Source organism: Amblyomma americanum, chromosome 7, assembly GCF_052857255.1.
Source record: "Amblyomma americanum isolate KBUSLIRL-KWMA chromosome 7, ASM5285725v1, whole genome shotgun sequence".
Classification (NCBI taxonomy): Eukaryota; Metazoa; Arthropoda; class Arachnida; order Ixodida; family Ixodidae; genus Amblyomma; species Amblyomma americanum.
The window spans coordinates 68047966-68189928 of NC_135503.1; the positions used below are offsets into that span (position 1 = coordinate 68047966).

The 141963-nt window shown below is 46.1% G+C and overlaps 10 protein-coding genes, 1 long non-coding RNA gene and 2 pseudogenes across 13 annotated transcripts; 7 read left to right on the plus strand and 6 right to left on the minus strand.

The window, feature by feature from the left end:
* Positions 1–1415: 1415 nt before the first annotated feature.
* Positions 1416–4034, plus strand: LOC144097188 (arylamine N-acetyltransferase / N-hydroxyarylamine O-acetyltransferase-like). Its single transcript, XM_077629939.1, has 2 exons — positions 1416–1833; positions 1906–4034. The coding sequence occupies exon 2, from the start codon at positions 1944–1946 to the stop codon at positions 2835–2837; it is 894 nt and encodes a 297-aa protein (XP_077486065.1). The 5' UTR covers positions 1416–1833; positions 1906–1943; the 3' UTR covers positions 2838–4034.
* A 5441-nt stretch (positions 4035–9475) lies between these two features.
* LOC144099276 (sulfotransferase ssu-1-like) lies at positions 9476–14792 on the plus strand. The gene is made up of 2 exons (XM_077632461.1): positions 9476–9683; positions 12645–14792. Exon 2 carries the CDS (start codon positions 12654–12656, stop codon positions 13590–13592), a length of 939 nt encoding a protein of 312 aa, XP_077488587.1. The 5' UTR covers positions 9476–9683; positions 12645–12653; the 3' UTR covers positions 13593–14792.
* A 7795-nt stretch (positions 14793–22587) lies between these two features.
* Positions 22588–27524, plus strand: LOC144099277 (sulfotransferase ssu-1-like). Of its 2 annotated transcripts, none has more exons than XM_077632463.1 (3): positions 22588–22889; positions 24618–25035; positions 26264–27524. In XM_077632463.1, the coding sequence occupies exons 2-3, from the start codon at positions 24641–24643 to the stop codon at positions 26706–26708; spliced, it is 840 nt and encodes a 279-aa protein (XP_077488589.1). In that variant the 5' UTR covers positions 22588–22889; positions 24618–24640; the 3' UTR covers positions 26709–27524. The 2 variants fall into 2 exon arrangements, with proteins under 2 accessions (XP_077488589.1, XP_077488588.1); XM_077632462.1 differs by having other exon boundaries at positions 22590–22889; positions 24596–25035.
* On the minus strand, positions 26915–29505 carry LOC144099278 (uncharacterized). Its single transcript, XR_013307366.1, has 2 exons — positions 28023–29505; positions 26915–27772 (listed from the first exon to the last, which is right to left on the minus strand). It is a non-coding gene; the product is annotated as an uncharacterized LOC144099278 (long non-coding RNA).
* A 6669-nt stretch (positions 29506–36174) lies between these two features.
* LOC144099279 (sulfotransferase ssu-1-like) lies at positions 36175–45416 on the plus strand. The gene is made up of 4 exons (XM_077632464.1): positions 36175–36524; positions 41548–41921; positions 43040–43345; positions 44536–45416. Exons 2-4 carry the CDS (start codon positions 41578–41580, stop codon positions 44837–44839), a joined length of 954 nt encoding a protein of 317 aa, XP_077488590.1. The 5' UTR covers positions 36175–36524; positions 41548–41577; the 3' UTR covers positions 44840–45416.
* Positions 36478–41541, plus strand: LOC144099280 (amine sulfotransferase-like). Its single transcript, XM_077632465.1, has 2 exons — positions 36478–36619; positions 38677–41541. The coding sequence occupies exon 2, from the start codon at positions 38704–38706 to the stop codon at positions 39547–39549; it is 846 nt and encodes a 281-aa protein (XP_077488591.1). The 5' UTR covers positions 36478–36619; positions 38677–38703; the 3' UTR covers positions 39550–41541.
* A 1503-nt stretch (positions 45417–46919) lies between the features above and the next one.
* On the minus strand, positions 46920–65872 carry LOC144099281 (sulfotransferase ssu-1-like). 2 transcript variants are annotated; one of them, XR_013307367.1, is made up of 4 exons: positions 65707–65872; positions 53360–54033; positions 47581–51737; positions 46920–47261 (listed from the first exon to the last, which is right to left on the minus strand). XR_013307367.1 is itself a non-coding variant. In XM_077632466.1 (3 exons), the coding sequence occupies exons 2-3, from the start codon at positions 54031–54033 to the stop codon at positions 51455–51457; spliced, it is 957 nt and encodes a 318-aa protein (XP_077488592.1). In that variant the 5' UTR covers positions 65707–65872; the 3' UTR covers positions 46920–51454. The 2 variants fall into 2 exon arrangements, 1 of the variants encoding a protein (XP_077488592.1); XM_077632466.1 differs by having other exon boundaries at positions 46920–51737.
* Positions 65873–71459: 5587 nt separating this feature from the next.
* On the minus strand, positions 71460–74607 carry LOC144097189 (sulfotransferase 4A1-like). Its single transcript, XM_077629940.1, has 2 exons — positions 74000–74607; positions 71460–73194 (listed from the first exon to the last, which is right to left on the minus strand). Exon 2 carries the CDS (start codon positions 73072–73074, stop codon positions 72124–72126), a length of 951 nt encoding a protein of 316 aa, XP_077486066.1. The 5' UTR covers positions 73075–73194; positions 74000–74607; the 3' UTR covers positions 71460–72123.
* Positions 74608–80236: 5629 nt separating this feature from the next.
* On the minus strand, positions 80237–91034 carry LOC144099283 (sulfotransferase 1C4-like). Its single transcript, XM_077632467.1, has 2 exons — positions 90811–91034; positions 80237–81703 (listed from the first exon to the last, which is right to left on the minus strand). The coding sequence occupies exon 2, from the start codon at positions 81634–81636 to the stop codon at positions 80683–80685; it is 954 nt and encodes a 317-aa protein (XP_077488593.1). The 5' UTR covers positions 81637–81703; positions 90811–91034; the 3' UTR covers positions 80237–80682.
* A 22184-nt stretch (positions 91035–113218) lies between these two features.
* LOC144097491 (amine sulfotransferase-like) lies at positions 113219–114200 on the minus strand (annotated as a pseudogene).
* Positions 114201–123865: 9665 nt separating this feature from the next.
* Positions 123866–136577, minus strand: LOC144099284 (sulfotransferase ssu-1-like). Its single transcript, XM_077632468.1, has 2 exons — positions 136396–136577; positions 123866–125351 (listed from the first exon to the last, which is right to left on the minus strand). The coding sequence occupies exon 2, from the start codon at positions 125281–125283 to the stop codon at positions 124330–124332; it is 954 nt and encodes a 317-aa protein (XP_077488594.1). The 5' UTR covers positions 125284–125351; positions 136396–136577; the 3' UTR covers positions 123866–124329.
* On the plus strand, positions 127405–129301 carry LOC144097190 (uncharacterized). The gene has a single exon (XM_077629941.1). The coding sequence runs from the start codon at positions 127672–127674 to the stop codon at positions 128875–128877; it is 1206 nt and encodes a 401-aa protein (XP_077486067.1). The 5' UTR covers positions 127405–127671; the 3' UTR covers positions 128878–129301.
* A 1702-nt stretch (positions 136578–138279) lies between the features above and the next one.
* LOC144097771 (uncharacterized) lies at positions 138280–140145 on the plus strand (annotated as a pseudogene).
* The last annotated feature ends 1818 nt before the right edge of the window (positions 140146–141963 follow it).

The following is a 141963-nucleotide window of genomic DNA, read 5'->3' on the forward strand; positions in this document are numbered from 1 at the left end:
GGGAAAGGAAATGGCGCAGTATCTGTCTCGTATATCTCTGGACACCTGAACCGCGCCGTAAGGGAAGGAATAAAAGAGCGAGTGAAAGAAGAAAGGAAGAAAGAGGTGCCGTAGTGGAAGGCTCCGGAATAATTTCGACCACCTGGGGATCTTTAACGTGCAGACATCGCACAGCACACGGGCGCCTTAGCGTTTTGCCTGCATAAAAACGCAGCCGCCGCGGTTGGGTTGGAACCCGGGAACTCCGGATCAGTAGTTGAGCGCCCTAACTGAGCCAGAGCGGCGGGTAGTGCGAGGAGTAAAGGGCCGAATTTTCGTCACTAGTGACGTCATAAGGAGGGAGAGAACAGGCGCAGTGCACCATCCTAATTGGAACTCCCCTCGTCTGTTACCCTCATTGCAGCTATCACGCCAGATGGCTGCCATATATGGATGGATTGGATACCGTGCGTAATGCACACCTATACACTGTACAATCCATCCCTTACCCCCTACTGTACTCTCCGACTGGGATAAGCATTTCGCACTAATCTAGCTGAGACTTAAATTTCCAATAATTTATGTTGTATAGGATGCTGAGGATAGAGTGGGGAGGAGGATCGAGGGTGTCGGTAGGTAGGTGAGCATACCCCTATTTATGGTCGTCTGCGAGGAGCTGGTTTATGGGTAGCACGTCTCTCTGTTAGCTCCGGCACCGCATATCGTGCGCCTCGAACAGCCTTTTTTGGCCGCACACAGGCGCCTGCACAGGTTATTCCTTAGCTGAGTGCTACAAGATATTAAGACACGCCTCACATTCAACGGACGTAGCTCTGACTTAGAAAGAAAAATTAACCAGACTTCCAAGATTTTCCGGGGGGTAGAAAAGGGAGTGATAATTACAACTGCACCTCGACGGAGACCTTTTTTCAACCCCGCCAATGATGAACGTTGATGAACGATGGCACGATGATGAACGATGGCAAGCACCCCGAGGCCTTCCTCTCCCTTGTTCACTTTGTCATTTTCAAGAAGCGTCTGCCCAACCTCTCTCTACCATGGTCACCACATCGAGTGCGATATACGACGGCGAAGCCGTTTACCACAATTCAGCTGTGGCTACTCAAACTACAACTCGAGAAATATAAGACAGCTTTGAGCTAACGAGTGCGTCACCCTCCGATTTCTCTAAAGATAGCCAACAGTGCAGTAATTATAAGTTCATATTTACAACGTAAGTTGCAGTTGAGTTAATGCAGAAAAATGTAGTTTTTCTTTGAAAACTACACTTTTCGATTGTAAAGGAGATCTTCCCTGAAAAAAAAAAAACACGGCATGCTAGCGACAGCTAGGGAACCATCAGGCTCATTAGAACCGTCCATTCCAAGCCGTACCCCGAAACATTATTTTTGCGCGCGCCGCTTTTTATATTCTTATCATTGAAGCAATGCGTGCATACTCAGAACACCTGTAGAAAGGGAGATAGGTGAAGTAAAAATAAGCGAAAAATATATCCTCCCGAGATTTTACACTGTTATTAACGTCAGAGACAACTACGCAGCTGCGCCTATAGCGATGACCTCGCTCCAACGACATATTTCTAGCCATGACTCGCACACATGCTGCGACACTAGTGAGACAACATAGAGCTTCGACCTTTTTCCAGACTGTGTGCACGGGCTTACAGGTCGGAACTGTTAGCGAGTGCCTCTGTAGCGGAGCCTTAGGACGAAAGAGATCGATCCCAAAATTAACTAGGTGACTCCGACACTCACTCGTTGATTGTGTTTCTTTGCGAGACCATGTGTTTGTAGCAGCCAACGACACCGGCGGTCCACAGGCGCCTGTAGTCAAGTAAGTAGAATTCTCAGCGGCGCGGAAAGAAGTGTGTTCTGGAAATAGCTCAGTGTGCGACTTGTGTTGCAGGTAAAAACCTTGTGTCGGCATCACCCACAGGAGCCTAGATGGAGCCCCTCCCGGAACAGGCAGTGCAAGATTACCTGGAGTATCTGGGAGTGATCCGTCCCGTCGAGCCGAATCTGGACCACCTGAACACTCTGATCAGAGCCCATTTAGAACGGGTTCCTTTTGAAAATGTGGACAGCTTGCTGGGACGAGACGTCTTCCTTGACACCAAAGCCGTGCTGACCAAGGTGCTCAAAGGTCGCGGAGGCTACTGCTACGAGCTCAACTGCCTGTTCGGTCGACTGCTGGAGGCACTCGGCTATCGTGTGCTGCCATGCCCGGCCCGTTTCCGTATCGCGACGTCGGATGATTCGCCCGCGAAGACCCGGCTCTCCCATGTCGCGCTTCTGGTGCAGCTGCCCGACGGAGGTGACCGCCTCGTGGACATCGGCGTGGCCTTCATAGGCATGGAGCGAGCACTTCCTTTGAAAGGGGGCAACACGAAGCCATTTCTTATTCGCGAGGTTGGCAACTCTGGGGCCCTAGACGTCTGTGTCCCCACCAAGAGCGGCGGCTGGAAGGTGTCCTTCACCGTTGAGCCGTACGACTTCGACTGGGAGGATTTCGTTCCTCTCAACTGGCTTTCGTCCACTCTCCCGGAGAGCCATGTGAGGCATGAACTCTTTGTTGGAAGACGCTGTGTGGACGACGGGTGTTGGCTGCAGCTTGTAAATGATCAATTTATCCGCTGGTCCCCGAACCATGGTATCGTGGAAAAGCGAGTCTTGAAGAATGAAGATGAGATTGTGAAGCTTCTACGAACGGTTTTCAGACTAGGCCTTAGCCCAGAAGACGACATTGGGCCCTTGCATGTACGGCTGCGCGAGGTTATGGGCTCCTGGAGACAGGATGGAAAGGCCCGGGGAAAGAAAAGACTTTGGCCGGACTGTTGAACGCGCAGTTGATGTTGAAAAGCAACAATGAAAACCCTTGATGGGCCCGTGGAGAACTAGTTTCGTTTACAAACGCTTAAATAGGCGTTAAAGCATTCTTTGGACTTTCTAGATATGTTGCTTGAGTAGATTCTGCACTTATCTTTCTCGGCTGAAGCTCTCCAGTGTATGCTTGCAAGTTTGATGATTATGGGTTCCCTGGCAGTAAATTTTTTTCTGTTACTATGATGTCTTACATAGTGCCCTTATCGTTATTGTTGTTGTTCATTGTTTCTCTGTCATTTATTGTATATTTGGGTTCTGTTTACTGTGATTACTGTAAGATGGATTGTTACCAACTAGCCTAACTCTCTACTGAACGGTGATTAGGACATATTTTGGTTTACAGCATATTTTTAACGTGATGTGATTTGGTCACTTCATTGCTGATAGCATATTTTATCTTTCATGATAATATTACTGGCGTCTGGATTGTATTATCTGTATTCTGAATTGTTTGCGTTGAATGCAGCTGTGCTTTGTTGAAATCAATTTCACCAGTTCCAGTGTATTTTCTTGCCTTATGCGAAAAGGAGTAGCCAGGGCAGCTATCAGGCCCCAACATCTCCTTTTATGACCATGTCAATAAAAAGAACAATTTAATAAATTTGTTAAACACAAGGGGAGGAGTATACTCACCGCTTACAGAGAGCATTTCGCACCGTGCACAACAGGTGGAGCCACTAGGACGGCCGTCATTTCTTGCTTTTAGAGCTGGCGTTTACAACATTGGTGCTCATTGCGAGAATGCGAGCCGCTGCTTCATATATTGCGGGCCATTGTTAAGAAGTTTTGAAGCGAAAAGCTTCACTACTCCAGTCAACACCGCGCTTCGCGCGAGCCGGCGTATGTCAGAACACTAGTGACGTCACGCACGGCGCAGGTGGCCGCCGCCGACTCCGTCGCCTTTTCTCTCTCGCACCCACCGCGGTGGCTCAGTGGTTAGAGCACTCGGCTACTGATCCGGAGTTCCCGGGTTCGAACCCGACCGCGGTGGCTGCGCTTTTATGGAGGAAAAACGCTAAGGCCCGTGTGCTGTGCGATGTCAGTGCACGTTAAAGAACCCCAGGTGGTCGAAATTATACCGGAGCCCTCCACTACAGCACCTCCTTCTTCGTTTCTTCTTTCACTCCCTCCCTTATCCGTTCCCTTACGGCGCGGTTCAGGTGTCCAACGATACATGAGACATAGTGCGCCATTTCCTTTCCCCAAAAACCAATTATTTATCTCGCTTCCCAGTCACACCGAGCCACAGGTGTTCCGCCACTGCGCAGCGTCGCGCCTTTCCTCAAAATGCAACTTTCAGTTTTCAGTTTTCTCTTTCTTCTTTCCCTCCTTCCTTTATCCCTTCGTTTACGGCACGGTTCGGGTGTCCACCGAGATATGTGAGACGGTTGCTGTGCCATTTCCTTTCCTAAAAAACCAAACAATACAATTGAGCCGACTACTGATCCTGAGTTCCCGGGTTTGAACCCGACCGCGGCGGCTGCGTTTTTATGGAGGAAAAACGCTAAGGCGCCCGTGTGCTGTGCGATGTCAGTGCACGTTAAAGATCCCCAGGTGGTCGAAATTATTCCGGAGCCCTCCACTACGGCACCTACTCTTCCTTTCTTCTTTCACTCCCTCCCTTATCCCTTCCCTTACGGCGTGGTTCAGGTGTCCAAAGATATATGAGACAGATTCCGCGCCATTTCCTTTCCCCCAAAACCAATTATTATTATTATTATTCCTGCCACCCTGGGAGGTCGCATGCAGTTAATGGTTGATCGCGAGAGATTGATCACCAAATGAACGCTGCGGCCTAGGTATTGCAGCAGTGCCGCATGTCCGCCACAACGCTGTCAGCGCTAATTCATTCATCCCACATCTCTCTCTCACCACGAATCAAAGCACGAATGAGGCGTCAACATATCCAGGGAGCCAGTTATGCGCCCTTCCTTTGCTCAAAGCCATCGTCGTCTAGAACATTGTCAACGCCAACGCCAACGCCAATGAACACAGTGAACGCCGACAGCTTTCGCTTTGTATATCCTGGATTAGCTGAGCTAATTCACATTAATTTTTTCAACACCCCTTCTTTGGTCAGAATTTCAAGCGTATTTTTGAAGCAATGTACAGCAAAGTTGAGTTGTGCCAATGTGCCTGCGGTCGAGTTGGACCAAAATTTATGGTGCTGTTTACATATGGGACATTGGCCTAGACCGATCCTTTTCTGAGAGCTGATTTGCAAATTCATGCTGGTTTGTGCGAAGACAGAACCGATATCAGGTACTGGATCAAGAAAAAATGGCAATGCAACAAACATCACGAGCGAGCCACGGAGCAGCGCAGAACGACGACAGGCAAGAAAGGAGAGGACACAAAACAAAGCGTTAGCATAGTGTACTGTAACAAAGTAACATACTGTGCCATCGATGTATTGCCGCAGTCTATTAAAAATAATCTTTTTGTGCCTGTTGTGTGACCACCTTCGTAATAAAACCATCGTGCAAAGGAGGCTGGTTAGTGTGTGCATGCTCGTAGCCTTACTCACTTTCAACAAAACATACTGGTCCTGATAATCGAGGTTTTTAGAACTCCGTATATACGTGAGAAAGAGGCGAAATTTCTCATGATAGGTTTCTCGTGATGGATGGATGGATGGATGGATGGATGGATGGATGGATGGATGGATGGATGGATGGATGGATGGATGGATGGATGGATGGATGGATGGATGGATGGATGGATGGATGGATGGATGGATGGATGGATGGACGGACGGACGGACGGACGGACGGACGGACGGACATTATGGATGGATGGATGTTAAGAGTGTCCCCTTTGAAACGGGGTGCTGGCAGGTTGCACCATGATTCGTATTTTTTCTTCATATTTTTAAACCAATCTGTGAAACTTAGATGTCTATACATTTGTTATTTTTCTTGAGCAGGGTGTGCTGCTGGGCAAGTTGGCTTGACATTCTGAACATTGTGTCTCGTCCTCTCTTCGTTCGTCGCCTGCAAGCGCTACAATGTTCTGAATTATTTTTCTTTACATATAAATTCTAGTGATTTTTACGTTTGACAAATTTTTCAGTCACCACCATGATTTTCAGGCACCGATCTTCGAACCGCATTTTGCTAACGTCTATCTTGCCCCGCCGCGGTGGCTCAGTGGTTAGGGCGCTCGACTACTGATCCGGAGTTCCCGGGTTCGAACCCGACCGCGGCGGCTGCGTTTTTAAGGAGGAAAAACGCTAAGGCGCCCGTGTGCTGTGCGATGTCAGTGCACGTTAAAGATCCCCAGGTGGTCGAAATTATTCCGGAGCCCTCCACTACGGCACCTATTCTTCCTTTCTTCTTTCACTCCCTCCTATATCCCTTCCCTTACGGCGCGGTTCAGGTGTCCAAAGATATATGAGACAGATACTGCGCCATTTCCTTCCCCCCCAGAAAAAAACAAACAAACCAATTAACGTCTATCGCAGATTCATTCGCATCAGCTTTGCTATCTATAAACCTTATGGGTTCAGGGAGAGTGGCTGTGCTATATCGACATCTAAATGGATACTGCCAAATTCGGTTCCCCACAGAGCCCTCTTTCGGGAGCCCGTGGGGGTCATCGCAAAAGCGGCCGACCGTCGGCGGCCAGTCGTCATGCTGCACTACACCAGCGTGCCGGCAGCCGTAGAAACCATTCAGGGGACATATGCGCGAATACTTGGTGGGCGCTGCGTGCAGTGCGCCGCAAGCGGTTCAATCGCACTTTATGTTACGTTTCTTTATATGCGCTATTCCACGAACTTCACATCTAGCAGCCTGCTAAAGTCCTCTACGTCATACTTTCCTAAACTTTAGTTAACGTTTCAGAGCACCATTTTCGGGTAGACTAGATAAGCTGTGCGAAAAAATGCCCCACAAATCATCGCTCGCTCGGCACGTTCGGATGATTGCAATTGTACAGCGTCTATGACTCCATGAGGTAACCACACTGTGTCAGTGTAGGTAACAGTACAATTTCGACAGAGGGTTGTAGACGTGAAAAATGTGTAATCACATCTACCATCCCTGAAAAAAAAAAAGCTAGCATTTCATTAGAAACCACTATAAACGGTACCACCGGAAAAGAGCAGTTTCTCCTTTTCCCTAATTGTGAAGAAAAAAGACACTAAAAGGAGCGGAAAAACAGCTTACTACGAAACACTGCTCGGGAAGGACGGATTGAAACAGACATCTTACTGACACCACTCGTTCATGTGCCACCGCACCTTTCTCGGCGCGTTGTATGTAATTACCCACAGCCTTAACATCATAGTAAACACTCTTTAAGAGAACTGCTGTGCTTTATTCAGTATTTATTTTATATTGAACTGAGGAGAACGTTTCGAGCTATGGAACGGAAATTGATGGGTTTGACGTTAAGAGACGGGAAAAGAGCGGAGTCTGTCAGGGAACAAACGTGATTTAATTGTATCCTAGTTTAAATCAACAAGAAATAGGAATGGGCAAGGCACGTAATGCGAAAGGGACATATCCGATGGTCCCTTCAGGTGACGGAGTGGATTCCAAGAGAAGGCAAGCGTAGCAGGCGGTTGCAGGTAGTCAGCTGGGCGGTGGGTGGTTTTAGAAAGTTTGCGTTGATAACCTGGCCTCTGCTGGCACAGGACAGGGTTAATTGATAAGATATAGGAGATGCTTTTATCCTTATGTGAATTTGTTTAGTCTGCTGCTGATGATGAAAATAGTGAACGCTGAGCTAGTTGGGATTTCGTGGTTAACTTGAAACCAGCCCAGCAGACGAATTCAAAAAGAAGAGATAAAGAACAGATGGTTGCTAGGACTATCCAGCCAGTGTTTGTTCTTTGTTACTACTTTGGGACGTTGTCCTTCACGTTGATATTTAGATAAGCAGCAAAAGCATAATTTAAGAACGCGGGTTAAAAGGCTTAAACATAATGAACAGTAAAGGAGTGACGCGTGAGGATCAAGTGTTCGTCAATTTCTTGAAAGATGACGCGGATGTATAAAGCTGGAAAAGCTTGCATACCTGCGCATTGTGTGTACGTGATGCGTCAAGTTAGTTCCGGTCATCAGTGCAGGTTTCTTTGATATTCTCTAGCTCATTCCCTGGAGTCAAAATGAGTGCATGCACGCAGAAGGGTGGGCGTGCTATTTGCCTAAACAAGATAAAGAGATGTGTCACTGCGAGTAAGGTGGGCAAAAAGTCTGCAAAATACCTGGGCCCGCATTCACAAGAGTATCCTTAAGAACAATGCGCGAGTGCTCGCGTGCTAGCCCGAGAAAATAAAAGACAGAATAGGCCTTCAGAAATAAACAATAAGAACAGGAAACAAAAGAGGACCGTAAGAAAGAAAAAAAGAGAGGAAATTAGGCAGAAAAAAGCCCAAACAAAACGCTACATAAAAACAGGCCTGCACGTACGCTTTAGAAAAAGCATGGCGGTGTGACCTTTCCGGCCGCAGAACCCCGTGTAAACTTCTGTCCAAATGAATGAATGAATGAATTAACTTCCATCATCATCTACCTCACGGTCGGGGCGCTGCAATTAGGAGGGGGTGCCTCCCAGCCGGGCTCTCAGCACCGGAGACCGCGGAGAGAGTCTTGTAGTAAGCTGTCTCCGCCTGACGGATGATGAGTCTTTGCTGATCCGGGTCGTGGCTCCGGATCAGCTCTTCCCAGGTGGCAAGGTATGGGATGCTTTGTGATTTAGCCCCAGGAGAATCCTGACACTCCCAATCTAAGAGATTTTGCGAACTCATTCTGTGGCAGCTACTGCAGAGCTCAGGCTCCCCAGTGTCTTCATCGTGTAGTATATAGTACGGAAAGAATCTGTTGACCTGAAGCCTCTCCCAGGCCCTGCACTCCTTTGGAGTGAGTGACCTGTCCGGAAGTGAGAGTGTTCTCCTATCCAGTCTAGGTGTTTCGGCTATATCTTTATACGTTATGAGAGGGTCTTTATTCCCACTCAGGGGCACTTCCAGAGCACCTCGGATGTGTAATTCTCGAGCGAGGCTGTGAGCAGCCTCATTCCGCGGAAAGCCCTCATGAGCAGGTGCCTATATGAAGGAGACCCCTCTGCTTGAGGGGCATCTTCTTGGTAACTTGGCGGCTTGACTGGAGACCACCCCTTACAAATATTGTGAACAGCTAACTTACTATCAGAAGGCTATGTTACTCGCAGAAGGCTATGTTACCCGGCGGGTCCCGGGCACGATTGTTCATTATTGTTCGAGCTCTATGTCTTCTACTTTCTTTATCATGCTCCGGGTGCATGATTTTAGGTATACTGGAAATTCTGAGATGCTTCCGTGTGTCTAAGTGGTTTAGCTCTGAAGTATGCGAGGGTTTCCTCTCGCTCTCCCCTAGGTCACTGAGGATCTGCCTGCCTGCTATTGAGTAGCTAAACCTCTAAATTTTCGCTGCTTTTACTGCCCTGATGATCTCCGCACAGTTATTGTGGAGAGCAGAGATGAAGCTGAAGGCTTCGTAAGTTTGAATCTGGCGCCAGGTTTTGCGCGCGGTTGGTACAGTAGTGCCTCTGCCGGCCAAAGGCTCAACTACATCTCTGGGCAAACGGCAGGCAAGAGTGAACAAGGCGGCGCATTCGAGGTGCACGCCGGATCGTCCCTCATCCGGCTCTGTCGTCAGTGTCGCCTCTCTTGGAACTTTGACCGTAGGCAATTGTGCAGCTGTGTCAACAACTCCGTCAAAGCCGCGCTCTAGATTACCTGTCGACGGAACGAATAAAGGAAGCTGTCGAGGTCGCTCACGAGCCTACTTGCACAGACGTCGCCAAGCGCAGCAGGTGAGTGCGTTTGGATTGCACGGAGGCGGAAGCTGGCGTCGGATAGCGATGCGGGAAGCCGCTCGCGCCTTTGCATTAGGTTTTGAGTTTCACTTTCTTCGGTACGTGCGCTTAATACTGAGAGCGTTAAATGCTCTCCTTAGGCATTTCTTTTTTATTTGCCCATTGATCATCAGCGGAGCATGCTTGGTCGCATAGCTAAGGGTTTCGTTAATTCGAAAAAAGTTTCGCTTGCTATCACTGCGTAATCTCTGAATTCACTGCAAGCGTAGCGCGGTCGGCTTGAAATCTCAAACGCGCTGCGTGATACTTCTGAGGCGTCCTTATGTCGTACAGTTCAGTGCCGAGACCAAGGCGAGTTAGCCGTCCGTGCGTATTGGCAGTGCTGTCTAACTTCGTCTACTCGTGCACGCTTCTGAAGATAACGATAGAACACTCGGAAGGTAAAAGTTCTCGGAGGTGGCCCATTTGCGCTATTTGTTGTTGGCTGTCGTGTGCAGTAAGTTGCGCGTGAACTGACCGTAATTTTAAACCTGCAAAATTAGGAAAGAATGCCAAAAATGTTAACCGTCATGGCAGGATGAGGTGCCATTTCTACTGTTCCGAAGTTTTTTTTTTTTTTTTTTGCTATGAGTACTTTAAGTATGTACGTTCAATACCAGTTAAATTCTTATTAAATTCTATTTACATTTCCTGTCATTAAATATTTTTCTCTCTTTTTTGTTATAAATTAATAATAAAAATCCTGAGACCGGCCAATAGCAGCTCTGCTGAAGCATGAAATAGGGATACTAAAAATGCTTACTGGAGACTACTTTGTTTGCAGCTTGTATTAGTGTGCAATTATTTTTGTATATTTGTGCGCGCTGCGTATGGAATGCTGCTGCATATGTTGTTTGAGCGGGGCTTATGTGCCATGTATGGGTGAAAAATAGAAAATATCTTGTCTTCCAGCGAAAACAAAACGTATTTACAGCCCAGAATGTGCACACTTAGCATGATCTTGACCAACGTTTGATCTTAGTGTTCTTGCTGAATGTGAACTTCTCGGCTTAACATTACCCATTGTAATGTAGTTCAAGTAGTAGTGTCCCTTAGCGAAAATTAATACGCTTGGAATATACGGCAGAATATTTATTTTGCATTTTAAACATATTTTGTATCGATGACTACGCTAAAAATATGCAGAGAATATGTTCCTGAAATTTCATGCTTGGTATTCGAAATATATTCCTAAAATTTTCCAAAAATACCTCACTTAAAGCATGCTTCGATCACGTTTCGTGTACATGAACAAATATGTATGCTCTTTTAGCATCTTGCCAGTGTATCAAAGGTGTACTTTCTTAAATACAAAATTAATTCGACCGAAGTATACTTGAATTCTAATGAACGGGCAGTCCTTTTAAACATATTTGCAGCACACCTTTAACTGCCGTAGAACAATCTAGTGCTCAAAATTGCGTTTGAGGAAATGGCATTTGCAAGTTGGCAATGTGTTTAAAGTCTGTTTTCGTAAATACGAAATTAATTTGCCTTCCATTCTAACAAATGGGCAGCGCTCGTAAACATATTTTCAGCTCTGTTAAAGCTGCTCTATTAAAGAACAATCTAGTGCTGGAAATTGCGTTTCGGGAAATCGCATTTGCATGTGTGCAATGCATTTAGAGTGACCTTTTACAAATACAAAATTAATTCATCCACAGTATACTTCAATTATAACACGTGGACAGTTCGCGTGAACATATTTGCAGCACACTTCAAGCTGGCGTGGAACAATCTAGTGCTCGAAATCACGTTTTAGGGAATAGTGAACACTTCCCCCTTTTTATCGTCCTCCTGTTTATGGCAACTTCTAGCAGGGAGCAATTACTACTCATTTACATAACGTGTGGAAAACATGATAGCATTACACCGGCAAGGGCGCCTTGGGCACCTCCGTGCCGGAATATTCCAGCGAAAAGGACCCCGACTGGCAAGGCCGATCGGCTCGCATAGAATTCCATGTATTTGTTGGTTGACAGTTCGACTCCATACCAATGCCTGACGCAAGTTACCGTTAGCAGTTCGGTTCTAGATCGTCCCCATATTCGAACGCGACCAGTCCGGAACTTGTCTAACAATCTGGGATCCCACAGTGTTTGCGTAAAAAACGCCTCACCGGGCAAAATAATGTGTCGTCTCTCGGGGGCTATATACAGGTATAAGGCAAGCCAAGTATCGCGCTCGTCGGAGCGCTTCCTGTTTGCTGACGTCACTTTCTGTCGACATTTGCTGTGTGGCGACACCTTTCCGTTAAAGTTCCGTCACGTGACCTTGCAATAGACCTCTTGATTGACAACTCCGTGTTTTCTCAGCGATAGGCTCTTAATGCTTATCGCTTATAGCCTGGTTCTGCTGCTGACAACATTAATCTGTCTCAGCAGGTAAAGCCGACTGGTAGACTTTTTTAAAGCCAAAGTGAATATACTTTTAATGTATTAAATGCATATCTTTAGTGCATTTCTAATGTAAGGTAATGTATATTTTTAGTATATTTTTAATGTACAATAAATATACGAAGCGGAAAATTTTGTATTTTTGACATATTTGAAAGAATGTTCAAGATGTTACTCCTGTCATACTTAGAAAGCATATTTATCGCAATTTAAGCATAGGGACAAAAATACAAAATGAATATCAAATTAATACATGTTCGAAATGCATTTTTAGCACAGCCTTTTTTTTGCTAAGGGTATAGCCTGCATGATATGAGTGTACAGTTTTATCGTTTCTTTTGCGTTTCGTAAAAACTAACTCATAATTCATTGCACCTCGACTAAAGAGGTTTTAACGAAAGTAGGAGGCAAAAGGATTAGCGGGACTGTGAATAGTGAGCACAAAGGTACTATAGGAGGAGGTGCATGGCATTTCGTGACCTTAATATAATGTGCAGATAACATATTTTTTGTTTACCTCCAGGCACTGACCATGGGTAGTCGGAGCCGTCCGCCCCTGTACCAAGACGTGAATGGCATCCGGCTTCCACATGGCTTCGACCCTGCCAAGTTGCTATCCTGCTTAGAATACAAGGCGTCTGCTGGCGACATCTTCATTGACACTTTCCCAAAATGTGGTACCAATTGGACGAAGCGTATTGTTCAGCTGCTTGTTGGCGAGAACTCTGCTCAGGAGAGTGACTATGGCCTATCCACTTCCTTCTTTGAAATGGTTGGCAAAGACGTCATAGCTGCTTTGCCGGAGCCCAGGATCATTACCACCCATCTCCCTTATGAGCTGCTGCCAAAGCATCCCCAAGCAAAGTACATATATGTTGTGAGAAACCCCAAGGATTGCTGCGTTTCCTACTATCATCACACAAAAAAGACCAAACTTTATAACTTTGAGGATGGCACATTTGATGAGTATCTACGGCTCTTCATTGATGGGGCGACAAGTTTTGGAGACTACTTTGGTCATCTTGTCTCCTGGTACCCGCATGTCCAGGAACCAAATGTCCTCTTCCTGACCTATGAAGGGATGAAAAAAGATCCTGGCGCAGCTGTGCTCAAGATAGCCAAGTTTGTTGGAGTAAAGGACCCCGAGCTGCTCTCTGTTGAATCACCAAAGTTCCAGGAAGTTGTCCAAAACAGTAGTGTTGATTGCATGAAGGAGTACCTGAACACTAATTACAAGAAAGCACTTGGAGATCAGGATCCAGAAAACTGGACAGCTAAAAAAGATTATCCACTGAGTAGACCACCACCACCACCTGAAGTTATGGTGCGCAAAGGCATCATTGGAGACTGGAAGAATCACTTCAATGAGGAGCAGTCGCGAGCCATTGAAGGAGCTTTTGTGCAGAAGTGTGGTCATGTTGTTGAACATTCAAAGCTGTGGGATCCTGAGGATTGGATTCAAGTGGCCTGATGATCTAGCAAAATTGGAGATGCTTGTTTGCAGCGGGGGTGCCCTATTCACCCAGCAATGGCAGGACCAAGGCAGTACGTGTAATGCTGCACTGAAAATGCTTATAGAAAGAGAACAATGTAACAGGGTGGTTTCAAGCTGCATTTGTTGTGGAACGTGCGAACCGCTGACACTATATTACAATAAGATGAAGTCAAAGTGTGGTTATGGCTGCTGCTTGAGCTATACAATTAGCAGAGAGATGGGGGTATATTGTAGTGTTGTTACTTCTTTTTTACTGATGCATGTACTTACTCTTTTGTCACTATATTTGTGACTATATTTGTCAGGCAGCGGTAGATAGCTGCATGGAAAGCTGCCCATCATTATTTTGTTCGTATGACATCAGCTGGTGGGCAGTGGGGCTTTTGATATGGGCCACTACGGTCACAGTGCCTACTTTTAACAGACTGCTTTCTATAGTGCATTGAACTATGTCACAGATTTCAATTCACTGCAAGGTTTTTCACAATTACATATAATATACTTATGATGTGCGTGTATAATATGTTAGCCCACATTTTACAGCGATATAATACTCATAAGCTTTTAGATATACTGTTGAAAATATTAAGTTTACAATAATTTTGTGCAATCACTCATGCATTTGTTTGATAGTTTTGTTATAGTTTTTGAATTACTGGTTTTGTTTTCTCACTCATGCATTTGTAAATGAATGACCCTTAGTCATGCTTGTGGCCTCCACATTCTGTGTGTTATGTCCTGAGGAATAACTATTTTGTCCAGGTCAGAAGCTGTGTTCCTAAAGCATGACAAACCCTATGGTTTCACTGCCAAAAGTTGGAATCCCGTTAATCACAACATATGCAACTTATGCAACGGGCACCAATGTATCGTGTGATCGACTGTGTTGTGTTGTACGAATTTCTTATACACGTTTGCAATATTGCAAGAAATTTTTTATAATTCAACAATTAAGCCATCATGCAGCCAGGAAAGTTGAAAATCAGAAGCGTTTTCTGACAGTGTTTTTTCCTACGAATGGTGACAGGCCTGTAACCCTCGTGATATGACACTGTTTTCACAACGTTTAGGCAAAAAGAGGCAACATTTTTTCTACACTGGTTAGGCCTCCTAGATCCTTGGTATTGTATTAACTGTTTACAATTTTTTCTTTAATAAACGCTTTTTCTTTCGAAAGCTGTGTCAAAGTGTCAATGATTACTAGTGCTTACTTGTTTGCATTAAATAAAGATTTCATTCAGCATGAATAATATGTTATTGGGGGAGAGATGAGTGTGCCGTTGGCACTGGTCTTAACCAGATGCCATTAACTGATGCCATTAGAGGGATTTATCATAGCGTGATCCGCTACTGTGATCCGCTTCCGTGGGGACCCAGCTGCACCTGCTCAGTGGCAGGAATGTGCACCTCATGGCAATCTGCGCATGCGCAGCTGGTGCCTAGAGGAACCGGTTCGTTGTAGTAGATCACCCTGCGCTAAAAATATACTGTCCGCCACGACTCGTTGTGTCGCCCGTTTCCTCATTGTTTTCTGCATTTTCCTGCTTTATCTAGCTGTCGCATTCAGTTAATTGTACTGGTATTGTCTGACTTAACTGCACCTTGTACTGCGCTTCTTTATTCGCGTCCCCGCTGTTCACAAGGTGCGTAGTGTGTGTCTGGGCGCTTGCTGCTGCAGGAATAGAGCATGATTCACGGAGTTTTAAGTGTAGATTACTATTGTGCCAAATTTAATGCAGTTTGATGCAATCAAATCTCAACACATGCCGCGCATGGTCACTTGTATTCGGGGAAGCAGCGCCAATAATAATTGAGGAGGTTAATTTTCAGAAGAAATGGGTGATTACACTGGATATTGGAATGGCCGTGACAATCCAACGTGTAAAATAGAACGTGACGTTTCCTCAGCAAAAGAAAAAAATGCAGTGAAGTTTTAAGCAAATCTCTTTTGGGAGCTTCAAGTGTTCTCCTTCACATCGTGTGGCATGGCGGAGATGTTTTAACGGGGTGCGCCTACTACGCATGCGCACCTGGCATCCGACTGGTCCGGTCCACATTTAAGCTAATAGGTCCCCGCTATGCTAGAACAGTTATACCATTATTGAATATTTCAAGATACCTTCCGACGTACGCCCGCCGTTGGACGTTTATGAAAGGTGACTATATCGAAGAAATATAAATTGTTTGCATCCAAGGCACATTGCTTGAGATTCAATGATGCACTGCATAATGAGCACAGTCACAATAAGGCTGCATGCGTACATCTATTCCAGGATGCAGGAAAGGACGGTAATCAAATAAAGAGTTTTTGACTGCGGCTGAACATATGTAGACTGCAAATAAAATTCTCGAGCAGGTGCGAATCTATCGGTAACTCCGGGAGGTATCTGGTCGTCGGAGGAGGGGGTGCCGATCTAGCTGCGCATTGCATAACTGAACTTTTACAGCGACATCTGTTAAGGCCCGTTTCTTGGGTTTAGCGTCGGCGTTGTCGTAGTAGCAGCCGTCGTAACCAAAGCATGGTAACAAGGGTAACCACCGTGTAAGGAGGAGGGTTACGCTAGTGTCGCTCATTACTACGCATAGTGGTCCGAACCCAGTGACGTCACGAGCAACCGCGCAGTTTCTCTCTCTCGTAACTCCTCCCACTGCTACGAGGAGCTCGCGAAACATGTGCACAGACTTCGTCTTTGAAAATCGGCACTGGCCCAACACCTCAAACACGGCGCCTGCCAGTTCTCTGATCACAAGGCTTCGTAACTATCAAGGACTGGGAGAAGTGCTACGCTGAAGAGCGATTGTGTGAAAAATAAAAATAGTGGTCTATAAATACATGTATGCATGTCGCTCTCTAATTCTTTGATCAGTATGTCGCTAAACGAAAATGCATCGTTAATATGGACACTCCTGTTCCCGAGCAAAACGGTCAATAAAGCAAATCAACTGCAATAGCGAATCGAGAAGAAAAACAAAACTAAGAAAAAAAAAAGCTGCGATGAAGGTCTGCTTCTGCGCATAGTGTTGGCCGGTGAAGTTGAAGCTAGACGTAATTACGGGAGTTACGAGCCCATGGCTACCTGAGAAGGAATCTGAAATCTGCATCCCCTAACATAAAACAACTCGCGTATGAAACATTTGTGCGGCCAAAATTAGAGTATGCATCATCCATCTGGCACCCATGGCAATCGTATCTCACCATCGAATTGGAATCAATTCAAAATCGTGCAGCTCGGTTCATCACTTCATGTTACTCAAGAGAAGCCAGTGTCACCGCCCTCAAGCAGTCCCTCCGTCTCTCAACACTGGAATCACGCCGCGTCGTTTCCCGCCTATGCTTACTTCATACATTTTATCATAACACAAGATCACGGCACGCTCTATTAACCGCCCCACTACGAACGTCCTCCCGGCTTAGTCACGGTAACCCGATAGCACGCATCAGTGGCCACACGTCAGCTTACAACAACTCATTTTTCCCCAACGCAATAGCACTATGGAATTCACTGCCTAACGACATCGCTGCATGCACTGATCACAAAACATTCCGCGAGAAAATAAAAATTCACCTCACATAAATCTTGATCACTTCTGCGCTCTTTTGTAGCGAGTATTGCTTGACATATCTTTGTTAAATGATGTATCACTTGCTGGAAAACCCTGATATGACTACAACCCCTTTTATGTTTGTTTGTATGTTTGTTCTTTTTATTGTTATGCATGTTCCCATCATCGCCGTTGGAAACCAATATGCCCCCCCCTTATGTAATGCCTTCGGGCCTTTAAGGGATCAATAAATGAAATGAAATGAAATGAAATTATCCTGGTCGCTATCACGCTTGAAATAATGCGATGCAGCTGGATGCGTCTAGTGGCTTCCGATACGCTTGATGGCGTCTCATGGTTAAATGGGCGAACAACTACTACGACTGTTCACGTCCACGAACCGCTAGTGCATATCAGCAGTCAGTCGGCTGAAAGCTGCAATATGCGACTTTCTACGTCGACAGATGCAATACGGAAAATCGTGAGGTACAGTCATGGACAAAAGTTTGCGGGATGCGGACTCACGGTAAGAAATTTATTTCTGGTGCAGTTAGACATAGCAGGTGAATGAAATATATAGAAGCATCACGAGACAGGTGTGCTCCATCTGCTAGAAAAATACCATCTGAATGGCTAGCCAGGCAACGCAGAAATAATTTTTTTTCCTTGAATCCGCATCCCGCAAACTTTTGTCCATTACTGTACGTCGACTGGGCAACTTTGCACATTAAAGCGCGAAACCGCAAAATAAAAGAGCCATAACTTAGTCATCTGCACTTCTTCACTACATTCCTCTTATGTCCTGTACTCAAGATTTAGAAAATTGAACATCGCGTTGGGGTAGCAGTGATATTGTTCTCATCGCCGTACATACTAACGGGACAAAAATACACGGCCTCCAATGGGCCCGGTGCATTTTCCGCTTGTCCATTGACCAGACAGCGGATGTCTATTTTAAAGAGGTTTAAATACGTGAAAAAGTCCCCCCCCCCCCCCCCCCACATTGTTCATAATTTGAGTCATCCATATTAACGGGTCTTGTATTAACGAGCCACGACTGTACATCGACAGCTCTCGCGGAATTTCGGTTACTGTGACTTAGCTGTCACGGAATGATGGTAACTGTCCTGTAAGCTTTTTTTTTTCGGCGAAAACAGTTGATCAAATGTGCTCTGCAATAGAGAATGCTTTTAACTGTAGACAGTGATTTCGAGGCTGCTACCGCCTTACGCATGATGTCATGATTACACGCTGTGACATTCAACTGATTTGAGAATGGACGTCCGCTTGACTTACACTCAGATCCGGAAAGACTGGGTTGGAAACGGAACGCTGCTTTGTGAAACTCGAAACGTCACCTTCTGGTTGTTGAAAACCTCACGTAATTTTTTTTTTGTAGACGTTCATTTGAAATAGGCAGCGGATGTCACCGGCCGGGGATTATTCGGATTAGCACTGCCGTCTTCCCGTGAAAATGCGATAGATTAGAAAAATTACAGCCACTGAATAAAGCTTGAACGTTGTCGCTTGTTTCCTGTCCATCGTTTTGAGGGAGAGTAAAACCGGAGTGAGAATTGTTTGATATGCGACCAATCTGGTCACGCAGTTTTTCCAGTGATGACCAAGTGCTTTCGGAAGCAAGAAGCGCTTTTACAAAAAAAAAAAAAATTTGCGGCCTATCCGTGCTAGGCCTAGACTACGCTACTGGAGGAATGCATGCATGCTGCGACCGCTGGATACCTCGGTAAAGCTGCTCCGTAAGGCCTGCGCATCGCAAAAGACAAATTGTCCGCCAGTGGATGCCGACATCTGGACGTTGAGTAAGTATGCGGTATAAACAGTCAAGGGTGACTGTCCAGCCGCTTAGGAAAAACAGGATCGAAGTTATGAAGGAGCGCGGCGTGACAATTTCGAAAGAAATTTAAAATGTTCGGGAAGGATCACGCGTTGTGAAAGCTCATGGTGGGTCTTATTGGAACGGACCGATCCATGACAGTCATGTGTAGCTGGGAGGGAATGTGGTTAGGTAAGGAAAAGAAATTCGCTACGCTCGTGTAACTGTTCACCTTGCTGAGTGATATCACCGATTCATAATTTTGCAACAGCGCAACACGAGGACAAGAGCCAGAAGTTACACAAAGACTGCTCGCTCTTGTCCTCGCTGTGTTGTGCTGTTGCAAAATCAAAATTATGAAGCAGTACCAACATGCCCAAACTTCCGTTCTTCTGATAACACCGAAACCACGGTTTGGGGAAGTTGGGATCAAAAGAGAAACGACAAGGGAAGAGGAGGCAGTGTTGTTGCGAGGGCAACAACAGCACATGGAGAGCATCTCAGCGCGTAACTTTGGCGTCCCTTTCAATGGCAGAGGGAAGGGAACGGCTTGAAGAGGACTTTGCTTACGAAGGGTGGAAAGTCCTCAAGGCAGCACGTGACGTCACTCCCCCCCCCCCCCCCCCCCCCCAATTTTTCTTCCTCCAAGTCCAGTCCCTCTAACGAACGTACCTAAGTGCTGGTGGCCGAGTCTCAAGAGCGCTCGCTCCTAGCCGCACATGATGTTTATGGCGTGAGCACATCTGGACAATATTGTAGTGCAGCAGGTGAGCAGTGGATGTTTTGGTTACGACGCAAAATACAGCGAAGTTTTCGTCAGAGAGTGTCTGCTATATACAGCTGAGTTGTAATATTTGCCTTTTGCCAAACTTCCTCAGTTTGGATCGTTTCCTGTTTAGATTGTTTGTACCTCTTGCGCGCTTACGTGCATTTGAAGTTAATTTGTGCGCCTGCAACCCCTAGCAGAGACTACCTCGAATGCAGGCAGTGAGATAATGCAAGCGGGGCGTCAGATCTATAGGAACAGTCGGGAGCAAAAGTGGTGTATACCACGCGCTACTGCGGGGCTCGCTGCCCTTGCGACATCTTTCGGTGTTTTAACCAAACAAGAATTGGCCGCGTACAGATCAAAACGACCAGACTGACGTGCTTCTAGCTGAAAACCGCCTCCCATGTGGACGGTGGACACTGTCGAAATATGACGTGGCAATTAATTCTACCCGAAGCTCGAGTGGTACACGTCCCTTTTGCATCAGACAGTACGTTACTTCGGTTTTGGTGGCCACGGACTTAGTGCAGGCGCGAATCCTCGTGATCACAAAACTTATTTGAAGCATCCGATACCACGCATATAGCTGGGAAATTTGGCGTACGTGAGCATGGAATATGAATGGTAAGTTGGTGTATTCTGCAATATTTCGTACTTGTCACACGGCACGACAAAAGCCTCCCGTGCGGAAAGCGCAATGAACACGCTTGTCACTAAGGGCCAACACACCCTCACATGCTCGACTAGCCAAAATGAAGGCGGGCACAGGACAAATCCTTTCCGATGGCCTTCGAAAAACAAGAATAGGAAAAGATTTGGCAAAATAAGAAAGGGTCTCTTGACTGACACCTTTCTGTTTGAAGGAGGAGTCAAATGATCCTTCTTGGCGTAAGTTGAGTATGTCGTTGCGTATGACGGGGCTGTTTGAGTACATAACGAAGTTGCATGTTAAGGGCTCCGGTAGTTCGTGCCCTTGCGCTGCGATTGACGCCTCTGAATGCGAGATTAGCAGGACTTGTGAAGACCACGGTGGCGATGAAAATTTTGCAACACGAGCTTTCTGCGGTAATTCTATGAAATCGTTTCTTTCAGTCTGCCCTCTAATTTGTAGTATAAACTCGTAGCCTAGGAGTGAAAACTAAATTAGCCGCTTGTAAGTGCTGTGTAATTCTGCACTTGACGATCGAAACTTCTCGCTCACATAATGTATTATCGACTTGACAATCCAACCCACATTAAATTCAAGCTTCATCGTACTTGCTTCTTAAAATAAAAATTTCCAAAAATTTAAGCACTTGTGCAACAGGCATGCCACAGAAACAGCATTGCGGCATCTAGATTAGACCCGCCGCGGTGGCTCAGTGGTTAGAGCGCTCGGCTACTGATCCGGAGTTCCCGGGTTCGAACCCGACCGTGGCGGCTGCATTTTAATGGAGGCAAAACGCTAAGGCGCCCGTGTGCTGTGCGATGTCAGTGCACGTTAAAGATCCCCAGGTGGTCGAAATTATTCCGGAGCCCTCCACTACGGCACCTCTTTCTTCATTTCTTCTTTCACTCCCTCCTTTATCCCTTCCCTTACGGCGCGGTTCAGGTGTCCGCCGATACATGAGACAGATACTGCGCCATTTCCTTTCCCACAAACCAATTATTATTATTATTATTATTATTCATCTAGGTTAGCGTGCGGGGAGAGCTTATTGACGTTATCGTTGTCTGAGCAGCGGTAGCAGTACACAAATGGATTTCTGGGTACCTGTGGAAGGTGGGAAATGGCTCTCCCGTCCACGCGTTCTTTCATTTCTCACGAAAATGGATGTCCTTGAAGTTTTTCCACGAAAAGTTATGTTTGTCACAATGTAAACCTTGCCGAAAATTTCTTAGCAAGAAAGGGAGGCCAAAGCCGCGCGCATTTCGCCCACTGAACATTTAATTAAACAGGCTGGCGATTTTGCCTCAACCTTGACGTGCAGCGCACACAAGAATGAGAGCGGAAACGGTGCCAAGCCACACCCTACAATCAGCATATGTGAAGCGGCCTTTATAGCAACATGATCACACTTTTGTATGAAGACATAAGTTATCGAAATTTTTCGAACAGAAAAGAAAGAAAAAACAACTAAGATCTGCCGCGTAAGGAGAATGCTTGACAGGCGTATGTCTTCCAAACTCGGGCGCGACAGAATGAGGCAGTTATTCGAGGCCAGCCACTTTAATCTGGCTCTTTAAAAAGGCTTTCATTTTTTTTTTTTTTGGCGGGGAGGCACTAGAATACCTCGAAAGCGGCACGATAAGGGCTTAGTCGACGCGAGGGTCGACGGGCGTGGATACGCCACCCTACACTGTTCCATACTTAGAACCGTGCAGCGCTGTAGAACCTACACCTGACTTCTACAGGCTACCCAAGTATGAAGAAGGTACTGGGATCGAATACCTGCACAGCTGGGCGCTCGACCGTATTCTTAATGGGTCCAAGCGTCTCCCTTCCCGGTAAATTATCTGCCTTCTAGAAAAGCTCAGACAACATGCCAGCGAAGACCAAGCAGTTGCTGCTGATAGCACTGCGCTGAGGGAGTAGGGAGAACGAGAACGCATTTAGTGCGCGAGTTTGAACTGAGTTCATTTCCTGTCCGGGGCTACCGTCGTGGTTCATTACAACTTGTTCGACCTCTTTAGAATGCTAACAGGTGCGATAATTTCCGCAACCAATTCGCTCACGCCAGCTGCATGGCTTGCGCAACGCTGCACAGTTCTCGCGACACTCGACATATATCCGTATCCGGAATGAGCTCTCGAGCGAGCTGACGCAGCAGCGACAGATAGCACGCGCCGCGCCGCGATCGTACAAAGCTGGCCTGGTCGCTTAGCGCGCTCATTTGTATCGGGAGCGGGCGCGCCGGGGCCCTTGAAGAGCAGCGGCGGCGCATGTCGAATGTGGGACGCCCCGGCAACGGTCGGCCACGCTGTGCAAAGACGCCGGCAACCGCAGCGGAGCGGCGCGCGCGTCTACTTCCTCTAGTTTCTTCACTCCGGCCAAAGGAAGGAGGCAGGCCTGGAAGTCGACGCGACTCAAATTGAAAGCGAAGGGAGCAACGCCCGTGTTGGGCTACAACAGGCAGGCACCGAAGTGGTAAGTGGCTCCAGGAGGGCTTGTTTGCAACGCTACCGTGTAGAATACTATGATTCGAATGGAACGTTCAGGCTCCTACAGTTCCCTGCGGGTAGGGGAGTCAAGCACGTGCTATATTTCCGGGAAAACCAACGCGTACAACTTACCACGGATTTCGTAATGCGGCGCGCGGCTAGTCAGCTGGTGCGTACACTTGGTTCGTCAGGGAAATGACCAATTTGTCAGCGAAGAGGAACTTTCGATTACGGAGCCTCGATGAGCGAGAAAGTGGAGAATTTGAAGCGAGGTTATTGAGACTGTTGCCCTCAACGGAAACCATAGTTCGGCACGACTTTCGAAAATGTTTGGATGTGCTGGCAGCACCTTATATCAGAGTATTATATACCCACCCGTCGCCCTGGAAGAATGCCGAGCGCGATACGGGCGACCGCTCGAGCCACTGTGCTGGCGTCTACTGCCGAATAGCACCATGGCAACGGGCAGAAGAGGGCGCTCGCGTCCACGCGCGCATTTTCAAATCGTCGACTGTCGCCACTCGCCGAATCTCCGGCGTTGTCTACGTAGGACGAGACGAAAAGTATTCCGTAACGTAAATTGCATAGAAATGATAACAGAAAATACTTTTTTTTGTGTTTTCTTCAAATTATGTTGCCTCAAAGTTAATGCGTCAACGTTTATTTTGGAATTTTAATTATCCATGAATCGGCTGAAATCCTTGACAATGCTTTAGATGCCAACAAACAGTATTTGATTAAAGGCTTACATTTTTACTTACATTATGTTCGCTGACTGAGTCTTGCTCCAGCGCGCTAGGCCTCCTGGTGACATCCCATATGATGTTTAAGACATGTTGTCATTAGGTTGTTCATATATCTACTCACAAACATGTTGTTGTTTTACGTTTCTTATTTGTTGCATAGCGACAGATCCATAACGATGAAACAATATAATTTTATTTACATGGATGGAAGAGGCGAAATCGAGAGAAAAACGCGAACAGAAGTTTTATTAAGAAGCTTATTGCGCTCGTGCTGATGGCTTGTATGGCACGTTCTTAAATTATAGCGTGCAAAGACGCCTTCAAGACATTCCCGAAATATCCAGTATTCTGCCTATTCACCGAAAAAGGTAAGTAAGAATGCCCCACGTACATCTATAGTAAGTGCAGTGTGAACTCACGTTAGTGGATAGCCCTTGGGCCCCGCTATAGCAATCTTGTTTTGGCGGAGGTGGTGAAATTCGGTAGGATTTATGTTGCTTTTTGGTGCAGATTTTATGCCGCATTCGCACCACGCCTTGCAAAAGTGCTGTATGGGTAAACCAGTGTGAGAGATAAATTCGAGAAGAGGTTTTAGCGGCGCAATTTCAGCGCATAAACAGTGAAGACACTTGCAATACACCTCGCGACAGTACCATCACTGGCCATGTGTAACTGTGCATATTCTCTGAGCGCCCTGTTCTTTCTCTTCGCTGAGGGGGACAAGTGAGGGATGGGGATGCCTGGCCGGAGTACTCTTAAAACAAACTAGCTAGAGGTTTCCAATATCTTTTCGACATTGTGTTGGTATCTTTAAATTTTCCCCCTTTCATCCTTTCATTAAATGTCCTGTTGATTCTAAGGTGCTTTGTAAACTAAATTTTAGTTTGAGGTAGTTGGTAGTTACATGACATAGTTGGTGCAATTTTTCTTTGCTTCTCTTTTACAGACAATACCTTCTCTTCCTGTAGAGCTCCGAAGGACAAGCGCAGTCATGATCGAGCGGGACAGACCCTACTGCCAGATCGTGGATGGCCACAGACTTCCGGGCTCCTTCTCCGAAGAAGTGTACCGCAGCGGTCTTCGGTACAGACCTGAGCCGGGAGACGTGGTTCTCGACACTTTCCCAAAGTGCGGAACCCACTGGGTCTTGGGCATCCTGAAGGCCGCCTACAAGGTCTGCCGGGGCATCACTCCGGGATCCGCCTTCCTGGAGAAGCTGGGACTGGAGGCCATCGAAAAGTGCGCCAAGCCCAGGATCGTGTTCACGCACCTACCTTTCCAGCTGGTGCCTTTTTCGGATGCTGCCAAGTACATCTATGTGATAAGAAATCCCAAGGACTGCTGCGTGTCCTTCTACCACCACACCAAGAATATACCTGTGTACAAGTGAGTCATATCAGTTAATGTCATTGTCTTAGCGTAGTCGCCGGAAAGATGGAGGTGAAAAAAAGAACTAGTTTTTGCCCCTTCGTATCATTGCGCAACTCGGTGGTGCACGAAGTCGACAAGCGAAGGTGTAAGCGTGAGACAGCACCACTGCTCGTCGGGGCTACGAGCGATTTTCGCAGCTTCCGGCTAAAACAAGGCAAACTAATAAACGTGGATTGCCCATACCGTCGGCCAAATCGACGCAGGGCTCTCCAGTGCTCTTCTGACTGCGTTGTGAGCTGCACTGTGGGCAACGTTGAAAACGAACCGTTGGCAACTCGCGCTCTCTGCAACAACACAGTAAAACGGGCAAGCATTTGCCAGTGATTGCACTCCTTTGATATGGGGATGTATCTTAATTGATAATTGTGAAAAGTTATTAGTTGCCAAAATGAAGAGAAATCGGTCCACATAGTACAGCTGTGAGGAAAAGTGCACAGAGCTTTCATGCCAAACAGAGCGAAGTCTGGAAATGTGCTCCGCATATTTCCCGGCAGTTCTACTGTTGAACGCGTGTTGCTTGTAAGAGAGTTTGACCCGTATGTAGAAGAAAATCTGCTTTACCGAATAGCTTGTATCATGTTGCGCTTCATCAATAAATAAAAGCAAATGCAATAATGGCGGATGGTTTCGAATGCAAGCGAGCATCGCACACTCAGTCAAATTCAAATTCAAATTCAAATTTATTTGCCACCATGGTACAGATGATGGCGGGGACCCGTAGTAAAAGCTGCCGTTTGACAGCTTGACAAGGCCACGGGCCCCCACTTTGACAGCAATACAGTAAAGAAATAAAGAAAATACAATACAATACAATAAAGAAAATAAAAAAAATACATATAGCAGAGCTGTTATCCGGTTACAGTAGTCAGCATAAAATCAACAGCATTGTCCTGGCTGGAAAGAAAACTTACAATGATGGTGAAAGAAAGAAGAATTAGGTAGACAAATCACAGAAAAAAGGTTAGGTGTAGTGTAAAAAAAAAATACTCGAACAGTTTGTGGCGTGTTGTGTTTTGGAGATCAATATCGTTTTGTGCGAGTTTGTTAAGAAGTCAGTGGCGCTCACCCGTAGCCGTAGCAGAAAGCACCCCGACGACTGTAGTCTAGACGTTAATATAGAAACAAATGTTCTGCCTTAACATTGCCGTTTCACTTTATAATTCGATCGTTAACCGCATCGCAGCTTCCAGGACGGTACGTTCGACGAGTACTTCGAGATCTTCCTGGATGGGCGTACCGACTTCGGCAGTTACTACGAGAGCCTGCGGTCCTGGTACGCCAGGCGGAACGAGCTCAACGTGCTGTTCCTCACCTACGAAGGCATCCACGCCGATGTCAGGGGATCAGTGCTCGAGATAACGCGCTTCGTGGATAGTACCATCGCCGACGATCTCGCCCAGGACGAGGACAAGATGAAGACCGTTTTGGAGAACTCGAGCGTCGGCAGCATGAAGAAGCAGTTCGAAGTGCAGTTCGTGAGGAAAGGCGTTGTGGGCGACTGGAGGAACTACTTCTCGCCAGAGCAGTCGCGTAGGTTGGAGGAGAGGTTTTTCCGAGAAATGGAAGGCACGGACATAGCTAAGCTGTGGAACGCAGCCGACTGGCTGCAGGATCGAGCTAAGAGCTGAATTACGGGATTGGTGTATGAGGTTTATTGGTTGCTTCCGGCATCCCCTGTGGCAATATTTTGGTGAACCAATCTATTAGACACATATTAGAAATCGCTTGGCCAGAGTTGTCCACAGAGTGCCATGCCCCGAAACTGGCATGTTTTCAACGAGCAACGTCGACTTGATACACTTTATGCATATAATGTGCTTTCACGCGTTTGCTCCTTTTTGTTTGAGAACCTTCTCTTGGAACAAAAAAAAAAACAAATTTAAAAATTTCGGTGGCCTGAAAATCCCAGCAGGACACCAGCCTGTCAAAATATACATTTCGCAGCCGATGTTTCTACTAAATAGAGTGTCCGTTCTTTCATGCTTTTCCAGGTGCTCAAATGTGGAGCAAAGTCGAGCAGAAGAACGACAAAGCTGAATGTTTTATATAGATTTTTAATTGAAAATCAGTGTTGTGGATTTTTCTGTTGCCTGCATATTTATCCTCTAGTGTCTGTTATAAATTTTGCAAATGATTTTCGTTTTTGTAGTTATAAGCTGTATTGTATTTTTATGGTTAGACAGTTCGGGCGTACCGGTGCCATGTTTTTTTTGTTTAGATTTTAATTATGTCTTCTGTTTCGTCTTTGTGATCAGGTCTGCTACCCTAAGGTATGCTGTTCTTTTCTTGGAAAGTGATTTTTTATTGTAAATATAATTTACGGTTTAGTCACCAGTGTTCTGATGTGTAAGCCGGGCCTTGTCAGGAGGCATGCTCTGTCTGCCTCCTTTTGCCTCTCCCCGGGGGCATGTTGCAAATATGGCCGAATAAACTTTTCAATTCAATTTAAAATCCGGCCTTTGTCCAGCCGTGCAGCTGCTTTTGCATGTGGGGTCGTAACACTTCAGAAGTATTTTCAAAAGGATGGAACTTTCACGGATTTTTCGGTCCTGTTTGTGGAGCATGGAGCTAATTAACGTTTTCGGCGGGACTTTAGCTCATCCCAGCATGGTTCCTGGCACCTTGCGGCCAGCGCCTTTACATCCCACTGGCATTTGCTGACAGTATATAAAACAAGCAGCTCCATCGATATCTTTCATTTGAAGCCGCCGCGGTGGCTGAGTGGTTACGGCGCTAGGCTGCTGGCCCGAAAGACGCGGGTTCGATCCCGGCCGCGGCGGTCGAATTTCGATGGAGGCGAAATTCTAGAGGCCCGTGTACTGTGCGATGTCAGTGCACGTTAAAGAACCCCAGGTGGTCGAAATTCCCGGAGCCCTTCACTACGGCGTCTCTCATAGCCTGAGTCGCTTTGGGACGTTAAACCCTCATAAACCAAACCAAACTTTTCATTTGAGAACCGTCTTTTGGAAAGCTCTACCAAGTGCCTTTTCCATTGTGCCTTATATCGTGACCCGTAGACCAGAATTTGAGCCTAATTGATGCGCGGTGCATGTCCAACATTTTTGGACAAAAATTTAGAATGTTAAAAAACTGTTAGTACTGTTATGAAAATATTAAGGTAATGGTCTATTATTTCGATCTGTTGCAACGACTTAAAAAAATTTTCCATCGCTCGCATCAAGCAGTTAACATTGCTTTAGAAGACCGGTAAGGTACACTTTTGACGATAGCAAAAACGTTATTAGGCAAAAACTGCAAGCCTGTCGACGGAAGTATTGTGGATATATTTATTGTTATAAGAAAATATTATCATATATGAAAAATTGCATTCATAAACTTTTTTCCCGTTCAGAAATGCTTTTGTCCAGAATTGATAGGTATGTTACTGTCGGAGTAGCGCGCCGTGGAGCAAGTTTCACCGGGGCCGTGCAGCGGCAGCGCTACCACGTGGCATCTCTCGCAAAATTGCCAAGAAATCCAGTCCGTCGGCCAAACCTTAACGTCCGGGAGCATGATTCAACCAGTTTAGTACTAGGGCAACTGTACTTGCGTCACCATGCGATTAACTCGATGTGTGCTCCAATAAATTCAGTTTTACACCAATTTGGACCTCCCCGCCGTGCATATCCTGCTTTTACACTCTTCTTCATTTTTGTCATCATTTAGGAAGAAAGTGGGGAAGACAGCAGTCTACAAGAATTTTTTAAAGCGAAATTTATTGCCGCAGGGCATAAATAATGGGTGAACGTGTGATGAAATATGAATCAGTGATTAAATGAATGGAAAAAGGCTAGCTGATTTGATAAAGTCCAGTAAAGAACGATGGTACGGTCCCTGCGTCCAGGCAATGTATGAAGCTGGGTTGCTTGGTGAAAGACCCCCTACCTTCAGGTGCCGGATCCTTATAGGCTTGAGAGCTGGGAAGTTCCACATAATTAAAGCAGTCACGAAAATTAAACCTACTTTTGTTTTTATGCATCAACTGCAGCCAAATATGGCGCAAGTATGCATAGCTTTAGACAGATTTCAGAATTGCATTTCAAATTAAGCTAGCTGTTATAGTTGCTCAGTAATTACAAATAACACCTTCGTAGAGTCATTCCGATAGCTTTAAATAAATGAGGAGAAAGAGGACAAGGTTTTCATGTCCGCATGTTCGCAAAGCCCTAATCTGTTCAAAAAACTTATTAGTTCTTTTTTTGAGATTTCCAATACAAAATAAAAGATAAACTCTAGCATGCGTATACACATGAAAGCATTTCTCACAAAAGGAACATTAAGCAACTATTGTACGCATACACAGAAAAACTGAGGCCATAATTGCACTCCTCATTGTCTCAGGATTCATGGGCCAAAAACGGAATCACCCTAGTGTCGTTCTTTACGAAGTGCCGAGGGAGCGGGTGAGTGAAAGCAATCGCAAAAAAAAAAGCGCAAGCTGAGAATATCAGTAAAGCTTTAGGGGGGAGGGCGGACAACACTACATGAGACAAGTGGACAACACTACATAAGAACACCATTGCGCTCGTGTCTCGTGGTGTTCTTGTGTGGTGTTGTCCACTTGTCTTGATTGTAGCGCTCCCCAGTATCAGTATGAGAATATCAACGTTACAGTTTACTCTCTGGATTGCCTTGTTTATTGCTTCGTTTGCTTTTGAAGATATTAAGACGGCAGTTCGGCATAGTCAGAAAGGCATGAAATCCGCGATGCACCGGGACCATCTTAAGCGCGATTCGCCCTCAACCTTCTACGACCACATACAAAAGAGAAGCTTTTATTTTTTACTTTTCTGCTGCGTAATTCACAGTAATTTTTTGCTACAAGATAGACGAAGATCTTGGGATGAACTGAATTAAAAAAAAACAATGAACTTAAAAATTACCGAAATGACCACGAACTTGAAAATGATGGCCAAATGGACAATTTTATGTGTCGCGTTCCCCGATAAGTGTGTGGCTATAGGTTAAGCACTCAAGTGCAGTTCCGAAATCAGTGCATTCACAGCCCTTCTTTCTCATCGAAGAGAACTCTCTAAATAGGTTTGTTGTTGCCGCCTACGCATCAGCACTCCAAAAGCATAAGAAAGTCACAGTTTGATCTTTATTCGTATCAATTCGTGATCAAACGGGAGAAGCAATACGCCAGGTTCGATTTAACCTAAGCTTTGGTAGCTTCGTCCTTCTATATTTCAGCGTATCAAACATCAGTGACACTATTGCTCTTCGAAAAACGTGTCACAGCAGGAATAAAATTCGTGTCAGTCGTCGTCGACATGTACGAGTACATTATGTTGCTCATCAGACACGTCGACATGTGCAGTGGTTCTTTAATATACCGAGACGAAATAGGCATTCCATGATTCGTAATACTGATGAAGGTTTCCCAAGCTTGACCAATGCATAGCTAATAACTGCGTAAATATAACACGAGACGCATTTTTCAGTACTACGGTATGTTCACAAGACGAAAACAGTAAACTAAAGAAACAGAAACTATCAACCGTGTTTTCGAGAAGAAACCACGGTAGATGTATGTAGATGTCTGGCCTACAAGCTTTAATTGGTTGTCACTTGCCACATGTTGTGTGGAGCCCAGCTGTGTGACATTCTGCTTTCTTTTCCCAGTACTGTTTGTGAAGGAGTGCTGACGCATACTCTCGCATGATCGCATGAAAAATTTCCAGGAATTTCTCCAGCTTACGTGCTTCTCGAGGCAATCAAACAACGTGCAGTGCTTGCCAACTCAGGGGGGCCTGAACATTCCTCAAACAAGCACGTTAAAAAAGAAAAGATTATTTAATAGAACTAAAGCGCGGCTTGCGTTTTATGTAACGCAAACTAGCACTAGCTTTCGTACGCACCGATGTAAACAAGAGTGTGAGTGCAGTGGTCCTCACAGGCGCACCCCTATAGGGAAATTTCATGCTCACGCGGTAAATGTTCAGTATGTACTATTATATACAACCACTCACTCAGACAGTACACGAGCCATTTGCTAAACAAACAGCAGAAGAAAGCAAGCAGCGGATATCGAAGTCAACAGCTATACAGAGCCGAAGCAGTCATTCGACGCGGCTGTGGGCGGGGCGAAGTGATGGCGACTGCTATTGGTCGGTGCGGGCTGTGTTCGCGTTTCGAAGGCATTCCAAAATCTTGAACATCTCCGCGGAGCTCCGTCGACTCGAATGTCATCTGAACCGAATGTCGTTGAAAGCGTTCCTGTAGCAGCACAAGTTCGTCAGTCGGGTCGGATGACATTCGGTTGGAAGGCATTCGAAGCGCCCGTGTAGCAGGGGTATAACACATGAGACTTTATGTCGGAGCCTCGTACCCGCACACGTATGTATGCTCTTCTAACGTATCCCTGCGGCAGCGTACGGATTGCTTAACGTAGTTACTTCGGCAAAACCGAGCAATTTAAGCAGCTTAATGCACCACTCACATCTCACATGCAGCGAATCTTGGCTTGTGCTTTACCTCGCACTTGCGTTTAGAAGCAGCCCTTTTTTGGTTTATATTTTTTTACAAATAGCGTTAAGTTTGGCGCCGGGAAGAACTCATTTCTGGAGTTTTCTAGCCTGTGCGAAAAGTTGTGTACGTAGGAATTGGCTACAAGCCGACATGATCTTTTTTTGTTTGAGATCCCTTCATTTTGATAGAATTAGTTACATTGGGTGGTTATGCTGGGGTAAACATAATAATTTAATCCAGGCATCCGCTTCGTCTGAACTTCTCAGTTTGAACGGCTAAAATATCATTAATCCTTGTGTTCACGGGGCTTCTTCATATCCTGTAGTATATAGAATAAATTTATGATGCTCCTTTCAACCCGTTTTTCTAAGTTCAGATCTGCTGGCTAGTAATCAAATCATTTTATTTTTTCGCAATAGGCACAGGAAACAGCGTGTAATACTTTTTCCGCACACTTTTTTCAAATACAACATAGCTATTCGCTTTTAGAGGTTATGCGTAAGTACAGTAGTTGCCGGCAAGTGCATGCCTTTCTGAATATTCCTAAAATTTATGCGTTGACACACTCCTTGAGTTGAAAGGGTTTAGGCAAATTGAGTAGTTATCGCCGTACCTGTAGCATTTAACTATGCTAGTGCCTGTTGTAGTCTACGCAAGGTGGGGTCAAACACCCACTTCCTAAGAATTTCACCATAGATAAGCCGAGCAACAGGCCAGGGGAAAGCTTGTACCCATTGTACCACCAATGGGTACCCGGTGGCACTGGGGATCGAACCCAGCACCTACCGCACGCGAGGCGGATGCTCAGCCTACTAATCCACCTCTACGACCTATGCCTCTTGTGGTGGTGCTTTCAATGCATCTATTTCCTGCAGCGAAGTACAAATCTGGAGAGGTTGACACACAGCAACAACCCATGCAGATTATTTATTTCGTCCGGAGCAAAAAATTGAAGGTACCTACAGTGATTGGAAGTATATATCATAAATATATTAAGAAAGTCACTGTGTTTAACAAAACTTTGTTGCTGAGATCTCATACAGCAATATGTGACAATGCTTTCTGTTATAGCAAGTTGCTGAATGCTGCACATTGTTGTATGCGGCCTTAGCGCCATGTGAAATGCACGTCAGACAGCTGCTATCTCTCAGATGTTCCAATATTTCTTCGTAATTTTCAATCACAAAACTGTCATTCACAGGAAGCTCGGCCATTTTCTGGGCAGAAAGAATGCTAGCTACTCTTTTCAGGTTCCTTAATCCTCGACTATTGCCCTGAGGGATGTGTTTTGCGTAAAAATTGTGAAAATTACTTCAAGTTAAGCTCCTGGTTTTGCTTGGTTAATTTTGCCTGTTGGCGCAGTTTGAAAGCTTTACTCAGCTTACTCAGGTCTTCTCCTTCACAGCTGTCTTTGCTGATTTCGTTCACCTGAAGATCGGTCTTCATAAAGTTGCTGTGTAAGAACAAAAAACTGGACAAATTGGTAAAAAAAATACCTGGGAAAACCAGGAGCTGAACGTAAAGCTCTCCTTGATACCTAAGACGTATAAACCTGACCAGATTTTCAGGGTTATCGTCGATGATCAAGAAACCAGGCGACGGCTGATAGTGCTGTTCCTGCATGGACACATGGCAGCCGCTTCCAAAAATTCGAAAGAGGTGGTGAAATTTCCAGGAAGAAGCAAGAGTTTGACATCGTTTTCGCTTGACTTTAAGGATGTGAACTCAAATTTTCGCTGTTTCCTGCAATAGAGGCGGTACTACAAATCACGACGCATGTGATGATGCAAGATTTTCAGCAGCAGATTGGTATTATTAGTTAAACTAAGTGACTTTCTCGGTTGGCGTATCTCAGCATTGCTTACGAAATTTTGTCGCTAGTAAAAATACTTCGATGCGCGGAAAGCAGTATGTAGGTAAAACCTGGATGTGCATTAGCGATAGGCTTAGAGAGCTTGTAAACAATGTCAGAAACGCGCTTGACGGGAATGGGCAAGATGGATTCTTTGGATGCACTAGTTATCCTGGTGTTGCACCTCGCATCTGAATAACATAGTTATCGTTCGGAGGAACACGGACCGCCTCTGTGCCTCATTATTAAACCTATCGAAATAAAGGAAGCAGTCTAGAATGCGTAGTTTCTATTCCTATCGTGTTACTTCCAAAAATGCAAAAAAAAGGTGGTTTGCTTATTCAAGCTTTGCGTCGCTCAAATCTTGTACGTTTCGTCGCCACCTGTGTATCAGTGAATCACCCTTACTAACTTCCCCGTCGATGCCTGCCTCATCTTCTCAGCGACCGTGCTGCGTAGTCGATGTAAGTACCTCATAGTACTGTTATAAGAGCGGCGAAGCACGGCTGCTGGATTCACTTTCTTACTTTTCGGCTTTTGCGTATGATTTTATTTGCAAAAAAAAAAACACGAAATGTTTGCAGAACACATCAGCCAAAAGCTCTCAAGAATGAAAAGATGGAATTAAGAAGTTTGACTGAATCCGTGCCCGGTTTGCTGCCTCAGATGTTGGAGTGTACAGCGATGCGATGCGATGCAGAATACAGATAAAGAAAAAATTTGGAGGACACATTTGACCTCCTCCTTAGGAGAGTGCCGCGAAAATCGTAATGGGTTAATTCTCTTATATGCACACGGTTATTCTCTACTTCACATTCATAGATACCTGGGAGACTTCATACCGCGCCTGACGCTGCTGAGCAACGGTTATGCAATGCACCACTGCCTTGAGATGACAGGTGCTCCCAGCTGTGGGCCTTGTGCATCCAAACTTGCTCTCCTGAGCGACCAATCACTAATTTAACTGCCACCTGCCACGGTAGGCAGTTTTTCTCACTATCCGGTGTGCAGGTTGTGATGACGCCGCAAGGTCACGTCACCTAGGTGGCCCATCTGCCTCCTACGTTGCTCTCTGGAGACCACATGCCAGTCCTGCTCGTGATTTTTTTGCTCACAACGCCGACGCTACAACGCCGACACCGGAATTTCTGAACAACGGTGCCGCTAACGCTGTCGCGTTAAAAGAGGCACGAGAGAAGGCGAAAAAAAGTGACCACAGCACAGTATCGATGCCAATCGTTCTGTGGACCTGACGAAGGAGAAGCGCTTTGTAATTTTTTTCTTCATGTTACGGTCACTGGGCGACTCGGGATTGTGATGTTCCCTGCATCTCTTGCTCCGAAAGAGGCTGTACTTGCCACTGTTTCCGTCTGAAACATGGTCGACGATTGGTTTTGAACGGAATAAGTGAGGGAGCAGGACTGAAGGTCAGTGAAGGAAGAACTGATTACAAAAATATCTCTCCAGACAGGTACTGTTTGATTTGGTTTTCAGTAAGAAAGAGTGAACTAGAGAGGGATATAAATTTTTAATGCGTGGAAGTGGGAGAGGTCGGCTAGAGCGGCACGCCTCTGAACTGGTACTACACACAAGCAGAATGGGATAGGAAAAAAAAAACAGAGTAAAAGTGGTGAGATGTGAAGATGGTAAAATGTATTGAGTTGTCATTGTGATGTCTAAGTACCAAATAGTGACAGCGTCGGAGACTGCAAAAATAATTAATGTTGTCCACTGTTCCGCACTGGCAAACACCAGTTAAGATGCGTCTCAAACTGCCACAGCAGCCTTCCCAACAGGAGTATACCCATCAGCAACAATCATGAGCAAATCGTCAATCATGAAAACAGCAGCGCGAAAATAGACTTCTCACCGTTTTCTGCTACCATCATGATGCACACGAACAAGCCCAATGTCTGACCCTTTTCGAGCCCCAGTCGAACAGCTTAAGCATAGTTTTGATTTGGTCGTTTTCAATTCTATTTCTGGCTGGCGCACAGACGGGCAAGCATCAGCAATAAGAGTGCGCGATGGTAGGGGAAGCCTGCCCTAAGGGTCCGGTTTGGTGCCGGCGATGCATGACACTAGTGACAGTGAACCGAATGGCTTCAAAACATCTAAGTGTTGAACTCGTTCCTCTATAGCCACAGCTTGTACGCAATCGACGTGGGTCAACTAGCTACGCCTTCACATCCCAGAGTTCAGCTCAATTCAAAAATGCTGTTCTGCGCCCTCTGCGGAGGCTTTTCGACGAAGCAGACAACTTTTTTTTTTTTTTGGCAGCCAGATATGTGAAAACACGATGATAGCACATATGCCTCGGGCCACATAATTAGAAGAGGGCGTCTCGTAAAATCTTTTTTCCATCACTAATTGGTGCACGTAGTCAGCACGTAGCCAATTAAAGCACAAGGATATATTTCGTCATTGTACTCCACCTAACATGACCATCTAACATGTCTCGTCTGAAGGGCTTCCCAGCACGTGTTAGAGAGTGTTTCCGGGTTCTTCTCACTGCCAAGAATGCATCGTAGGATCGTTTCTTTGAAAGCCTAGACAAGCGAACAGGTGGCTCGCAGTTGGGCGGCTGACTTCCAACTTGGCACTCAGCCTGCAGGGACCATCACCGCCTCAGCCGCTCTGCGCAATATACTCGGAACACTTTCTCCATTGCATAGCATTGAAGACAAAACCTGCCCCAGCGCGATAGGCTATCCACATGTGCGTACCGCTACACTCCAGTCTGCGGAAGCGCGCTAACGCCGGAGTCGCGCGTTGCCAAGCGCGCTAAGATTGCGCGTGCGAGCGCGATTGCGGCCATCAGCTGGGCCGAGCATCGAACGATTACCTAGCTGCAGTAAGTGAACAGACGCCGTTGACGCCCTCTCCTCCTTTCTTTGGGAGTGCTTTTTGCGGCCAGGGATGCAAACGAGAGACAAGAAAAAGAGAGAATTGCTTGGAAGGCCTTCGAAACCGGAAAAGGAGGAAGTCGTCGCGCGGTGTTTTGCCGAGGTAGCACACGCCTGGCACTGCGGCGCCTCTCGCTTTCTCTAGGTCGTCGCTGCCGTGCTGTCACTGCTGATACGACGTCCAGGGCAGGAGGACATTGTACTGTTTGCTTGCGGTGAGTCGATAGTTTTATCTTGGGACACTACACGGGCCGAGGTCAACCGAGGACACTTTTTGACGTGCGAGCTATTGGCGCAGAAGACCGTCAAGGTATGGGAACTTTTCTCAAATTACCGAATACTGTGGCCGCTGTAGGGAAATAAGAATGTCGTTGATTCAGCACCTCGCTAGTATGTAACCCCGTGTGGAATATGGGGGGGGGGGGGGGGGGATAAATTACTGTCACAAGTTGTCGCGTAAGAGAATGCGCACTCTTTTCATGAGGGCGAAGGGATACACTAAGCACATGTTATAAATGGGCGAATCAGTGGTAATATGATGTAAATAAAGTTAAAAAAAAAAGCGCCAGGCTCGAGAACATAAGCTTATGCAACGTTCCCGTATGTTCAGCAATGCGCAATGACCTGCTGTCAATCCCACGGCATCTACAAGGTGTATGCACGTAGAGGAGTGCTCAAGTAACGATGCGTTCTGGACGACTAATTAGTGCGGCATGTTATCTCTAAGTGCCTGCCCTATAAAGCTACTAAACGGGCACAATAACGGGAGCAGAACAGACAGGAATACACGGCACACAAGACGGGCATATTTCGTGCGTGTTGTGTAATCGTGTTCAGTTCCCATTGCGGTGCCTGTTTTAGTGGCTTTATAGAGGAGCAATGGCACAATACTCTCTTCAAATAACTTCGTGCACCACGACATTCCCTACAACATTTTGCGGCGGGAATGTTGTTATGAATTCTACTTCAAGCATTAATTTAACTGTGTTCAAAATGAAATTCTACGAATGACCCCAAAATATGTGTGTACTAGGCGGTGTTTTTCAAATGAAATATTAATGCAGTTTTCATTGCAGTTGCCATGAGCGCCTTTGTAGCATTGCATAATTCATACCCCTTATTTTCTTCCCGTTTCGATGGCGTGCCGTGCTACTCTCTCCATCTGTGCATAGCGCTTCTCGCTTGAGTGCGATATTCAAGATAAGTCAACGGCCGCCAAAATCGCCCTTCACAACGCCTGTCTTTATGATATGCACTTACTAGAAGGCCAGCCTACATGCATTTCAGCTTTTGATCCAGAGCAAACACATTTTATGTAGCATGTATTTTTCCACTTCTGCCCTCATGTCCAGCATTATAGGACAAAAATTTGGAATATTGAACATTGTAAGATACTGTTATTGAAATATCTAAGATAATGGTCCACTCTTCTCATATGTAACAAAATCTTTCTTTTAACGTGTTTCCATCGGCAGCATCAAACAGTTAAGACTGCCATATAAGACTAATGGGGAACACTTCTGACAATAGCAAAAACGCTAATAGCAAAAAAAAATCAGGACTGCTGACGAATGGTGGCCGCATATATTGATTGTTATATTGAAAACTTACATTATATGAAAAAATCGCGTTCATAAACTGTTTCCCGCTCAAAAATCTTTTTGTCCAGAATTGTTGTGTATGTGGATAACTGCTTTGCTGACCATTCTTTAATGGGTGCGATCGAATAATGTTCGAAATCGTCACACGCCATTCGAAGGGCAAGAAAAACCTTCACTAAACCCGGGGTATTATCGCAAGAAACCTTCTGTTCACCCGTTTTCTATGGTAGCACTAGTTTTATCGGCAGTACTGGTTCCGCCATCAACAACTGGTCATTGCGTGCATTCTTAGAAGCGGATTTATCACTTTAGCTTGTCGTAAGCGGCAGTGAACTTCATTTATTGGTGATATGGTTAGCCCGTGCGAATTGCGAAATTCGAAGCACAGCTATATCTTTTTTTTTTTGCGTATATCATACATCTTAAAGGATAATCAAGAACCATTCCTTGGGTGCTGCTGGAACCACTTAATACATCGACACAGCCTACTCAAGAACATCATCTGTGGGCCTTTCGGAGATGTGGTAAAAAAATTGACTGTGCCATGCGTCGAGCGCATTTTCCTATCCGATCATTTCAATCTCGGCGGGCCCCTAACAACTTCAATAGAACTCTCTTATACTAAAGATAAATACAAAGCTACCTGTTTGACAGAGTGAGTTACCACAGAAGGACCCGCACTAAGCAGCGCAGATTAAACAATCAAGCAATTTATTTGTGAATGAGTGAAGCTGGCGACTGACAATCATCTTGATTTATCTCGCAGAGCAAGAGCCTGTAAACCGCCGCAGCCATGAAAGACCGAGAAAGGCCGTTTTATAAAATAGCCAACGGCCACCGCATTCCTGGAGCCTTTTCAGAAGACGTGCTCCTAGACGTTCTCCATTACGAGCCGGCAGATGACGACATATTCGTGGTGACCTTCCCCAAATGCGGCACTCATTGGGCACACATGATCATCTCGACGACCCTGCAGGTGTGTCGCGGCCTTCCCGCGAGGCCGTTCATCCTTGCCGAGAGGCAAGGCGTGGACGCCATCTTGGCAGCTCCGCGGCCGCGAATCGTCTGCGTTCACTTGCCCTTCAGCCTCGCCCCGCAAAACGAGCAGACGAAATACATATACGTGGCAAGAAACCCCAAGGACTGCTGCGTCTCCTTCTTCGAGCACACCAAAGCTCACCCCAGCTACGGGTTCGCAGACGGAAGCTTCGAAGAGTACTTTGAGATCTTCCTCGAAGGCCTGACAGATTTTGGAAACTACTACGACAATCTCAGGTCGTGGTACGCTCGCAAGGATGACCCCAACGTTTTGTTGATGACGTACGAATCTATTAAGCTCGACACCGAAGGGTCGGTTATCAAGATGGCCAAGTTTGTTGACCCCCAGCTTGCATCAGCCCTTGAAGAAGACAGCGACAAGATGCGCGTCGTGCTGGAGGCGTCTAGTGTGGATCACATGAAAAAGCATGTTCAGGGCCCTTTCGTAAGGAAGGGAATTGTAGGCGATTGGAAGAACTATTTTTCGCGAGAGCAGTCGCGGAGGCTGGAAGAGAGGTTCCTGCAGGAGATGGAAGGAACGGACATACCGGACTTGTGGAAGGATGTTGACTGGATGCTAAGTGATGCCAATGGCACCTAGGATTTCTAAAATTTAGTTCGAAAAAGGGCTGAAGTGGAGAAGACATGAAAGAACACTGCCGTAAATAAAAAAAAAACAGATTTGCTCATAGTATGAGCGAAGAGGTCTGGATTCAAGCACCAGGGCGAGGACATACGCAATGCGCGTTGGAATAAGTGAGGTTTGGGAAAAAATGACTGCACAGGTTTCTATGTCGTACGGGCGTGCACAATTATTTCTTTTTCTTCTTGCTGGGCTGTGGAATCGTCTTGCATATTTTTCTCTTCGTTCAAGGTCATTTGCTTTTTGTATTCTATGAGGTAATAAATATTTTATTTCTGCACAGATGAGAGAACACGTGTCCAGGTTTCTGTTCTTAATTTATATCGGACGAATTGTCTGTCTACATTTGAATAGTGTAAGTTTTGGTGGTGCTGGAACTTATATTACGTTAAACTTGTATTTAAATTTGCGCTTAATGTATCGAAACTGGCGCCATGATAGAAGCCACGGCAAGCGGGAAAAAATAATGTATAACGTCTATCACCTAAATGTAAAAGCTGCGATAGATTCTCATCGTTGCAACAAACGGCTGCATAAGTTAATACCTACGACCACTGAACGCAAGCATGCGGACGTATCTACATTTTTCTTCGACAAACACTTTTTTCTTGATGTATATTCATGCATATTCAAGTAAGCGAAAGTATAGGCTGTCGCTTGACGAGAATTTCTGTATGCGACCTTGAATAATGGGCTGTATCGGTCTCATCTGCTAGTGAAAAACGCATTCTGTAATGCTTGCTTCACGAAAGCGCATTATTTCGAAAAGGGATTCAAGCTCATCTCGTTTTCTAATCTCGAAGCTTCTGGTGTCTGCATAATGAAGTGCCCTATTGCATAAGCGTGATCAGGCATGCATAAGTTTTCCTTCTGTTCAGCATGCCACTTCCGTATTTCGCGCGAGCTTGCCGACTGTAGCGAATTTGTTCGTTTACCTGCCATAAAAAAAGAAAGCGTTTATGACACTTGTCTCTACGGTGACTTCAGTAGAGACATAAATAGAAGATCCTGCATATAATATCCGGTCGAAGCTTGACCGATGAGGCCTCTGCGAAGCCTTAAGCTTGAATCAGAGATCCATTTTCAGATGGTTGGGATTGTTTCGGTTGAACAGATTCACGAGGCAATTCTAGGTGCACTTAGCGGTACCCCATAACCTTGATGCAGTTACTGTGAAGTTGGAATTAAATGCGAACATTGCCTCTGAAGACTACACAATCTTATAGCAGCTAGCGTTGGCCATGCCTTTACCTGAACGGTCCTGCGGAATGTATTGATTACCAAACGGTTAAAGTGCGCTGTAGTGCCGCACCCTTTGAGAATAAACGCGCAGCATCGTTCACGTTTAAATCGAACCCGGCATTACGTATAGTTATAGGCCAATGTTGTCGGCTGCCTATTTTATTTGTTTAGTAATCATACCCATTATGGTCAGAGGCGTTACAGATTCGGAGTGGCACCATTAAAGAAACGAAATGATCAAGAGAGAAGAGCTTCAGGGGCATACACATGACGTGGCTGAAGTATAGCGTCAGTTGTCACGGGAGTTATTTTATGCGGAGGACAATAGGGGTCACGGTCAAGCGACCTCCTTTTGTGACGACGTCATTTGATGGGGAAAACACCACCTCACCTTGTATGCGGGGTGTGTGGCTAAACATTTGTTTCTGAAAGAAATACCGGAGAGACAAAATATTAAAAAACAGCCTGAATATACAAAGTAAGCCAATGCTTCGCTAAACTGCTCTAATACCGACAAAGGTGGTTTCAGTCCCGTAAGGTTGTTTGTCTAAAATTTGTTGTTCTCGTTGCCGCCTACGCGGGACGCTTTCACTGATATTTCGAGCTTTAGTTTTGAATGAATGCCCGAAAATGCATATCCTTGCTGTACACTGCGAAGAGACATACCGATCTCTTCTCCTGGAATTTGGAAAACAATGGTGTTTCGTTGTGCAGGCGCTTCTGGAATCCGTACTCAGCAGCGCAATGACCACAGCTACCAACAAGCTCCCGCCCATTTTCCAACTGGTTGACGGCATCAAGATACCGCTCGGCTTCGATGGAGACAAGCTGCGCTCGGCGCTCAAGTACCAGGCCTCAGGTGGAGACATATTCATCGATACCTTTCCCAAGTGCGGAACCAACTGGACCAAGCGCATTGTGGAACTGCTATTGGGTGGCGATGAATCTGCTTCTAACAAGGACAGCTACGCCTTGGCGACGTCATTCTTCGAGATGGTGGGCAAGGACACCATTGCGGCGCTGCCTGAGCCCAGAATCATCACTACGCATCTTGCGTACGAGCTGGTGCCCAAGCATCCAGATGCGAAGTAAGCGATTGGAAATTGTATTGAAAACGTTAGCAGCCGTTCCCCCATTTAACTACTTTCACTCGGAATTGTTTTCTCATTGGAAACATATTTCATTTTACTTAGACTAGGTAAAAAAGTGATTCTGGCGTCTGTAACTACAACTGGGTCAATAACACGCATTGGTGAAATCGAGAATGTGCCCGTACTAGAACATTACAGGCGCAGGGTCGTCGCAAAACTATATACAAGGCGTTGAAGCAGCGATGAATGTGGATATTATGGCCTCCCAGTACGCATGCGCAGTGAACCTGGCTCGATCGTTATACTCTACTTTGACAAGGAGAAGTATATTATTACTTAAGTTCTCTCAGAAATAGCGCATGCATTATAGTTGGGAGAGAGTCCAGCTCCTGATTTCCGTAACGATCTCTGTGTATTAGTTCCGACCAACTCAGGCTTTTTGAAACTTCTATAACATCACAGTACCAGAGCGTTCTGCACGTTGCTTCTTTCTAAATGTGGTTTTGGCGGTCGAGTTCGTACTCACGTTTTCGTGCACACTAGCCAAAGGCCTTTGATCCTCTCCGGCGCGTGCGAAGTAAAATGTACGGTGGTGCTGCCAGCTAAGGGCACGTTACCGGCCTTTATGACGAAGTGCACTGGCAGCCTCGCACTTTGTACCTAAAACAATTTTCGCTGGCATTCGAAACACTTTGCGTCAACATCGGTTCACATATAGTTAACAGCAAACGGACGCAGTTGGAATTGGTGTAACCTACACTTTTCCAATTGTCTGTTGAAGAAAATATCGCTAAAAACTATCTGAAGTGGTTACTGGGGCTAACTACTAGTTTATTTCACACATATAAAGAGATTATAAAAGCTTACTAGATGCAAATATTCCATTCCACGTAGTTTGTTCACAGTCGACGCGCCTTTAAGGTATGTTCGTGTTTGAGAGGAACTCGTACCTGCTATGCTGTTCGCGTAACAAAGAAGCCAAACAAATCATGTCATATGGTTCAGGACAATGATAGTTTTCATCACATCTCTTTAACAATATAAAGAATCAGGGCTTAGGACAGTTTAACTCAGCCTGATTGTTTCTCAGTGCTACTGGAACTTGGCGCGTCCAGGTACATCTACGTCGCGAGGAACCCCAAGGACTGCTGCGTGTCCTTCTTCCACCACACCAAGAAAACTAAAGCGTACAACTTCGAACACGGCACGTTTGAAGATTATCTGCAGCTGTTCATAAAGGGCGAGACCAGCTTCGGGGACTACTTCGAGCACCTGGTCTCGTGGTACCCTCACGTTGGTGAGCCCAATGTCCTGTATCTCACTTACGAGGCCATGAAGAAGGACCCCGAGGGTGCAGTGCTGAGGATAGCGAAGTTCCTAGATGTTCGTGACGCTGAGCTTCTTGACATCGATTCAAACAGGTAAATAAAATACAGCAATCCACGAAGTGGCGTATTTTTTGGTCCTTTCATTTGCTGACTGTCGTGTTGCTTGAGCTTTCTAGCAATCGCGTGCTGTAACGAGGTTCAGACAGTTCTGCACCATTTGTTCCAAAAAGAAATACACTGCTTGCTAAAGTGGGGAACGTGCCCAGAATGACTGCTACTTTTTGTTAGCCCAATCCGCAATAGAACATTTACTGGGGTGCACCTTTAGAATAAAACAGAACAGCCGACACAGAGCATGATTTCAACTCATAAGCGCAATTTACGTTTTTTTTTACTGTGGGCAGCGAGCATAATATGATGCGGGAAAAAAATTCACGAAAATGAAAATCGCCTCGGACAACGTAAAAAGACTCCTGTCGAAAATGAGCTCAATTATTCGAAGCATTGTCGCTACATATAATAGCTCGAGAAAGATTAAGCTCTAGAGAAGGGAAGAGCTGCTTAAGCCCATTTAATTCTTTTAAATTCTTTTAGAGACTCTTCGACATGGCTTGACTACATTGTTTTTCTGCTGCAATCTCGTACATCTGTCATGTTCTCAACACATTTTCGGTGACCTGCTCCTTACTATTCCCTATACCGGTCGACATGGCCAACGCAACTCATTACGGAAAAAATCTTTAAGAACAACTGCCTTAATCACTGCTGACACCTGGAGCAAGCCATGAAAGAAAGGATGAACGATGAAAGAGAGTACATAGAGAGATCGAGTGTAGAGATAATCACCACTCATGGTCTATGGCGTGGTTTAGCGCGACTAACCCTCATGGGTTAAGGACTTGGTGCCCCAGCACTGCAGGCGTCTGCACTCCACAGACGCTCATAGAGGCTGCATTTTAATTCGATAAGGAGACACATTACACTTTGTAAGCATTGAAAACTCTATTTTCTTTCTCGTGCTTTGTTTTCGCACTCATTTCTCGTGTTGTTTCACATGTTTAATTTTGTAGCTGCTGCTTATTTATTTAATAACTTACGGCTAAGCAGACAAACTAAAACAACAGGTGTTTGGAACTTGTAAATAGCTCCTCTGAATATGAACTCTTTTGAATGTGGCATGCTTTGTGTCTCTGTCGCTCCAAGGGAGTATCGCGACGGACCGAAACCTCGCTAAAACCTGCACAGTGCTATACAAATTACGGACGCGCGCCTTTCGCCTGCAGGTTTAAGGAAATTGTGAGAGACAGCAGCATCGACGCCATGAAGGAGCGGTTCAACGCGAGCTACCAGAGGGCGCTGGGAGGGAACGGCGTCGACCAGTGGACCGAGAAGGAGGACTATCCGCTGAGCCGAGCCCCTCCACCGCCGGAGGTGATGGTGCGCAAGGGCATCATCGGGGACTGGCGCAACCACTTCACGCCGGAGCAGTCGCTGAGGATAGAAAGCGCCTTCGTCCAGAAGTGCGGCCGCGTTGTCGACCACAAGAAGATCTGGGACCCCGAGGACTGGATGGAGAAAGTGGCCTAATCCAGCTCACCCTTGTCCTGTAGGGATACTGGAATGGCTGTAACGGTGTCCTGGGGTGAATTCATGAAGGTTGGAAGTGAATTTAAGAGAACACCTAACAATACGCAGGACAACCGTAAAAGAACGCGCTGCTTTGGCAACGATTTTTTCTCAGAGAGCGGAATGAAGATGTGCAAACTATGCAAGAATTGTACGTCAGGCTAAAAAATAACAAATATTGGATAAAATTTTCTAGGCACCGTTTTTAAACGGAAGAGGGAAGGTAGGACGCAGCAATATGCAATATGAATCTCTGGATATACCTCTTCATTTCGCTAGGTACATTCACAATCTGCATATCATCCAAGAATAAGAATGGGGACACATCTCAGCGCCACGCTCGCACTCAGAGCGAAAACCTATCAATACCCATTTGCACGTTGTCACAAGTTGAAGGTTGCTATGAGTTGACAACGTGAGTGGAAAACGGGTGATATTGTTTTTGAGTAGTAATGTTATATATTCTCTTTGTGCCGCCTTTCTCAGGACTACTGATCCTTTCCAATGTTTGCAGGCTGAGAAATCTCTAACCTCATTTGTATTTCCGAGAATGAATTGCGTTTACAAAGTAAGGATTTCATATTCTGTGTGGTTTGCACACAGATATCCTTCAGCTATTACAAAAGCGTAGATTGCAGCTAGGAAGATGTTTTTTTTTGTGACTTGCAATGAGCGCTATCCTGTTGTTACCACATGTTTGCGTTTTCCTCGATGTGCTGGTACATTTCTGCGTTCCAATCGTATAGCCAAGTATACTCCTTTTTTGGCGCCGCATTCATCGTCGTAGTAACTAAAAACACGTGTAGCGTTTGCTAACTTTACATTCAACAATAAGCATGCTAATGCAAAGCTCTGTGCGCATGAAATTAAAAACTCATGCTTCTCCTACTCACACGAGTGGCATAATAAAGCAAAAAAATATTGCTTTATTTTTATCCTCATGAAAAACTCCAGCCATGATTGAGCTGAGCTAAAAAAAAAACGAAAACGTCTCCAATAGCGCTTCTAGAGCTACCGCTTTTAGCCGCAGGTACTTTTCACAACAGCAGAGAAATGACCACATGTGTACCCAGATCCCGGGAAATGATTGACGTCTAAATGATTGAAGTCTAGTTGGTTCTTGGTCGGTGAAGACCGTGGGATGGCAGCCAAAGCTTAAAGCTGGTCTCAAAATGTGCCGGAGACAATCCCACGTGACATGCCACATAACTGCCACGTTCTGGTGGCCAACACAACTGCCACGCAGAGACCATTGTCATTCTCTCAATGTAAGTGAAACTGTCGACGCTGACTGAAACTTTGGCTGCAAAGCTATTCCGCGCTTTGCATAGTCAAGTAAAGTCTGAAGAAAAGCGCTTTTATAGGTGGAGCCTTTAAAACCTTAGTCATGATAGCCGTATTTGTTTTTAAGTATGGTAAATGGGAACAAAGGTCACTTGCGGAATGCGGAGAAGTAGATTAACTGTGAAGCTTACATTGAAAGCTGTTTTCGATGTTGTGTGGATTTCCCAGAGCTCTGCAGGTTCGTGTACGTAGTTGTATGCAGTTAATTATTCTCATATTTGTGTATTATTTTGTGATAATGTTTCACCATGCTTGTTCCTTTTGCCAGTCTGCTCTGCCGCGTGTCTACCGTTCCTTGGCTTCCAAGCTAATTTACAGCTTTCTTGTCTAGGAGGAAAATAAAATATGGATTTACACATTGCGAATAAATTTCACTCAGAAATTCACTACTTGTAGTTATTTTGTCTCTGGGGCTAGCAGCTGTACAGCTTTCAGTTTACAGATTTCTTGTTTAGGAGGCGAATAAAATATATATTTACACATTGCGAATAAACTGCACTCCGAAATTCACTCAGTATAGTTCTATTTTGTTTCTGGGGCTCGCAGCTGCTTTGTTTTTATACTGTCATTATGTCGTGATGTCTACAGAAATCAAGGTGGTTTTCATACTCATGAGGAAGCTTCAGAGACATTGACAACTATCGGAAATTGTGGACACCATTTAAAGTTGAAAGCTGAATGTAATGATGAACAGTGCTTTTCATTGTCCACAGAACGTTCTTTTATTTGTACAACATCTATTGCACGAAATCAAATGCGCTTTCGCGCACTCCCGCCACAAAGGAACTGACGAAGGCAACGTTTTTGTCGTCTTCATTAAGAGCACAATATTGTTAGCCCTTTTCGAGACAACGCCATGCCAGCACAGGGGAAACACAGATTTCAGAGTTTTTGCAGTGCGCTCAGTACATTAACACGATCTGGGTACAGACTACGGAGCAATTAAAGTGCTATTTTAACACCAGCACGAAATAATTTGAACGAAAACATCATCGACAGATGTCCGTCTGGTTGGGTTCTTGAGATAGTTGAGAGAAAACTGACGCCAACCAATATTTTTAACTTTACCCAATGTTTCAGGACCAACTCGGTCCCTTCTTCAGGGGTGACTAAAGTGTGCCAGCAGCAGCAGCGGGTGGCTGCCTCGCTCTCTCTTTGTTAGGACTCCAGGACCGCTCCCCTCCGCGTACGTTAGTGGACTGCGCCACGTGCTAACAAAGGGAGAGCGAAGGCAGCAACACGCTGCTGCGGCTGGCACAGAGTTTTTTTTATATATTCACCCCTGAAGAAGGGACCGAGTAGGTCCAGAAACGTTGGGCAAAAATAAAAATATTGGTTGGCGTCAGTTTTCTCTCAACTAGCATGAAATAACACTCACGAAACCACTTTTTTTCTATTTGACATGAAGAACACTCAGAGTCAGCAGATTGGTCTTAAAGTAAAGACACCAAATTGCACAGAGACATTGCGACAACCAGCACCATTGAGCACATCCAAAGTTATGGTGGACGGTAAGGCCACGAAAGCAGAAAACACATAACAATATACAAGGTTGTCATCGTGAGTCACTTGGCACATAATAAGAGAGGTAAACGACATTATTGTCCAAAGCAGCCGAATCACCTTTCTAGCAACTGTACGACAGAATTACGCCGGAACGGTCACTGAAGCTGCAGAGATAGTAGCGACATCTACGTAAGGCCCCCTCAACCAAAACGTGTTACATTTTATGTTTCAATCGTGACTGCTTTTATCGAATAGGAAAGTGGAACTCTGAAATTACAATATCGGTGAGAACACAGCGACAAAACAGCGACCCGCCGCAGTGGCATTTCTTGCTGCAAAGCTTTTTAATTCATCGCAACAGCGCGTCTCAGGTTGCACTGCAAGCGCGGAAACACCGACTATATCAAGGCACAAGCATATCAGAAAAACTGTGACACGTAGTACATGCTAAACGTTTGTGCTGAAAACTCCCAAAACAAAAAAAGGCACTGGCAGCAGTTTCCAGAAACAGGGGGAAATACTACACCACTCGTGCATTTTCTGGCTTAAGGCGAATAACCGGATATCTGACGGGGCAGACAATCGGGTGTCACGTAGGGTGTAGACTTGTTTGGAGAAAGTTAGATTGATAAAAATACACCGAGCAGCATCAGCACAGGTGTCCTACAGAAATAGATAGCTTCGGGTTACAATACAAGTCAGGATTTTGTTCTAGCATCGACCAGCTCGCCACTATTGGTCCATGATCGCTGACAACGTGTTTACAAATTTCTGAGTGTACAATGGCAACTGCTTTGCTCTTATTATTTTCAAGTACAGTCACAAGCAAGCGGATTACGATCAGGATGTTAACAGTATAGAAGAGGCGTTGTTGGAATTGTGTGTACTGACATTCGCAGTTTGAGGCTTTTGCATTTGCCAACCAAGCAAGCCTTTGGACCTTTAGCTACAGTAACCGGCTCTTGAGGGCTTCAGGGACTAATAGGCTGTTGCAGCTGTTTGTTTGAACGCAGAGGGATCGAATTATCCGACTCCCCTCAATTTTCATCAGTCTTGCAGACACGAACGAACTAGAGACAAGTAAATAAGCAAAAAAACAAACTACATATTCCCATTGAATCCGAGATAGAGCGGCGATAAGTGGAGTAAATGCCTTTTGAGCTCAAAGCAAAGACAAGCAAGATATCTGGGGCTGTGTGCACAAGTAATATGCACTTCCGGTTTTAGTTCGGTGTTTATTCTTTTTGTTTCCTTTGCTCCTCCCCAGCATTCATTTTATTTTCGTCAATAAAAAAATGATCTGAAAAAGTCTCTGTGCATCCCAATTCTTGGCCGATTCGCATAAGTGGGAATGTGCCATTGTATGAGGATAACAACAACAACAGCTGAGAATCACGTTCCACGTAGCGGAAAGCACGCAGAATGCGACTGCCGTTCGAAAATATACGTCTTTTTTACCACGTAAAGAACGAAAGTTAATGCATGAGTAAAATAACGGTAAATAGTGTGTCCCTGAATTACTGCGGCTTATGAATTAACGTGATAAAAAAAAACCGTTTAACTTGCGGTTTAAAATGAAAAAAAAAACGACCTCATTATTTCTTGGTGCCCCCAAATTTCCTTCGTAAACATTGAAATAGGATCTTTAGTTTTCAAGTCTCGCATTCTTCAATACCGAGGAGTTTAAAATATTACCACTGTACCTTTATTAGATATGTGTGCGTAGCGCTGCGCAGTTCGTTTTTAGTTTTATTTTTCACAAAACGAAAAAAATTATAACGAGCCCTCCTCTTGTGCGGAGCATACTTTCACTGCTGCAACCAGGTCAGAATTAAATATGGGGGGCATTACAGAATGGTCTACCGATATAGATTGCCTTTTCTTCGTCTATTATATACCCAATTTTATTTTGTGTAACATATTGCCGCCACCATTCAGACTATTTTCCGTCCAAGCTAGACCTACCAGGCCTTCGGCGCTTGCCGGAATGTGTAACGCAATCCCTACGTGCTTAATTTGAAACGTGCAACAATCTTGTTCAACACTGTCTAGTGAGAGGTAGCAAGCGACGCATAAATGCTAATGGAACCTTAGGTCTGTATTTCTATTGCTCGCCTTGTTCCTAAGGGCACTCTTCAAGCTAATTTATAAGTGGTCATTTTTTGATCAACAACAGTTCATAAAGGCACGTGGTCATCTACCAATTTGCTGAGGGGATATTCCCAAACGGGCCGAGGGCAGCTGCCGATTCTCATACCCCTAGCTTAGCTTCGAAGGCTCCGTTCATTGATGAGTAATTTTCAGGAAAGCGGAATTTCAGGGAGGAATCCTGTTTCACTGGATTCATCATAAAACTTGCTTCCAATCCAAGACTGGGCACAATGCTGGTTTTTGCTGAAATAGGAATATTTGTGGGTAACTCGTCCAGCTTGCGACCTAGATCTTTGCTAGACTCATGCAAGCTAGAATCATGAGACTGAGTAACTTGAAAACATCACGAAAAAAGTGCAGTCTCCATTATACTTTGTGCCATCTTAGTATGTGGCACTGTTTGAGGTATCCAAAGTCAAAGTTGAAGCTAACCACTAAGAAACCTATTCGAAAAGGTTTCGTGTCTCTCTGTTTATCTGTTTAAGAACGACTCTCGCATTGAAGCTGAAGGCGCCATCACGTCTCAACATTATGATTTTGTACTTATAGATAATTGTCTAATTGTCGTAGGCGTTGATTTCATCCAGGACTGACTCATGGCTGGAACGTATTTCTAATACGTCCGAAGGCAAATGTTTTCAGAAAAAATGGACAAACACTAACCCATTCACAGGACGACTTGCAACACCGGCGATTTTTTTAAAAGTCTCGTTCGTTGAAGTTCGAGAATGTTAAAAAAATAGTAGGGATTTCTGCATATTTTCAGCAATACAAAATGATGATAAACAGTCCTCATTGTAAGCTCGGCTACGCCCACGGCTCCAATTTGCCACGTCACTAGGCAGTCTGCCCTTCTTAATCTAACCTCTCTAATTTTTTGTACTGTCCTCCAGAACCTTATAATAAACTCTGCTCTGACACACATTCGTTTCACAATAGCTACATTACAAGCAGGTTACCCGTTAACAGTCGGAATGCATGAAGTTCGTCGCACACAGCTGCTTCTGAAATTTCTAACGGCTGTCATTCGCCCTTGCAGGAAGGCTTAATTTTCAGCCAGTCATTGCAGATGGTAACGGGCCAGCAGTAGTGACAGGGTTGAACAAATTAGAATATGCCCGCAGACCAGGCATATACAGTGTGATGTCTTTAAGGTCACAAACAGCAGTTTAAAAAGGCTGCATATGTCGACTGAAGTAAAGCAGCAACTTAACATATATGCAAATATACGGAACTTCAATGAATTTACGGCCTTAGTTACAAAGTAAGAAATTGAGTAGACCACGTACATCATATAATTGAATGCTCACATCTCTTCCCACTACGTCTGAAGGCAGCATAAATAGCTTAATGTTTCACTTAATCCGAGTTACCTTTTCAGTCATGTCACAGCTGTGAAAGCATCCTTTGCCGACACCCATCGCGACTGTTGTAATACCACGGTAGCTTTGAACGCGCGTTAAAAAAATACTTGGCAACACGCACACAATATTTCACTTAGAACTGCATTACTACATGGCATTTGCGTTGAAAAACACCGCGAGAAGCGTTTGCGGACGCACAACAAGCGAGAGTTCACATGACGCCATGCCGCTTCCAGACGTCCACAAACTCGGTGCCCGCAAGCCTCTCGTGGATCTTTCTTTCTAGCCTATCGTTCATTTCCGGCGTGAGGTGGGTCTTCCAGTCGCCCACGATTCCCTTGCGCACCAGCTTAGCCTCGGAGGGGTTGTCGTGGGTGGCCTTGTGGAAGAGCTGCAGACCCTCGGGCACCTCCTCGCCGGCCTGCAGAGGCTTCGAGAAGAACTGGACCAAGGAGTCGTTGGTGTACTGCTTCATGGCGGACACGTCGCTGTACCTACACCGGCCAGATAGCATCGCAGTGGTTCTATAAGAGCGCCCTGAACAACTCAGCAAAGTTCTCAAGATTCTCCTTTCTTTTCGACACTATTGGCGCACTGAAATCTGCAAGACCACACCTGGTTTTGCATGTTAAAAACTCCTGATGCCAGGCCATTCCTATGACATCATAATGGGTCCTTCTTTTCTTCCTCTTTCTGCCACACGGTGTGCTTTTGAACTCTACTTCTTTTCCTGTTATACAATGGTACCGCTCTACAGCTGTGTTTAGTTTTTTGCGAAGTTATGCGCAGCGGGAACATAACGCAGCGAAAGAGTCCCACAACTGAAGAAGAGGAAAAGGCGACAGCAGTTCTTTAGAGCTTCCATAACGGCTAGTGACTTGTGTCTGGAACTTTTGAAGCGTAAACGCACACGTAGTAAAACGATGCTTGATGATGTTTCAATCGCTCGTTTTAATTGAAGCCCATAGATAACGCATATATCTTACATATGTATGCATATATATTTTGAGCCCTTTTGACAAAGAATACAAATGCGTATGAATATCTGCCCTCTTTTCCCCCGCACTACATCTCAACCATGCCTGTGAAAATCGAGCCTCAGCTACGCAGCGGAGAGGGAATGAAACATTGGGTGCTGGTTTACAGAAAAATGAATGATAAATAAGCAGGGGTTGGAAGAATGAGCTTCGTTGCCATGCTGCACAGGGTAATATGCATCAAACCTGACAAAGTAAAATGAACGAGTCGAAGAGCTAGCTCAGAACTACGGCTGTCAGCAAATGTCCTGCACATCAATGTGCTACATCATCTGCATTCTTCCATTGTTTAGGCCGGCATAAAAAAAAATTAACTACATCTCATCACTCACTTCGTGCTCTACTATGACGAGAACAATGCGATGATAATAAGAGTAAAAAAATAGCATCATCATTGCGTTGACAACAAAGCTAATGTTGGTTAGCTTTCATTTTTTTTTAGCTGCGCTGACGATAGTCAGATGTCCCCTTCGAGAAGGCAAGCGTAGCAGAATGTCAGGTGACCGGCTGATGTTAAGAAGCGTGCAGGGATAAAATGACACAGCCGATTATGATGATGATGCCCCCAACGCTGATTTACGGTACTGTACATTAATTTTTTTAACGTACTACAGGAGTGTTGAAAGGGGAGAGAAAATACAAGGGCAAGCAGGGGTATGACCCACAGCGTAAGGAGGAATGATACTAACAGCTAAGCTCTGCACTCATCAATACCTCGTTTCTGTTTTCCAACATGATAAGAAAATCGAATTTCTTTAGTAATTCAGTTTTCGACATGAGAATGATTAACGTTAGACAAATTCTTGCGATCGTACCACAGTTAAGACAGGCCTCTGAGCTATTCAGCGAGTTGGAGTTCTACCGAAATATGCCTTAGATATTTGACATGAAACGAAATAGCCCTTTTATTTTTCCGGCGATTGCTTTCAGCACAAAGAATACCACTACGAAATGCGTTGCTTTTATTTCACACATGCAGTATTTTAATCAGGCTCGCAATATATTTCCTAGTGACACCATTTCAGCAGCTTCTGCGCATTGAAGAGTTCTGGAACTATGGCTAAGGGAGCCGTACATACCTGAGCACATTTTCCAAATAGGAGGCGTCCTGCAGCAGCCTGTCATGGTAGGACTGGCCTAGGAACTTGGCGATCTTAAGCACGCTTTCTCGGGGCTCTGCTTTCATGTCTTCGTAATGAAGGAAGAGAATGTTGGGCTCGTCTCGGTGCTCGTACCATCCTAGCACGTGGTCGAAGTAGTCGCCGAAGTCCGTCTGCCCCTCGCAGAAGATGTCAAAGAAGGTTGAGAAGGTACCCCGTGTGAACTCGTAACCAGGAAATCCCTTCGTGTGGTAGAAGAAAGACGTCGCACAGTCCTTGGGGTTGCGGCAAACGTAGATGTATTTCGCCTCAGGAGACATGGGCATCATGGAGTAGGGAAAGTGAGACTTGATGATTCCTGGGCGTTTCATGGACTCCAGGCAACCCACTCCGGTCATCTCGAGGAACGGGCTGTTCTTGAGAAAGTCCAGACCGTCCTTTGGTTTCTTACCGTCGTTGTAGATGAGGTAAGCGATGTGCTGGACCCAGGTGGTGCCGCATTTGGGATATGTGACGACGAAGACATCGTCCGCTCGGGGCTTATACTCAAGAGCCGACCTGAGAAGATCGGTGTCGAAAGCGCAAGAGAGGCGATAGCCGTCGAAGTCTACGTAGTAGGGCCGCTGGTTAGGGTCCGGTTCGGTGGTCGCCATCTGCGAGTAAGAATGCTAAAGATATGGGAAGACTCACGCGTTATGCCCGCATGAAGGCTAAAAAAGGAGATTGGTGTTTCTGATGGGGGAAGGGCATGGGGGAGGGCACGGGGGGGGGTATTCTTTGCTTAGTGGATTTATCTAACTTCCTTCGACGAAACAAAATGGGGCACTATGGATGCGGTTTTTTCTCGTCAAGGTTCTCGCTTTTGGGACGGTCGCTCCCCCACCCTCCAACCACTCCTCCTTGAATCCGCCGGTACGTCTTACTATGAGGGTCATAGCAGCCATTGATGCTTACGTTGAGGGAAATGATTCCACTTTAATAGCAGGCCAAATACGACAGGGCGCTGGCGCTGCTATATCAGGACAGTAGAAGCGATGAACGGAAAGCCGCGGGTCCTTAAGTCCTTCCCAAATGCTCAAAGTGACACAGTTACGCCCTTCGTTGATGGCGCCATTTCAATGAGCCTAAGGCATAGCTTTCCTCTCTGCATGACTGGTATGCTGGACAATATATGGGGCATTCCCGGCAAAGCGCGGGCATCACAGAAATTCAAAACAACCTCGACTATCTGCGCTTTTACTGCTTGAGTGCAGCTCACTTTCTTAAAAGATCGTTGTGCGTGCAGAACAAGTTAATTCGATGTTTCAGACAATATCTCGTGAAGCCTTAGAGAGTCTGGCGCACCTGTCGCCAATTACGAAATGACAAAAATTTTGATGAAGTTTTTTGCGCCACTTTTTGAGACAGGAATGAGTTGTCGACCTACCGGTGGCTTCAAGACCGGATAGCTGCTGCCTGGGCCGTGAGCCCGTCTATACAGTATTGTGCGTTTTTATCGCTGACACATTGAAAAATTTCCCCGCCTCAACCGCTGGCTCGTTTGCGGTGAAACTGCACACAGAGCTTGCGTATTATGGTAACTTTTGTATCGTAGCAAGTTTGACAATGGTACACACTTAGTTCAGGCGCACATGATGCGAAAACGTAAGCGTCTACGAGAGATCGGCGAGCCAAAACCCGCAGACGACGCTTTTTCGCTGAGAACCGGCAGTGGCGCCATATGTTTTCGGCAGCAGAAAGCGTCACGACTAGGCCGCCGAGGCGAGCGTTGCAAGGAGCGCGGGCCCTTTGAGTATGCCGTTCGGCATTTGCTTCATCTTAAGTATTTTCAAATTATAGCACTGAAAAACAAACCAATTCCAGGCGTATCTCATCATTTGCCCGCGCTCCTTGCAACGCTCGCCTCGGCGGCCTAGTCTGGACGATTTCCGCTGCCGAAAACAGATGGCGCCAATGCCGGTTCTCAGCGAAAAAGCGTCGTCTGCGGGTTTTGGCTCGCCGATCTCTCGTAGACGCTTACGTTTTCGCATCATGTGCGCCTGAACTAAGTAAGTACCATTGCCAAACTTGCTACGATACAAAAGTTACCATAATACGCAAGCTCTGTGTGCAGTTTCACCGCAAACGAGCCAGCGGTTGAGGCGGGGAAATTTTTGAAAGTGTCAGCGATAAAAACGCACAATACTGTATATTTAAGTATATGTACGGAACAGTTAGTGAGCCGGGCGTTGTCCGCTGCTCATGTCAATGAAGAAAGAGAAGTGTGTGGCCGTTAACAGGGGTAACCAAATATAGGGATGATGGCCACGCAATAGATGGGCGCTATCTACAGCGACTGCCGCCGGCAGGCAAGTGCAACTCACTTCGAGGCTGAAATTGACGGCAGTTAATACGCAAGTGACCCTTTATTGCTAGGTTCAACTCCCATATTTTTATTCCATGCTGGCGATCATGCCCTTGCCTTATTTCACGCAAGAACATTATTTTTCATCAAGCGTATGACTGCGTAATTTCGGTCTTTCAGGGGCAAATTACGGCAACTTCCGTTTGCGTATCAGAGTTTCCTGACTGGCTGTTTTCATTCCGAGATATTCAGAAATATCTCAGTATGTGACCTAAAAGCTAACACACACATAAATGACCTTCGAACCCAATCCAGCGATCAGCTGGCGATAATACGTCAAGCTGCAGACATCCCCAGCGCTTAATTGTGCGCAAAATAAATGTTACTTTCTCTTTGGTGTTGTGAATAATTTTCCCATGGTTGCTCTGCGCTTACAAAACACCCAATAAAGCCCCCTATAGATGCAATATAATGTCGCCAAAGTAGAAGTAATGTCGCCATGGTGCGCTGCACTGCACCCTGTCACAATGAAGAGAAGAGATCAAAACAGCGTTGCGTCTCCATTCCTGTCGCCTTGTATATATGAAACCCTGCATTTTGCCTCATGATGTAGCACCAAGCAGACCATCCATTCCTTCTGGGCAGCACCTTCAAAAGCCATCACTTTCGCTCAGTCGACATCCCGCGGGCGTAGTGTTCCGCGGGACAGCAAGACGAAGTTAGGTGCTGATTCGCGTATTTTCCTTGAGTACTGAATGCAGTATTAATCCTTGACTGGCAAAACAGATAACAGAGCCTTGTAATGCTTCCGGGTTGAAAGCTACTCGGGGCTAATCTTGTCCTCGGCTTTTCTGCGTGCGCTGCAACAAGCTGCACAACTGGGTCCTTATCATCATTGCTCGGAATTACTATCAGTCTTGTGTTTCCTGCAAGACTGAGAGCTTTTGCTACTGTCTTTGTTTTGCTTGTCCACCACGTGCCATCGCACTGCCGAGCCTCGCCACGTCAGCAAATCGGGAGCAATAAAGATAAAGATTATAGACAATAAGAATACAATGCTCTTGCAAGGACTTAAGGTTATGTGCCACCAAGTAAAGGCTAGGTGGAGCACGATTACCACGGGTAATCTGCCATTGTAATAGAAAGTCCGGCTAGCGGTACAGCCTTTCTAAAGGCGACTGTGCCAAGACAAACAACGAATGGGTAGACAAGACAGGCGCTGCTAGTAACGCTAGTACTGCAGTAATGCTACTGTTGGCGAAAGAGGGAACATTCTCTAGTCGCATGAAAGAGCATCAACATTAGATCACTAAGTGAAATCAAGCGTCAAACGCTAAAGCCGAGCATAATCATCGTCAGTCACCACATCGCATGGGACGACGTCACTGTAGTGGATGTGACAATGAGTAATGTGACAATGAGTATTGTGAGTAGAGACTAGTTCTTCACTAGTCATTACTCATAAAGACGAGGTTCAAAACTGTCAATATTACAGAAAACATATCAGCCATCTGCGTGCGTGCGCTACGCCATATCTTCCGCTTTAAAATACGGGGCCACCGCCTGCATGTGTTCCAATTGTTCACAACAAAGAACCCCTATGGGCTTCGAAACGTCAATTCCATCTTCGTCCCCTTATTCAGTGGCTGCATTTCGTCGTTTCCGTTGCGATAACTGACCACACGAATGTTCGCACAACTCCTGACTACTTAAGGAAATAGCTTGCGCACTGACTCTAGCGAACAAACTCCACCGATCACGATCAGGAGACAGGACAATCGAACCGATCGTCACGCTATACCCGGTTCTAAATATGGCCGCCGGGATCAGATCACGCTACCACAGTGCGTCGAACAACCGCTTGGAATGCGGCCTCTGCATAAACGAACGAGGCTTGTGCGAAAACATGTCTTCTTGATGGATTGCTCTCAGCGTTCCCGCCTGAGGCATCCCACGAGACGCTAGGCGATTTCCACGAGAGAGCTCACATGAAACTGCGGGAACGAAAAAGCCGTTGAAAAAGCTTTGTGGAGTGTAATGATATCGTTACCTTTACGGCATGTTTGGCGCGCTCTGGATCAGCAAAAGCCGGCAGGAAATCCCCTCGTAATTCTGTTTGGATTTTGCAAGCTTGTGTAAGCATCGTAATACGTCATTCAACAGCTGCTCCCTGCCGATCGTCGCTCCGCAGTACGACCGAACACCGCGTTTCTTAGGAAAAAGGGGATTCCAAATGTTCTCGCAGCAAAAATAAATAAATAAATAAATAAATAAATAAATAAATAAATAAATAAATAAATAAATAAATAAATAAATAAATAAAATACCACGGGAATCGTTTCTCGCTCTTTGGGTAGGATGCATTTGATGCGTGGAATTTTAAAACGGCCAATGAAAGTCCAAGGGCGCTCTATACGGTTAACGCTAAGGCCTCGGAATGTGACGCCTCTCCCCGCAACATATGCGGGCACTGTGTAGCTGATGCTGCCGATGCATAATAGTTCTCCACTGTTACAACCGTCCATTGTAAGGGCGGCTGTACAAGCACAGAAAGCCAAGCTATCCTATTGAAAAGTCCGGTATTTATTTATTGGTGCATACTGTCAATCCCATATGGGATTATAACAGGAAGGGCATAAGTTGAACAGTCTAATAAATAAGCACAATAAGGCAAGCAAGCATAACACAAAGGTAAACACTCAGCGTTGTGAGGGTAAGTTGTTTAACGAGAACTCAAGAAAAGAAGTAAAAGTGTATAAACTTTCAAATGGACGGAACAGACAACAGTAATCAAGGAACAGAGAACAGACACTGGAAGCCAATGAATCAATATTTTAAAAATGAAAGGCAAAAATGTAAGGTAATGCAAAGGAAGAACATGTAAAAATGCGCACACAATGAACACGACCTGTGCCTGACTGGAAGGCGGGTACATATGCAAAGGTGCGTAAAGCATTTATTCCGTACCCAGTTGGTGTTCGACGAGGGCTACAAAGTTATTTAATGATGAGCAGCTTGTGATGGTTGGGTCAAGGGTATTCCATTCGCGTATGGTTAGCGGGAAGAATGAGTGTTTAAAGCAGTCGGTCCGGAAAGTGTACTCGTTTAAAGTATGAGAGTGCTTATGGCGTGTGGGCCTGGTATCTGTAAAGGATAAATATGTAGAAGTGTCAATATGCAGCTGATTATTGAGCAACTGGTGCATGAATCTAAGACGTGCTAGTTTGGCTCTCTTCTGCAAGGTAAGCATACCAGCCTTCTGGAGTAGGTCAGTTGGTGAGTCAGTTTGGCTATATTTATTAAAAATGAATCTGATTGCCTTCCTTTGTACTTGTTCTAGTTTACTTACATGTTGTTTAGTAGAGGGAAACCAGACAATATTAGATTATTCAAGAATTGGCCTTACAAAGGTATTATAGGCTAATAGTTTTGTCTCTGATGGGGCTAGTTTGAGGCGCCTTCTCAAGAAGAAGAGTCTTTTTAGAGCCTTGGATGTAATGTGAGTTATATGGGAGTTCCATGTAAGGTCATGGGATATGATTACACCGAGGTATTTGTGTTCTACGACTTGGGGGAGTGGGATATTATTAATGACATACTGAGATGCTGATTTTTGTATTTTCCTGGTTATTGATAACGCGGCGGATTTTTTTACGTTTAGGTTCATTTGCCAATCATTACACCATTTATTTACTGTTTCAAGGTCGTCGTTCAGAGCTACATTGTCTGCGGCTGAACTGATCTCGCGGTATATTATGCAATCGTCCGCAAAGAGCCTGATGTTAGAACAAATATTTGATGGTAAGTAATTAATATAGATGAGGAACAAGACAGGGGCTAATACGCAACATTGTGGTACTCCGGATGTTACAGGCACTAAGTTCGAGTTTTCCAGGCTAAGCGAGACGTATTGTGATCTGTTTGTTAAATAGCCTTTGATCCAAGTAACCATGGGGCTATTTCCTAATGCAGATTCCAGCTTCATTATTAGTTTACGATGGGATACGCGGTCAAATGCTTTCGAAAAATCTAATAGTAATAGGTCTATTTGTCTTTGATTATCGATACCGGAGGATAAATCATGCACTAATTCAATTAGCTGCGTAGTTGTGGACAACCCCCTTCGAAATACGTGCTGTAATGGTGATAAGATGTGTTCCCGTTCCAGGTATGTCGTTATATGTTTTAGGATGATGTGTTCCAGGAGTTTACAAGTCGTGGAAGTGAGTGAGATGGGCCTGTAGTTTGCGACATCATCCTCTTTTCCCGATTTGTGTATCGGTATGATTTTTGCAATTTTCCACTCATTTGGAAGAGCACAGGATGACAATGATTTGTTAAAGATTATGCATAGATATTTGGCTGTCCATTCGGCATATCTCTTAAGAAATGAGTTCGGCAGGTTGTCTGGGCCTAGTCATTTCTTTGTGTCTAAAGCAAGTAATAAATTTAGTATTCCTGACTCGGTCACAGTGAGTGGTTCTAGCTGCTTTTCGTTGCTGTAGTTTAAGTGTGGATCAAAACCGTTATCTTTAGTAAAAATCGATTGAAAGTAGTTGTTTAGGGATGTGGCAGTAATATGGTGTACTTCTCTTGAGCCTTCAAGTTCACTCTTTTTAGGGTTTATATAATCCCAAAATTTCCGGGGCGCGCGTTCCAAAACCTTAGGAAGCGTTTCTGCGAAGTAGTTAGTTCTGGCTGCTTTGATTTTTAATTTCATTGTTTGGATGGCTATTGTAAGTTGATTTTTGGCTTGTGGATTTGACTTCAATTGCTTTCGCAGTTTTTTCACCTTCCTCTTGGCGTGAATGATGTCCCGCGTAATCCAGGAATTTTGTTTCTTTGTTTTAGTTGGAACAAAACATTGAATGCAGTGCAATACAATGGTTTTGAACCTAAGCCATAACATTTCAATGTCTGTTGAAGCGTTGGAAGAAAAAACCTCGAAATGTGAGAATTCAAAATTCAGGTGATCTAGAATACTGGTGTCGTCTGCGTTACAAAAATCAGGGTACAAAATTTGTGTTTGAGACGAGATTACGGCATCATGGTCGGGAACATTGCATAAAACCAATTTGTGATCAGATATTCCATCTAGGGTTTCAGTTTGAGCTTTGTCAGTAGGAAAATGATCGCTGAGAAATATTAAGTCAAGGATGTTCGATGCGAGTCCCTGTGATCGTGTAGGTTGATTTACTACTTGTGATAGGTTGAAGTTGAGCATGAAATCAATGATAATTTCTGATGAAGGAGAATTAAACTCTAACGTCTGCCAGTTGATGTCAGGAAGATTGAAATCGCCGAGTAGTATTAATCTAGACCCAAAAGCATAGCGGCGCATGTAATTATATAGAGACCACATACAGTCACGATCGGCTGTAGGGCTGCGGTAAACACATCCAACGGTAATGCTACGTGAGCCAAAGATTAGTTTGCAAAATAACGCCTCGACGTTTTCGACGTCCCGCAAGACTGTGTATGGTATTTTATTTTTGATGAAGATAGCCACTCCACCGCCACGTGTTGTTCTATCTTTTCGTATGACAGAATATGTAGGTGGCGTAATCTCAGTGTTCCGGACATCGCATGATAGCCACGTTTCGGTTACGGCCACAAAATCAGGTTCCAGGCACAGAAGCAAGGATTCCAGTGAGTCTGTCTTGTTTATAATACTGCGGGCATTTATGTTTAGGAAGCTTATTTGGGACGCTTCGCTTTGTGACGGGTGCGCGACGCCGGTGCATCTGCCTGTTCGTTTTTTTCGCTGGGGGGTGAATCAGGCTCATGTGGAACGTGTGAATGTGTTTCAATGAGTACCTTATCGTTTGTTGTGTCATCCCAACGGTAAAGGTTTCCGTTTATGCGTATTTTATCGTATACCAAATGTACTTTGTCTCCACTATCCATATTTGGTTTTGCACACTGCCATAGTTTCCTCCTTATATCGCGTACCCGTGCCGAGTGGTCTTCGCCAATTGAGAAGTCACTCTCTTTTAGTTTGTGGCAATTTTTCAGCACTCGGGCTTTATCCCGGAAGTTCAGGAGTTTCATTATTATTGGTCTGCTCTTTTTCTTTCCCGGCTTTCCTAGCCTATGTATCCTTTCGATTGTTACAGGTTTAATTTTGAGGAGCTTGTTAAAGATGCTTTGGTTCATTAATTTGTCAAGAGAGTCGTCGCTCTCTTCAGAATCATCCGGGACACCGTAAACTATCAAATTGTTCCTTCTAGAGCGATTTTCTAAATCGTAAAGTTTCAGTTCAAGGTCTGAAACCACCCCCTGCAGGCTGGCCACCTCGTTCAAACAGCGCGAGATCTTGTTATCGAGGATAGCAAGATTTTCTAACTTTTCGTCTATGGAAGTTAAACGTTTCTCCTTGATTTCTTTGAGGTCCGTCGCTATTTCTTGAAGTTGTTTCATCACTTGGGCTATGTCGGGGCCAGGGTTTGACTCGATGCCTCCAGCCAACAGAAGTTGTTTTCGTACATAAGATGCCAAATCATACAGCAAAGGACACAGCAGCCTTGGGCACGGCAGCACTACCAAGAATGGATCATCTGAACGAATACATTTGCAAAATTTTTTGCTCACCTGCAAAAAGTAGACGAGCGGATTATCGTACCGCATGCTTGCAGTGCCGCCGCGCCCAATGGTGCCGTGATGCCTGTGGCGTACTTTTATACGCGTCCGGTTTGCCGCCAGGGGTGCGCCGAATTCTGAGTCTGCGCTCTGTGTTCCAGGAAATGGGTAGTCATGGTTGATGCCGCGGCAGTCCAGCTTTGGTAAAGCCGTCAGCACGTGGTGTTCACATTCATCGGACATTGATAACGGATTGGGTATACCGGGTCATTGCTTATGACGAACCTGTATGAAGGAGAATGATCCTATATAGATATAAAGGATGGCCCTGTATTGTTGGGAGAGAAAAGGGGGGCTGAAAGAAAGTTCGGCCGTAAAAAGTAACTAGGATACATTTTAAGACAATAAAGCAACGCTGAAGAGAAAAAGAACAAAGCTGTTCCGCTCTTGGGCACGAACTGCTTACCTACGCAGCATCAGCTGGGCGTGCTAGACACCAAGCCACACTGGACGCTGGACATTACTGCATTATTTTTCCTTGACCAGAGTAATCGCACTTAGAAGTTTGTGTATTTGTCTCAAGAGTAGATATTGCACTCGTAGCAAGACGACTGCCCCGTCAGTGTGCTGAAGCTTCTTGCACGTCATCAGGAGGTGCAGCCGATATCCTGAATATTGACTGAGCATAGGTTTTAATAGAAACATATCAGAACATCACAACTGTTCCAATGCTAGCTCTTTATACTCTCAGAACACAAAATTTTTGCTACCCACTGAGTTAGCTGGCTTATAAATACCTGGAATAATGCTTCATTTAGCAGCCCATGCGGCAAGCGGAGCAAAGATGCTGATAATTCGCTACTAAATAACCGCGGAGGCTGCGTTTTTATGGAGGAAAAACGCTAAGGGGCCCGTGTGCTGTGCGATGTCAGTGCACGTTAAAGATCCCCAGGTGGTTCAAATTATTCCGGAGCCCTCCACTACGGCACCACTTCCTCTCCTTCACTCCCTCCTTTATCCCTTCCCTTACGGCGCGGTTCAGGTGTCTAACGATATACGAGACAAATACTGCGCCATTTCCTTTCCCCCAAAATCCCCCAAAATTTTTTATTATTACTAAATAAGTCTCTTATACTTGTAAATGCACCAGGAAGCGTTGAACGAGCGACAGCTTGGTTAGTTCGTATTAATAACCAGAACAGTGAAGGAAACATGAAATAAATTGTGCAAAAAACAAAACCTGTGTTCGCCTTCTTTTGTGTATGTTCTTCCTTTGCTACTCATTTCTTTTCCATGCTTCACTATTTTTATACTGCTGCTTTGACTAGGACGATCCACAAAAATAATGCATTCGCCATAGCTACTTCGCGCACTACGTCGCCTGCTGTAGAACTACCGCGAATATTTCGGTGGTTACCGCTGTGTTTCAGTTATCTTCGCGCGAATTTTTCATATCACTCACGAGAACCTACGTTCTTACTGCCACTTGCGCGTTGCAAGTTGTTCGGCAGTTACTGATATGAAGGTGCGCCGCTACATCGATCAGGATGGCTAAAGACGTTATCGGCTCACTTTTAAGCTTGAAGTAATAAGGAAATGATCGCACTATCTGCATTAAGTGCAAATCAGATAGCTCCGGTACGAGGGCTAGGCGGGACCCGTTTAAACCTGTTTGGGCGCCGAAGAGTACCGATCTCTCAGACGCTCAGGTATCAGCGCTGAACTAGACTCATTGAAACCCCCACAGGCCCGGTAACAACCTGACTGCCGCAAACCAGACCACTGAGAAACCTGTTTGTTCCTGTAGAATCCAGTTTCATATAGCGTACAGTATTTTTCAGTATAGGGTAACAGCTGATAACGTTAAGAGGCATGCGCTAGGGTGAGTTACAGTCTCCGTTATTCAATTCGATTGCGAAAACTACACGTCTGCCGGAGTGGAACATTCCTTCGAGTAAGCGAAGTTGCCGTCACATTCGTTTTGCTGTCTTCTTATACTCTTTATATATTTACTTATAAGTACAACTCATATTACCAGCCTCTTGAGAATGACTACTCCAATTGCCAAGGTCACTGTCACTGCCGCGTATATTGCCCAAGATATAGACATAGATTCCAGCTTCTACCGGCATAATAAAGTAAATCGATTCAGCCGGCCTGCCAAACAACCGATTACCGATTGTCAAGGTTTCCAGTGAACTTCCGATTTTTTTTTTCTTTTTCTACTCAAGCCAACAGGGTATAAGCAAAGTCGCTGCGGACGCGGCGTTGTCTAATGAAGAATTTATACTCTGTCTGCCCTAACTACACGAAGCAGACTACTAAGTTTGGGAGGTGTCCTTCCAAGACAACATGGCGGCTCGAACGCCGACAGAAGTACCATTGGCCGCCGCCCAGTAACATTTGCGTTTTCGCGTTACCATTCAGCTCTAATAAGCATGCCATGAATAGCTCGAACGCCGGAGGCACAGATTGACATTGGCCGCGGCATGTATCAGGAAAGCGCCCACTCTAAATTTAGAAGAACCTGTTTGTGTGGCTTATGTCGTGGTGGAGGATAACCAAGACATTGGTTCTGACCACCGGAAGTGAAATAGACTGAAATCGCGGAAGCAGTACCGAGAAGAAAATCTAATTGCTCTTGGCTCCAAGAAACGTATAATGAGAAGCATTTAACTTTGCGGAAACGGATACACTCGGCGAGCTAGGTGCACATGAAACATCCGGTCTTTTCCCAGCTCTGCCGCCAAAGCGTTTATCTGGACAACTCTCGCGCCGACTTGCTCCGCCAATACGACGCCGCTTGCAGTCACCAAGGCCGTCTGTGCTCGAAGAATTCTCTGCCTAACCGCTGGGAACGCGCCGACGCCAAGAAAGGTGGGCGTGTCGCTGACGCTCGAGCTCGGCTCCCAGCCTCTACGTAAAACCCCTCTTCGTACCATTCGAAGCTCGCGGCGGCACGTAGCGCTAAGTCGCCGAGTCGATGGAAACCAGAGAGCAGTCCGGCGATCGATGCGCGGAGCGCTGTAAACAGCAACACCCTCAAAACCGCGAAGCTCGCCGTTAGACGCACGTGCCTTTGGAAACACATAACGTGGTGGGTGTGAGTGGTCTAGCGGGACCGAAATAAGGAAGACTTGTGCGTCTGAGAGTGTTGAATCTCAACCGAGCGTGAGGACCATCGTCTGCACCCAGCGAACTCCTTATATCTGGCGCAAAGTGGCGATTAAAACTACTATTCTGATATAACAGATGATCGCTGCGACGTTCTTGACCGCTGCCAAGGAATGACCTGGCGAAAATGATAATTAGTAGTCTACTTGTAGGAAATGGACTCATACATGAAAGGAATGTGCAGGGAAAGGAGAGGAGGGGCAGGTGACAGCGATTAGATCGTACTCACCACAGGAATCGTAGCCTCGTTCTCTGGGTAAACAAACAGCTATAGACAGAGGGAACGACCTTCCGGGATGCTTTGCGCAGAGCGAAAGCCGGCAGCTCGCCTGGCGCGCGTCCAAGATGACGATGGGGACAGCGCTGGCGGAGGCCGAGAGGGAGCGTTGTCTGGCGCCGCAGCCAAGCAGCTCGAAGGCCTTCCGGGCTGTGCTTTTCTTTATGATGTTCACTCTGCCCCTGATCAAGTTATCGAGTGCTCTGCTAGTTTCACAGCGCCGCCGCTAGATGGCGACGACTGCACAGCGACGCTTGAATCCCTTTCGCAAAACGAGGTGAAGCTTTTGGCGCCACTGTTGCCACTGTCGCGTCTAATTCAAATGTCTTTCTGTGGTCAGGTGCGTCATTAGGCTCTCCTTCTCATTGCCGATAACGTATGCTTTGGTGAAATGGCAATAAACACAGCCCAAGAACAAGTTTTTTTTTGTTTCTGTGTGTGTTACTTCAGAAAGCAAATTAGCGATTTCTGCAATTTCAAAGCAATTTCTGCGCAGAACTCCAGAAGTGCTTTACAGTACTGGTGAATATCAGATAAGGTTGATTTAGCGTATGGAATGAGAAGGCCACGCAGCGACTGTCCTCTCTTTCTTTTTTGACATAACCGCTATTAAAAACAGGAAGCCAGCTGTGGAGCCGGTGTGAACAAGCCTGGGCTGTTGCCGATGTATTGGTTTTTTTCTTAGGTACTGTTGGAGATTTCTCTTCAAACCCACCGCTGCCACAAGTGTTGGAGACGGAAGAGCTATTGAGTTGACTGACTCGTTCAGCACCACAGCTCCCGGCTCCGAAGGACGGCGTCGGACTCCGTTAAGAAGGAAACTGTACCGTAGGTTTATTTTACGTATTTACATTCGAGATAGGAGTGTGTCGGCAACAAACCAGCACCCCGTTAAATACATTTTATATTCCCCAGATCCCCGACTGGGGAATAAGGTTCGCAGAATGATGTCCAAAGAAAGGAGCAGATGAAGACACTGGACGTACCGCCCACGGCAGTTGGCGGTGCTGATGCTCTCTCGCAGCTCGGTCGAAGGAAAGGGGAAAAGACAGTCCTCGAACCCTGTTGCGTCGATGACGCCACGGCGACCAGGTCGATACCCGTGTGGGAAAGGAAGGCACGCCGATTCCCAGCAGCTGGAAAGGGACAAGGATGCATCAAACATTGGCGCGTCGATGTTACCACAGCTGTCAGGTTGGCTGTCAAGGAATGTCCAGATGACTCCCAGCTCCCATTGTCCCATTGTCGCCGCTGCCTTCACCGCTGCTTCCGTGAACGCCAGTCCTCGCAGCTGCGTGACTTCGATGACTCATCCGCCTTCACGTTGATCTTCTAGGAATTCCTCACAGGTCCGAGTTCTCCGAACAATAATATATATATATATATATATATATATATATATATATATATATATATATATATATATATATATATATATATATATATATATATATATATATATATATATATATATATATATATATATATATATAGTCATAATTTATAAAATCCTCCCACTTTATGGAAAGTTGTTCCTAGAGCGGGATTCGAGCCTGGCCCCGCCGGCTCACTTGGGAAGTCGCTGTTCCAGCTGAACTAAACAGGCCGACTATCCTTTGGTATAGAGCGAGGTCAAATTAATAAGAAACGTGGCCAAGGACCGAAGCAAGTCCGATGTGCTTGTATTGAAAGAAGCACGGGAGTAGGTGGCACAAGGCTGTTATTCACTTACGAAGGCACCTGGAAAGGTTTAATCAGGCTTGACAGTCTGTTCTTGCAGTCACAAGGCAGTGCTAAAGAAAGGTGGATGCTGAATGTAATTGCCTTTTCTATAGACCTTAACTATTTTCTTGGGAGGATTCTTTATTCAGTGTTTGCGAGTTACCGCGTAAAAAGGCGCCAGGATGAATCCCAGTGTATTAGAAGTATCGGAAAACGCTGCGTGATTTTCAATTGCTTCCCGAAACTTTTGAGTGTCACTGAAAGATGCATTCGCATTTACGAGGCGGCTTATCATAATTATTAATTTCTTTTTATTAGTTTATTTTTTCTCTATAGTTTATGCTTAAAGTCAGAGCCTCGGATGAGTGTGAACTGAACACGATGACCTCGCCTGCAGCAGAGTTATGCCGGCGCCACTTCTTCCGTCCGCTTTATTTGCACTCGGTGGCGCCACGGCCACAGGCTAGCTCCGACATATACGCGCCATTTTGGCGAGTGAAAAGCCTCGCATCGCTTGTTGCCCTCGCATGCCTCCGCCGGGGCGCCATCCGGTGGTATGAGCGCATAGAAGCCCATAACTTTTAGGCTGTTTTTATACACCAAGACGACATAAAAGGTTTGAAACTGCCATGCTATTTTTTGCTTAAAACTCTCGTAATGCTCTCCGATATCTCCGTCCAACCTTCTTTATTAAAAAAAAGAAAACAGCAAGGCTTTCAGCTTTATGCGCCGAAGGCATTGCATTCCACGGCCTGCTCAAGGCGGGTTGAGCGAAGCCTTCTTGTTCTCTTACTATTGCCGGAGACCAATGACCAACATCAGAAGCATTTGTTTACTTATTCACTTATTTATTTATTTAATTATTTATTTACTTATTTATTTACATGTACCTCAAGTGCTCGCAAGGGGGCACTACACGAGTGGTGAGCATTAAATATGGTCCTCACATGGCACACAGAGCTTTAGCTTTGGGCCATTGGAAATAACCGGGACTCTACCTTGATGTACTATTAGAGATGCAAAAGTTCATAAAATTGTGAGGCGCTTGAAAGAAACTTGTTTTTTCATGTTTTATTTCAGAAAGATATAAAAAAAAACGAAAAAGAAACGATTACTCAAAGAGTTGTATAATAAAACACATATTTATTTCTCGGACATCGAAACCAATATAATTCTTATATTTTTGCACGCAGTCCCAACCGAGCTTACTGGTTGAGGATCTACGCGCAATTTGACATCAGGGCATTCTGACCGACCGTTACAGATACATCAATCTGATTCCGTGTCCAACCATTTTCACCAGACAGGTCCATGCTTCGCTGTGCAGCGGACAAATCCTTCCTGGCTTTTAGATTAGTATACGCACTTATACAAGTTTTTGCACTCGCTACCCTGTGAGCCTGTTGCGCAATTAAGTGTGCACATTCCAAAATTCAGACCAGTTCCGTTCACACGCCGCAGAAGATGGGGGAATCTGGAGTACGTGACAGGTGAGGGGGTTCAAGGGCTGGTTGGAGCAGAGCAATTGCCACCATGTGGATGGATCCAAGTGTTTCGCAGAATCCCAAACTCCTTCTCTTGACCACATTCCCTTACAGGCTCTGTACTCTGCGACGTTAGAGAGCAGTTTCCCGGCGCACGCGTCCAGCGATACGAGCGGCGCCTGGCCGGAAATGCAGTCGGACGTAATTGCAACCTGTGCGTCATCCAGGCTTTTGCAACGATACCATGGGTCTAAGAGGTTGGCAGCGATGTGAATGGGTCATACACAGAACTCCTCACGCTCGCTGATCACATGCATTACTTGAGCCTGTTCGTCTTGCGTCAATGCGCTAGTTTCCAGCCACGCCGCGACTTGCGTTTTATTAGACTGGAAGACTTCGCAGACGTCCGACAACAAGGCCTTGTCAGATTCAAGCGTAGTAATCCCCGAGGAGACTGGTGTCACCAGGTCTAAGCAGCTTCGCAATTGTTTCCAAAACACAGCCGCGTCCAAGACGGCCTGCCGTATCCATTTGTTCACCCCGAGTTCTCCCATGATTACAGTCTCCTGCAGTGCCTCCTCGTTGTTGAGAAGGCTTTGTATTGACAGGGTGAAGCCACCCCATCTTGTCTGGCTAGGCAGGTTGAGTGTTGTGAAATTGCCTTTATCGTACCTTTACTCCTGCTTTTGTCGGAGTGCAGCAGCAACTACGTAAGTGTTTTTCACATATTTGATTACTTTTCTGTACGTTTAGTGGGCCTCTTGCAATACTTTTAGGCGCATGAGGTCGTTGAGGAGCAGGTTCAGCCCATGTGCTAAGCAACCAATGGATGAAATGTGAGGGAATTTGTAAACAACATTCTTGTATGCTGCCTGCATATTGCTCGCATTATCTGTAACCAAGGCCATTACTTTGTGGGGTTGCAGAGACTCAATCACATTACAAATCTTTCTGGTAATGTAGGCCGCGGTGTGCCGATTTGTGCCTGTTTCAACCGATTTGTAAAACACAGGCTGTGGTGTTGCGATGACGCAGTTCACAATTGACTCGGCGCGAATGTTGGTCCACCCATCTGTGAGCGCGGTATAAGGCACGTCGAGTTGTTCAGAGCCTCTTCTACGTTAGTTTTTACTCGCTCATAGTCAGCGTCAAGCAGGGGGCCGCTCAAAAGGTGCCGGCTAGTGGTGTTTATGAAGGCTGAAGCATCTTGAAAGTAGTGAGCCAGTGCTTATTTTCTGATAGAGAGAACGGCGTGTTCTTTGCATATACAGCCCTGGACAAGGTTTCATCAATTTTTTCTTGCATTTGAGGCGTTATTCTGCCGACAAAAGAGGAGACGCTAGCGGAATTTTTCATCGAAGAAGGTTTCAGTCAGACATTGGAGCTCTGGCGCCCACTTGACGAGACCGCCGAGGAATTTCCAGATGGCTTGTTTTCGGCTGCGACGCCATACACCTCCTTCACCTCTTGAGGGCACTTTTTGCAGGACAAGAGATGTTTACTGCGGCGTGTAGCGTCAGGGAAGCCATGTGACACGTCGCAGTATTTGCAAAACGCTTGAAGGTTTTTGCCTGCCGTAAGCGAGTCACATACGTTAAAATGTTTCCACGCGCGGAAATTTTGTTTTTTTTTCATGTTCACTCTGATTGAAAAAAAAACGAAAAAAACTAGTTTTTTTGCTAAATTTTCAGTGTTTTTTCGACCCTTCACATCTCTATGCATTATACTACTGGCATTGGCAACTTGGCGTTGAAGGGATCCATGCCAGAAAGAAATTTTTTTAGTTCGCTCAAAATTCTCAGTAACAGAGATGGGGTGAAATTTTGTAATCAGAACACTGTCAAGTGCTGCAGTTATGCGCGAACAATGAGCTATTTTCTACGAAATGCCGCGAAGTGATTTCGAGGATTCAGTGTTATAACAAAATGTTCAGTCCTAAAAGCAACTGCTTTCTCCTGCACGAGGCTAATACAGTGAAATATCTAAGGGACCTGAAAATTTGTTCCAGTTGAGTGAAGTTCGAACTAACGCAAGCCCGAACGAAACTAGGGACTGAGGCAATCTTTCGCGCGGGTCATTCAGTAGTTGTGGCAAGAAATGAGAGTGTCGTGGTGTTCCACGCGCGTCGCGGGACTCTCGCTAAAAAGTGGTCTGCTCACGGCCGTCAAATTTCTTACTCTGCGAATATTATGAGATTTATCAGATAATATAATCAGACCGAATCATCAGATAATATTGTTGAAAGGACGTACTACGACTGTCCATACTAATTATCATGCACCGGGACGCGCTACTCGGCAAAGGCATAGTACAAAAATTACTCACCTTTCCTCGCAAAGCAACTATTTCAAGTATTCGTTCTCTTCGCGCACAATAGTCGACTGGAATCAGCCAACAACAACATCGCCTCTGCGCCAACATTACCTGCGTTCTTACCTCGTTTACGGTGACATTACTTTGTTGTTTTAAGCAAGTTGACAGTGTTTTGCTTCGTTGTTGTAACCCTGAGCGTGATATTTATTACTTTTAAGGAGCTTATTGCGTGTATTTTTGTTGCTTTAAGCCCAACCTGTATCCTGTGTATTCCTTCTATAAACCTATACTGTGTGTACTTTCTGTACAAGCCATTATTTTATTACTTACGCTTTTACCACCCAGCTAAAACACCTGATGGTGATTGCAGTATTATAATTTATAAATAAAACATTAACAGCGTACTCATATAGGTCGATCACTTCATCTTTTTGGGATGTGTTCGGTACGGCTGCTTTCACTGCTTGCCATTCGCAGTCAGGTATGTTATGTATATGTGTGGCCCCTAGCGACATCTACATTGTCTGGGTGTCGACCAACCCTTCTTGTTGTGTGGCCCCCACACCTCAACCCTAAACTGCAGCACGCTGGCGGTCGCGTGCAGCAAAGTACAGCACGGTGAGAGGTCCCGTAAGCTCTTCCCCTTTCGCGCTGAAAAGTGAACATCGGATTTTGGCCCGCAGCTGCGTGTTGTTTTCACCTCGTCTTTAATTGCGAGCAATTAGCTGACAGTGCTTAAGTTTCGATATTTTACTAGTGCGCCACTGGCTCCAGTTGTACAACAAACCTGCATTACGCCAGCGTTCGCAACTGTCTCGGTCCGTTCACTAACGTGCACACATTCTTGCTCTCATCGGTTATGTAACACAGCATTCGCCACGTCACGCCCCGCCAGTTCCGTTCGGTCGACGACTCTTTTGGCTTCATCCGCAGTCATAACGTCTTTCCAGACGCCGACCTTGCCACCACGTACACACCGGACGTTGGACATAGCATCCAGGAAGCCTGAGCACTGGACGGACGCGTGAAATGATTTGACTCCTTCCGAGAACCTCGTATCCCCCGCAAGCTTCTCGAAGGGGATGTACAGAAACTCTTCCATGTACTTATTGGTCTTGGATTTCATGTAGGGGACGCTGCTCTTCTCCTGACACTTCTTGAGCACGATTCTACCCTTGAAGAGGTTATGTTCGATACCAAGAAAACCCGAAAGACTCTTCACAGTGGCCTGAAAGTTCGAGTGCAGTTCCTCGTAGTTGAGCCAGAAGACGTTCGGGTCGTCCCGGTGGTCACACCACGATCGTAAGTGGGCGAAGTATCCACGGTAGTCAACGGCGTCGTTGCAGAAGAGGTCCAGGAAGTCGCTCAGCTGGCCCTCGCTGAATTCGTACGCCGGGTACGTCCGAAGACGTCGGAACATGCAGGCGCAGACGTCGCGAGGGTCACGCACAAGCACGATGTACTTGGCTCGCGGCGACTGGGCGATGAAGTCGTACGGCAGATGCGACGTGATGATTCGGGGGCTAGGAGCGTCCTCGACGGCTTCGGAGCCTTCAAGCTCGAGTAAAGGAAAGGCTCGAAACAGGCTAGCGGCGTCTTTAGGCGAAGAACCGTTGTGAAGCAGAACATAGAGGATCTGTTGCAGCCACAGCGTGCCGCATTGAGGATAAGTCACAAGGAAGACGTCGCCGTCCTTGGCCTTGTACTGAAGGCCAGAGGTGACGTTGTACGGTGGGTAAAAGTTGGCCAGCCGCAGTCCGGAGTAGGATTCATAGAATGGCAGAACGCGCTCCTCTTCCATTCGTCGTCTCGTTTCCTCTGGCCTCGCTAATCTGAATTCCGTATTTTTGCACCCCGCTCCGCTTGACGACTTGAGTCTTGCGGACGCACCACAGAAGCTGAGACGCTTGAGTACGAAATCCTGTTGGCGAAGCAGGAGGCACGTAAAAGGTATAATTGTCGTTGCGTTTGGAATAAACATAGGATGGTTTTGAGAACAATGGTGGCTACAGTAACAGCTCTAAAGTTTGCTTAAAATCTACGAGCGAGAGTAAAGGTTTGAGAGTAACAGATAGGTCCTCAAATGAATATTTTCGGAGAGAAGGTGTGAAATAAGTCATGACGAAATAAAAGTTGCGCAAAAGCAACTATTGGGCAAATGGCTGCCGCTTCCGTGAACGTGCTTGTTTACGTCATGAATGTTCAAGATCTGTATGCTACGAACGAATAGGTGCCAGCTCAGCGCGCAGACATATGGCTGACTTCACCGCAACGAAAACAAAATATAAAAAAATTACATTGGGATTTAAATATTGGTGTGATCGCTCCAGAGAACAGGCTTGGCACAAGTTCTTGCAAATTGTATTAAGAAAAGAGCATTCAGTGAAATGTCTAGTGACTGATCCGACTGGGACTCTGGGACCTCAAGCAAATAGAAAATATATATATATATACTGCACGATGTTGCCTACATTCCATCTACAAACCAAAATATATGATATGCTCACTAAAGAGGTACGTGGTAAAGCATATTCATTAAACTAGGCTACACCATCAGCTTAGAGAGGAGTGTGTGTATTTTGGTAGCATCTGAACTATCACACTCCCGATGAAAAAAAAAAACAAAAAAGACGGGAGCACTGGTTACAGTCTCCATGGTACATCAAACTACCCATCATAAGTACACATACTTCAAACCATGCCGACATAAAATGCAAGCCACTTACGTCTGGTAATCAAATCCGAGTTGCTAGGCTTCCAGGAGACCACTGGCACGGGATATCGGTGCGAATCGCGGTGCGAGTCACTTCGCAAACGCCTATGACCCAGCAACTGAGCGTCGCACAGCGTCCACAGCCTACGCTCGCTGCTGCATGCACCTCGTTCTGCGACTGGTCGCGGAGCAATGACCTACCAACTCAGGTTCCCGACAGAGGGGTATACCACGCGATGGAAACGCAAACAAGCAGAAAAGAGGGGCAGGCTGTACGTGGTGAGGAAAGGGTGCAATCAGGCCTTAAAGAAAGCGAGAACGCATAATCAGACTGTGACCGAACACGCGGGAAAAAGGGAGAGAGCAAAGCAGAGTGTGTCACGGAGCCAAGAAGTAGCCTAAGAAAAGAGAGAGAGAGAGAAGGCAAGGGAGGAGGGCCAGGCGTACAAAACGCGAACCCTTCCAGGAAAGTCGAGCAGAACCAGGCGACTGCCGCTCGGCGAAGCCATTTTCGGACCACGCGAGAAAGAATAAGAGAAGGAAAGGAAAAGAAATGAGAATGAAATAATGGAGGAAGAAAGAGCGGCGCAATGGTTTCTCCCTCTCCTCTACGTTCTCCTTTCTAGTTTCTCTCTTTTTTTTTTCTTGCTCTGACGGCGCCCGAGTTCCGCATAGCTGTGCAGGAGGCGCGTAAATATTGCGTAGGCAGCTCGATGACTTCCTTCCGCCGGAGAAAATAAGAGGCCAAAAAAGAGGCGTCGTTGACGCAGCCGTTCCGCCATTTTGGCCGCTATTTCCAGTCGCCACTCGGTGGGTTCGCGCTTCGAATGACTTTTGAATGGTGGCGATGGGCAGCTGAGGCCTGCCGAGGTTAGAACGAGATTCGGCTGAGTCGTCTGAGAAAAGAGGTTGGCATGGAGATGAGCAAACGTCTGTTTCTTACCACCGTTGATTTTCCCATAACGGGACTTCACGTTTAGGGCACCGCAAAAGAAAGCGCACCGAATGCAGATACATGCATTGCTGATATAAAATAAGTAAAAATAAAGGCTGCTTAATTGCCTTTAAAATAGGCGGCTGATACGATGTTGAGATTAAACATCGTGAAATATTTTTTTTTCTGGAGCAGTAATCATTGCCTCAAGGAATAAAAAGGGCACTATTATACAAAAAGAGGAGATGATAATATAGATGGAAAGAGGGCGAAATATTTCTACCTATTCGCTTTTAGGAGCAGATATCGCAATGATTTTTGTGCATGAGAAACGCTCACATCAAGCTTATTCATAACGGTGGACGTTTGACATGTTACTAAGCGGGATGAAATTTACGTTCTCGGCTTAAGCAGTGCTCTGAAATGCGAAACAAACACTTGTAATATATTTGAAAACATGTGAAATGGAAGGTCGTTAAATTTCATTGCTGCTATTATTCTAAGAATGCTTTGCAAGATAAAAAGGCACAAATGTGGCGCTATGCCGCAGACTTTCATGATTACGGGCTTCTATGCAGCAGATTCAGCCGCTCATCGGGATGCCCTATTTTAACTCTGGTTAACCATATGGCCGATTGTACGCGTGCGTGCAACTCCCTGTCATCAATAAAAAAAGATCTTCAGTGGGAATTCTACAATGCCTATTTGACATCGTTTTCAGTGTGGTTGAAGCAAAAAGGCTGCAGCTAAACGTGGGTAAGACGAAATGTATTGTTTTCCGCTTAATTAATAAACTAACAGGTTCCGGCATAAAACTTACCTACAGTGATGACCCGATAAATTTAGCAAGGAAACATGAATCCTTCAGGGTGTGATTCCATGAGCACCTGATTTGGAATCTGCATGTGGATTAAGTTACTGCGGAGCTGTCGAAGACTGTGGGAGGTTTGTGTAGAACAATGCATCTTCTACTAGTGCAGTGGTTAAAAAAGGAGCTATATTACGTACTTTTCTAAAGTAAGCTTACATATGGTGCCTTAGTATGGGACAAAACGACTAAGAATAATTAGAGGAAACTGGTCCCCTGACATAAGAAAATTATTCGCTTCTCAACTTTACATGGCCACTATGCGATCTTGCGAATATCACCTCTTTTCAGTCAGTACGTCATGGGAAAAGGGGCCCGAGTACATTATTTGAAAATGCTGAGTTGCTTACAAGAAAATAGGATGTTGGTAAAAGAAAAAACGCGGCATTCAAAGCCACTGCCTCAGGCCGAAAGTAATAGGCACGCTCAAGATTGGAACAAATTACGGAAAACAAACTTTTAATTTCCAAGGAATCTAAATAGCAGAAATAAAGTGGAGGAGTCGGTAGATTTTAGCTGCTGCTACCACAAATTCAAAAAGCAGATAAACCAGATGTTAATGTGGCAAAACTTGCATTTTCATACCGGATAGCTGCTCAGATTGTTTCATGTCTTACACCATCCACCCTACGTGCGTTTTCAGACAATTCAGAATGTGGCTTTCAGCTGTTTCTCTCAGTATGTAATCACGGAATGTCCCCCTGTTTTCGTTATTTTTTCTCTATTTTATGCAATCATTTCTTTAAGTTGTTTTAATTATTTAAAGGAATTGTGCATGTGTATTCATATTAGTTGCCTTCAAAAACTTCTGAATAGATAAATGTTTTTTGTTGAAAATTATGATTATTTCAGTTGAAATTTTCCTTTTGTAATTAGTATAGGGTTGAAGTGAATGTAACCTTACACCACTGTCGATATTATGCGTGTTTTTTTATTATAATAGTGTTTTTTAATTTCAAGCTGTTAGTGATGTATGTTTGTATTCTGACACGCTGCCGAATCTATGTATGGGGGCAGGGACCTCTGTCACGCTCTCACATAGCCTTTAGTCCTTTCGTCTTCTTGCTGTACGAGGAATCAATAAATCAGTTTCAATTTCAATATAGGCGCTATTCCCGAGCACCCGCGACCCTACTACCATACAAGTAGTAAGACTGTTACATGGGCGGTTTAGATCCTGACTGAGTCAGAACCCCAATAAAGCTTGGAGCGCGCTTAGCATGCAACACTGCTACACTTCCTCACTCGTTGCTCATCTGAAAGTCGGCTTGCTATACACCAGATAAGCCTGGCTGCACCCGTTGGTTAAAGTTGCAGCAAACAAATGTTTTTTTAAAAAATGAAAATGAATAGAAAAAGCGATTGTCACAAACAGAAAAAAATTCATGGCTGCGACGAAGCTGCAGCAGTTTCCATAGCGAATACAGGCAAAGCACATTTACAGGTGCTTGCACGACGGCGCTTGCACATTTACACTTGCATGTTTGTTTACTACTGCTATGGCTGCCTTGCAGTGCCGAAATGGCGGGAACACAAATGCATGCAAATCAAGCCACACCAAATAAAAGAGAACGTTACTTTAAACACTTGTGCCGTGTGAAACATTTCTTTTCGATGTTGCAATCATTAAAAATTTAAATGCCCCTTGAGCCCGTTTGCGGCAGCAGCTTTCGATGAAAAGTCCTTACTACTCTTGTGGAAATGGCATGCTAAAGACTGATCACGATTGAAACTGGCCATGGAGCAACAACGGATCTGCGTTGAGTTTAATCCTAATCGAGTCCATCATGATCGGAAGTTCTCGTGTGACAGAGGCACAAATGTTTCCTGGAGTTCAAGTGATCTTAAGCGTAGGTCCTGTTAAGAGGGTATCGTCCAGCATGGTTTCCCATAGCAACGCGGCTTCCACCACTGCCTGTCGCAGTAAGATCGGTTAGTGCGAATACAGTCCCTCCCCTGATCACGCCGAATTGCAGTATTGCGCGAGTGGGACGCGACAGAGGAGCGCAGGAAAGCAGCGAAAAATAGATATTTATAGCATGGCGCGCACCGCTACCCCTACTGCCTACCGCTTACCGCACACCGCCCTTGTGCATGCACAGTTCACCCTGAAGGCGTCAGATAGCGCCACGTTCCTGCCAACAGTAGTCAACAGCGCTCCCAGCTGCACCGCATAGCTCCGCGGCTCCGCGTTGACTGAGATGTGACTGTAGAATAAACCACCGTTGCATGCTACGACTCGACAACACCAAAGGGGTGTTCAGAGCCCCTTTCGATGAAATCGAACCTGAGTGTTCTCATTCTGCGTCGAAGCACTGAAGTGGCCACCGCCAGAGCCGGACGCTGCCATTTTCGGTCAGGAATTCTCCTGATGTGGACGGAATACGCTGTTGTCGCCTTCAAACGGAAAATTGCAGATGATCACTTAAGGGGATCAGCCAGTACACGGGAGGCGACATTCAAATGCTCAATAACACCTTGCAATAATTAATATGACAGCAGGAGACACACTTATTACAGTAAATAGTGCACAGACATTACCACGCATTCAGGACATCGCCCAGCCAGTGCCGCTATGCCTAGTGGCCTATCATGTTCTGTAGTTGCATTTCATGTAGTGGTTCTGCCACCACACTCATTCTCTCTCCTGTTTATGTCACGGGTGATGTCAACTCGTTATTTTTTTAATAGCGCGTTATATTTTTAAACTTTCGAATTTCTAAATGTTCGAAGCCATGCGCCACGTTGTAGCATCTGAGGGAACTACAAGCGCTTGTTCCAAATTCTTGTTGTGAGATAGATGAGTGATTGAATCAGAGAAAAGGGATTTACATGCACGGAATGAAGGAGTTTGAAAAGGAATAAATCTTCGGCATGAGCGGGAAACGATAGTAATAGAGGGAAACTATCACAGGAGCCGTCTCAATGTAAAAGAAGGTTTACATGCCAAAGAACAGATCTCTTTTGCCTTTTGCTGTGTCCAAACCCAGAAGCCTGGAAAGAATGGGTAACCGTAGCCCACAAAACCCAGGTGGCTTGTCGAAGCGCGATTTCTGGGAACCGCCTTCCACAGAGAGGAGAAGCGTGGCGACTACAGCGGGCAGTTATCAATAGCTTCGGGTCCTCAATAGAACAACGGGCTTAAAGGGCGGACTTCCTCAACAACGTAGCCCAGAGCCGTTGTTGTGGAACAACACGTAGCCCAGAGCAGGTTTCGGTCTCAAGGCTCTGACGTAGCCGTAAGACCGAAACCTCAAGCTAGCGAGATCGCCATTGTTTGCTGCTGCATAGGGAATAGAAGATGCCAGTAATCAGGTGAGGAAGCAAGTGCGGATTCAGCAAGTTCGTGCATTAGCATCCTCTTGCAGTACCTAGTCGCAGCAAAGTAATCGCAGGTCTTTAGGGGAGAGATGATAGAGTTCTAAGAGATTCCTTGATGCCCATTTGGGGCTTCGGGACGTTAAACCCCGCAATTACACTTTTTTAAAACCCACTCAGTGCATGTGAGGTGTAAGCAGAGAAAACCTGAGATTTAGTCTCGTGCGCGTGCCCTCTTTCTCATCTAGCGAAGAGCGCATCATAATTTTAGAACAGTGCTCTCTTCATGCATGACACACATATGCTGCATTTTGCAGCTGAAGAAAATGAAGATGGCGAGGAGTACTCACCTTGCTAAATTTTCAGCTTACCTTGTTGTGCGGGAAGAGATGACCCGAAGATTTAGTCTGAACTGCAAAACTACTTTTTTGTCACTTGTATGAAATCTTCAATTCACAGGCCCGTATACTGCGCTTGAGGCATAAAAACCAGAAGACACACCCAGCTCTCACCATTTAATAGCGCATGAACTCAAACGGCTGCCACCGGCGGATTCGCTGCAGTCAAACCAGCTTGGAAGCTACTTCTCATTGCCAGCAGCGAATGCGCAACTCTAGGGTCACTGAATTCGAACACCTCCCACTCTTGTCGGGCGAGAAGGGTGTGGAATCTGCCTTAGAATTCAGCCTGCGGAGGTTAACGGGTGCTGCAAGCATTATATCCTTGACAACTTCTTGCAGATGAGCGAGAATGCGCCCTTTCTATTCAGCGCATAAACAGAAGCGTCATCGCGCTTTCATTTTTATTTAACATTCCCTAGATTCATTTACGCGAACGCCAAATGCAATCGCCGTTTTCCACGCTTAATGCAGTGCAATCAGTGAAGCACTCGTTCAAATACTTTTTTGAAGATGCGATACGAGGCCACTTCCGCAAGTATGACACCTATAGAGCTTCGCAGCGAAGATTAAGGGCATATAAAAATTAAGCCGAGTTAAGCAGGGATGTTGTTTAGCTAAACGAAACGACTATCTGAAAACTGCTGAGTGTAGAGGCAGATGAATGCATTCTAGAGCATATGCAACAAATTGATCCCGTGCCCCAGAATTATGAAGGCAATATGTAAAGAAACAATTTATTGGATATGCAGAAGAAATCCACGATGAATGCATATATATGCGTGCTTTCAAAATATCACGTTTATTTGATTAAAAAAAACGTTCACTTGAGTATACAAGCAAACCATCGGACATGATGCAATAATCTTTCTTAACAGCTACTCCGGCTCTCCAACCGTTTGAGCGTTTGTAGTCTATACCGAAACAGTATGCTACGCATAGATTACATAATTTTGTTTAGAAAAAGGACCAACACGCGCCAGTGTATGCTACCAAGCCACGTGGTCCTCTAGTGCTTGCTCGTGCGTATGACGACGACTGCCGTAATGTCCTTTCTGGTAAGCACGGCCATTTTTCGAGACCTCAGAAGTAACGCTCCGCGTATATCCTCCTGAAGACATTCGATTAAATTAAAGCGAACGGGTTAACAATACAGTTCGGTGCGCCTCAACAAACGATTACATGACGCCATGTTTTCGCCACGTATCAATCAAATCGGTGTTTGACAAGCGATCCAGAATCATTTTCTCCAGCCTAGCGTTTTGGTCCGCGGAGAAGTGGTTCTTCCAGTCTCCGACAATGCCTTTGCGGATGAAGCTGGCAGTGGAAGGATTCTTCTGCGACACCTCGTGGAATACCTTAAGGCCTTCCGGCGCGTCTTCTTCTACTTGTTTAGTGAAGAAATTTGTAAAGTTCTCCAAGGCGTAATTCTGCATGGACTTGACGTCGCTGTACTTGATCACGTTCTGGAGAATCTCTTCGTTCTGCAGAAGCAGCTTGTGGTAGTCTTTGTCGAAGAACTCCGCGATCTTGAGAACATTCTCGCGTGGCTGGGCCTTCATGTCCTCGTAGTGGAGAAAGAGGACGTTCGGGTCGTCGCGGTGCTCGTACCAGCCCTGAACATGGTCGAAGTAATCCCCATAGTCAGTCTCGCCAGAGATGAAGATTTCGAAGAAGTCGTCGAACTTGCCATCGGCGAAGTCGTATCCCGTGAAGCCCCGCGTGTGGTGGAATAGGGACACGCAGGTGTCCTTGGGGTTGCGGCAGACGTAGAGGTACTTAGCCTCTGGATGCATGGGCATGAGGTGGTAGGGAAGGTGGGTCTTGATTACTCCGGGCCGTACCATGTCGCGCACACTGTCGGCACCCAGCATTTCGATGAATGGACTGCTCTTGAAGAACTCCAGGCCGCTGGTTGGGGGCACGCCCTTGCTGAAGATAAGAAAGCCAATGTGTTGCGTCCATGTGGTGCCACACTTGGGAAACGTGACGACAAACTTGTCATCAGGTCGTGGCTCGTAGCTGAGCGCAGAGCGCAGCATCTCAACAGTGAAGTTGCGGCAGAGCCGCAAGACTCCATCCATGTCCTGGTAGAGCGGGCCATTTGGGTGACGGACGTCAACGACTGCCATGCTGGATTCCTCCCGCCCTTTCAGGGGGAAGTCCAATGCTTGGAAAATTTCTGAGTCTTATTGTTCTCTGTAAATAAAAAAGACCAAAAAAACACAATGCAAATTTTCACAGTGACGCTGCCAGAAGTGAAATGTGAATGTGAAAGGTTACCGACACTATTGCCGACGACTTCCTTCCGTTTTGAACCTTGATATTAAGTCTAAAGTCTGCTTGCATTGCATACATGGTTAGACAGCTCGTCGAACCAGCAGCAGAGTGCCGTAAAGCATCGTTGAATGAAATATCACCTGACGCTCAGAATAGCGCTAGCCTCACACGAAAATGAAAGGCTTAATGTACAGATCACCGCACTTCTTGGTGCAGCTTGAGCATCAACTGGATGCCTACTGCATTTTTAACATGGAAATGCTTATTACGGGGGTTATTAATACAGAAAGCACAGGAAGCGATCCGGGAAACTAAGCTTACACTGACGTACTCGCCAAGCACGGACTAACCCAATTAGTAACCTCCCCCAGACGAATCCACTGCAGCGACAAAAAAGTGCACTAGGTCATATTAGTATGTTGAGCCACCATTCTTCAATAACGACCGAAGCAATCGCAAGTGATACCATGAAGATTCTGCCCACCTTTTTTTGTAGCGACTAAGAATCGCCTGCGAAGGTGCTAGGAACACGTGTATTTCATAATTATGAGTTTCCAGCTCTTTCAAGCTTATTACAACAGCATCAACAGATGCATAAGTCGACATATTTCGTTACCACTTACAAACAGAATAACCTTAAGAAATGCACCGGAAAAAAACTTTAGGCGAGAACCTTGGCCCACAATGGACACTTTATCATCTATCAATCACAACAATAACATGCGTAAGAAATTAAATCAGCGTCCTTTTAATGAAGACGCGTAAACACACGAACGTGCGGGCAGTCCCCAGTGAAACGCCAGAACTGTCCTGCCAGCCCAGATTTCTCGGCCACTAATGCCAATCAGCGTGCGCTGAATAATGCGCTAAGCCGGTAAGCTTAGATTTAATTTTATTTTGCGCATATATTCCGTGTTCGTAATTTTATATCAGGCGCATTCGATGCCCGCCGGATTCAAGGCAGCAGAAGTATGACCTTGAAGGCGAAATTCTAGAGGCCCATGTACTGTGAGATGTCAGTGCACGTTAAGCAACTCCAGGTGCTCGCAATTACCCGAAGCCCTCCACTCGAGAAGCCTCATAGCTTGAATCGCTTTAGGACGTTAAACCCCGTAAAACAAACAAACAAACAAACAAACAAACAGACAAACAAACAAACTACCTAACTAACTAACAAACTAACTAACCAGCTAACTAACTGGCATAGCATTGCAATTTCTGCAGCTGCATCTAGTTTCCAGCCGCATCGTTTATTTACACTGATGACACTCTGCCAGTACGACGCACATTTGGCGTGCGCAAAGGCACTCCAGGTCAATGACGAAAACGCGAGTTAAGGGCTGGCATAAATGTGAGACTCGGGTCAGATCAATGTTCTCATCAATATACGCTAACATCCAGGAAAGAAACGCTCAAGGACACTATTGCGCACCGCAGCTAGGGCCTGCTCCTAGCCAGACAAACGAAGCTGCGGCCGGTTGCACAAGCCTGCATGGCGGTAACTAGATGGCGCTGTTTCTTGAACGAGGCGGCGTTCATCGAGACCGACCTAGACATGGGTCTAGTGATGCTCTAGTGTTCCTGTATATGCTCCCGCAGGGAGCAGAGTTGCGCGACTGTTTTCCTCGCGCCGCTCTTCACGCCATTCGCTGAGCGGCCGTCACGTGATGCTGCTGACGACGTTTGTTCCATTTTGAAGTGGAGGAGCCGACTTTCCAGGCGCAACGCCGGTTCCTCGCCAGCCCCAGTACTCTCTCGACTGTCACCGTGATCGTACGCGTCCGGTGCGGTCGGCTGCGGTGTGTTCCCGCCTTTTATGTGCGCTCCAGTTGTATATATTTTGATAGTGTGCAGTGACGGCAGCCTCCAACTATGACGGGGTGCAGTGCGCCAAACTGCAAGAACCGTACCGAAAGCGGCAAAGCTTTTACGCAGTGAACAAGCTTTGCCTAGGCTATTTAACTTTTTTATTTGTTAAGAATGCCCTTAAGGTTCTGCTGACAAGGATGTTAACATTGGAGGAGAGGAGAACAAAAATAGCATGAAATACTTGAAAACAAAATTTGATATTAAGATAATTATTTTTCCTGGAGTAAAAACATGGAGCAGTCCAAAACAAAGATATTCCAGAATGCAGTGAAGGTACATATAATTCAAGTAGGTCAAGAGAAAACGCAATAGTGCTTAGCGAAAAACGAGCAAATAACAGTACCAGAAAGAGATACACATCACTTTTCGAGATCATTGGAAACTCGTATGCCACAATTCAGCTACAGTGACTTAAGGCAGGCTTCTATAATTTTTGGATATTAAAGAAGTACGGCACGTGATGTGTTTGGCTCGAAAAGATTACCATGGCATAGAAAAAATTCAATGGAGGGCTAGAAGTCAGAACAACAAATGATACGTATATTTTGTGAAAGATAAGCGCGCGAGTTTGCGATATCCGTGCCTTTGGTTGGTTAGATATACTTGTGTGCAAAATGCATTGCTTTAGACTGCCCGCATTCACATCGTATGCAGCGTGGTTTCACAAGCTTCGTGCAACATCGGCGGTCGCAACCCTATAGAATAATGTATTTCAATGTGGTTCTGCAGGGAGATGCATTACCGCACTTCTCTTCATCGCACAACTCACACGGGTTTTTCATTTAGAAGCATTTCTGCCCTATTAATGTCCGTACTGCGAGCTATCGCTGTCATTCCGCGATCTTTCTGTCATGCTGTATGATATTTTCCGAAAATCAGATTATTTTCCGCTGTTTTTTTTAACGAAGTATGATGGGCTTAGCATCGATCTGTGAGCACTGATACAGTAAATGTAAAAAGGATGCCAGCAATCAAGCGCCGTTTGTAAGCTTTTTTTTTTTAAAGCGAACTGCTCTACAACGCCAGCCCCGTCATGATCCTAGCGCCTGTGCGCTCGAGGAACTGCTTTCCCGCACAGCTTGGAACAAAATGGCGGACCTTCGCGCAACTCTGCTCCCTGCGGGAGCATATACAGGAACACTAACCGCCCTGAGAGCAAAGCGCCATCTGTGGTTGCAACTAGAAAACAGCGCATCTCGCGTTGAGTTTTGTAGCGCCATCTACAATAGCATTGTAGAGACAACCACCTACCGCGTACCAATGATGACGTCACTGTCCAATATGGTGGATAGAGGTGGAACTATGTGACTATGACATCAGGGGACGAAATGGCGGCATAGCTTCGGTTTCTCGAATCCAAGATGGCAGCCATTAAAATTGGTTGTGCCCTCCCATCTCTTCCCCCTTTCCACCCCTGACCAAAAAAGTATCCTAAAACGGCCAGGAAAACATAACGCGACCACTATAAATGTATATATTCGTTCCGCTATATATACTCCGACAACAACGGGCACCCATCAGGGGACAGTTGTATACCGAATTTGGTAGGCAAATAAAACCCTATGCGTATAGATATAGAAATAAAACCACAATTAAATAGGCAAACATAGTATACATGCAATTACTAAATGAAGCGTTACCATATCGCACCGCAAGTCAAATTCAAGGCCCACCTTGACCCCCCAACCCGAAGCAACTTCTGTTTGGCACGTATCTTGAGGGGTTGGGTGCAACTCGCAGTGGGTAGACGTGCATCGTAATTTTTCCAGACGGTGGCGGCCTTTTTTTGCCCGATTTTGTCTGCTATTTGGTGCTATGCTATAGCCGCTCGTTTTCAGCCCGGCAGGTACTGAGACAGACAGAGACAGACAGACAGACAGACAGACAGAGACAGACAGAGACAGACAGACAGACAGAGACAGACAGACAGAGACAGACAGAGACAGACAGAGACAGACAGAGACAGACAGACAGACAGACAGACAGACAGAAAAACTTTATTGAGCAAGTGAGCTTTAGACCCAGCTGGGTCCCTGGGCCACTGCGCGGTCCCGCACTGCATCAAGTAGGTCATGCCGGGACGTGACGTCGGCAGCCCGAGTCCCCGCAGCAAGCTGCGATGTCGGGTCTGCAGACATAAGCAGGACCTCCAAGTCCTCCCAGCTCGAGATGGCGTGCTGTCCCCGCGGGAGAGGGTCGGCAGGGCAGCCGAAAAGGATATGGGAGAGTGTGGCGTGGGGGTCACCGCATAGGGAGCATGCAGGGGATGTGCCGCAATAGTGGGATAAAAGCTGAGGGGATGACAGAGAGCGGGTCTGGAGGCGTCTGAAGAGGATCTGTTGGGAGTGCGTAAGAGAGGAGGGTAAGTCCGACGGTCCAAACGGGGTATTTGCGTGAGCTCCGCAAAGGTGTGCGTCCGCTCCCTCGAGAATCCTGGATCGAGACTATCCTGAGCCCGGCAAATCAAACCTCAGGCCGAGTAATGAGACTATCACTGCGACGGTTGCACATTGCTCTTGGCTAGCCTGGCCGGCCGGCTGGCGGTGCGTGCCGGCGGCGTTCGCTCCTTCCTCGCATTAAAGAGTGTGCGAACAATTCGAGGCAGCGTGCAGCGCACGACTTTTCGCCCCGAGAATTTCGCAGTAAAACTTCGCCCCTCGGAGGCCGGCTTTATTTTCAAATACTGGAGGCAGCAGCGCTGCCCAAGCAGGAGAGGGTTACACGTGTTGCATTAACAATTCGGCAAAGACTTTCACATGTGATGATTCGGCAATCAATGCTAGTAAACAGTTCCTCTGGTACGTTGTAAGGGGAAGATATGAATTCTGATAAAGTTTGGTCCTGGCGAAATACGGGCGTATCACCTGAGAGTGGGTCAGTCGACTTGATCTATGGGGTGCTGCAAAAATATAGGTGTCACGTGACAACCCGGATTTGTTGTGATACAGCAAATAAAAGAATTTTAACCTGCCAACTTGACGGCGTACATGAAGGGGCTCCAAGTTGAGCTGACAAAGCATACTGGTGACAGATGAAGTTGACCGATAGTGAGATAAAATAAATCTTGCAGAAAGGCGTTGGATGCGTTCCAATTTCGCAATGTTCGTGTTATAATAAGGGTCTCACACTATAGAACATACTCGAGAACAGGTCTGATTAGAGAGCGGTATGCCTCAAGCCTTACGCCTGGAGTAGAGCCTTTTAATTTACGGCGAAGAAAACAAAGCTTATTGAATGCTTTAGTGCATATGTTGCCAATGTGAGTGTCCGATTTAAGGTTGTCTGTAATAGTTAGTCCTAAATATTTGACAGCCGAAACAGACTGAACAAACTGGTCCTGGATATGATAATTGTAAAGGGGCTTTTGTTTTTTGTTATTGAAATAGAGACGGTTTTAGTAAAGTTAATCTTCATACCGTCGCACCAATCCGCAAGTTTACAAAGATTTTCATGAAGAGGCATACGCCCGACATTTAGTGCTTTGCTTTTCAAGTGGACCCTGCGAGCTGCAAAAGTTAGTTGCTTCCTTCTCTATTGGGTGAAAATTGTAGTTTATTGTCAGTATAGGCTTTCTGTCTGGTCTTGGGATCTGTATAGACCTCCTGCTTGTTTGAAAACTAACCAGATGGCGCTTTCAGTCGCTAGGTGGCTCGCGGTAGGAGAGTCTGATAGAAGTCGAGAAAAAAGCGCCTTTTCCTCGACAAATGACCCAGTTACAGCCAATGGCGTCGGGCGATTCTGATGAACTTGCTAGCTCGAGTAGCATGACAATGCAGGGAGTGGACTACCCCCAACAATGCAAGAGAAGGGACTGTCCATTTTCTTCTGCCACTCCCTGTTCTCTAACCCAAGCAGGTTCATGAAAATCAGTCGACGCCATTGGCTCGAAGGGGTTCCTTTGAAAGGGAAAAGTTGTTTTTTTTTTAACTTTTATCCGACTTTAGTACGCTCTAATCCCAAGAGTGGTTGGTACTTCGAACTTAATTCCGTTCGAAGTGTACGGGCTGGTGTTAACAGCGTATTCCGGGAAAATACTTTGGCATGGCGTGATGCTTAAGTGATTGGTGGTGAGCAGAAAGCTTTGCAGTAGTTTATTCCTACGCGATACACTGAATAAACTCATCAGCCTGTGACAGCCTGTACTGGCTGGCGTTACTTTACTTCAGGAAAACAGGAAATGCACTGGCATGTGCTCTCGCAGTCTGCTGACACACCTGCAGCACAGTACGTTGCTAGCTAGCGTTTTACAGCTCGATAGCTTGCTAGTGTTCTACCCGACAGTTTGTTAGTTTATCGCCCCGTAATGTATAGCTGACGAGCCATGCTGGTGAATGAAAGGCACAGCGGCTCGGGTCGAAAAACTCCATTAGTCTCCGAACTACGTGCGGTGGATACCGCTAGGCGTGCTCATTCTCGTTTCCGCGTTATTTATGATATTCTTTGCCCGCCGCTGTGATGCGATGGCAACAACGAAACTTAAGCACGCTGCACTTTGGACAATGTCTGCCCTCCGCAATTTCGTTGCAAACACTTAGGTTCGCGATCACGCATCGCTTAATCAAACAACGTGTGACACATCTTGCGAGGAAAGTGCTTACGTTGCTTTTCACACTCAATAAAGTGCGCTATTCTAACCATACTAACATCACCGCGCAGCAATGACGCAATTAGACCTTTACACGAACCAATGACGTCGGTCATTTTAAGAAATAGTGTCAATATTAAATGCTGTGAACGCGGCTCCCACTCGTAAGTTCGCATAAAAATATGCTACATGTGTTGTCAACAAAAGAACGCATTCCTTGGTCGCATGTGAGCCGGCCGGCGCCCCGTCCGCACCAAAACTTCTCCTGGCGATAACTACGCAATTTCACTTTTATGCTCCCACGCGTGTTCCACAGTGACGCAGCTGCTCAATACACGCCGCTTCTGCAGCATGATGGGCACTATGCCGCCGCACAGTCCCGCCAGAAGCTGCGACCGCTGCGGTGGGCATGGCCAGGCGGAGCCTGTACTGCCTACCGCACGAAAGTCGCTATTGACATCAGCGCCACCGCATCTTTGTGACGTCGCGGCGTGAAGCAGGTGTATTATCATGATCGAATGCCGGTGCCTTGTTCATTCATTTCTGTAGGAAATAAAGTCGTGCTAATGAGAAAGCATTCGTTGGATCAGGTGCAAAATCCGGCGTTGTAGTCAACGCAAGATGATTAGAAAACCCACGTGACCTCATGACGTCATCTCCTGTGCCCACATCATCGGAAAAGGAAGAAAAACAAAATTGCTTAAATAAGATTTCTCTCGAATCGGGTTTGGAACCCAGGCCGGAGCGAACAGGTCAGTTTACCTGGCTGCTTCATTAGAGCACTGCGCCATCACCGCTTTTTGATTTCCTTTATTTCATTAACAATATACATACAGGACGAATCGAACAGGTGATCCGGTTTACAGAAAACCAGTCTCTCTACAAACGATTCAGGTTTGTCACTTCCTTCAGTGCACATATCCACTCAGGTACAGAGGGCTGAGATTTCAAAACCTCTACGATTTCATGAAAAAATAACCAATATGCTAACGAATATATCTGACATGAATATCGGCATGACGAACAACACTGGCCGGATGGCAGTGCGCGGCTGCGGAATTCGCTTCTTCCTTCCTCGCATGCAGAATTCGCGACGAATTCGCCACAGCGCGCCGCGCAGAATTTTCGCCGCAAGAATTTCGCAGTGAAACTTTACTCCTTGGAGGTCGGCCTTTAGGGACTGGCGACAGTGCTCAAAGCAGTGCTCTGGAATTGCGGGAGTGCAATGATCAGCGGTGATAGTACTTATTTTCCAAAAAAATATTTCTCGCCTTAAACAAAACGTGCTCCTATAAAAATTCCTTATCGTAATTACAATAATATCGGCACTGGCTGGTGGACAACGCCGCGGAAATTGGACGAGCAGACTGACGTGGTATTCTGCTTATTGGGCTCTTTTCGGCAGAGCTAAGATTAAAGCTTGCAATGAACCTTCGATTAACCTAGAAGCAGCTGCTCGTGGATACGATTATTCGGGACAAACCTAGTCACATCTGGCGTCATAAACAGTGATAAAGCTGGGTGCTGGTGGCTCTGACTGCGAACAAATAAACATTGCAAGGCTTTGCGGCAGTATTGGTGATGTAACGAGATAAAGAAGCGTGCGAACCACTGCGAATAAACTGCCAGTGGAAATTTTCATGTATTTCTAGTTCATTGTTTTAGTCTTATATGTCATTTTTACACTTTTTTGAAGAATCTAACGCTGCATCTGTGAGCAGCATAAAACGCTTCATCCGCTGTCTCAAATATGTACTGCTTATTAAGAAATGTGTTAGCTTCAATAAAGAGAATAAATTAATGCAAAAGTTCCGAAATTATAATAATTGGCGCGCATTCAACCATATCTTCAGCCGGGAGCTGCGCAGGACAAGACAAAGAAGGCTCGCACATAATCGGAAATTTTTTTCCAAAATTGTTGAGGCAAAACATTCGGCACTGCAATAAAGATCAAACTTCTGGAAGAAATCTGAGAGGGCCGATTATTGTGTCTGATGCGTTTCACGTAAATTACCCTATAATACATGACTAATGAAAGCTGCAAGATACAAAACGCATTCGAAATACTAAAGAGAACGTACTAGGCGTGTTGTGTTGAAGTCGCAGCCACATGTACTGGCTTTTGGGGTGTGTGTATTACTTGTTTGAGTGAGACAACAGCTTCAAGTCACGCAGTACAGCTTCACAGCTGTGCCACAGCCAGGAAACAAAGCCCGAGGGCACTTCTGTGTAATCGATCGAAGGTCCAGAACCGGCTAAAGAATGCGGTTCCGGCAGCGGTGCATTACGAAATAGCTACCGCCATCGGTTAGCATTTATCTGTTAGCACTTACGGTCTACTCGTTGAACCACCCAATTCTCGGCTTTATTTTTTTTATCCCATACAAATTTAGTAGTGGCAATAATGCTTTTTTGCGCAACATGATAGGCATAGAAACAATGTAACGGACCTTCCAGCCTGTCAGAAAGGTCTGCATGGGCATGCCACGAAGGCGCAGCGTACTTACTAACATAACATCTGAGCGTCTTCATGCGACAAGGAAAACGCTAGCCAGGCGACCTTGAAACTCACCTTGTGGCTGTGCTTTGTCTGGTAGACCGTTTGCGGAAGCCCCGTTGCAGTTGTAAGACAGCCGCCAAACTCCCTGCCGCTACTTCAAGCGCCCGACAGTGTTCAATGCCTCCTTGTAAGCAGCAGAAAGGAAGCCGTTCACCTACGCCCGGACGCTCTGTTATCGCCTAACGTCACAGCGAGCCGCCGGCGGCAGCTCCGCCCCATGCCCGCCGCGCGATACTAGCGAGCGCAACGCTCGCTAGAAGCGCGCGTTTCTGAGGCGCTTCCTTATGACACGTGTTCCCTCTGGCCACATACAGAGACGATAGCAAAGATAAAGGAAATACATTCACGCTAAGCGCTGGCCAAGTCTCGCGCGACGACCGCTACGTTTCACAATTCGCGTTCAACGCTGTGCAAACTGCATAACGAGTGCGCGCACAATATCACTCCGCCTACTTCTCAAGGTCTCGCCGATGGGGTACGGCGAAAACGTGGTAAGGTACGGAACGAAATTGTAGGAATCGCCGATTATGACACCCTGAGGTCGTCACAGCGAAATAAACCTGCTTCGTTAACACGCGCTGAGTTATGGCTATTTTTGATTCAACGGGCTTTGGAGTACCTTATTATTCACCGATGACGAACTACTTTTTGTTAGCGGACGTCGGCAGCGTGATTAGGCATACTAGTTTCGACAGCACTGCACACAGCGTTATGAAGCGATTCGATATGATGTAACGTCGTTCTGTCACGCAGGCTATCTCGGGATCTCGCCAGACGTTCCGGCGCGATAGTTCACTTTCATTAGAGGTTCAGGTGTAGGAATCGAAGTCGGGGAACGGAGTGCCCAAGTTTGATTCTTCGCACTGTCAGCTTTCATTTAAATTTTTTTTTGTGTTTAAATCGCCGATAGGCCGGCGCAGAGGCGCAGATCGTACAGTGTAGACGCCCGTCGACCACTTCTGTTGTTGAGCGAGTTGGGCAGACATGCATGCCACAGAGCCGCCGAGTGATTAGAGCAGAAAAATGGAATGCATCGAACCGCTGTCGCGGCCGCAGAGGGTGGTTGACAGACAAAAGAAACTCTTGGACTAGTTCGCCATGCATTTTGAACCTTACAGCGAAAAAAAAAAAAACAGCACGGGACAACCTTGAAGAAGGACGACCAGCCAAGAACGCTTTCAAATGAAGTTTATTCGGAAGGTGCACACACGATATATAGTCAAGCGTGACCTAATCAGCCGGATCAACATCGGTCACTGTCTAAAGGTCCGATAAAAGCGATAAAATGATAAAATAAATGAGCGTTTTAAAAACCGATGTCAATAATAGGTGGCCAATGAAAGCAAATACCTGTGTCTTTTACCGTTCTGTGAGATTAAGAAAACATTTCCAACAAGCCAAAAGGTTTCATTTCTAGTACAACCGGGGTCCAATGTGCCTCCCAGATCCTTGCCGAATTATAACCCTTGTAGCTGTGGCCTCATGCAATGATATTCGGCTAGGCGTCTGTATACACAAGGAGTTTCTGCTGCCTGATGTCTTGGCATTGTTTGGCTGGTGCCTACCTTCAATCGGTCATGGGAGGAAAGTACGCAAGATCATGCGAGCAGAATGACAGCGACAAGTTCGCGTGTATACAGAGACCATTTGCGTATTCTGCTTCAGCTCACCACTAGGGCATTTCAAAGACCACGTTTTGAATCTTGAGCCCGGTCCGTGCTTGAGGCTCAAAGCCCGAGCCCTGCTCAGGCCCGCGGCTTGAATCCGGGGCCTGGCCCCGGCCCCAATACATCATCACTCTACTGAGCTCATGCCCGGCTCTCCAAGCCTCCAAGTCAGGTGTGAGGCCTGGGCCTATTCCCGCAGCTACGTAAGAGGTAAACTGCTCATTTTGTTAAGGTACGCTACTAATACTCAAATAAAGAAGTGGCCTTCGAAGGCGCTCAAATCGCCATAACGCTTGAGAAGGTTGGCTTGGTAAACACAACAGGAAGAGAACTTACAGAAAAATGCGATCTTGGAACAGATAGCTCCCTGTCGAGCAATTAATAAAGGTCCTTCTTCAGCGGTTCTAATGAGACATCAAATTTCCAGTGACACGAGGTAACAAAATCCAGCAGATGCGGGGCGCCTTGTGGTAAATCCGATGGCGTGTGCTCGTTGATAGCTGATATAGCCCGAGTCAGCGGTACTTCTAAATTTAATATAGGCGCATGAACTAGTGAAAACGAGTCGTGTGTCTGGCGTTACAAGGCTCCACTGAGAAAGCCGAAGTGGTGCAGCCCGCTGCTAGTTTTTGCGCTTCAGAACCTGAAGTAGATTCATTACTCTTCTTGAGTCGCTGAAAGATGGCGTTTATCTTATATTGCATCGTGCACGTCCTATGTTTCTTGGACACTGCCCTGTGAGTGACACTGATCAAGCTCTGTCTACAAAGAAAGCAATTAGCTTTCTTTCATTACGCGTCAACGAAAAACTCACTGGAAAGATTTCAGCGCCGGGATTCTTTAATTTCCGAGACGTTCCGGACAGCAGAGAGAAAAAATTAAAGGTGCACTTAAGAGTCCTTACGTGCGGAAATACGAAAGCATCTCGAGTTCCGTTGCCTCCTCTGATGCAGTATCTTCTAAACTTTACCTCGTTACCGTTCCTGCACACCGTTACGGTTTAACTTCCGCTCTAACTTCGGTTCGATCACGTCGAAAGACATGGGTCCCGTTGCTGGAACGTTAGCCGATATAGCAACTAAGTACTCATGACGCCAACGTTGTTTTCTTAAACAATCACTGATGATAATTATGTAATTAGTTGAGTAAAAAATCGACTGAAATAATTGGTTAATTAACTATCAAGTATTATACTATATTTTGATAACATATTTTTAGTTATTACTTAATTAACAATTGCTTTTATTATTTATGATTCAATTACTTTCATTGTTGTCTTAATTGTTTGTTGAATTCTGGAGGAATTACCAGGAATTCAAGAATTCTGTGAATTACTGCCAGTAGTTAGGAAAATTATTTATTTAATTATTTTGTTTAGTAATTCGGTCTTTGAAGGGACACTGAGGAGAACCCTATCAAAATTTTTTTGTTAGCAATATCTGATAGTTCGGCATTTCATGGCTTTGTTGACACTTGTCCGGGAGCGAAAGATGCATTTATTTCAAAGAAATTTGGATTCGAAGTTGAAACATTTTTTCCCGCCGCTCCGATTCAAACTCGAGAACTCTTATGACGACAAAGAACGGAGTGACGTGAACGTGACGTAAACGAAGACTCCGTGATTTCTGGCGGGTAGCGGTGCGGTGCGCTACCTTCCTTTGCAAGCCTCAGAGATTCGTCGCCTCCATGAAGTAAGGAAAATTCCTCCATGGTGGCGCCTCTTGTCCTAGGAAATCATCACGCTTGTACTTGCGAGATTGGCCTGTGGCGGCGATACCTGTATTTTGGTTCTTGCTATTTTCTACATTACAAGAGCTTTGTTTTCAGGAAGAGTGGCGTTTTTGTGATCAGGAGCTGGTATTCTATGGATAAAAGCCAACTTCAATTTCTCCTCAGTGTCCCTTTAAACTTTTCATTCAATCATTATTAATCATTACAAATCATAATTATACTCTTACTGGATGATCGACAGTTCATGAGGACACTCTCTGTCCGCACTTTTGTCCCCGTCACCCATAAGGCAAGAAATGCTTTGGCATATAAAAACAGTATTGTCTGAAATTTTCAGTACGGGAGAAAAATACAGCTAAAGAAAATACCAAAAATCAGCAGACAGAATGCGGGGATAGAGGCTGCGCATTCTATCGCCGTCCGGCAGCAGCACTGCTGCGAGTCCTGCAGCGGCAGTGGTTTGAAGACCGCACCGGCAGCACTGCCTAGCATCGGATGCCGCGATCTTACCGCAATGGTGCCGCCCGCGAGCGCTGTCGAAGACTGCTCTCTAGCATGGCGCTACTCCCTGGTCGTTGCTAGGCCTAAGTTTGTGGAAGCCACTGCAAACATCGCTTTGAAATTCGCCAGTGATTTAGTAAATAGTCTACCCACGGCACTGCCTTACTGTCGGTCCTATTGTATCGCGTGAAAAAATAAAGCGATTGATTTTAACGACACCTTAGCAGCGGAGCTAGCGTCCTTTGTGTAGACGCTAGCTCCACTAGCAGTCAAAGGACTGCTAGCGGAGCAGTCATTTGACTGATGAGCGCTAGCAGTCCTTTGTGTAGACGCTCAAATTGGCCGAATTGGCTCCGGTTTTTCGCTAAGCTCTCGTCGTTAATGCATGCCACTTTGCGTTGTGGCACTCGACAAGCATGCAGGCGGTGATAAGAGGAAAGCAGGTACTCGAAGGGCTGCCTCCCCGTGTTTCATGCGATAAGAGTAGACACTGGGCTAATTGGTTGTTTTAACGCTGAGAATCACGTTTCGAGTGAAAAAAAGAAAAAAACAAAACACGCACGGAGAGTCTACAGGAGTGCCTACTCTCCCTCTCTCCCTTTTTTAGGCTGGAAACATGACTCAGTGTTTCGTGGGGTCGCCTCACGCGTGGTCCGATATCTGCTAACCTTGCTGCTGAAAACGAGTAGTGCATCTAATTTTTACTTTCCACTAATTATCGGACGAAGGTTGCGCGCGGTTTGAAGAAGTTAGTCTTCATATACTACTAGAAGCTTGTTATTGCCCAAATACAAACTCTGCATGAGTATAGCAATAAAAATGGTCACTGATTGTCACGTGTTCTATAAAATTTTAAAGTTGGTTCATGAATGGCCACAATGAATGTTATCGCAATAGTCATTTTTGTACTGAAAGTAAAGTTTTCAGCTCGATATTTAAAATTTATTCTCATATTCAGAGAGAGAGAGAACAGAGGTAAAGGAAAAGCACGGAAGTTAACCAGAAAGGTATTTCGGTTGGCTATCCTGCATGGGAGGAAAGGAAAGAAGGGCATGAAAGGCAAAGAGAAAAAAGAGAAATGCAGTCAGGAGAAAGTACGCCACGACACGGGCGCTGAAAGTCACAGGCCACCGCATCAGAGGCGTGCACATCTTGAGGGCTGCAGAACAGGGCGGCCTCAGTACAGCACAGAGCCCGCCCTTCACCGCCAAACACTCGGCAGACATATCGCTGACGTTTCACTGGGAAGCAAGGCTGCTTGCCGTTGCGGTCGATGGTCTAGATTACAAAGTGAGACCTTCCGCCTTCATCTCGTAATGGCGAGGCAGGAGAAGCCATTTTGTCCACTGCTGAAAAGCTGCAAGGACCGTATTGAACACGTCCAGCACCTGCATTCTCACCAGCAAAGACGACAAGCACGAGCCGAAGCTATGAAGAGGCACTACGGCGGGCGCGAGGGCGTGTTCTATGTTGATGCTCCGGGTCCCGAGCAGGGAATGATGGCCGTCGTGGTAGTGCACCAAAATAAAACAATGGGCGGTCTAGTACTCGCTACCCAGGACATACTGGCTGCGGATTAAGTGGCGATTGCTCTAGCTGCAACACACACTACATCGGAATACGTTCTTACAGATTCACAGACAGCGTATCGCAATTACCTCAGGGGTGGGATCACACCGCTAGTAGCTAAAATCCTGCAAGATAGCTACACCCGTGGCTACCAACCCGCACACAGCCACTTAATATGGGTACCAGGTCGCCAGGGCTTCCAAGAGAACGAGAGCACACATGCCTCAGCCCGAGCATTTCTCCCCCAGGCACCCAGTACGGATGCCGTGGAACATCCTACCCCACTACTAACTTACACCGACGTACTTCAGCACTTAAGATTATCCCGTCGGGTCTACCCTCCACCGGCTAAGACACAAGACAAAGAGGAGGAACTACACCTCCGAAAGTTACAGACCAACACTTACAACAAGCCACGAATACTACACGCAATAGACCCGGAGTCATTTCACTCACAATGCAAATTCTGCGGGGAGAAGGCGGACCTGTACCATACGGTACGGGCGTGCTAACGAAATCAGGCGGTCACTATTAATAACCAGCAAACGCAGGAGGGGTGGGAGGAAGCTCAAGGCCAGCTCGGGCGAAACGAGTCAAAAAGAACTCATCGAAAGAGCGCGGACAGCAGCCTACGCCAAAGGGGTTCCGGACTGAGAGCTCCAACCGCGCCGCCACAACTTCCTAAACAGCTTCATTAAAATATTTTCGCCACCACCAGCACCTGCAGTTAATTTCTTGCAGCTATCGCATGAAGGCTTGAAAGCAGCACCCGCATGGTGTTCATAAGGGCCTTCAGGACTGCAATAACTTGCTCTTCTTTGACGTGAACCGGTTTCTGGTCCAGTGCCGACTAGCAGTACGCTGACGACACTGAATGTGCGGTGCCTGCTCTGTCATTGAGGATATGTAGTGCTTGCGTAGCGATGACCAAGTAACCTGAAGGTCTCGGCGTTGAACCGGAGTTTGGCCTCGTGCTTGACTGGCAATGGGCTCGAGACTTTGGGTGCGCAATGCCTGCTTGGTCACTGCGGGTGTGTGTAGCGGTGGTAGGGATCTCCAAGGTCCGTCTGCGACAACCGCCCCTACTTCGCCAGTCATATGGCTCCCGTTCTTTAGAACGGCATGTGGAAGGGGCAGACACATTGCAGAAATATCTGGACCATTCTTCCCAAAGGCTACTGCACTCTTAGAAGACCTTCGACGAGGGCGGCGACCTCGTCACATCTTTGCAGCAGCCTTTTTGTGTCTGGAATAGTCTCCTGTCATTTGTTTAGGTGTCGCGCTTTCCCTTTTCAGGCAGCGTCCTTCCCTTGAGGCAGCGTCGTGAGGGCCACGGCAGTTGGCGCACTTTAGGTATGTTGCCCGTCAGGCATTGCCGCTGAGTGGCTCAGAACACCGGGGACTCAGGATGGAGAAATTCCACACACTACTCACGTGTCCTTTCTTCATACCTTTCCGGCAATGGGGAGGCTTCGGGACGAAAAGCGTAACCATGCGTCGGAAGTGCCCAGTCTTCTCGTACGTTAGAATGTAGTCCCTTTTGAAAATCAGCTTGATGCACTTTGTCCTCCCAAGGCGCTGAGCTTGCAGCATTGCTACGCCGTTGGTATCTGGTCGGACAAAAATGGGCAGGTCGGAGTCGCAGATGGCTACGTCGACTTCGTAAATGACGCCTTCCGTAGTGCCGCTGCCCTGAAAGACATGGGACTAAACGCTGATGCCGCCCACATTTTGCTTTTTCCGTTCCCTGACATCAATGGCGACGAAATTTCCCATAGCGATTCACCCTGACGTCTTTAATTGCTCCTGGGACACGAGCAACTAGGAACACAGACGTGGCTTGCCTGTTGGTGCGGTTGAGATTATCGATTGGAGTTTCTGGCACAAACAGGACAGTATGTGCCGGTGATCCTCGCTCCGTAGTGATCGGGAACGTACTAGATCGCGACGAGTCCTCATCTCTGCGCAGTATATTTTTGGCTTTCCTGGTCAGGTCTCTGATGAAGTTTGGTTGCTTGCGGCGCTCTGGTGGCCGAGAAGTTTCCCACTCGGCTTCGCATGTAGTCCAACAGCGTTCACTTCTATCCCCGTCACGGAAAAAAGGAACAGCGCCTCCAAGATAATGTCGTAAACTAGGCAAAACTGAAGTGGCGAAGGGACAACGTTCTGGATATACGCAAGTGAAGTTAAGGCACGGAAGACGAAAACCGTTTCAAGAACCAATTGGCATGGAAATTAAACGTAAGAACCACACGAAAAATATCACTAGAGCAATTACTTGATTCCAAGAGGCGCCATTTCCGTCTTGCATGCCTGGCGCGGCACCGTAATATTGTCCCAAGCCTGATATCTTACGCGATGAAAGCCTCGATGAAAGTCTCGTTGTCTCTGTGATTAAGTCCATTTGGAGCACTAAATTCACGCGCAGCAGCATGCCTCGAAGATTTAGCGCATAATTTTGTGAGCATGATGCCTGTAAACGCAGAAAGCTTTCCTCATCCCGATGTCATTCATCCCGATGCCATTCAGCCCAGCGAAATCAAATTCGAAGACTTAATGGGGAGGCGGTCAGAGTAGAAGAGTAATGTACAAGTACTACTACTAACACAGATTTGTCACATCACATCGTACGATTACCTGAGCACTCTTCAGGAGACCCCGATTTGGAAAAATGGATCCTTGGCGAATGTAAAGGCGTTGTCCGATATTCAATTATCCAACACGCATTGATGAAAAAAAAAAACATTTGCTTTATACCTTATTCTCCGACATTTTGGTACTTGGCGCTACGAAAATCTTATATGTGCAATAATAATAATTCAATATTTAGCTTGCATGCCGCGCCATATGTGGGCTACAACTCTAAGGCCGACAAGGTTGCTCTATTCCAAACTGAAAAAAAAAATTGCGAAGCGAGCCTTGGTGAAGACAAGCGGTACAAAATCCAAGAATTTGTGCTCACCATAATTATGATGTACTGTGCAGGTCCGCTAACCGAGCGTCCTAGATTAACAACTGCTTACTGGCGTTACCTTAAGCAATGTTTAAAAATGTTTGCGCCTCACGTTATACGCAAGAAATTATTTTAGCAGCAGGCTACACATGAGGCAAAACGCGACAAAGTGGTGTTTTGCAGGGCCTAAACTCATGATAATGATTTCATTGCTTGATAGAAAGCTTTGCCCTTGTTTTCTTTGTCTCCAGGATTGTCTTAACGTGCCACCAAGAATTCTGGAGTTCCTATAAAGGCGCCCACCTAAAAAGAGTAATGAAAATAAGCGGAATGCGACGGCCTTCGTAACCTGAGAGCGCGCTCTCTCCGACTAGACAGACATCACATTCTGAGAATGGGCCTACAGCAACATTGAAAGTTCGTGATCGTGTACTGCGCATCAAACGAAATCTCAAGTCCACTAGATTGGGACAATGCCAAGTCAATTGAATAAAAGAGGAAAGGTTGCGAAGAAGGCGGGAAATTCGAAAGGACTGCGCAGACAGGCTATGCGCAAAACCGGGAAGTAGAACGTCCTAGTGGGTAGCGGGTCATGGAACAAAACAGATCCGTGTTCTCTTTGGATGCAGTGTTTGTCATGCGGATAGGATCACGAAGATTGTGTAGGTGCTCATGGAGCCACTTTCGTTTGAATTGATTGCAAGACTGAGTAATAAATAGGCTAGGTTTGCAAGGCCGCCTTGTTTTGCCCCGGCAGTGGGTGAGAGTGCGACATTGAGAAATTTGCAAAACCATAAATTTTTGATGTGTTTCACCTAAGCTGGCCTTTTTATATTACTGAGAATGATCCTGGGAAGGGTAGAAGCCGATTCCGTAATAATTTTTGTGTGCTACTTTGGAATAATAGAAAGCAGGTGAGGACCTGCGAATTTTTCTACTGTTTTTCCCGACTCTCCGCTAATTCACGTTTTATCACATGCAGCCGTGCTGACCAGCATACTAGTTTTACATAATTAAAATTACAAATTGCCATTTAATTCGGTGAAGCACCAAGCACTGATATGCTTAATGGAGTGATAGTATAAATGAAGTTAAGCGCGAGGATGCTGCCAGCAATGAATATTGCTCGCAAAACGGTACACCAGGGCTAAATTAACGTCCACTGCTCCCCACTCAAGGTCCTTGGAATGCACATGCAACAGCGCCATCTGGTCTCGCGCTGCGTCTCCCTTTCTCCTGTTGCGTCAAGCGAAGTGCTGCTCTTGTCGTCTGCAATGAAAAAAAACAAAACAAACGCCCTCGACATCAGTTTCAAGTCGCAACCGACCAAAAGGCACTGCGCACATCAGGACAGCGGTCTGTTGAGCGAATTGGTACGTGTTCTCGATTTAGGGGCTCTAAGACGGTAATTTTTATCTTCTCGCTTTTGTTGTCGTCTTAGCGAAGTTAAATAGGAGCATAAGGTTTAGGCGGAATGCAGATGACAAAGCAGATGACAAAGATGGTAGAATGCACGTGGCACATACAGGGGTAGCCATACGGAAATGAAATGGAGCATCTTCAAGAAGAAGGGGGCTTTTTTTCTTTCGATTGTTACCTGAACCTCGTAGATCGGCTTCGCTAGCGGCACAGTATGATTATCGGCTGCCACCCGGAAGGCGCAGGTTTGAATTTCATTACATGGACAGTAAAGGAGAGGTTGGTGCTGCATAGCGGCTTCGGCTACTCCTTTTCACTAATTCATAGCAACCACTTGGACCGACGATGTGCAGTTCATCATAACATAACACATACACGAACAGTACACAACATATCAAACAAAGTACATATGTCCGGAAAAGTAATATTAATGAGCGAACAAAAACGCCTTGAATGTTAAGAGGACAGTACACAATACGATATGCATAAGAAGTATGAATAAAAAAGGACTGAAGAACAACAAATAAGCTTATTTGCAGTACACAGAGCAAGAGTAAATAACAACGCTATTAAAGCGCTCACTCACAAAAAAATTAGAAAAACAAAAGGAAAATAACTTTGCTTGAAGCAAAGAGGAAAATCAAATAACAAAATAACAAAGATAATAAAGCCCTCATGCACAGAGATGCAAGAGCTCTAGCATTGACTCCAATTCTACTAAGCTAGTATTTCCCAAGGATACCGCCGTCCTCAAAACTTTTCAAGTTATTCGTATGGTCTAATAACGACAGTCAAAGGCCAGCTTGATGAAGTTCTTTACAGGTTGTGTTAATCAATAACCGAGGCTAATATGCACGAACCAGTCTATCTCGTATGGTCTCTTGATCTTCGCTCATTCTTTATACAGTATTTACACGCAAAATAAAAGCATGTTATGGCAAACAAATACATGCTAATTTAGGAGGTGCACAATTTATGCTGTGAGGAGAAAATAATTCCTGAAATCTTAATGAGTCATATAGGAAAATCAGTTAATATACGTGTACGGTTGAAATATGAGGAAATACGGATACATATTTATTTATTTAGAAATACTGCCAATACCAATCGGCATCATTGCAGGAAGGGCAAAAACATAATTGAACAAAGAATATGCATAAAATCCAGCGGTTCAACTGCGTGCGAACCGAGGCTGTTAAAGGGAAGCTGAAACGGTTTTCGAATCGCATGAAACGCTGTGGTTGGGAAGAAGGCACCTTGAAAATCATGTGCGTAATTTTTTTCCCGACTCTATCCGCGAACAGAGCTGCAATAGCTTCTTAAAAACCCGCCGCCGGCACGCCCTCGTCGCTTCCGGAAGCGCCGGGTGGGGGGACGGCAGAGACGGAGAACTGGCGGAAGTGACGCCATTCACGGAGAGTCGGCCGGCCGTCCGGCTGCGCTTGCTCCGCTGCGGCCCGCGCTTTGGCGAACCACAGATCAACGTAATCTTCTGCCAATGCCGTTTACTTTCTGTCGCTCCGGTGTTCCCTGTAATGCTTGAAGCCTGCATATAAATCAGTTTTGGCACGGTACTTCTTGGAAGAATCCGTCGGTTGTTGTCCCCTACAAGCTGGCGGTAGGCAGCATACCGAAAATGCCCGCGCAAAATATGTGCATCAGTTTTTCTCTTTTCGTTATATTACTTTCTTACCCGTTTGGAAACTTTTGCCTTTTCCACCTGGTTCACATCCATACTCAGTTAAACACACTTCTAGCACTGCCTTTCTGAGGCACAAAGTCTTGAACTCCTTTGAGCTTGTTACGCACTGTGTGCTTTTTTACTTTTTCCTGATTTCTTGCGCCTCCTGGCAGCACAAGCAATCCTTTTAATCTTTCGTCAGTGCGCAGCGCATGCAGCTGTACCTAATTGAACAAATAAAAACGATTATATCAACCTAGTATACTTGAGCAATGAAAACATTTGCATTCATGAACGCTTGGTCATGGTTGGCGATCGACAATGGGGCCAGAATTCATACAAATTTGTCCTTGAGTCAGAACGGCAAAGTTGTCGAGCCGCGGTACGCATACATGTATGTCATCCACAAGTAATTCTGCTGGTTATCTCGATACGCAATAGCAGCAACTATATCTCGCAGCACACTTGTTTTGATGAGCAGTACTGCGAGCTCCGGAACGCAGCCATAATTATTGTTCGAAAGCGTGTTCAGCATACGAAAAAACAAAACAAAAAACTTACTGGGGTAAGTGCAGAAGTTTCGTGGTTGGACCGTAGCCCGAACATGCGGCAGAAGGAATAGCGCACACGATAGCTTTTTCCCGGTCGCCTCGTCTCTTCGCGATGTAGTACAGCACTGAACCCACTCCAACTCATCCAGTTTGACATTATTTTGTAGTTCTAAAAAGCCCTCCGGTGTAATTAGGCACGTTCCTATAAATAAATGAGCACACAAATGATTTAATTCATGCGACTTGTGTAAGCATGCCTGAATTAGATCATGTATAAAGGCGTGACAAGGAGTTGGTGGCCAGGCTCTTATGCTACAGCGGTACACAACAACGTTTTGAAGCAATTTCCTTTTTTTAAATTAGCACTTGCACATGCACCTACACAAAAGATATGCACGCGCATGCAACTACGGAAAACATACGTATCAGTCGAGGTTTCCAACACGTGATAATGTCGCCACTTAACTTTCGCTGCCGGCGCACTCCGCGGCGTCGTATGTTCCGCCGTTTTCTGAAGTCGCTAATGCCTCGAACATGTACGGTGAGCGTCTACACTGTTGAACACTGGTTGAATTATCCATAGTTTTCAAAACGTAGTTCTTAAGCCAGCCGAAGCAACGCGTAACGCAGCAACGCTGTTGGAGCTGGCCGGAGATCCCCGTGGATGACGTCACGACGGACCCGGCCAATCGCGGGCAACAGGGGCGTTCGCTCGGCGCCCTGAGGCGATGGAGAACGTTTCCTTCTAAAAAAAAACAACTTTTTGCGTTTATTTCCGCTCTTTTTGAATAATACATTCTTTTTCAGCGGACTAAAAACTACAAAATACTGCATGGAGCCCATTTTTTTTCCCGAAAAGTGTTTCAGCTTCCCTTAAGTTAAAAGTAATAATAATAATCGGTGAGAAATAACCCGGGAGTAACAATTCAAAGAATAAAAAAAAGAACAGCATGATGCTTTATACTCTAGAAAGTACACTTTTCATTACTTAAGAGAGAGCACTGGAGCTGTCGAAGTGGTGTTTTTAATGCACATTGTTGAGCTAGTAGGTGCACTTCATATGTCCCTAAATTTTTTCTAAAGATGAGTTGCTTAGACTTGATGGTAGGTTATTCCATTCTCTAATGGATAACGAAAAAAAACCGAATGTCTAAAAGAGTCTGTGTTGAATCGATATTCTTCCAGCGATTGTGAGTGCTTATGTCTCTTTGTTCTTGTTTCTGATTTTGAAACACACCTTTTACTATCTATGACATATTTGTGTGGCCTACCTCCAAAATTTGAAAATTGAGTTGGCCCACGTTCGGTACCGTGCTTTCCCACATTATATCGTGCTTAGCAATGCTAAACCTCCCGCCATTTTTTCTCATGCAGCTGGAATAGCGAGAATGCACTGATCAACCTCATAGCTCATGGTACACTGAATTCAGACAAGGAGACCAACTCCACGAGCGGAGAATCAGCCTCGTGCAATTACGTTCGAGCTTCTGCGGTTCGACGTGGGAACTTGTTAACGAGGTCCATATAAATTGCGCTTAGGGCGACGTATACAACAAATCTCATCTTTCCCGCATGACTAGAACTTCGATTCGTCTTTCGAAATCACTCTTTTTCAACCGTGACTTGCCCACACCAGGTGTTCCTATAGCTAGATCATCCGGAACACCAGTTCTTTTAAGAGATATGCGTGGTTTACGCTGGGCTCGTGTCGTTTAGTCCTGCACATTGCACATGACGTCTCGCAGTCCATAGAGTGACTGTAAAGCCTGATAACCAGGCCAAATCTTCTAAAATGTCGATAACAGTCAGTATAAAACTTTGTAGGCTGGCGCCAACGATTTTTATCTCGACAACTTGGCTGGTCGTAGCGGCGAGTCTCCTGCGAAGGCTGAAAAACAAAACCCCATCTGAAGCTATATCTCATCGAAAGTCGTGAAGGCGTCCACTGCGCTACTCTGAAATTAAATGAAAGCTGATGGTGTTTAATTCATATTTGCGGCCGCAGATATTTGCTGATTCAGCAGTCTTGACGACATTATGTAAGCTTCACACTCCGCCCACTGGTTATAAAAATATGCAGTAATACTGTAACTGCAGAACATGCCACATGAAGATCAAAGTAAGTTAATATTAACATAAAACAGACGAAAAATGAAAGCAATCTGAAGTGCCCATTAAAGGCTAAAAAATGAAAACCGAACTGAAGGCAAACAGGTACGCCCCATAGAACTCCTGAGGGAAGACAAGGACATTACTGTATCATAATATATTCAGAAGTAGCGAATAAATCTTTAATATTCTCATATTTTGAATTTATACCAAAAATTGAAAATATGCCTTCTCGTTCACTATGTTATATACTTGGTGTCACAAGGAAGACTTTAAGTAACCTTCAAAAATAGCATTTTTGAGGTGCAAATATCGGTTTCTCGGCATGGTAATGCTGCAGGGTTGGCGGGCACCAGAAAACCGGTGAATGATATTAACTAGTACCCTGGTTGAAAACTGGCAATAATTAATTTTTTACCTATTAGAGTTAGGCGCCTAGTTGCAATTAGAGATTTATAGCCGGTCGTTAGCAATAGCCATATCAGTTTTTAGAATTTCGATAACGCATTCACCCTTGGCGCCGTGGCTCGACAAAATTCGGCTTTTTCAACTAGTTACTTGCAGTGGAGGTGTTGCTTTGCCAGCATGCTTTCGAAAACGCATGTATTTTGGCCCGATGCAGCCAAATTTTGTCGAGCCAGAGCGGCGAGGGTAATCGCCTTTTCGGAATTCCAAAAACTGATGTGGCGGTTACTAACGGCCGGCTACAAGTCTCTAATTACAACTATAGACGCCTGAATGTAATAGTTAAAAAGTAAATTATGGTAAATTAGTCAACCATCTTACCAGTTAAGATGATTTATCGGTTTTCTGGCGTCCGCCAACCCTGGCAATACCATGCAGCAGAAGCCATATTTGTGCCTCAAAAATCCTATTTTTGAAAATTACTTAGTCTTCCTTGTAGCACTCGCTATAGGTCGCCATCAGTAATTTGCACCTGGTTACACCCATGAATATGGTTACTGCGCAGTTAACAGGTGTTTTTCACCTTATATCGTCAGCAGGTTGTGATGACGTCACAGGGTCACGGGACCTAGGTAGATGGTGAGCCACCTTTTTTCCGCTCACAACGCCACCGCCGCCGCCGCCGACGACGCTGGATTTTCTGCAGGAGCCAATACTGATAGTCATGCATAGAACGGCTGCAATAAACATTGTTTCACGTATCTACTGTGCTTTATCCATGTCATGCAAACACACAGAACACACGGAATGCACTTGGTGTACCACTTTAATCACACAGCAATCTGATGGATAACAAAGCTCAGCATGTGTAGGCTGTTCGCTAATGTTTGTGTCAGAATCCCTGTTGCTTGTTTGATACCAACTATTGGTTGTTGGAAGGGCTACAGTTGGCCAGAAGACCAAGGACTTATTCTTGTTGGGGCTTGAACTTCAAGAATGGGTTATTCGACACCAATTGGCCCATCATTAGGGCTCGACCATCCTAAGTTTCTTATCAAACTTCATGATTTTTTGCGCTACTATGACAAACATTACATCAGCTTGCTTTATTAAAAAAATATTAAGTCGTGTGATGTCCCCCATCTTAACTTTGAAAACGGTAGCAGAACTATAGCCTAACAAGAAATTTGTAAAAAATTCAATCTTTTACCATGTCTCTGAAATTTTTTTCTGCGGGTATTATGCGCGATTTTTCAAAAACAAAAACTTGACACGAATTTTTATTTTTCTCAAGCATAATACATGCAAAAAGGTACAATTGACTATAGGATTTCAAATTTTTTTATTGAATTTTATGTTCTCACTGTAGTCGTTCCAACTGTTTCCTGATGTTTTCCAAAAGGCAAAGAATCTGACAAAATGTACAGTCGTCCAGATACATTTTGAAAATCACCGCTGGTTGGCAGGCCTGACCCCGCTTTTCAATGCATCAGGAGTGTAAACACGATCCATGGCACCCCGGTCGCGGCGGTCACATTTTGATGAAGGTTAAATGCTAGAGGCCAGTGCACTGTGCGATGTCAGTGCACGTTAAAAAGCCCCAGGTGGTCGACATTTCCGGAGCCTTTCACTACGACGTCCCTCATAGCTTGAGTCGCTTTGGGGCGTTAAACCCCCATAAACCAAACCAAACGGTCCACACAATGCGCACGCATGGTAAGGTCTTGTTTGGAGCCCTATAGGCCGCTCGTAAAGAAAGTGTGTTCTCCGGTGCACCGTTCGAGCACTGTAGACAGTTGTGCGGACGAATACGTCAACCCCTATTTTTATGATTTTTCAAATGACCTCAGCTGCAGCGCATCAGTCATTTCCCGTCCATACTTCAGTACACATGATAACAGTGTTCTTCATTGATAGAGACTGTCATGTCAAGAAATTTCAAGATTGAGTAAACACGAAAACCCATTTTCCTCCTTTTAAGGATACAACGTCGTAGCGTTTTAGGAGCTGAAACGATTGGCTATGAATACCGATATCCCTCAGCGGTGCAGGGCCAACAGATAGCAACCTGAATGAATGCCGCAATATGTTTCGCGGGCTTTAGCCTACATCTGGGTTTCCGCATAACTCAAACTTGCAATTTCTCAATACGGCTGCTGTCATCAGTGACAACACTTCTATCAGAGTTACTAAGCCAGTTACGACTCAGGCCGCTCCAAAATCGTAAAAAGAGGCGTTTACGAATCATGCAAGGACTTGGCGATTAAGAAGCCCCGCAACTAATAAGTTTCTCAGTGTGTAGATAATGAAACTTAATGGTAGTGGTTACCCGAAACTATTAATAACTGCAATAACAAAAAAACCGTTGCTGGAGGTCGGAACACGTGGTTCGGCATTAAGAGAACTAGAAAGAAGATCAAGGTCAGTTCTGCCGGATGTTCACTATGAGGCACACAGGCTAGGAAATATTGTTCAATAAAATTTGTTGCTGGGTGAGTTAGTGACATATACTTGAAAAAAGATAAAGCGCAAAAGAGAAATTTGTCGTGTCTCCCTCCCGGGTTCGTCTCTTTTGCGCTACGTCTTTTTTCAAGTAGGCTAGGAAAGACAGCTGCCAGACAGGAGGCGCAGGTGTCTTTGTCGACGATGCACAAGTTGAAATAACTGTGCAAACTAGTGAAAGGAAGCTCGGTTAAAGGAAAGTGGAAAGCTGTGACGTCAAGGTGTGCAATGATTTCTGAATTATAAGTAGCATGCAGTAGGCCGAATATCACCTTCTAGTCAAACAGCATATTTGGTAAACAAAGTCTGATGAATGCAGATATGCGTGTCTAAACTATTGAAGCCAAGGGGATTTAGCGCTGCGTTCCTGAAATTGCTGGTGAGAATTGAGTTTTAAAAACAACAACTGAGCATAGACGAGAAAGAGAAATTATTGAAGCTTTTACAGTGAACGCAATTGCATGAGTGCATGTTCCCACATGATGAAGCTCCGTGAGGCGTCGTACACCTCATCATTCAGCTACGTCTTTACGCTTTCGCACCGAGCAAACAATTGCTCATCCTTAAGTTTCGTTTTTGGGATCCCACGTGTCCTTTTTGGCTCTGTATGTCGCAGAGTGCTTATCGTCGCAGCCCCGGTACGCCAATGCATTATTCTCCGAAGTTGTACGAAAATGGGCCTACAGTAGCAGTCGACGCGCAACAAAATGAATTAATGGGTAACATACCGTTTGGAAAGGTACTCGACGGAGCCGTCATGTTGCTGTCTGTGTCCCAGCTGGTTAAGCTCGCTAAGCTATTTATCGCGACAAAGAAACCTCCTCCTCTTCATCATCAGCCTGACTACGACCACTGCTGGACAAAAGCCTCTCCAATTAGCCATGTCATGTGCCAGCTGCGGCCACCCTAGGTCTGACCGCCGCCTTGCTCCATGCTCCGCAGCCTCTGGAGACAGAGAACCGAAGATTAATTGTGTTGTTCATATAGAAGGTTGTGGTCAAGTACTACACCAGGGTGGCCAAATCCTGTTCTGTTGAAGTTTGTACTTAAAAATAGAAAAATAGGGTCTCTTAAGGCGTTCCCGATTATCCGATTGGCAACAAATATTCTGGTCCTCGGGTAACCCACCAAAGTGGAACAAACACAGTTAGTGCCTAATAACAATAGCAGTTGTTTGGTACTTGGTCCGTGCTCTAAATATTCGATTATTGCAGACCCTTCATTAAAATATCAATGAAGTCTTTTTGCCGAGTTGGCGACATTTATTTCTGGAAAATGAAACGAACCTGCTTATTGCAAATCTATACTGGTCCATCTCGCGGCTGCTAACACCGCACTGGTGGAACAGAATGATAGCCAGAAGGCCTATGCCACCCAGTATTCCTGTGCTCATAGGATGCCGTAACTCTTCCAGAGATCAAGAAACTCCGTTCCAGAAAGCTTGACGAAAATATTTTTTTCTATTCTTGCGTTCATATCTCCTGTGAAGTGATTCCTCCAGTCTCCTAAGAGACCTTTGCGCATTGCGCTTGTATTCCTAGGGTACTTCAGCAAATTTTGCACGTAGTCCCTAATTCCAGGGCATGATTTCTCATCGCTGCCCAATGGCTTCGCCGTGAACGCCTTGATCATGCTAGCTGTCTTGTCCTTCATGTAGATTATTGAGCTAAGTCTCAGGACCCGGTACAAAAGCTCCGGTTCTTTGACGAGTCTTCGGTGGTATTCTTCTCCCAGGAAAGCTGCCAGTTTTAGCACTTGACTCTTCGTGTGGGCCTTGATATCCTCGTAGTGCATGAGAAGCACGTTTGGGTCGTTGCGGTGGGCATACCAGGAAAGGATGTAATCGAAATAGTCGCCATAATCATTGGCGCCTTGAAGGAAGACTTCAAAGTAGTATCAGTATTTTTTCACAATTATTTAAGTGCAATTCCTAATGACGTGTCAATTCGCTTGCACAGACCAAATTGTGCTCTTTGCAAATGCCCATCAATCATGCCTGTGTCAACGGTCAAATACTTAGGTGTGTTTTTCGAATCCGACATGTCTTGGAATACCCATATGTCATTTCTCTGTTCTCAGCTTCGGAAAGTTGCATGTTTGCTGCACTCTGTCAAGACCCTTTGCCCTGTGTATGTACGCAAGTAAATAGTATACTCTTTAGCCTACAGTGTGTTACGCTATGGTATTTGCTGGTTTTATTTCTGCTCTGCCTTTTGGCGAAAGAAGGTCAACAGCATACTGAACTCTACCCTTAAATCAATATTGTATGGTAGGGCACGAAATGAAGATAGTAGCGTTTTTGAACTTTTACATATGCCTGACTTTTCTCGCCATTTTTTTCTGAAACAGTAGTCTTTAAGCACATCTGGAGAAGCGATTTTTGTACACCATATGTTCCTGTTAAAGATCTGCGAACTCGCGATCGTTTTCTCGTGTCTGGAGTGCGAACCCGTCATGGCGAGCGTCTTCTAAAATATTATGTTTCTTCTGTTCTTAACCGGTTACCCAAAGAAATATTCTCTGCTAATTTCAAAAGAGATAGTGAAAGCTTGTCTTGTCTTATGTTGTTAGTTCCAGTATTCTGTTTTCATGCTATGTTTTTACATGTTTTTGTTTTCTCTCCGTTTGTGTGTATTTTGCGTCCGTCCTTTTCGAATCCATTTTCATTTCTCATACTTTTTTTTCTTTTCTTTGTCAACTTGTGTGCTCGGTGCATGATTTATATGCTCTCTGCTGCCGGGCACTGCCACTCAAGCCTTCTGAGGCTTTGGCAGGCCCGCATTTGTACTGGGAAGAACAAATAAAATTATTATTATAGGCTGCGCTGGCGGCCAGACTCCCAGTAGTCGTTGGGAAAGCGCGTGACTTCTTGCACACTTTCCGGCGTGCAGCTCGGATGGCGAGGGCCTCGCCGGAGTTTTTCTTCCTCCATATGGCTTCCTCGACGCTGGAACAACGGCACGGGCTGACCTACGGCGCTAAACGTCCCTCATATTTCGGGCGCGCCTCGTCTGTTTGTTACTTCGCCCCAAGGCAGGCGCGCACGTACATTTAGCATCATCAGTACAACCGCTCTCTGACCCTCCCTCCAAGGCTCGCGTCCCCACTGGTCAGGCCGGGCGAGCGGTTTCTAGAAAGCTCTAGTCGCTTCTTTCCAGTCTTCTTGTGGCTACGTGGGGGAATGTGCTCGTTTTCTGCCACCCATATCGCGGGGTCACAGCTTGGAGCGGGGATGGGGAGAGGGGATGTGGGGGGGGGGGGGATGTCTGCTTCCGTCGCGCGCCGGTGGTCCTTGGTGTCCAGGAAGGCAGGCCCCGCAGCAGCAGCAGGCCACAACAGGGGAGGGGAGGATGAACGGCACGCGCTGGGAGTGGCGCGCGCGCGTCGGGGGCTTGCAGGAGGCAGGCAGCCCATGACCCCGGACCAGCCGAAAGGCTGGGCGGAGGTGGACGATGACTGCGGCTCAGCCGGGTTGGCTGCAGGAGGCCACCACGTGGCGGCCGGTGAGGACCGCGGAGAAACTGCTACAGGGTAGCAGCGCGGCGGGGTGCGCTGAACACCGCCGTTTCCGGCGGCGCGCAGGAGCTGTCAGCAGGGGCGTCAGCGGGCTGGCGCACAAGGACCGGCGGCCGTGTCAAGGATCACGGGAAGCGGGCCTGGCCGTACCTCCGGGGGCGGCGTCAGGACAGCAGCAGGGGGGAAACGCTGAAGACCGCCATGGAAGACGGCGCGTCGGGGCCCCGCACGCACCAGTGCGCGCGGTAAGGGCGGAGGGCAGCAGGGAAGCCGCGCTCACGTCCAGGGCAGCACAGCAGGCGTCGAGGTGGTGAACGAGCCGCCGCCAACGTCGTCAGCTGAGCCGGCTGCTGGGGGGTGTCAGGAACATGGGCCGTCGCCGCTGCAGCTGACGACGACGGCTCGAAGAGGCTCTCCCGGCGGGCGAGGGTTACCCAGCCGCCGAAGTGGCCGCCAGCTGCCGCCGGGTAAGTAGGCCTACGTGGAGTAGGGCGAAGGGCGCCTACGCGGGCGACGGGTCGGCGGGGCGGCCTAGTAGCTCCTTGGGAGGGGCGCCGGACGGCGCTGGGCGCGCTCGGTGCTCTTGCCGATCGTCCAAAGGGCGGGCAGGAGGGTGCACCGGGCGCGGCTGAGGCCAGACTGCGTCGTCGAAGAGAACGAACGCGTCTTGGGAGGAGAGGCAGGAGACATCCGCTCTCCTCGAAGGTCCAGAACTTGATGCTTCTTTCCAGTCTGGCGCAGCCGCACGCCAGCAAAGTGGAGAGGGCATCACTCAACACTACTAACAAAGTTACGCTCTCTCCATGCGTAATCAAGGGCTATTTCTCCCAGCTTCTCGAAACGTGCATGGTGCGCACGGGCGAGATTCTTACCGCACCGCGCTGGCTTTCCAAGTCTGCCGATTTTTCAGCCTTCGGAGGTCTTTCTTATTCAAGCTTTGATGCTCGCATTTTGCGAGTGTCTACGCATGCGCGCAATGGATACAAGCGCGAGTTTGGAGTTCGGTGAGAGAAGGTAGCAGCATCCTTTCGGACAGGTTCCATAACAAAGCGGTATTTAAGAACTTTAAAAGGCGCCACATCGACCGGTACCGTGAAGGCAATTTTGTGATTTACCACTAACGCCCTCCTGTCTAACAAAATCTCCCTGAGGCGCAGTGCGCTTCGTTTTTCAGCTGCACCATTTTCGCTTTTTCACCGAGAAAAGTATTCCCCATTCTTCTTTTTGTTTTCTGAGTTGCATTTTTCTTCTTCATCTCTTTGTTTCAAGTCTGCCTTTCGCAGTAGCCCCTCTAAGCCATGAGTGGATTCAGTGAAGTATTACGGAACTGGACTCATAGCCACTGTCCACGCGTGACAAAATGGATTAATCGCTAGCGTATGTTCGGCAAGATGCTCCACGCAGCCTTCATGTTGCCGTGTCTCATTTGGCTTCACTCGCCAAGCCTCGTCGCAGAACAGAAATCTGGTGCATTTAAAGCGTTCCCGCATTTCTGTTTGGCTATTCAAAATACGCGGGACTAAAATATTTCTCATCTAATAGTAATGGAATAATATCCGTTTTGCCTTGTAAATCTTCGATTTTATTCGCACACCCAAAATTAAAGTAAGAATGAGCGAACTTATGCATCTTTACTGGCCTTTATTTCTGAAGAGGAAATGGATCTGTATGGTATACAAAGCGCATGCCATGTGTAAGAGACAACGTGTGCATTCTGCTATTGCAAACGTGCAGTGGTCGATCTCGCGGCTGCCAGCGTCGCGGTAGCAGAGGAGCATGGACTGCAGAAGTCTTGTTACACACAGCACGATGTCTCTTATAGGATGCCGTTATTCTTCCAGAGATCAATAAACTCCGTTCCAGAAAGCTTGTCGTAAATCTTTTTTTCCATTCTTGCATTCATATCTTCTGAGAAGTTATTCTTCCAGTCTCCTACAGCACCTTTGCGCATGAAGGTCGTTTTCTTAGGGTACTTCGGCGAAATTCGCACGTAGTGCTTAATCCCAGGAGAGATGTTCTCGTCGTCTGTGCCCAGTTGATTCTCGAAAAACTCCTTCATTTTGCCAGCTGTGTCATCCTTCATGTAGTCTATTGAGCTAAGTCTCAGGACCCGGTCCGAAAGCTCTGGTTCTTGGAGGAGTGTTCGGTGGTATTCATCTCCCAGGAAAGCTGCCAGCTTTAATGAAATAATATTTTATCTCTCTCTCTGCCAGCTTTAGCACTTGACTCTTTGTGTCGGCCTTGATATCCTCGTATGGCATGAGCAGCACGTTTGGGTAGTTACGGTGGGCATACCAAGAAAGGATGTAATCGAAATAGTCGCCACAATCATTGGCGCCTTGAAGGAAGACTTCAAAGTAGTCTTCAAATTTTCCATCAGTAAAATCGTACCATGTGAGAGCTTTCGTGTGATAAAAGAAGGACACGCATGTCTTTGGGATTCCTTCAGACCCACACGTACTTCGCTCTGGGACTCTTCGGTATCAAACCGTAGTTAAGGTGGGATTTGATAAGCCCAGGACGTACCATTTTCTCCACATCTTCGGCCCCGAGCATCTCGATGAAGGGCGAGTTTCTGCAGAATTCTAGCCCACTGGCAGCTGGCGCACCGCCGTGATAAATGAGGTAGCCGATCTGTTGTAGCCATATTGTTCTGCTTTTTGGAAATGTGACGAGGAAGGTGTCACCCGCTCTGGGTTCATATTGCAATGCCGAGCGGAAGAGTTAGAGATGTATCGGCTTAACGTGTGGCCGTCTATGACTTGGTACACGGGTCCTCGAAGCGGTCTCACTTCCATGGCGTGCTGGGAATTGATACGTTCGGTTGTTGCAGAGAACGAATCGGTGAGCCTAGAAAAGAAAGAGACAAGAAATCGGTTGCTTTGGGCTTTGCTTGGATTTGAGCCCGGTTTTTTGCGGCATTACGATATGTGACCTTAAGGCTGCTTATATTCAGGTCTTGAGGACTCAAATATAGCTTTTTGGCGAATCACTACACTTGTGACCTTTGCCGTTCCGTCATTTAGAACCAGAAATGAGAGTAATTAAACTAGTGTATGAAATCACAGTAATTCAATTATGTCGCACGGTAACTTGTTATATATTTAATCACTTTCTTTAATAATTTGGTCATGAACGATTTATTTTGTGAAAGCGATTTCGCAGGAAAAGGTTTGGCTTGGTTTATGGGTGTTTAACGTCCCAAAGCGACTCAGGCCATTAGGGACGCAGTAGTGAAGGGCTCCGGAAATTTCTACCACCTGAGGTTCTCTTACATGCACGGACATCGCACAGCACACGGGCCTCTAGAATTTCGCCTCCATCGAAATTCGACCGCCGCGGCCGGGATCGAACCCACGTCTTTCGGGCCGGCAGCCGAGCGCCATAACCACTCAGCCACCGCGGCGGCGCAGGAAGAAGGATTGATTACTTTTGAAATTACTTTTCCTGAAGTTCGTCATGGTTGTTTTATCGGAAAATATTCAGTCCCGTATGCTGGGCAGTGAGGCTCAAAATAAGGAACGACGTGTGGAAAGCTGGCACCATTTAAATGATTGGAAAGTGCTAAAGTATTGAGAAAGATTGTGCGTGCTAGACCGCCAGTGACACCTGTTGTCGTGCTGCCGCCAGCAAGTGAAGCAGAAGTGGGCTGGAGTGTACGCGCCGCAAGTATTCCCCAGACACGAAGCTAGCAGCCTGCTTGTAGCCCCCAAAAGGAAGATCGCGCATGTCGCTTTTATAAACGAGCCAGGAGCGCGCGAGGCACCCCCATGTTACGTCTGCTACGATCACAGCGGTGCCCGGTTAAGCTCGTCACCATGGGGCGGTGGGGGAACTGGCGGTGATTCCTATGGCACAAATATTTCCGAGCGCAAGCTACCGGGGTCGATTCTTCAATTCGCCGAAGAAGCTTCTCTGGTTTTAAACGGTCTAGACACCTTCGGGATGCAAGCCCCAGGGTTCGCCGCTAGTTCCAGTCTTGATCGCATTGATAGTAAAGAGTGCTTCTTTATTGGTTCTTTTTTCACTGCTTTGTTCATAGTCATCATCATCACATCGTCAGCGTGACTACGTCCACTGTAGGAAAAAGGCATCAGCAGTGTCTCTCCAATTAAACGTGTCCTTTGCCAGCTGCGGCCACCATATCCCCGCAGTATTATTAATCTCATCCGCCCACCTAACCTTCTGCCGCCCACTGTTACGCTTGCCTTATCTTGGAATCCACTCAGTTACCCTTAAGGACCAGCGGTTATTTTGCATCCACATCCCCTGCTCAAGCCCAATTCTTCCTCTTGAATTCGACTAGGATGTCATCAACTCCCCTATGTTCCTTAACCCACTCTGCCCTCTTCCGGTCTCTTAACGTTACACCTATCATTTTTCTTTCCATGGCTCGCGGAATTGTCCTTAACTTAAGCTGAACCGGTTTCGTTAACCTCCACGTTTCTGCTCCATAGGGGAGTACCGGTAAGATACTTCTGTTGAATATTCTTCTCTTGAGGGATGCTGGTAAACTGCCATTCATGATCTGAGAGAACATGATATGTGCTCTCCATCCCATTCTTATTCTTCTAGTAATTTACTCTCATCATACGGATCAGCGATGTCTACCTGCCCTATGTAGACGTGATAAATCTTGTTCGTTGTACCTTATGTTTGTAATGACCCGTGCTTAGGAAAGTGGGCTAGGGAAAATGCTGGCCGGGGACGAATTTTGCGAGAAGACCAAAGAATGTGTTCTTCATGTCTATAGGGATAATTCGTTTTTTTTTACTCCGTGTTGTTCGGTTCTTTGTATGCGTAAAAATTGAAAGTACCTTAAAAATTAATCCCACCAATTTTTATAGGTATTTCTAATGTAATGTTATTATTTTTTGCGAGCAGTAATTTCCAATGGAATTTAAGTTATTTCGTGTTCTTTATAGAAAAGGAATTAGTACCGTAATTTATTACTTTTTAAAGGTAATTTTGCCATGTTCTTTTACAACAAATACAACTTGGAGTAGGAAGAAGAAATCACGATAACTGGGAGTGCTGTGCCAGACGTACCATCGGGATCAAGCAATATCATAACACAGGGGTTGAAAGAAAGTAGTTTTCATTCTTCTCATAGCTTTTGCATTGCTGTGGTAAACTCTGGTTTCATGCGGTGGTCCTAGGATGCAAACTTGTGACATCAATAGCTACGCACTGCTTTCTGTAATAGTTCATTCTGAACACATTTATATATGCTCATCACTCTGAATAATTTTCTGTTTTGTTTGCGAAGTAATGACTCTATACGTTTGCTTACTAATGTGCGTTTCAAGAGGTGGCTGGATATCTAATGGCTGGTTCAAAAGTTGTGCGCAATTTTATATCTTACTAGCCGCCTTCAGAGCGGCGGCTCTTCTACGTTACTTGGTGCTGTCAAAGCGGGATGGGCCGCCACCAGCGTGGGGCACATTCTTGTTTTATTTTATGGAAATGCTTATTCTGCTATGCAATATTTGGAATTGTAATAAGAGAGTAATTACTCATTTATTATCAGTCTACTCCCCCTTGGGGGTTTCTCCTAGACATTTGAAGAATGTTCGGCCGCCGCGGTGGCTCAGTGGTTATAGCGCTCGGTTGCTGGCCAGAAAGACGCGAGTTCGATCCCGGCCGCGGCGGTCGAATTTCGATGGAGGCGAAATTCTAGAGGCCCGTGTGCTGTGCGATGTCAGTGTACGTTAAAGAACCTCAGGTGGTCGAAATTTCCGGAGCCCTAAACTACGTCGTACCTCATAGCCTGACTCGGTTTGGCACGTTAAACCCCCATAAACCATAAACCTTTTGAACAATGTTTTGAATTTTATTGTAAATACTTCGTTTCTGCGCTTGAAAAACTTCCTTTCCAGTAAAACATAAAAAGACACACACATAAACTCTGGAAACCAGTGCAAGCGTTGAAAAACCGGGAACATGGACCATTAACGGTGTTGTGAGTGTCAGTTATACTGCCGGTGACCCGCCAATGGTTCGGGACCTATTTCATGTCAACCTGAAAGTAGGCGTCGATTGTTGCTACTTTGCTGGTTAGCTCCACTAACGGCATGCAGCTAATGTAACTCCTGGTGCCTGCTTGCCTGCACCATCGGACTGTAACGGTGTTCGAGCGTCGGAAGCACGGAGTTATCGCTATACTGCTCGCGTTCCGGGAGCCGTTGCTGGGAAAGACCACCAGTATGCGAGTTTTCACGCATGCGGCGAGGAACCATGTAATACGACATGCGCCTCCCATTTCTGGAGCAGTAACAAACGTCTATATCGTCGATTGAACGGTTCTAGTCAAGCGAAGGACCGCTGACCGGGTAGTGCCAGGCCAAACAAAGTCCGGTTGCCATCGGCAAGCCCTTCAGAGAATTTTTGGCGCAATATAGAAGGCAGGCTGAAAGAAGTCTTGATTGTCCTTCTGAAATAGTGGGGTTGAAATTCTTCTATAATTTCTTATTTTTTCTTCAACAGCTAGCGCTCCAACAGAAAAGATTCCTAGGGGCAGGCATTCTACGGATCCCATATGCCAAGTATAGCCTCTGCGCATGTAAGATAGCGCAGGAATCATGCTTCTGCAGTTCGCCATGCTGCGAGACCGAGTACTAAATTACACTGTGCGACAAGGTCACGAGAGGAACCACTCACCTGTTCTGACAAAGAGTTCAGGCTGCCCCCGCTGCTCCGTTCCGAACTCTGGCAGGTTGCTGGCTGCAAGCTGGAGCTGAAATGTGCGCGTTTGTCCTTGCCGCAGAGGTAAAGAGGAAATAGAGTGTTATGCAAGCTAGCGTTCTATCATTTTAATGCGTAGCAAGGCAGCGGCATCTGTCGGTTCATTTTCGAATAGACAGCGTCAAAGGAGGCCGTAAACGGCCGGTACTTGCAAAGTAAACGGAACCATTATGAAAGAGAACGGTACTCCAACCACCGCATTTGGAACTAAGGCGCAACCTCTTTCGTGCTGGCTGAATCAGGCGTTATGGAACACTGTTAAACTAGCACATTTCTGAAGGAGGGCAACAACAGCTGCAGGATTCATTATTTGAAGGTCCTTCTCTGGACATCATTATGTAATGACTGAGGCATAGCGAGTTTTCTTGTTATTTTGGCGGAGGGTGAAACACGAAACTCCGTCATATTCAGATGAACAGGCAGAGGTCTGCCCCAGACCGCTCTGCCATGCGCGGACTTTGAATATGTATCGCCAAAAGGCAGTTTCTATCCTGAACGTACGAGTGGAGTTGATCTTCGGTAATGCTGCCACGTTAAAACGAGTTTGAGAGTAGTCTTTTAAAATGGTTCCTGTGCACTTGAAATTAGAATCGTCCTTAGACGATACTTAATTTTGTTAAGACTTGGCATACCTAAGGGTCACGATTCTTGATCCCTGCATGGGCGAGGAGGCCCATACAGGCGTTTTCAAATAGCTCATTGGCATAGGCTTGAGAGCCAAATTGGAGACTCAGTGGGGACGTGCTTCATTGTTACAGAATCAAGTTCGAAATGAACATGATCCATACTAACATGTTGGGAACATGTTACGTTCCTAACATGTTACGTTCCTAACATGAACGTAAACTAACAAGCCCAACTCTCCACTTTTCTGAGAATCCATTTTAACGTTTGCCCTTATGCTTCCGTCTCTTCCCATGTGCAGGGCAGCCCACAGAAATTTGCCTGGTATACCTCGCTGCCATTCCTTTCATCTCTTTCTCTCTTAATGCACGTTTTGTCATCTTCCAAAGCAACTCCTAGATAAAAAGAAAGTCATCTCCCCGCTGAAGGGCAGTGTGCAAATGCGTGACGCGCAGGCATGTCATCTGGACGTATCTAGAAATGCTGGACAGCAGTTCGCGGCGCAGGACGATTCTGAAGTGAGCGGGATACTCTTTGCCCTATATTTGAGTGATCGAAATCGGCAGTGTGAAACGTAATGTGAGTCAGCAGAGTCTTATCGACATCCGGAGCACAGCCCCGACATCCCCGAGCGCGTTTTCCAAATAGAAATAACGGGCATTCTTAGCCATAAAGAGAGAGCGAGGTACAGTGCCGTTTTGGGTAAAGAGCGCTGAACAAGCATTGCGCTCTAAACACAGACGCGCCTATATGGGAGTAAAAAGGGAGTAAGTTGTTCTCTAGCGCACTCTTTTTTCATAAGAGGGAGTACGCTGGAGGACAGCTCACTCTCTCCTTACTCCTTTCTTCCTTACTCCTTACTTTAGTTCACCTTGTGAACTTTCGGCGCACGCAAATATAGTATCTTTAAACGAAACCTTTTCCAGCTAACAAATTATTGATTTATTGTAATAATGCTGCCCCAGTTGTAGAAATACGAAAATCATTGAAATGAACAGAAAGTCGTGACGTTTATTATGGAAATCTCCGCAGTCCTATGTTGACGTCCAAAAACAAAACTTAACGCTTCGATACCGCCCCATCCGAGCTGTCACAACGAGATTAAAGAAAGTGATAAGCCGCGCCTGCTCATTATCGAGAGAATCGGTGCAATCCTCGGCGCGAAAACTAAATAATTTGAGAGATTTTTCTGGCCTATTTCGGAGTAATCTACAGGCAAACGGGAAAGTTGTTTCCAGCAAACAGGTTTGGGGCGATCACTTGGATTGGTGCAGAGTAAATACAATACCATTCTTCTTTCATACGCCAATCTTTAATAAATTTTGACTCTTCCAATTCTTACAGAATTCCAATTCTGACTACGCAAACACGCGAAATGTGTCACATGGTTAGATGGCAGGTATATTCATACCACTACCGCCGCAGAGGCGCAGCAGTTAAGTGACGCGTCACTGCACCGGCGCTCACCGTGTAACATGCAGCCACCCCTGGGCTTATAGCTTCCCAGTTTGGTCTTTCGAGCAGTGCGAAAAGAAATAGCTCCCGCAAGCCTGATTTTTGCCCAGACAGTTCTTAGCAGAGCTGCCTAATTTTCACGTTGGCCTGCTGTTGTCCGAGCCATTTTCTGCGTAGTGATTTACATTTTTGCCGAGTTACTCTTCGTCCGGCGTCTCCCTTCTCTCGCCTACAAGTAGAGATGTGGATGTGCAGAGATGGAGAAGGGGCGGTTGGCAGGCGGTAGGTGGAGAGAAGGAAGTCTTCCTAAGCGCCATATGCTACAGTTGTCAGGTGGAGGCTTTACATAAACACGAGCGCTGCAGGGCAATTTTTGCCTGACCCTGCTAATGCTGTCGCATGAAGAGTTTTTAAGTTGAAAAATCCGGAGTTTCAGTGTCAATTCGGGTCTTTCTTGAGGGGGTAAACGAGTATCCAGACGTGCAGCTTTAAATTGAAGGAAGGGGGGGGGGGGGCACAAGAAATGAACAAGAAAGTGCACGGGCCTGTCTACTGGACCCAGATGAACCAATTCAATTCAATTTATTCAGCACCACATCATAGTGCTAGGAACACGGCAAAAACGCCAGCAAAAATCGTCGGCTTGACGGGAACCGCGCCCCCGTTACAGACGATGGCGGCGGCAGCGGTGCCAGTCAGTACTGAGTGCAGACAGGCAGTCGGCAAGACGAAGCCTAAAGAGATGGGACTCCATTCGCTGTAAAGCTGTATCGCGGGTTATGTGAGAGGAGCCAAAGATCAAATAAATTGAAATGATTTGTAATATTCGTCATCAGCCTCACTACGCCCCCTGGAAGACAAAGGCCTCTCCAATTAACCTTGTCATTTGCCAGCTGCAGCCACCGTATCCTCGCAAACTTCTTAATCTCATACACCCACCTAACTTACTGCCACCTCGTGCTGCGCTTCTTCTCTCTTGGAATCCATCCCATTACCCTTAAGGATCATCAGTTATCTTGCCTTCGCATCACATTCCCTGCCCAAGCCCATTTTTTTCTCTTCATCCCGACTAGGATGTCACCAACCCTTGCATGTCCCATAACCCACTCTGCCCTCTTCCTGTCTGTTAACGTTACACCTATCATCTTTCTTTCCATAGCTGGGTGCACTGTCCTTGAATTAAGCTGAACTCTTTTCGTAAGCCTCCATGTTTCTGCCTCATAGGTGAGTACCGGTGGGATACAGCTGTTGTACACTCTTTTCTTGAGCGATATTCGTAACCTGCTGTTCATGATTTGACAGAACCTGCCAAATGCGCTCAAGCCCATTCTTATTTTTAAACGGCTAGCATGCTCTATGCGTAGTCACCGCTTCCTTGCGGCAAGGAGAATTGAACTCCGCCGGCGAGCTGTTGGTCACTGGGGGATCTCTGGAGGGGCGAGGTGTCGTTAGGACCATTGGTCCTTTGGTTTATTTTCCCGGTCTCCCGGGTGCCCCCGGCAAGAGTCGGCATGAGGCACACTAAGGTAAGCATGCATGGCGTTGACCAGTCCAGGGCGCAGCATAGTGAGAGGGAGGAGCCGGTTCGCCCAAGCCTCCCGAAGTCGTCATGCGAAGAACGGGCACCCAAAGGAACCGGTGGCAGAGTCGCGCGGTTTGTTTCACCCCCGCCAAGGCGGCCTATTCACTTTACAAAGAGCCGCCGCATGATGACGTTCTCCTCGTCTTTATGGAAACCCGGTATGGCGCAAACTTGCAACGAACGTCTCGTTCGGAAGATCGGCAGGATTCTTGAAGAGTAAACACTGCCTGACGAGATGGAGTCAGGCGCCCGCTCTTGACGGGGCCAGTAAAAGTGACTCATTGTACGTGACGGTGCGGCTAACTGGGGTTCTGTAGTGGCTCCAGCGCGCGAAAGCACTGATCGTCAGCAGTTCTCGGGAGCGGGCTTTCATAAGGAAACGGCGCCGGACAGAACGGATTCCGTCACATGCTCCAAGACAGTGACGGCCCGTTTGAGTTTTATCACTGGCCACATTTCGGGAGGTACTTGGGTGGGACCGCTGTCTTTGGCAGATGAGTCGCGTGTGAACGCGGTACAGCGCGGTTCGCGAAGGTGGCCGCTCGTTTGGGGCCGATACCTGCGCTAATTCCGGGAGACGCCTATAGGTCACGGGTGCTCGAGAAACTGGCGCACACGTGGGAGTGTTTTGATGTTTTTCCATGTGTTTTTCTTTCTCTTTGGTAGGGGAGAGATTTTGTGGACCACACTGGAACTGTTGGGCGTGGCACGTAACCCAGTGGGCAAATCATTCTGAGGGTCACTTCTCGGAATGTCCGATTCTTGAAGTGAGTTTGATGTTCTTTTTGCGCTATGTATATTTTGGATAGGTTTATAAACCTCGTTGTAATTAGATGGCATGCTATGCGTTCTGCAAAGCAATCATGTGGCGAGTCTGCCATGATTGGGTGGTGCTAAATATGGGCCAGGCTCCGAGGTCTTTAGAACCGGGAGCCGGAGTGTGGAAAATGGTTTTGAACAAGATTTAGATTCCTTGCATCTTCGGCGATGTCGAGGAGGGAGGATTTGCCCTGTTGCTATTTCATGTTCTATGTTGTTGTGCTCGCTGCTGATGCTGTTGTAAATACGAAAATTCCTGTACATAAAGCTTGAGTTATATCACCTGCAAGTCCTGGGTTTCTGCCGGACATCATCTGCTATACTCTCTCTGACGGTGGGGCACCTTTGGTGGTGCAGAACAATACCGCAATGAACAAACCGTTTTCTTTATTCTTCTAGTTGTTTCGCACCCCTTATCCGGATCTGCGGTCACTACCTACCCTAAGCAGACGTGTTCCCTCACCACTTCCAGCACCTCGCTACCAACTGTAAACTGTTGTTCACTTCCGAGACTGTTGAAAGTTTCTTGGGTTTTCTGGTTTGGTTTCTCTTAGTTTGGATTACTCTTCATATATGTGTTCAGAGATCGAAAATGCGAAAAATCAGAAAAGCCGTATAAAACATCAAAACAAGTACCTTTTTAAGTTGCGTCTTTGATGCTGCCTCACCCTGTGCTATTTTTTTTTTTTACTGGTGTATGCTGCTGGTTGCCCTGTAAGCGCCTATTTATGCTCTGTACGCGTATTTTTGATCTCCAACCGTTTTGTCTTCCAGTAATAAGGAATGCTTCAAATAGAACGAAATTTCCGATATGTGCAATTGAATGATATGTATTATAGTTTCCATATATGACATAATAATAATAATAATAATAATAATAATAATAATAATAATAATAATAATAATAATAATAATAATAATAATAATAATTGGTTTTGCGGGGAAAGGAAATGGCGCAGTATCTGTCTCATATATCGTTGGACACCTGAACCGCGCCGTAAGGGAAGGGATAAAGGAGGGAGTGAAAGACGAAAGGAAGAAAGGTGCCGTAGTGGAGGGCTTCGGAATAATTTCGACCACCTGGGGATCTTTAACGTGCACTGACATCGCACAGCACACGGGCGCCTTAGCGTTTTTCCTCCATAAAAACGCAGCCGTCGCGGTCGGGTTCGAACCCGGGAACTCCGGGTCAGTAGTCGAGCGCCCTAACCACTGAGCCACCGCGGCGGGGCTATATGACATATGGCTCGTTGTAGAATTTCGTATTTATTTCTGCGTTCGGATGAAGTCTCCTGTAAGTATTTACTATCATCAGCAGCAGAGTGTGCACCCCAGAAGCAGGGTGTGATTGTTGCGTAAAGGAAAGAAAAGCACACTTTTTGAAAGACGGAATGAGGGATAGGGGGAGGGGGTTGCTTTCATTACGGAGGCACATTGATTTAACGGGGAAATGCGATCAATCTTAAATTATGTCTCTTCATGAGTATCCCCTGTGAAGTCATGCATCTTGACTCCTGCGGAGAAACCTGCCTACGATACGGAGACATTTGACAGTACCTGCGTCTTTCGTCCTGGCGGTTATGAAGACGACTGTCGCAGTGTCTTTAGAAATTATGGCGCTCGATGAGGATACTGAGAAAATTTAATACAATTTATCACTGTAAACAAGTCCACAAAATGAACACGTGTGCCTCGGAAAAGGACTACATGACGCCATGTTTTCGCCACGTGTCAATAAAATCGGTGTTTGCTAAGCGTTCCAGGATCTTCTTCTCCAGCCTCGCGTTTTGTTCCGGAGAGAAGTGATTCTTCCAGTCTCCGACAATACCTTTGCGGATGAAGCTGGCAGTGGAAGGGTTCTTCTGCGACACCTCGTGAAATACTTTAAGGCCTTGCGGTGCGTCTGCTTCTATTTTCTTGGTGAAGAAATTTGTAAAGTTCTCCAAGGCGTAATTCTGCATGGACTTGACGTCGCTGTACTTTATGACGTTCTGGAGAATCTCTTCGTTCTCCAGAAGCAACTTGTGGTAGTCTTTGTCGAAGAACTCCGCGATCTTGAGAACATTCTCGCGTGGCTGGGCCTTCATGTCCTCGTAGTGGAGAAAGAGGACGTTCGGGTCGTTGCGGTGCTCGTACCACTCCAAAACGTAGTCGAAGTAATCCCCATAGTCGTTCTCGCCAGAGATGAAGATCTCGAAGAAGTCGTCGAACTTGCCATCGGCGAAGTCGTATCCCGTGAAGCCCCGCGTGTGGTGGAATAGGGACACGCAGGTGTCCTTGGGGTTGCGGCAGACGCAGAGGTACTTAGCCTCTGGATGCATGGGCATGAGGTGGTAGGGAAGGTGCGTCTTGATTACTCCGGGTCGTACCATGTCTCGCACACTGTCGGCGCCCAGCATTTCGATGAATGGACTGCTCTTGAAGAACTCCAGGCCGCTGGTTGGGGGAACGCCCTTGCTGAAGATGAGAAAGCCAATGTGTTGCGTCCATGTAGTTCCGCACTTGGGATACGTGACGACAAACTTGTCATCAGGTCGTGGCTTGTAGCTGAGGGCAGAGCGCAGCATCTCGACAGTGAAATTTGGGCTGAGCCGCAGCACGCCATCCATGTCCTGGTAGTGCGGGCCATTCGGGCGACGCACATCGATGACAACCATGCTGGACTTCTCGGGTCTTTGCAGGCGAGAGTCGAATGGTGCGAGAGTTTCTGCTGATTCCTGGTTTCCTGCGAACAGAATGAGCAGCAAGATCATTCAGTGTGCCCATGACGCCTGAAAGCATGAAGCGTGCGCTCCAGTTCCATATCAAAATGGCTTTCAGACTCTTCAACTGCACATTCTGCTGTACCTTGTGACATAAAATCTACCTTTTCTGCCATTGTTCGTACTCTGGTGCTTGCGTTCAGCACAGAGGGTCAAACCGACGTTCTCCGTATTTGTGTGACGTGTTTTAATGTCGCACATTATCTGGCAGTGCCAGTACAATTGCCTACATAAAGCGGTCGGAATGCTTGGTTTACTCTCTATCCTCAATTATGCATTGTCGAAAGCACTAATTCATAATCACAGCCTTGTGATCCGAAAAGGCCTCTTGTGACGAAGTTCCAGCCTTCTCCGGACTGTCTCCCAGTTTCCTGTTGTTCTCAGCGCACCCGACATACGCGGAAGCCAGCGATAAAGAACCGAAAACAGGAAGGCATCAGCTGCGAGCTTGTATGCGTGGAGAGGTTCCGAACGCCTTGTATCTACGTCCTCCGCCAGCACGGAGCCTCCGTAGGGGGGACTGACCGCATGTGCTGCTACACCTTCGCTGACTCTACAACGTGGTCGGTATGGCTCCTTTTCGCAGCTGCATGGTGGCCGCCGCACCGAATGCACTACTCTCCTCACTAACGGTCCCCGCGGCTCCCTGCCGATTCACTGGTCAGTAAGAAGGTCGCGGCTTCTGTAGGCGCCCCTTCTCGAAGAGGGCCGGGAGAATTTCATGCCTTTAGCTCCCGTTGTTTGCGCGCTTCTTGTGTTTTCCTTTCCCACCGAAGCTTACCTGTGGGGTTTGCACACCGTGACTTTATATCTGTTTTCTTTACAACCCGGACGAAGCGGCGGGGAAAGCGCGCGGGCTGCCGTTTATTGAGTTCGCCTCGTGCGTTTTACGTGTACGAGCACAGCTTTGTGGTGCCCGGGAACCCTCGCCCTTAGAGCTAGCGCTCTATGCAGCAGTTGTCCCTTTTCATCCTTGGCAAGGACGAAAAGCAACAACATTAGTTTTACCCGTTCTATTTTCTCCAAGTCCGACTCGATGTTCAAATAGTTGCATGCTAAACCACTGGATATCACGTGACCACGAAGACGCCACCTGGAATCCCTCTGCTGCCCAGCCCATGCACCTGGCTCACATTATCATTTGCCATTGAATGAAAGCAGGAGTTCTCGACGACGACACAGCACAACACAATTGCCATTGATTTGAAAGAAAATGCACCACGTAGCTTTCGCAGTGAATAGCGGAACCCTGGTTACAGCACTCAGATAAAGCCCCATTTGAACATTTTTTACTTACGCGTACCTGCGCTTTGCAGTGGCCTCTGCGCGTTCGTCATTGCGGCTGACCGCTGCGGAGTTCTAACGCTTAGTGTCTAGTCCATAAGGTCATGGCTGTGGTGTCTGTGATACAAAATGGCTGGTCTGCTAATAAGTGAATTCCCTAAGGTTGAGGCGGAGGATATAAAGGACAATTTAATGATCGGTCCTGCTCCAGTTTCATCCACTTTGACATCGGTACCATAGGCAGAGTCAAGACTGCAGCTTGTGGCCAGAAAATTAATTAATTATAGATAGGTTTGAAATTCTGTTTTAAACCAAGATTAATTGAAGAGGTACTAATCATGGTAAGCCAGTGAGAATGTGCATAAATTACGAAGAACGTGGTTGGGTAGTGAAATGAAACAAGTAAAGCTATAATGTTTCACCCGGCTACTACACATCGCACCTAACGGCAAAGCGACGGGGCCCTAATTTGCAGTTCCCGATAGCCGTTGATATATCCCATGAGAAGAGCGAAGCGACCCCGCTTGCTTTCTGAAAAACATTGCGAACGCATAGCGATGAATGAGGGAGCGATGTTTTCCCACGCTCGAGCGGCGCTGGACCTCAAAGCGGTTGCCACCTGTCTCCATGGAACCTGTGTAAAACGAGGCACCGTTCATGCTCGCAGTTAATAATGATTGCGAGGGGAACTAAAGCTCTCTGTGCGTCAGCGAAAACAACAAATATGCTCCCCCCTCACAGGCGGCATGGGGCACGCTTCACGTTATTGTTTTTGGTTTCTGGCTTTGCATTTATACAGCGCAGCTGCGTTAAAACGTTAATCTTCCGACAATTTCAATTTTGAACGAAATTAAAAGTGTGGTCCATAAAGCAGAGTGGAATGCTCACGGCAGCCTTAATTCTATAGCCGGGATATCTTTCTATGCCTTTTTCAGAAGTTGAGTGTCAAAACACCTATCGAACACACTAGAGGTTCCTACACACGGCAGCGCTACCAGGATGCGGTTCACCGACAATCCTTTCTTGCTTCTTGTGCAGCTTTTCTTGGCCCTGCTAGATCATGCCGGTGACAGAAGCATGCAGCTGCCTTCAAGAATGACTCACGGATCAGACACTGCCGACGTACGCCCACCAGACCAGCTACACGCGCCCACATGGGATCACCGATGGATTCTACAATCAGCGACCACATGCGCAGACCACTACATGCATCTGGGACAAGTGGCGACACCACCAGACTGGGCTATATATTGCCACCCCACGCGCGCGGCGGCCACTGGGCACGGCAGCGCTACCAGGATGCGGTTCACCGACAATCCTTTCTTGCTTCTTGTGCAGGTGAGAAAACGCTACGGCGTTTGTATTCGCTCTAACAACCCATTCTTGTTGGTGCTGCCGTGCCCGCGGCTGTTGTTTGATGTTACTGTAAGCTTGCGCAAACTGCTATTGTTGGGGGGTGATATCGAAGCCAATCCTGGACCGGACACAGCTCAGATACTTACGCAGCTTCAAGAAATTGCCTCTGACATAAAAGAAATAAAGGAGAAGCGGCTGGCGGACATAGACAATAAACTCGATGCTCTTGCTAGACTAGAGAAACAGGTCACTTCCTGCCAGGAGCAGGTCGCTCAGATGAGCGAAGTCATAGAAAGGTTAGAGGAAAGAATAGGCGACTTGGACAACCGAAGCAGAAGATGTAATTTAATTGTCTATGGCCTATCGGAGAGTGAGGAAGAGACCAAGGAAACACTCAGAGAAAGGGTAAATAAAGATATTGTCCAGGATAAACTAGATCTCGACGCAGTGGCCATCGAGCGTATCCACCGTTTGGGGCAGCCTGCTGGAAACAAAATTAGACCTGTTATTATGAAGCTTTTAGACTACAGAGAGAAAGAATCAATACTGAAACGAGGCTTCAAGCTTAAAAATTCCGATCTGTCCATTGGCGAAGATTTCTCGCGGAAAATTAGAGATATTCGGAAAAAGTTGTGGGACAGCGCGAAGCCTAACCGGGACAATGGCGACAAAGTATCCCTTTCCTTTAATAAATTGTACATTAATGGTCAAGCATTTGTCTGGGACAGTGAAAACGCAGTGAAAGTGCCGTTTGGGAAAAAAAAACGACAAAGCAACTACCCCAGAAAGCCAAAACGACAACGTCTCCAGCCCCCGAATGACGCGTCGAAGAGCACATTCAAAAAATAAAATTATTGAACATAAATGCCAGAAGTGTAGTGAATAAAGTAGAGCAACTCGAAATTGTCCTCATTGACCAAGATCCAGATATTGTGGCTGTCACAGAAACGTGGCTCTCGAGTGATATTGGTAGTCAAGAAATCTTCCCTCCGAACTACTCAGTGATGCGTAAAGATAGGCTTTCCCGGGGTGGTGGCGTTGCGTTATTGATAAAGAACCACTTTTCCTTTATCCCTCTGCCGGACATCCCGGGAGCAGAGGCAGTGTTTTGCAAGATTCTATGTGATGGCGTCAGCATTGTCGTGGGATGTGTTTATCGGAGCCCCTCTTCCGGACATGATTGCTTGAGTGCTGTACACGATTATATGCAAGTGCACGTACGGAACTCTAGACTAATCATCATGGGCGATTTTAACCTTCCGGATATTGACTGGGGTACATTGCACCATACTGATCCGGCCTCAGATGCACTCATTGATTTAATGCTGAATTTTAATCGATATCAAACAGTCTCCCGTCCAACTCGCATACTAGGCACAGCAAAAAGCATTCTCGATCTAATACTAGTAAGCGAGAACTTCCCAACACACCAGACTAAGCTTGACATAATCGACGGCATTTCTGATCACAGTATACCAGTCTGCGAGTTACCACTCAATATTCTAATAACAACCCGCTCCTCCCAATCGACAGTAAGTAATTTTAATAGAGCCGACGACGCTAGTATAACAACACATCTTGCACACGAGTTTCAGATGTTTGCCGAAGCAGCATCTGAAGCAAGCTCAGATGTAAACTCCCTCTGGCTCCAGTTCAAGGAAATCATTTTTTTCTGTATATGCAGATATGTCCCCTCAAAAAACAAGCGCGTTAAAACAAAGAACCCGTGGATCACGCGAGAGGTCATTCATGCAAAACGCAAAGTGAAAAGGCTGCGTCGCTCTATTAAGTCCAAAGGTACTAACCCCGACAGAACACAAAAATTAGCCAGTGCAGTTGAAATCTTCAAGGATAAAATGATGAAATCAAAGGAATACTACTTTAGTGTTACGCTGCCTGACTTCCTTACTTATAGCCCACACAGGTTCTGGAACCACTTCCGCAATAGAAACACAGCAGGACACGAACAGACACCAGAGGAAAACAGTGCGAAGGCTAATTACTTTAATGACTTTTTTCAGTCCGTATTTACCACCGATAATGGCGTTATTCCCCAGATGGCAACCACCCGAACTTCAGATATCAGAGAAATAAACATAACTGATGACGGAATTTTCAATCTTCTCTTGAACATCGATACGAAGAAAGCCAGCGGGCCTGATAACATACCCAATGCATTTTTGAAAAGATACGCCGAATGGTGCAGCAAATATCTCGGCATAATATTCCGCAAATCACTTGCTGTGTCAAAACTACCGGATGACTGGAAGCTGGCGAAAATCATTCCGATCCATAAAGGAGGAGATGTCAGTAGTGCATCAAACTTCAGGCCCATTTCACTGACTAGCACAGCATGTAAAGTTTTCGAACACATAATCTCAAAACATCTAACAGATTTTCTAGAGCATAATAAGTTGATATCACCTGACCAGCATGGTTTCCGCCGAGGGCTGTCGACTATCACTCAGTTAATTGAAGTCGTTCATGACTTGGCCCTCAGCATCGATACCTGCAGTCAAACTGATATATTACTACTAGATTTTTCCAAAGCGTTTGATTGCGTGTGCCATAACAAACTAATCGCAAAGCTGCAGTGCATGATCGGGCGGGGGGAAGTTCTGGGTTGGATCAAAGAGTTTCTATCTAACCGTTCTCAATTTGTAATCTTTCAAAATATGCCTTCTAAAATAACCGCGGTCACTTCGGGAGTTCCGCAAGGCTCCGTTCTTGGCCCACTTCTCTTCCTTATCTATATTAACGATATAACCACTCAGATTAAATGTAACATTAAGCTATTTGCAGACGACTGCATCATCTACAGGAAAATAGAAAGTCCGGAAGACCACATTGCGCTTTCCCAGTCACTTGACGCTGTGGTGGATTGGTGTGATAGATGGCAGATGACCGTCAATTCTAAAAAATCAGTGTGCATGACAGTAACCAGGAAAAAAGTTTCCTCATCTTTCCCTTACAGCATTCACGGTACGCCACTCATTAAAGTCTCCCAGCATAAGTATCTTGGTGTTACACTAACCGCTGACTTTAGATGGGACGTACACATCGCTAATGTAACATCGGCAGCCTTACGAAAACTGTTTTTTTTTTTTGAGAAGATGCATCCGACTCGCACCAGCATCTACTAAACTCCTAGCATACAAAACTTTCATAAGACCTATTTTAGAGTACGCTCACACTGTTTGGTTTCCGCAAACAACCACTAACATAGCAAAACTAGAAAAAATACAAAGAAAGGCACTACGGTTCATCCATAACAAATATAAGCGTACTGACTCCCCATCGAACCTTGCAGCTATTTCAGGACTCCCGACGCTATCAATGAGAGCAAAGCACGCGCGTTTAAAATTTTTGTACCAACTGTTGCATAACGATTATAACATCAATGTGTCAAAATATATTTGCCCGTCCCAGACTCGACCGACACGACACAAACATGCGCTCACTCTAACTGATTATTCCTATCGCACAGATGCACTTAAACATTCATTTTTTCCTGTAGCCATCCGAGAATGGAACAAACTGGATGCCTCGATTACTCATGCGCCGACCTTAACAACGTTCGCTACAAGGCTCGAGGCCGGTATTGCCGCAGAGTAACGCTCTCAGTGATGCACATGGGCCTCTGGGTATTGATAATCCGTTTCACATCCGTTCTTTCTTGTCGTCTTAATCAGTGCATTACCCCTTGCGTAGTCATAGTTTGTTTTCCTGGGTTCAATTGTCCGCTATCCTTCAGTATTATTATTGTTTCCAACATATACGTATCTTGTCTTGAGCGCCAGGGTTTTTTTTTTTTTCGCTTCTACGTGCATGTTGTTCACTGTTAGCCGTGTTTGATCACTTCATATGGTAACCTTGTCTGGAGCCGATTGTACATAGTTTGTCCTCAGGTAGGCAAATGAACCACTGTTCTACCAGATTTATCTTTGCATGTGTTCTTGCCGCATTTTGAAATTTCCTTGTGTTGTGTGATGTAGTTCTTGCCTCATTGTAACTGTTGTGTATGCCCACCTGCTAGGGCCCCGTAAAGGGGCCTGCAGTATTGAAAATGAATAAATAAATAAATAAATCATCTTCATCATCCTTATATAACAGCGATATATCATTATTCACGGGTAAGCAACTGACTTGGACTGAAATTTTTGCAAGCAATATTCACATACACGAATACACCAGAACGCTGTCGACAGCAGCATAATCTGACCATGCAGCTTAGAGCGCGTTCCTGATAGATCATAAACAGGGAAAAGGCAGAAAAGTTCTAGCTGTATATCGGAAGCGGGGAGCAGACAGAAAAGTTCTGCAGTACATACAGTTTAAAAAAAGTTCATTGTGAGTGAAGGAGTCTTCGCAATATATAGATTAAATGATGCAATTATTTTACAAGCCAAACTTGTGAACACTTGCGACCGTCGTATAGTTTTGTGTGAGACGAAATATACAGTGGGGCAAAAAATGGGATCTTTTTACTCAGTGCCACCTAGCTCTTTAACATGCAACCAAAATGATTGGATATTTATCTGGAATGACTAGAAATGTGTGCACTACAGTTCAGCTTAGGGCTGAACAGTTATATTTTTGACAAACAGAAAAAAAAAGCCGTTTGAACGAGAAACCAGTCAGAAAAGAGCGAATTTGCGGCAGGACGCTTTTCCCGGAATCTGGATTAACTTAAGCCTTTATCTGTTACGATTAGTCCTCCGCCTTCACTTTTGACAAGTTTAGAATGATTTGGTGCTAGCGCTATTAAGGAAAAATAATTTTGCCAGCAGGCTACACGTGGACCAGAGCGCGTGATCTTGGCTTCCTCCAGGGTCTAAAATAAAAATAAAGGCTTTATTCTCAACTCCGAAGTTCTACTTTTTTTTTTCTCACTCTCCAGGTTGGTTCAACGGTTTGACAGCAAAGCACTGATTGCGAATATACGCGAAGAAGGCATAAATAAACTCTGGAGAGCTTGAAGGAACACTAATGACGCCGAGCGTTTTCGTGTCCTTAAAGACGCCTCCCCCAGAAGAAGAAAATGACGGAATGCCAACAGCAGGGAACCTACGAAGTTTCTTAGGAGTTCAAGCGCCGCACCCTATACAAACTTGCAAGAATGAGTACTTCTGCTGCACATGCTGTGAAAATGGAGCAACGTCTGTTAGGTCTGAACTACAACCAACTCCAAAGTAGCAGACTTACGCACTGTGAATCGAGCAATATCGCGTTTCCATTGGAGCGGGACAAAGCGCAAGAGCAACAACTCTGACGCTGAAACAGATAAAAAATTCCCTGTTCAGCCGACCACGCCGATTACACAGAACTGCTCAGTGCCGCCTCCTCGCCTACAGTGCATTCCAGAAACCAATTCTTCGTGCTTTTTCTTCGAGCTCTTTCTTCCTTTCTTCTTTCACTCCCTCCTTTATCCCTTCCCTTACGGCGCGGTTCAGGTGTCCAACGATATATGAGACAGATACTGGGCCATTTCCTTTCCCCCCAAAACCAATTATTATTATTATCAATTATTATGCTCGATATAAATTGCTGCCGTTAACGTATGGCAGTGGGGACTCTAAGGACGCTTAGTTCGTCTGTCAAAAATTAAAAGAAAGAAAAGGAGCAATAAATAAACTGGTTTCGTCTCGCGTCTACTCTCGCACTGTACTGTAAATTGCCCTGCCTTTGCGAAGGGCGCAAATGCAGCGTTGCTTACCGTGACGCGTTTTTCACTGCGCCGCTTCATAGGGATATACGAAACACTATATGGGTGATCTTAATCGTATGTTGGCTACTCATGGTTCTGTTGGGTGACGTATTTGGTATTCCAACTTCGGCTTCCCTCTTGCCCGGTTCTTCAAGTTAGCTTGCGCACCTGTACTATCATGCGTAAGACGCATCGTCCAGTTTGGGAGGAATTACGGCTGTCACGCGGAGCTAGCACAAGCCCAAGTATTAAAAGTGTTGTACGGTACCAGTTTATACTGATGGCATATTTGATTGTTTCATTTGCTTGCTGTGACAAGTGTACTGTGATAAAATAAAGCTAGAAAGTGGATTCCCAACGACATTTGCTTTAACATGCAGGCTTAGGTGTTGCATCATGGCCCTCACTACTTACTGTTTGTCCGTGCTTGAAACACGGGAATGAGCCCGGAAAACAAAGTGAGAACGGTAATAACGATAAGCGCACGGCGAGTTTCTGTACGTTGTCCTGATTATTGCCGACGAACCGAAAGTGTAAAACTAGAAACTGGACTCTGAACGACGTTTTCTTTTAACACGCAGCCTTGAACGGATATCACGCGCGAACATGCTGGCGTTTTCTAATATCCTTCAAAAAAATCTTGCTCAGAAGAGAAAGAGAAGTGCGGGCATTTCCGGGAACGGTGTGGAACATCAAAGTCAACAACGTGCTTATGAAATCATATCGGCATGACAAATCGTCCCCACAACCAATTCGTGAACTTGTGAAATAATGTTATACCCATGCTGCGTGTTCATCATGCAGTTGCAGAGTCGGTCACGACAAGGTGACAAATTGAGCCAATCATCGTAATAACGCGAGTTTAGTCACTTCATCTTGTTTTTGTGCATTTTGTTTGTTGAAGTGCAGAGTCCCGACCTAGGGCAAGCTGTGCAGAATACAAACTTCGCGCGGTGATGCAGCTATACATGGGACTTCTGCTCCAATGGCGTCGGCCATGACGGCCATTTCTTATTATTCAGCTTGGTTTTCCCCGTATGTATACTTTACAGTCTGCGTCAAATACATTAGCCCCCAAGGATTTGCTTTCTGGACGTCCAGGGTGGCTCGTTTAGCATCGTCAGCGGTAAAAATTCCTCGGAGTTGGGAGCTCGCGACCTCGTCATCGCCCTTCTCAAACTGAGGACATCCAGTCGTGTATGGAGCATTACTACACCCTTTGGGCCGTCTATTTTTGACGCCGACTGTACTATTTCGGCGGGACAGTCGCCGTAGAGAATGCACCTTCTGCGGACATGTGAAGCGGGCTGGCTTGGGGGAGGGCGGTTTCGTAATAAATACAGATATTACGTTGCAATACAGATATTGGGGCCATGACCACGGCCTGTAATATCGCCAGGGGTTTAACGTCCGCAAGCTGCAGACGGGCTATGTGGTGTTTCGCGAGTGGAGGGCTCCGGATTCATCTAGAGAGTCCGGAGCTCGTTAGCGTGCACTAACATCGCATAGCACATGGACGTCTTCTTGCATTTCACCTATATCGAAATGCGGACTTCCCGGCCGGGATGTCATTGCGCGGCCTCGTGCTGAGAAGCCGAACGCTAACAGCACTGTGGAGAGAGTTACATCCGAGGTATCTTTGAAAGGATGTGCGTCTCATTCTCCTTCTTCTTTAAAAAAAAAAACATATGGGACACTCTGCAGCTGTGATGTAAGTGGAAGGCGTGCCAAAACTGGACACACTCGCTATGCATGCTTATTATTCGGCGCGTGCGAGAGCTGCTCTCGCACTAATTTGCAGTTACAGCACGTGACTACGAAGGTAATTTTCTGGCACTAATGTTGCGCAAGCGTCTTTAATGTAAATTTACAAAGGCACGTCGTGGCGGAGGGTCGCTTCAGTTTCACAGCGAGCCTATTTCACCCTGTGACACGCATAAAAACTGTCTCAGGAATCTGTTTGTCCCACTGATTGTAGGTGGAAGGGCTGCCGACGAGGTCACGACTGGAATCTTTGACTTAGTGTTCAGCAGAGGCAAAAAAAGGTGCCGATACTGACGTTGGCTGCAAGCAACCTGATTTGTGATGAGTATTTATTTAATTGCTCACTGATGTTCACTGTAACGCTGAACACTATTGAGAGGCTGAGCGCAACGAACGAAAGTATTGGCGTCGCGCCCACACTTGTCCCCTTTAGATATTATTTTTTTGTTTTGTGTGTATGGCGACAGCGTGAAGGTATGCACCCCAGCACGCTGATTGCTACCTACAATACCAGATAACGATGGCTGACGGACATATTTCTGTAATCTCTCGGCTCCCAAGAACCGATTAGAAGAGGCTTATCTCAGCGGCTTATTAGAAAAGGCTTATAGAGCAGCACTCCATGGAACTGCAGCCGCCTTCTGCCAGGCGTACAAGTGGGCGGGATTCAGAAGCGTAGTCAATGGAATACTTTCTTTTTAATCATACGCGCTGCGGTTTTGACGTTAAGTGATGCTGAGTAGCCCAATACACACAGGAATCATGCAACGAGCATACATCAGCACATCACGACTTTCTCCCCCGGGATGCCAAGAATACGCGAGATGCTCACTGCTGGCTCATTTGCGCTTATGCAGTCGACAAGAAAAACGCCAACCAGCCGTCTTTGCACTGACCTTGTCGGCGTAGCACGCACGGCGGACCGGTTCGTTCTCGGTGAGCTGGCTCCAAACAGGCCCGTTACAGTCGCAGACAGCCGGCAAACTTCTCGCCGCCTCGTCAAGCGTCAGACGGTGTTTAGTGCCCGCTCGTAAGCCGCCGAAAGGAGGCCGCTCTATGCGCGGCTATCGCCTTGCGTCACTTGGGAAACCGGAGGAGGCGGCTTGGGCGAGGAGGACAAGAGAACGCGGTCGCTGGACTCGCGCGTGTCTGAGGCGCTGCTGTTGAGACACGTGAGCCCTCTCCTCATAATGGGAGGGGAAGTAAGAGAAAGAAAGCAAAGGCACTTACAGGAATGCATAGGCAAGCGCAAGTAGTGCGCGCGTACTGCGCACACAAAAACGTATCACTGCGCCAAGTGAGGGTCGCTGTTACCAGTGGCTACCATGCCGCTACCTCTCGATGCCTCGCTGACGCGTATAACGAAAACGCAGTGAGGTGCGAAACGAAACGATAGACCTTCCTGATCCTGCTTAGACATTAAAAATTGTTTTCTCTAACTGACGGATTGTGAGCGTGATTCAAGTTGTGTATAGGTTATCCTCTTCGCTTACTTTCTCAACGCGAATGTAGGCAAAGAGACTACGCGGTATAGCTCTGACAGCGTTGCACGCTACGTTGTGAAACGGTTGTGATTCATGAAGTTCTGCGACGGAAGCGATTGCGGCGAACGTTGCGGCACGCCATTTGAGCATCGTTGCAGGTTGAGCGGCGGGGACGGAAGGCGGGGAAAGGGTTCGTTTTTCGCGCAGGCAACTTTCACTTTCTCATATTTTGCTTCTCCTTGCAGCGCCGACAGCAGCGCGCCAAGCGGGTGGCGGTGAACCACGTCCGTCGAACGCTCCTGTTGTTGCCCCAGTTGGGCAGAAACACAGGAGAGATCAGCCCAGTCATCCGTGCCGGACAATAAACCGGTACCGCTTCGCATTCGCTGCCACAGAGGACGCAGGCAGTTGTAGTCTTTACCGAAGTGGGGTGAGAGGCGACGCTTCGAAGAGCAGATGTAAATTAGTGGCTAGTTTAGCGAGAAACTTTACGTTGTATGCCGAATTATGCATACCTTAAGAACCTGGGCGTCTCAACTGTGGATACGATGATGTCTTATATAACAGTACCTGTATGAAGGGCTTTCATTGTGCTTCCTAGCGCGGACATAAGTTTAGGGAAGAGCAGAACATGACGTTGTACATTTTTGCAGATTATAGCATCCTTCTCAATATTCGTCAGCATCAACAAATGAATATAACAACAAACATTGGCAGTAGGTTTGCTCGGCTATGCGAGGATATACGTAGCGAGAGGTACATTTCCCTGGCGGAGCTTGTTCTGGTCACTGTATATTTAGCAATGAGAGACATTGGGCTTCATCTTGGCGGCTATGCGCCGTCCATTACGCCCGGTAGTATGGCATCTCCGTTTGGCAAGCCGTTTCTCTCTCTGTTCGGGCGTCTCCGCTGCTCCCTTCGCCTTCTTACGCTCATTCTCTCTTTGTTGAGTAGCCAAGTGCCAGGCGACAACCTCAGGATCGGAAGAGTTAACCTTCTCTTGTCTATACTACCTTTCCAAACGGCAGTGTATGCCAGCAGCGAGAGTCTGTCGGTACAGTTGCGGAAGATTATTTTGTCCGACTGCGAAGAACAAAAAGACGTAGTAAAATGCAGCATCTTCCTGTCAAAATTTTTGCACTCTCGACACGACATTCAGTTAGAAGAAGCCCAGCAAGCCCTTGCCTACACAGTGAGGAGTTTGTTGTGGTATTGGGAGGGCAAGCAAGTTTCCACAAGTTTACCTGTCGAGTCTGACGAAAGTATCAGGACAAAGTCTTCATGCCAATGCCTGCGATGGATCTGTGTCACAAGGTACTTATATTGGTCTTACCATTGAATTCACAAATAGAGGTTAATGGCAAGGACGCTCCTAGGCAACGAGCAGAAGCAATGCTGTTTTGTGTGGGCTTATTTGTGAGTCCAACAATGCTCTGCTTGCAGAGTAGTAAAAAGAACTGCACTCATGCGCATGCGGCGCTCAAAAAAGAAAGTACAACGGCCACTTTTTTGCTGTGCAAGAACAAGGCTGAGACATGGTGTGCGTATCTTGCGACGCCGAAACAAGTAGGTATGTGTTATGCGTGGTGAGCTGCAGAGACTTCAAGAAGAGAATTCTGCGATGGAATAAACTGTTCTTGAACAAAGGTACAACATTTACATCCCGTTTTCGTTGCCTGTATGCAACACAGTGCCTAATTGCGTATGATCCTTTTCTAGACCAGTTAGCTTCCCAACAAAGAGCAGAATGCTGTGCGCACCTGCTTCGAAGCTGCAAGACGGCGGTCCCTTCATGGGTACAAATATAGAAAAGAATGGCTTTTGGAGTGCGTCATTCTAAGAATGAAGAGCCCTCGTTTATACGAGCACTTGAGGTGCCATAAAATCCTTGCTCTCCCCAGTCGTGTGTGCCTGCAGAAGTGCATGAAGGTTTGTGTCAGTGAGCTCCAATTTCAAGCAGAAGCTGCTAAAGCTCTTTTGGTTTTACAGGCATTGAAAGCAAGGTATGGCTTCAACCAAACGGTTCTTGATTGTGTGAAAGAAAAGGTCACTCAACTAGATGACACAAAAAGGCATGGCGGCTTAGTAGTCGATGAAATCAAACTTTCCACTCATCTGGACTTGAAGTCAGCAATGGAAATTTAAGGCTTCATCGGTTTACGGCCATGTACTGAAGAGAAGGACAGATACACAAAGGCTGACCGTGGCCTAGTTGTTACGTTTCAACCATTTGTGGGAAAATGAACCCAGATTATAGGTACCTATCACCCACCAGATGAGTGATGCTTTTTATTAAGTTTTCTTGCTTTTGTCTTCTACAGGTGTCTGCATCAAAAAAAAATGTCAAGGCTGCATTGTTAACTAAGATCATTTTGGAGGCCACAATACTTTGCGAGAAAGCTGGCCTCCGCGTAGAATTCCATCAGCTGTGATGGAGCAGCATGATGCCGTGCAATGTGACACAACATCGACATTCATGCAAGTTCCAGAGGTGTGAGGTTCAAGGTGATTCACCCTTGTGATAAAAAGAGGTTTCTCCACTTCCTCTCAGATTTTCTACATCTCGCTGAGTGTGTGCGGAATACCATGATGAAACGTGGATTCCACACGCACATAGGCAGGGGAAGTTTAAGAAGTTTTTGTCCTGTATTGCAGCAGTTTTGTGGTTTAAAATTGGCCTAATAAATGCTTCATGTTGCAGGTGCACTGGGATCGTGTCGCTACCACTTGAAAGCTTGACAGCAGCACCGTTGCCCTAAGAGTTGCGCCAAAATTAACACGGTCGCACATATACCCAAATGGGTTTGAAAAAATGCGCGTGAATTTGGCATTTAAGGTATTCAGCACTCCAGTACTGCCTGCGATGATATTCTACAAGGAGAAGATTGAGGACAAGTACCCCAATCTTGAACCAACGAGGGTTTTATTGCCATGGTGGCGCAGCTCATTGAGGTAATGAGCTCCAGATTTCCCGCAGAGGCATTAAGGTATTTGCAGCGTGGTCTTTTTTTATATCATCTGTCATACGCAAATAAAATTAAATGCATAAACTTGTACTGTTTCAGACCAGCCAATGCTAAGGAAGCTGCACTAGATGCAATTCTAGAGTTCCTTGACAAGTGGGAAGCCCCTGCAAAAGGTCTCGGCTTTATGATGGCATAATACAATGAGTTTCATAGACATCACCCGTGAAACTCATTGTATTATGCCATCATCAGCCTTCATTCACACTTTCCTTTTCCTCCTCTTCCCTTTCCCCTGTGTGGAGTAGCAGGCCAGGGCCCTGTTACCACCGGCCGACCTCTCCGCCTTCCTTTCATTAAAATTCCCTTTCTCTCTCTCTCTCGGCTTTCTGAGCAGAAGTACATCGGATGGTTTGCGCGTAACCTTGCATTCAACGAAGGCGCTGCTCTTTTAGCTAACTGAAAAAGTTGGGTTCAGGCACCTTATGACTTCGCACCTGAGCCAAGATTGCCTCGGGCGGTCGTGCGGGATAGTACGGCAGGCCAGCGGTGCGAATGATCACCCACACCTGCACAATTCATCGTTATTATCAGGTATCATCTTATCTGTAAAATGAATGTCGCCAAATTTTTAAACACTTGTAATTTGAACATTTGGAGGTGCTTGAGCTTTTACAGCCTAGCAAGAAGCCCCACAAGTGGAAGTGTGCCAGCAGGACTTCTGGAATCTACTTTCTGCGGATGAGGCAGTTGAAGAAAATGAAAGTGAAGATAGTCAAGATGATGCACTCCCCATGGATGCTGTTGAAGTCGCAGTGGACCATGCAGACTATGTAAAGAGAGGCGATGCTCTCCTCGTGTATTACATTGCAGGCTACGTGGCCAGGAAGCATGTCCTCTCCACAAACTGTCGAGCATGCAGGGATGCATGCCTTGTGGCGAAGGACTCTGTTCCTGGCGATCTTCCAGCTGATGTGTACAAAGAGTGGAACTTGGGGGGGGGGGGGGGGGGGGGCTTCTGTACCCATCTGCCTCACTATATGATCTGATTAATACTATTGAGTGCCGGCTAACCAACGAATTGTGCAGAACCCGTCTGCATCCAAGATTTGCGTTCACCATATTTAACAAAGTGAGCACAAACGTGCCACAGATTGGTTGTGTGGAGCACTGTTCTGAGCTCACAAAATCTGTAGTAAGGTTTTGCTGCCTCACCAGGATTCATTTTCTTTTGAAGGGCCTCAATCAAGAAATGAGTGAAAAAAAGGAAAAGAGAACAAAGCCTTGTGTGATGTGAGCCAAGCAGCAAAATTGATCTGCTGGCTGCCAATAAAGCTTGCTTGTCCAAGAACATATTGCATGCGTTTACTGGGTTCTTGCAACATATTAAAAGTGCATGAATCGTGGTCGCAGCACCCGGCCTTGTAGCTGTACGGGTAACGCTTAATTTCGGTTACGTAGGCTGCATGACGCCCCCCACAGCAGAAGCAGCGAATTTTCGAGGATGAAGTGGTTGAAATGACCCTGAAACCTCTCAACCGCGTGCTTGCGATGGTTTAGTGCTGCTTTGGAAGGTAGAAACAGTGAACTCCTTTCAAGCGTGATAACAACGCCGCAAAAGATAACGGACGAAAAAATCCGGTGTTCCTGGCGATAACGACTGCGTTCACCCATGAGAAAAAAATTTTGCTTATACAATTCTGCAGAATACATTCAACCTTCATAAGCACCACAAAAATTCACTGCTTTTAGCAGAGATATTTAAAATATGTGCCTTCGGCCAACGCCTTCGGCAGCAGAAAACTCGCGCAAAGTTCGCACAGATTCCCAAAGATACTGATGTGTTTCTCCATGTCTGTGTGTCAACAGCAGCGTCGTTTAAACTTTATAATGTCTAAAAAACTGCGGTGCCTACCAAAACATCGAAAATTCAATAAAGCCCGTTTCCTCTACAGCCTTCTCTTTGTTCGCGCAAGCAGACGCGCCGCGCGCGCTGACGGCGCCACTGGCAACAGCG

Excerpts from the sequence above, each read along its gene's own strand:
- LOC144097188 (XM_077629939.1), top strand. The coding sequence starts at position 1,944 with ATGGAGCCCCTCCCGGAACAGGCAGTGCAAGATTACCTGGAGTATCTG.
- LOC144099276 (XM_077632461.1), top strand. The coding sequence starts at position 12,654 with ATGGGTAGTCGGAGCCGTCCGCCCCTGTACCAAGACGTGAATGGCATC.
- LOC144099277 (XM_077632463.1), top strand. The coding sequence starts at position 24,641 with ATGATCGAGCGGGACAGACCCTACTGCCAGATCGTGGATGGCCACAGA. Across the intron at positions 25,036-26,263 it reads AAGAATATACCTGTGTACAA|CTTCCAGGACGGTACGTTCG; the intron begins GTGAGTCATATC and ends ACCGCATCGCAG.
- LOC144099280 (XM_077632465.1), top strand. The coding sequence starts at position 38,704 with ATGAAAGACCGAGAAAGGCCGTTTTATAAAATAGCCAACGGCCACCGC.
- LOC144099279 (XM_077632464.1), top strand. The coding sequence starts at position 41,578 with ATGACCACAGCTACCAACAAGCTCCCGCCCATTTTCCAACTGGTTGAC. Across the intron at positions 41,922-43,039 it reads CCCAAGCATCCAGATGCGAA|GTACATCTACGTCGCGAGGA; the intron begins GTAAGCGATTGG and ends TGGCGCGTCCAG. Across the intron at positions 43,346-44,535 it reads CTTGACATCGATTCAAACAG|GTTTAAGGAAATTGTGAGAG; the intron begins GTAAATAAAATA and ends TTTCGCCTGCAG.
- LOC144099281 (XM_077632466.1), bottom strand. The coding sequence starts at position 54,033 with ATGGCGACCACCGAACCGGACCCTAACCAGCGGCCCTACTACGTAGAC. Across the intron at positions 51,738-53,359 it reads TATTTGGAAAATGTGCTCAG|GTACAGCGACGTGTCCGCCA; the intron begins GTATGTACGGCT and ends TGGCCGGTGTAG.
- LOC144097189 (XM_077629940.1), bottom strand. The coding sequence starts at position 73,074 with ATGGAAGAGGAGCGCGTTCTGCCATTCTATGAATCCTACTCCGGACTG.
- LOC144099283 (XM_077632467.1), bottom strand. The coding sequence starts at position 81,636 with ATGGCAGTCGTTGACGTCCGTCACCCAAATGGCCCGCTCTACCAGGAC.
- LOC144099284 (XM_077632468.1), bottom strand. The coding sequence starts at position 125,283 with ATGGTTGTCATCGATGTGCGTCGCCCGAATGGCCCGCACTACCAGGAC.
- LOC144097190 (XM_077629941.1), top strand. The coding sequence starts at position 127,672 with ATGCGGTTCACCGACAATCCTTTCTTGCTTCTTGTGCAGCTTTTCTTG.